Source organism: Spinacia oleracea, chromosome 6 (genome assembly GCF_020520425.1).
Source record: "Spinacia oleracea cultivar Varoflay chromosome 6, BTI_SOV_V1, whole genome shotgun sequence".
In the NCBI taxonomy this organism is placed as follows: domain Eukaryota; kingdom Viridiplantae; phylum Streptophyta; class Magnoliopsida; order Caryophyllales; family Amaranthaceae; genus Spinacia; species Spinacia oleracea.
In genome coordinates, this window is record NC_079492.1 from 104,042,100 (window position 1) to 104,186,278 (window position 144,179).

The following is a 144,179-nucleotide window of genomic DNA, read 5'->3' on the forward strand; positions in this document are numbered from 1 at the left end:
GTGTCATGAGTTTACATCAACCAAGGCCAATGAGTAGCATGGGGACGGCTCAAGGGTATATCAACAGGATGTATCCAAACAAGTTATATGGTCATTATGCTAATGGTGATGTAAGAGACGGTTTTGGAAATAATGGGTATGACACACGTGTCAATGGCCGCGCGTGTTTTGCAGTCAACAAGTTCAAGAACAAGGGTCGAGGTAATGGTTTCTTGGGTTATGGCAATGAGAACATGGATGGGTTAAATGAGCTGAACAGGGGCCCCAGGGCGAAGGCGTCTAAGAACATAAGGATTGGAAAGGGTAGACATCGTAGATTTTTATGATTTGGATTGGTTGACTCAATTCTTTTCCTTCGTTTACTTGGGTAAATTTCGCACTTTGGGAGGTACGTGCTAAGTATTTCGTGGCTCGCTCTTTTCGCTCTCCCTTTTCTCTTTCTTTTTAAGTATTTCATGGCTTGCTCTTTTCGCTTTCCCTTTTCTCCTTCTTTTTAAGTATTTCATGGCTTGCTCTTTTCGCTCTCCCTTTTCTCTTTCTATTTTTTCTTTTTGCTTGGGATTTCTCCCCCAAATTTTTTTTTTATTTGGGGCTAAAAGGTAGATGGTTGTGGTCTTTGATTCACGAGGCGAGACTGAGTGAGCCTCGTTTGGTACGCCTATAGTGGACCTTTAATTTTAGCGGGCCTAGGGTGGACCTTTTACTTTGCAAGCGTATTTAGTCGTTTCTTAAAATGTGCAAATAGCGTAGATTCAAAATGTTGTTTTTACCTTATTGAAATTTAACGAAAGAATTACATCGAAAATAATCTTTTTTTTTTGCTTCTTTTTAGATTTCAGTTTCTGGGATTTAATTGGAAGTTGTGATTTAGACTCGAACTTTCATTAATATTTCTGATTATAACCCGTGTATGAATACAAGGAGGTGGCCTAGACTCAAAATAATGACGTGGCGTAAGCCTATAACACTTGACCAAGCGACTCTCAGACTTAGGCTAATTGGACCATAACTTTCGTTGGCTGACACTTTAGATTTTAACCCTTGGGTGTTCATTTGTCATGCGCCATTTTTCATAATGTTGGCAAGGTAGTTAATTGGGGAGATCGAATTTTTATTTTTGCAAGACTAGAATCATTAGTGCGGCTTCCCTCTTAGTGTGTATTGCTTTACCCCAATGGTAGCCTTATGGTATGCCGATTTGGGTATTTTCATGGTCGGTCATGTTGCATTCATGGAAAATCTTTTAGCCCGTACTTAGGAGTATTTAAAGGAGCGAGTGGCTCGAGAGGACTATGATAGTCGTGACCCAATGTGATCATAAGCCTTGAGGCCATTAATTTTTGCTAATGGTATTGACACCTTAGGCTCACTTTGGGGGTTGTGCGACTATGGGGGAATGATTTTCAGAATGTGACTGTTTCCATTTTGCAAATACTATAATATGTTATTTTTATTGGTGAGAGAGAGTATTGAGGCCGTGGATTCTTAGCAAGGGATGACAATTACATACGGGTGCTTATTGATTTAAATGTTAGGAAGGGAGACTCAATATGATTTAATCTTTTTACTTGCAGAACGACACCAAGCATTAGGACCGATTCTATGGATAAGACAACTAAGACTTAGGATTTAGATTGTACTTTGGCATACCCTAGTCTAGACTCGGATTTTTTTTATTCGAACATTATTTTTCCTTGAAAACTTCATTTGAACATTATTTTTTTGAATATTTTGCCCATGTGACATTCAAGTTTATTTAGATTAGCGTGCTCGGTTTCGGAGCCGAACATTGTCGCCATAGGAGGCCTAACAACGACGCAAAGAGTTATTCTATTTTTTATTTTTTAGTCGCTTTAAGAATCGAGTGCCTTTTCATACGCCCTCGCAGCAAAAAAAAAAAAATTACGAAAAGTTTTTTTTGCTACGTATTTTATGCGCGGGCACCGAGGCTGTTGTGCCTGACCAAAAGGCCAGGCAGCAACTTCAGCGCCCAGCTGTGGGCGTGAGAAATTTAGGCGCCCAGCCAGGGGCGTTGAAAATGCGTCCCTGGCTGGTTCTCGTTTTCAGTTTTCGTCTACTTTTGTTTCTGCGACTTTAATTTTGCGTGTTTGCCTTATAACGTCCTTTACGCGTTGTGCAGCGTTCGTGGGTTCGTTACAGGCCATCCCGAGCGTCGCTTATTTTTGTGGCGATCGTTCGGGTTTGCGGAACACGTATTTCGGTATAACTCTTTGGCAAATTGGTTTATGAATGTTTGGGCAATTTTTAAGGTCGTTGGTTTTTCTAGGATAGTTTGTCACACACAATCATATATTTCGCTACACATAACTAACATTACGTCATGAGGCAATAATAACATGTCATGTAGTTTATGATAGGCTTCTATGGGTAGTTATTTGAGCCTGGCTTGGTACCGCTTCTATCCCAGATCCACCACATGCCCCGGTCGGGGTAGTGCTTTCAACAGACGAATTTCGTCCCAGAAGGCCAACCCGCAAGTGCAAGCCAAGGGGGCATGCAGGCGAGAGGGACCTAGTGGGCGAGCGATTGGGTTTGGGACGGGTGTACTACTAGCGAAAGTGCCGAGTGGACAACATTCGAAGCGTATGCACCCCCCAATTGGCGATGGGTATCCTTAGTCCCAACTCCCGAGATGAAACACCAAGGGAGCCAAGATTTGTTATGCGGTTTTGTCCGTTCACATTAATATGCTGATTTTCAGGTCGTCCCAACTTGATGGGGAAATAAACGCGGGGTAGGATCGTTTCACCCTTCGGCTATTTTGATTACCTACAAGCACGAGTATTTCTTCACTGTCCCCAGCGGAGTCGCCACTGTGAGGGGGTCGAAAAAGCACGAGGCTAATGCGTGACCTCGTCCCTCGTGGGTGTGACGCTTCTTTTTGTCAAATCAAGTGTAATTGGATTTCCTGTGAGTTTACACCCAATTGACTAGTAATATAGGAGTCGCCAATCAGTTTTTAACGACAATGAGAAAAACTGACAAAACCCGGTTATCGTGACATAAAGGGAGTGCAATTATGTTTGACCAAGACGGCCGTAGGTTCCCTTGTGATCCCTGGTGGTGGGGATCGCTCAACATACACCCGCAGGGTAGAGATTGAGGGTTCAGGGGACTGTAACTACCGAGAGGAGTACTCGCTCTTCGATAACTCCAGAGGCAGGATATCCTTACTAGCTTAGCATAAACAATTGAAGGGACATGCGTTAACTATTAAACTAATCTGAGTCGATTTTAACAATATGCAACATATAATACTAGATCGAGCGCGATTATCTGATTTAGATTGTTTTAAGGGACCTAGCATGATAATCCAATTTCCCAAAAATATCATATTTATTAGGCGTGATCGAACAATCAGATTTAGCTAGTTTAACAGTTCATAAAAGGGCGAGGAAAGCAATTAAATCATAGAAAAGTGACACATTACGACGCACCCTTGAGAGGTGCGTCATGGTTCTCAGAAAACTAACCACTTTGACTTTGCTATTTCTCCTTTTATTTAACGAATCTCAAATTATGGGACAGGATACGTTCTGTTCGATTTATGGATCGATTGCGACAGAACGCGTGATCAGTTTTGCAGCGTGAGGCTTAGGCTTAGGGGTTTAGAGTCAATACTCAGAATAATAATTGTGTGTTGTGTCCTTTTCACGTCGAACTTAAGGCCCTATTTATAGAAAAGAGTTCGTGGAAAGATAGAATTGTAGAACTCTAATCCACGAGGAATTAGGAAAAAACACGTACCAGGTATTTTCAGCGCCCAGAGCCAGGCGTTGAAAATAGGATCTGGGCTGTTTTTCTTAGTCAGATTCGGATTCCTAGAATCCGGAGTATTTGAGATTTAATTGAGTCTTTTAGTGCGTATTAACCTTGTGACGGGATGCGTCTAGGCCCGTTACGAACTCTAGGCTCGTTAGGATTTTAATTAATACGTGACTCTTATTTTCGAATCATATTAGGAATAGGATTCTCTCGTAATCTCTATCTCATTTAGGATTTATGTTGGAGTGCAACACCTAATTACGGCAGTTACTATTTTTAGCAGGTTTCCATAAATAGCAGGTTTCTGGTGAAATGAAAAGGGGTGATCGAGATTCGTTATTTTGTAGGAGATGCGTTGTCAAGTGGAGATTTATGCTTTCATCATCGAACCTTCCCTTTCGGGAATGGGGACAAAAGTAGGTGTCTACAGGCGCCATTTTCTTCAAATAGGATCAGCTATAATTAAACTAATTACAACTATTTGATGGTACGCAGACCATATTTAAAAGCAATAAAATTTGGTACTTTAGACCAATATTACATTCAAATTAATGGTACGCATACCATATTTTCTATCCTATTTGGGCCATACTAGTCACTTTCAATAACCTGTAAAACAGTACATATACAATATATACCATTCACCCATTCATTATCATGAATGGCCAACATAGCTGGTTAGTAAAACACATTGTTATGCATCACATAAATATTTGCAGCAATTAATCAAGGGCACCAATAATCTACCAATTATTCAGTCCTTATTAATTCTAATCAAGTTGTTTTAACCTTAAAGCATTGTAGACCTAATCAAGAGTTTATGACTAAAATGCTCCCACTTAAACCAATAACTTTATATGCTTAACTAATTTTAAACATAAAAATGTATTTCTAGTCTAACCGGAAACATACAAGTTTAATTAAAATTTAAAGCTCATATAAAATTATAATCGAATCCATTTAATTTATTTTCAGTTGAATTAAATGAATTTAAATTAATTCAAGGTTTTAATTTTAGTAAAATAATTAGTATAAAATAAAAGTTATAATAATTATAATATTCAAAATTAAATTCCGAGAAAACAATTTAAATTATTAATTTTAAAGTTAATTAAAATTATTTCCTAACTGAAAATCTCAAATTAAAATCAAAACGTATCAATTGTCGCAAGACGAGGCACTTGGGCTTGCGCCCAAGCCCCATCAAGCCACGAGGCTGTGCGCCCCGTACGATCGATCGTTGCACAAGCCACACACAGCCACACGCCACACGCAGCCACACGCCACACGCACACGCAGCCATTGCTGGCCACGCTGCGCGCAGCCTTGTGTTGTGTCGCGTCTGCTGCTGCGTTGCTTGGGCGAGCTAGGCACGCTGTGGCGCAGCACCATCGCTGCCCACACGCGTCTTGCTCGTCGCTTGTGCCTTGCCTCGTCGCCCTCGCCCATCGCATAGCACACACGGCCAGCACCAATGCCTCGCGCACGCCATGCTATGTTGCTCGCTGCATTCGTACCGCACGGGCGACGAGCTCCCTTGCTCGTCGTCGCGTGCCCGCACTATACAACACCCCTTAAGGGTAACACGTAGCGTCCTTTGCTTTGTGCGTGCAACATTCATGAGCGATTTTCATAAAAATTTAAAATTTTTAATTTAAAATTAACGACAAATTAATAAATCATATTAATTTCATAATTTTAGGGCGAAAAATCCAAAATTTATTAATCAATTAATTTCCGATTAACATGAATTCAAATCTAGTTCATAAAAATTTAAAATTTATCACAAATTAACAATTTTTGTGGTGGTTTTTAATCATTGATACCTAATTAAATTGTCAATTAATTATGAAAATCAAATCAAATTCTAAATTATTCGAATTTCAACAAATTAATTACAATTACAAATTAGGTTGTATAATTAACAAGCTTAGGCATTCAAATTTGTTAAACATATACAGTAGGTCATCAAAAATTCAAGATTTAACAACAAAAATCGCAAATATTCAATTTAACATCTTAAAATTACAAACTTTTGCATTCGAAAACCTAAAACCTCCGAAAAGTCATAGTTAGGCTTCGAATTTGGGACTTCGGCCGAAAAATAATAATTTTGTCAAAATTTTAGAATGCCTTTTACATGCGGAATTGACACAAAAATCACTCGATTTGGTTGAGTAACGAAGAAACTGCCGAAAAACTGCTTACATATAATTACATAAACGGAATTTGCAATTAATTAACAATTACGATTAATTTAATCACCCCTTTTAATTCTTTGAAAATTTGTAAAATTTAACCATGTTAAGCAGTTTATAGTTTATGCAAATAATAATAGGCTTGTGATACCACTGTTAGGTTATGATACATATGAACAACATAAATCATGCGGAAAAACCTATAAGCCAGGATTCATATTAATTGCACATAATCATATAATTAGTCTAGGATGCATACACTTTGTAGCGTGCCCTCCCTAGCTGCGCCCGAACCGAACAAGAACAAGTCTTTAGGACTCCAAGTGTCGTCCCTCCGTAGAAAGTCCACAGCACGTCCGGATCCGCCTTAAGATTGACCAACTAGAATCGCCCTTAAGGTACTACTTATTTTCGGCTAAATAGGGCAAGTGTTTTGGCTGATTTTTCTGCTTAAAAATCCTAGCTTTGAATACTTGAAAAAACTTTTGTTTAAATTTGTGAACCTAGACACATATTTATAGAGTCATGGAAAAGAATTTAGAATCCTATTAGAATACCAATTAGTTTAATTAGAATCCCTTTAGAACTCTATTAAATAAATTCTATCTACTAGGATTAGGATTTAATCATAGAACGAATTCCAATAGATTTAGGATTCGTATCGCACACAACCGCACACGAGCACGAGCACCGCACAGCCCATGAGCATTGCTCGCAGCCCACGATGCGCGCGCGCCATGCCTTGCTGGGCCTGGCCTTGCGCTGGGCCTGACGAGGCTTTGGCAGCGTGTGTGTTGGGCGCTTGGCTTGTTGGGCGCGGGTCTGGCTTCGTGTTGGGCCTTCTTCTAGCAAGTCTCGTCCGATGCTAATTCGTACGACGCGCTTCCGATTAAATTCCCGATTCCGGAATTCATTTCCGATACGAACAATATTTAACATTTTCGATTCCGGAATTAATTTCCGTTTCGAACAAATATTTAATATTTCCGTTTCCGGAATTATATTCCGATTCCAATAATATTTCCGATTCTGGCAATATTTCCGTTTCCGGCAATATTTCGATTCCGGCAATATTTCCATTTCCGATAATATTTTCCGATATGTACCATGTTTCCCTTTCCGGCAACATCTACGACTTGGATAATATTTATATTTCCGATACGATCCATATTTCCGTTTCCGGCAATATCATCGTTTCCGGAGTATTCATTTACTTGCCTTTGACGATCTCAGCTCCCACTGAAACCAAGATCCGTCGATTCCGAATATCCATATATGGAGTATTTAATGCCATTAAATACTTGATCCGTTTACGTACTATTTGTGTGACCCTACGGGTTCAGTCAAGAGTAAGCTGTGGATTAATATCATTAATTCCACTTGAACTGAAGCGGCCTCTAGCTAGGCATTCAGCTCACTTGATCTCACTGAATTATTAACTTGTTAATTAATACTGAACCGCATTTATTAGACTTTAACATTAAATGCATACTTGGACCAAGGGCATTATTTCCTTCAGATTGATGAGAGCTCTACCCGCTGAGATGCCGCGGAGGATGCCTCGGACGAAGAGGTTGAGGATCTAGAGGAGGTTATGGCTGATCGATCTGGCCCTCGCTCGAAGAACTGCTTTAGCGGTAAGGATGGGAGACCGAGGACTTGGCGTTTAACCGGACACATCATTTTTCTTACCGTCCACTTATGGGCGTGGTATGCTTCTTAAATTTTTCTTTTCTTTGCTTCGGACCATACGTTTCCGCACTAACTTTCTTTTTGTTTGATGTATACTAAGACTAGACCTCTGCACGGGTTCTGGTCTCGGGGAGAGCTGATGGGTGCTTTCAGGCATCTTTAGGAGTCTCCTGACACACGAGCCTTGTGGGAGCACTCGGGGTTCACCACTTTCTGGATGGCAATGCAGGCTTTGAGGGTGACGTCAACGTCAAGGTGCGGACGCAAGCTATATTGGAGTGATGGTGGGACACCACATGCTCGTTTCACATGCACTGGGGAGAGATTACAATCACTCCCTTTGAGTTTGCCATGATCACAAGACTTCCTTTTTCTGAGAGCGAAGTTTTGCTGGAGGACTCCTTGAAGTGGGGTAGTTATGAGGCCTTGGAGCTCCTTGGGCCGATTGTGAGACGATTTCCACCTGATGACAATCAGTGCATTGTGAAGCGCATACTGCCTGGTGTAAGTATGGTTGGAGCTACTGCGGAGCAGAAGGTTCGCCTGTTCCTGCTCGTACTGATTTGCCGGATGATTATTCTAGATAGGAGTAGTCGTGTGATGACACGCTACTTAGGGGAATTAATATATCTCTGGTATGTCTCGGAGTATAGATGGGGTAGCGTGGCGTATAGCCATCTCTTGCTGGAGATGAAGGCTCCATCGATGACTGCTTTTGGAGATCCGATTGTTGTGGCCGCTCTGTAGAGGGTGTTGGAGGTATTGTGAATCCTTTTGAATTTTGTACTTTTACTTGTATTTCTTCATATGGTTGACGTGTTCCCTATTTTTTTTATAGGTATGGCGTTGAGTATTTCCTTGGTTGGGCCTTTACACACCCTTATCCTGCGGCTTACCCATTTGCTGCTTCGTGGGCTGGAGTGGAGCGTAAAAGCATTACCTTGAATGATGCTCGCATGGGGTTCACCATTGAGGAGGCTGATATGCTTGTATTATGATAAGTCCCGAACTTCACGTTGCTTTTGAACATTGTATTTTGATTGTGCTTGTTTGCTTTTGTAGGTTGTAGTTCGTCCTTTTGATGGGGTGTATGTGCCTGACTTAGATGTTTGGGCCCGCTACTTGACTGAGAGGATCTTGTTGATCCTTGGGGTTCGCTGCCCATGTGGTACTTGGGCCAGCGTGTGGCTCTTCAGCACAGTTCGGATGCCTTGATCGTCCCTGATGATCCTCATGCATCCATGAAGCTGGATATTAGCCAGGCCATTAGAGCTTACGGGAAGGTTATCTGTCGCGGAGGTAGCGACATCGCTTTTCCAGCATTGGAGGGACTTTGTGGATGAGAGGACTGTCTATAAGACCTTTCAGGAGGAGCTTCGGTTGTTCATTTCATTGATCCGGTGAGCTAAAATTTGTATCTTGTATGATTGTACTTGCTATTATTGAACTGTTTTGTATTGTTTGTCCATGTTTATTTGCTTGTAGGTCAATGATCGAGGAGGATCCTGACGACAAGTCTTATGCTGATAGAGTGATTCTCTTTGTTGATGTTGATGGTCGGCTAGTAGATATGCTAGTTCCCTTGGCGACTCCTGCAGATCGTTTGGAACTAAGGTCATGCCTGAGAACTTTGTTTAAGTGAGTGCTTTTTGAATCTTTGAATTTGTTTTTCTTTTTATTTTGTAACTAGAATTGACTTTTGAATTGGATGTGCAGCCTTCACGTCGGAGAGTGAAGCGTTAGATGATAATGATAGATTCTCTGAATCAGCATTGTGTTAAGATTACAAAGATGATCACTGGTCGCAACCGTTATGTGAGTTGTCATTTCTGTGTTGCTTGGACTTGGATTTCGTAGAATGTGTGTTGATGCTTGTTCTATTGAATCTGGAATAGGACCTTGGGCGGGCTCGGAGACATTCAAAGCAGAGAACCCGTCCAACGTAGTGAGGGGCATATGGAGCGGATAGAGCATTCTGGGCCGACTTTAGACCTTGGTCTTGCTCCTCGATGAGTGATTCCCGAAGACACTCAGATGTTAGTGGTTAGAGGGATTTGCCTTCCTCTTTTACCCAGTCTGGAAGGTTCTCATTTTCTTAAGGGAATACAGGTGGCCAGATGCTCTAGAGGCTCACCATCTTTGACTCACGCTCAGGAGGATGGAGCGGATTCAATTGACACCATTCATGATGGCCCAACGGTAACAATTTTCTTTTTACCAGGGGGGCTCAGTCGTTCCCTAGTAGTCCTTTGACTAGCATGCCTCAGAGCGATATGCATAACTATCAGGCACGGTCTCCTGATGGTATCAAGACTGAGGATGCATCAGAGTGGGAGAGTGCGACGCTTGGGAATGAGCTGGTGCAGGAGCTGGAGCAACTGATCAACAACGACAAGGAGTCTGTTGTGGTTGTTGGGGCCGAGGATTTTGGTTGACCCTTCATGGTACCGAGTTCTACCTTTGACAGGGTTGGTTGATGAATATTGGATTCTTGTATTGGATGTTTTGTATTCGTGTTCCTTGTATTTGTATTGCTGAATATTTGGATTTGTATGGTTTGAAATTTGAAATTTTCCTTTTTGTAAGTAGAAAAGGTTTTGGATATTTATTGTGCGTATTTGTATTTGTTTGCAGGCTTTGAATTGAATTGATATGCTTTAAATTTGACTCATACATGATTTTTTGAAATAAAAACCAGAATTTGGCTTGTATGCTTCACTTGGGTTGTTTTGAAATTGCTGATGCACAGGTTGCTGCGTTTTAGAGATCTTGTCCAAATGGATTAGTTCATTTGGTACTTGGCATTGATCATTGATTCATGGTGACTCGACTTATTTTTTCTGAACCTATTTTTTCTAAACTTAACTGATCTTATTTGTTACTTATCTGAACTTAACTGAAATATCTGAACTTATTTTGTCTGAAATAAGTGAATATAAGTTGAACAGAACAATACCGAAATGCGTATTTCTTTTCATCCATTTCATATTTAAAGATATATGATGACACGTAAACTAATTTAAAAAATAATTCCCCTACACTCCCTATCTTCCCCTTTCATGCATTCACAATAAAAATGAACCCTCGATTTCTTTTAGAAAATGGGGTGAATCCTTACTTGACGCTATTAAATGTTCCAACTTTGGAGGTATTTCATACATTCATTAATGCATTTTGGGTATTACTTTCCCCTTACAACACGAGATCCTCCTGCCTAAGCCTCTCTAATTCTTGCAATATTTGTTTTTTGTTTTTTGCATTTGGAGAAAACACTCTCCTTCTCTCTCAAAAACCTTAAAACAATAGTAAGCCCACCAAAAGGAGTAAGAGAGAAAAAGAGGATAAAACTACCTAAAACTAAATGTGATTCAAAAAAAGATTAAAAACAATGGAGGGGCATTCGTTTTTCACCCACTTCCATTCTTCACTTTGTTCTAGCTACCAACGGAGTAGTATTTTTGCGTACACTTCGTTAAGCGGAAGCTGCCCGCCGGCTTTTCTAGGTATCCTTCCTTAGATTAACGACGACAACACTTACATTATCGGTGCTGTGCCTTGCTAGAGCCAACTTGGTAAGCAACATTGAAGCATCAGTACATGCTTTATCTGCCATTCCTTCTCCAACACCGGTGATCTGTTCAACTTCCGGGGTTGTCGTTGGTGGCACCTTGCCTCTTAAGCACATTCTTGCCACCCCACAAGCTGTGTCGTTTGACACCACATCCCACAACCCATCACTTGCTAATATTAGACAGTCATCGTCTACTGATCGGTCCATTATCGTCACCTCTGGCTCACAGCTCACATATGGCTTCAAGTAGTTATCTCCTACAACCACATACACAACTTTTAGTCCGATCCATTTAAAAATTTATGTGCTACACTTAATTAATTCATAATTAAGGATGTAAATTAAAGATACTTAAATATATAAGTATCCTTTATATGGAACGTACTCATATTTGTTATATCCTTCGTATTACCTTATTTTAAATAATTGCATTCTAGTAAATCCATTTCTTAAGTATTTGACATTGACATTGACATTGACATTGACATTGACATTATTTGACAGCTTAATTAACATCTTAGATTGCTGTATGTCTGTATGTAACCATAATTTCCGAAAACCGGAAGTACTACCACAAGTTTGTGTGTGAAACGCAGGTGATTTTGTTTCTATTATCACTATGACACTATAGTCAAAGACTAAATAATAACAGAATTCATTTCATAAAAAAAGTTAATAATACTTCGTACTTAGTAACACATACGGAATAAACAAAAAAATGAAACTCACCGATGGCTCTAGACATGGCTAGAACTCCAAGGACCCGAGCTCCATCCCAATATATGACCCGACCGCCAGCTTCTTGGATCCGGTTCAACTCATCGGGTCGGTCCGGCTATCAATCAAAATTTTCGCCCCCACCAAAAAATTAATACAGTAAATGAACTAAACAAATTTGGGAAATTGGTAACTGTAACCACCTAAAAACACGAGAAAAACACTTTGAAAACAAAGCAAAGAAGTATCCGAACCTTGTGGTCGGAAGAAAGAGGGAAGGCCTTGCCTTTACGGCATAGAACGGCGCGAGAATCGCCGCAATTGGCAACGATAATTTTACCAGGTGTAACAATGGCAACAACTGCGGTGGATCCCACGGCGTCGCATTCCGGCGTCTGCAATTCACATCTGCAACTACCAATTACTCCTTCGTTCCATGCGATCGCTTCTTTATCCATCCTACTGAAGCTTCTCTCCATCGCTAACTTCCACTCTGGCACCGCCACCAACTCTTCCTTCACTAACTCGTGCATTCGCTCTCTACACCTCGTCGCTACCTGTTTTAAAATTACAAATACAAATTCATCACTCAATTCCATATTTTAATTCTATTTAAAAAATAAAATTAAATAAGGGAGAAATGTACATGAGAACAGCCATGACCGTCGTAAACACCGAAGTAATGCAATTCCGAACAGGTGGAATCGGAAGAATTATTCTCCGACTGGAGAAATGAAGGATGAACAGCGATCGCATCTTCCATATCTCGTCGCCTTCCACAAACCGAAGCGACGCCAAATTTGGGAACAAAATTGTAGTCAATGTTGAAAACTGAATTCTGATAAAGCGACGTCGTCGAAGCAGACTCCTCTTCTGACGACGATTTTTTGTTATTGTCACTAGAAGTAATCATCTCCCGAACACGATCAACTGAAACGACGCTACTCTCAACCGCGTTAGAAACAATGCATTCTTTAGGAGACGACGAAGAAGGCGCACCAGCGAATTCTATCCTTGGACGCTTCGTTGCGTCGATTATTCCAGAGTGGTCATCATCATCGTCAGTAGTATTACTATTATTACAGCTAGTATTAATATTTATATTATTATTAGTTGATGGAACTCCAGCAACGAATTTGAAGCGTCTGATCTCCATCCTACGTCTCCTAGCAGCTCGAGAAGAGGTTGATTCACATACAGTAGAAAGCACTGGATTATTCTCTCCCTCAGTTATTGATACTTCACAGCAAATTTCCGCCATTAAAGTCGTTCTTCTCCTTCCTCGATTCTCATGAGTATAGTAACATCATCGATTTTATTTTATTTTTGTTATTGTTATTGTTTCTCTTTCGTTCTCTACTTTCCTCTCTCCTAACAGAGTGGGTACCGCTTTGTTATTTTTACGTGCAAACAGAAGGAGAAGGAGGGAGTTTTAATTTTGATTTAAATTTTAAATTTTAATTTTGGAAGGGGCAGGGGGGTAGCTAACCGGGGTGCCCGAAAGGTGAAGTACGTGGCACTGCGCGAAAAACAGAGCCTGGGAAATCAGAGCCGTTGGATGAGTCGCTGTCTGTAATGACAAAATCAAACACGTGTGATGGCGGGGAGAGTGAAAAGAAGAGTAAAATGCGTGTACCAATCAGGCTTGAACACCAAATGTGAAAGGTGGACCTTCCTTCTCTGACACGATTCATGCTGTGGAGTGTGGACCAGTTTAGGACGGAAGAGAGGGGTAGCTCACTAACTCAGTGAGTCATACTGAGTTAACTCGAGGAGGGAGGGAGAAATTTGGAAAAGAAGCGGTGTTTCCAAATGTTTTTCTGTTGTTGTGTGAGGGTTTCGAACACCAGACACGTGTCAGTGTTATTTAGTAAATGATGAAACATGTGTAAGTTTTTACACGTTGTAAAACTGTAAATACTGTACTACTGCTAGTACGACTATGTTTTTGCTTGTACGCTCTTCTACTTCTTTTTTTCTTTTTTTTCAGGGTTAATTTTAGTTCAAGTAGTCTTTTGATAATTGATTTATGTTAATTTAGGCTCTGTGTAATTAGCTTTATTTCATAAATTTCAAATCAGATCGATAATATTTAAAATAACTTTAAATCGGATTAAACCATATCAGACCATATAACAATTTATTTTGGATTATTATTAGGTTAAATTATTTTTTACCACCTAAATAACTTGACAAATTATCTTTAACCACTTAAAAAAAATAAAAATTGTTTTTTACCATCTAAAAATTAATTAAAAATTGTCTTTTATCACCTTTTAACTACAAGATGGACCAAAATGTTATGTGAATGAATAGGAAGTAAGGGAAAATGGTAGCTCGTATACATGAAAATCATGGAAGAAGAGAAAGGAGTAAAAAAAATATATAGTCGTTGAAATGGATTCGTATAACGTTTCCTTCCATTTTTTCGGTTACAAGGTGGTAAAAAATAATTTTTAGGTGGTCAATTTTAATTTTTTAGGTGGTAAAAAATATTTTGTAAAATTTTAGATGGGAAAATAAATTTGACCTTATTATTAATATCTTTATTTCTTATGATTATTATTTTTATTATTATTATTATTGTTATTATTATTATTGTTATTATTATTAAAACATGTAAACATTTTACATAAACTTTGATGACATTCTAAAAATAAATTGTGCTCCCACCCCCTTCTGAATGCAAAAACTCAATATGTGAAAGATAAGTGCGCACCACTCTGAAAGTGTGCATAAGTCATCCTTGTAGAGAAAGCAAAAGGGATAACTTGTAACCGTTATCTCACATTTGGACGCATATTTCTTCTTTTTCTTCTCCACAACATTGTGCGAGGCTACCCCGGGAGCCCAAGAACTTACACCCATACCAAAAAAGGGAGAGATGTCGGTCACATCCAAACATACATATTTACCCTAGGAATTAAATAGTAAAAGGTCTGCAACATAAGATCTTTCCCAACCTTAGAAATGATGCTCATGGGAGCCTGCTTACGCACCACGATCCCAACTTTGGAGCAAATATCAAAAAGAATATCAGGTACCAAATTATGTATGAACTTCACACCCATTTCAAAAGAGCAGTGGACAACATGATCTCCCCATTTGTCAATCTTAGGAGCATTGACACTCGGGCAGAGACTACCTTTATAGAGCAAATATCATGAGCCTATAGCACAACACAGAGCAGAATGACGATGGTTCATCGTCTGCCCCAAACCATCAATAGGGATGGTAAACAGAAAATCTTGTGCGTGCGGGTACGGAAACAACTAAGAACAGCAACATGACTTGGTCTAAGCATGTACCTAGCAACGAGTTTTTTCTCAATGACACCAAAGTAACACTTTTCCAGGGTTTTCGTCATTTGGGGGGTAGAAGATCCAGTGGTGAAAGAGAGCTAGAGATCATCGACATTGCAAAAAGCATTAAAATCATCAAGAGCAAGCTAAAAAGAAGAGGCAGAGGAATCTTGGTTTGTAGTGTACTAGTCTCAAGGCAAGAAGCAAGAAAAGCATAACGGATTACATCCCCTGCAGAAAAGATACCAAAAGCAACCAATTTGATTGGGAGAGTGGCGAGCCGCCATTTTCAGTCATTGAACCCCGGCCCTGAAGTAGTAATAATCTTCTCCAAGGAGGTACGTAAAACTTGATCGAACAGAAGTTGGGCATCCAAGAAAGACAAGGGGGAGCAAGTTCGTAAAGAATAAGACAGTTTCAACAGATCATCATACTAACTCATGTTACTGAAAATTCAGCCGACAATCATTACAAATTATTTAACCAATGTTCGCCAACACAATCTAAATTTGTGAGGGGAAGAGAAGTTAGATTCGTTTATACCTGAATTCGAAGACGAAGCGACGACTATTGTTTGAGAAATTGAGCGGCGACGACGTATTGTTTGACAAATTGAGCGGCGATGGCGATTGATACGGCGGCGCGACGATTGTTCGAGAGAATTAGGGTTATTAATTTTGGGGGAAAAGAGGAGAGAGAAAATTAGAGTTCTTAATTTTGGGGAAAAGAGGAGAGAGAAAGTGTAGGATTTTAAATTTAGGGTTTGTGCGGTTCTATTTGAAGGAGATCAGAGGGGTATTTTTTTTTAGTTTTTGATTTAGAGTTTGCTGAATTTTTTATTTTAATAACCCTTTAAACTAAGACTTTTAAAAGCCCTATCCAACCCTTTAATAACCTTTTAAAATTAAGCCATTTAAAAGCCCAACCCATTTAATAAGTTAAGGGGCTGAACCCTTTAATAAAAAGGCCGGGCTAGGGCTTTTAACGGGCCTCCAGCCCATTGCACAAGTCCAGTGTGAAGTGTAAGAATGAAAACGAGTCCAACAAAAAAGGAAAATCAAATTGGAGTTAAGGGAAGGGGAGTCGACACTTTAATAGAAGTAACTACTCTCCCCGTCCCGAAATACTGGCGTTGTTTTGACTTTTAGCACTATTGACATAATTTACTTTAACCCTATTTATATCTAGTATATAAAAACAAATGTTAGTATATAATACGACGATATTGTTGGCTTTATTTAACATATATTTTCAAAATATTAATAATTTATAATATTTTATAATATTTAGTTAAAGATATTGATGGTCGAAGTTGTTCATTAACAAGCGTGTCCAGTCAAAACGGTGCGAGTATACAGGGACGGAGGGAGTACCCGTAGTAAATACTTCATCCGTTCATAAATACTCGCAACGTTTGTCAATTTCACGTATACCAATGGACAATTTAGATCGTCAATATCATAAATTATCTTCAAGCAAAAATTATAAAAAGTTGATATTTTGAAAATACACATTAAGCTGAATCTAACTAGATCCCACATGACTATGTTTATTTAACATATAAATTACCAACAATAGTCAAAGTGAAAAATGTGAATAGCGTCAAAATACCAATCGTTGCGAGTATTTATAAACAGAGGAAATATGTGGGTACGATGAAACAAGCTTAGGTGTCCATGTGAGCCAATAAGTGAGGTGTACGTAGCATGTTAATTTGGGTCCCATTTCTCCATGGTTTGACGTTTCAATTCTTCTTCTCTACACTCCTCTTTTTATTGTGTCCTCAGTTTATTTGCCACCTTAACGTTAGCCTTGGAAGCTATGGAACGACACCATTTTTAAACAAACGCATATATTTTTTTAATTAGAAACGATTTCATAGCTTTGTTAATGGCCTACCCATCCCCATTACCAGTAAGCTAGCTAGTATACCGTATCAATTAAGACACCCTTTTGTCATAAATTAATCTAAATTAATGGTTTTTATGCATGTAGTACTTCGTCTTTTAATCAAACCGATTGTCGTACGCTTAATTGACAAATCATACTATGAGTTAAGGAAAGCAAATTAATTTTTAACACAATTTTATGTGACTAGAGCACAATCTAGGAGTATAGAAATCAAAATGGTGTTACCAAAATTAATTTTTTTGAATAAGAGTTGGGTGACTACCATAATATATGATAATGACAAGCGACGATTTTTAAAAGAGTAATCATAAAAATAAAAAGAGTGTATATATAAAGTGAACTGAATTGAAGCTGACACGTAACAATCGCTCTAATATACTTTGTATTGGAGTAAGATTAAAATGGTGTATCGCTATTCGACGTCCTCAATCGCTAAAAACGCCCTCGTATTTATGATGAAAGGACAATTTTACCCTTTTAAACCGCCTCCTCCTTCACCCTTCCCCTTCACATTTTTAAACTTTTTTTTAATCAAAATTAATATATAAAAAAATACATTTTTTAAACAAAAAATACATTATTTAAACAAAAAATTCTAACAATTTTATTTTTTTCAATTATACTATTAATTAAGAAATTCGGTAATTATTCTTTTTTTTCTTAAATATCCAAAACTAAAAACGAAATAAGAAACTAAAATTTTATTTTACTACATTTGTTTTTACCTGTGGGGAAAAATAATTTAATTTATTTTTTTTAAAACACAAGGACCGTCCGGAATTGGCGGCCCGGACCATGGTTGGTCCACCCGGAATTGGCGTCCCGAACCATGGTTGGTCCACCCTGAATTGGTGGCTTGAACCATGGCTGGAACGCCAATTCCGGGCGGCCCAACCATGGTTCGGGTCGCCAATTCCAGGTGGACCAACCATGGTCGGGGCCGCCAATTTCGGGTGGACCAACCATGGTCCAGGCCGCCAATTCCGGGCGGCCCTTGTGTTTTAAAAAAAAATGAATTAATTTTTTTTCCCGCCAGGTAAAAACGAATGTAATAAAAAAAATATAGTTTATTATTTCGTTTTAATTTCGAATATTCTAAAAAGTGTTTCCATAAAAAAGAATTGAATGATTACTGAATTTCATAATCAAAATAATTAATATAATTGACAAAAATAAAATTTTTAGAAGTTTTTGTTTAAAAATTATAGTTTAAAAATTCTATTTGTTTATATATTAATTTCGGTTCAAAAAAAAGTTTAAAAAATGTGAAGAGGAAGGATGAAGGGAGATGAGGTAATTTTTTTAAAAGGGTAAAATCGTGTTTTCATCATAAATACGCGGGCATTTTTAGTGATTTAGGACGTTTGAATAGAAAACCCAAAGGCATGTGTAATGACCACTTGACCTAGTATATGATGATGGAGTATTATAGGTGGTTCAAATTTTGAAATGGTGTTGACCTTGTGACTTTCGCAGCTGGAAATAGACTTGTTTACTCACGCGTGTCAACTTAAAAACTTAACTTGCCAACCACCAGATGCTGTACGCTTAATTAATTTAAAACTACGTGTTTGTATAAATGTTTATGAAGATTATTAGATTAGGCCATGAAAGTTCTTAAATGGCTATAATAAAATACTCTGTAACAGACGTACACCATTTGATTGATATCCCCAACTTCTTGTGTAATTGAGTTGATGACACCAACTCTGATCGAGTATTCTATTCCGATCCCTAAATAAAACTAGTATCATGATAAGTTTTACGGAGGATTAACTTATTAATTTTACACGTTATAGAGTGCAATATATTTTTGGTATATACGTAAGAGGTTAGTGGAGCCCGATGGATTATCAATCGAAATCTGGAGATGCTTGGTAGAGAGAGGGCTTGTATAGTTAACAACTCTTTTCAACAAGGTTTGGGAAAGTAATAGGATACCAGTAGAGTGGAGGAAAAGTACTACCATCCCCTTGTACAAGAATAAGGGTGATGTCCAGGATTGTTCAAACTATCGAGGAATCAAACTAATGAGTCATACTATGAAACTTTGGGAGCGAATTATTGAGCAAAAATTAAGGAGAACTGTGAAGATTTCGGAAAACCAGTTTGGATTTATGCTTGGGAGATCAACTATGGAGGCCATCCAGCAACTCATGGAGAATTATCGAGATAAGAAGAAGGATTTACATATGGTTTCATTGATTTGGAGAAGGCGTATGATAAGGTACCGAGAGAAATTCTTTGGTGGGCATTAAGTAGAAAAGGAATTCCGAGGAAGTATATTGATATTACCAAGGACATGTATGAGGAAGTTAGTACGAGTGTGCGTACTAGTGTTGGTAAGACCGAAGAATTCCCCATTACAATTGGAGTGCATCAAGGTTCCGCACTTAGCCCGTTTCTTTTTGCTATAGTCATGGACGAATTGACGAGGTCAATTCAAGATGGTATACCATGGTACGTGCATGATGTTTGCAGATGATATTGTGTTGATTGATGAACCCAAAGAAGGAGTGGAAAGTAAGTTGGAGTTATGGAGACAAACTTTGGAATCTAGGGGTTTTAGGCTGAGTAGAAACAAGACGGAATATATGGAGTGTAAGTTTAGTGGAGCCCAATATAGAGAGACAAAGACGATTATCTTAGATGGAAAAATTGTCCAAGGTTCTGAAATGTTCCGTCATTTATGATCTATTATCCAAAAGGATGGGGAATTGGATGGCGATGTGGCTCATAGAATCAAAGTAGGTTGGTTAAAGTGGAAGAGTGCCACGGGGTTCCTATGTGATCCAGGCATGACCCAAAGATTGAAGGGAAAATTCTACCGCAGGACAATTCGACCGGCGTTGTTATACGACACAGAATGCTGGGCAATGAAACATTATCACGTGCATAAGATGGATGTGGCGGAGATGCGCAGGTTACGTTGGATGTGTGGGCATACAAGAAAGGATCGTTTGAGGAATGAGATTATTAATTAGGAAGAAGGTAGGGGTTGCACCGATTGAGTTTAAGAAGATTGAAAATCGTTTAAGATGGTTAGGGCATGTGAGCAGAAGATCAAGTGATGCCACAGTTAGGAGGCTAGAAGGGTGGCAAATTGATAGAATAACGGGGTAGGGGAAGACCTAAGAAAACTTGGAGGAAGGTGATTGAGTACGATATGAGCATACTTGGGATTGAGGAGAATATGACGTTGGATATGACAGAGTGGAGGGAGAGATATACGTTGATAACTTCATTTGACTTATACATCTTCCATTTTTATTTTTATTATTATTATTATTTTTAATTTTAATTTTTATTTATTTGTTTTATTTAATTTTTATTTTTTATTGTTATTATTTTAATTTTTAAAATGTGACGATCTCCTATGATTCATGTTAGCTGACCCCAAATTATTTTGGGACTAAGACTTTATTGTTGTTGTTGATGTTGTATACGAAGTACATGTAAAATGTTGAACATTGATTGACTACATATTATATACTTCCTCCGTTCCACAATAGATGCATCGTTTCTCATTTGCGCACTATTCATCAATCAACTTAATTTGACACTCATTTTTTCACTGTTGTGTAAGAAAAAAAAATATAGTCAAGTGAGATCTTGTTAAATTCGTATTAATACAAGGATTTCAAATATCAACTTTTTATAATTTTTATTTATACGCATTTAAAGATATTAATGTTCAAAGAAGCGTATTGGCATACGTGCAAATAGAAATGATGCATCATTTGCGGAACAGAGGAAGTACTACCTCCGTTTCAAAATGATATTTACATTTTTTGTTTTAGTCCATTTTATATTGTTCTTTATACTTTACTTTATTTTATTTTATTTTTGGACAAGATAATTTTCTAACTTACCCGACAATATACATTACTCCCTCCGTCCCGGAATACTCGATCCGGTTTGACCGGCACAGAGTTTAAGGGACTTGAATTGACTTATTTAATTTAATAGGTAGTAGTTGATAGTGGGGTATTATTTTAATGTAGTTAGTGGGAGGTGGGTTAAGAGGTGGGGTTGGGGGAGAGTAGGGGTTGAATTTATATTTTTTTTTTGTATGGAGTAGGGGGTAGGTGGGTTAATAGGGGTGGAGTGAGAAATAATATAATATTGTTGGAATATTTCCATTTTTAGAAACAGGTCAAGTATTAAGGGACGGCCCGATAAGGAAAACAGGTCAAGTATTCCGGGACGGAGGGAGTATAAACGAGAGACGAGACCTAACGTAAATATGACATCAGTGTTAAAAAAATCATTGGTATATCCTATTATATTGAATTAGATGTTAAAACTTTTAAACCTTAATCGTTTGTAACTTTTTTGCCAAGATTCATAACCGTCTCGATCCGTGGCATCAAAATTGTCCCAAAAAAAAAGACCAAGTGAGACACAAAATAAAAGAATAAAAAGGAAAAGATGAAACCAGTATAGAAAGTTGGAGGGGAGGCGAAGTACATTAGACAACACAACACTGAAAACAGGAATACTTCCTCCATCACGGAATACACGCACCGGTTTAACTTTTTGCACTATTCACATAATTCACTTTGACCCTATTTTATTACTAGTATATAAAAACAAAAGTTAGTATATAATATATTGTTGGCTTCATCTTAACATATATTTTCAAAATATTAATATTTCATAAGTTTTTATAATATGTAGTTAAAGATATTGGCGGTCAAAGTTGTGCATTGGCAAGCGTGTCGACTCGAACCGGTGCGTGTATTCCGGGACGGAGGGAGTAATAATCAGTTGCGTTTACGAAAAAATGAGCGGTTAGTCGAGCTCGGCGAATCCGTATTTAATTTAAGGGATATACTTGTTTGGGTGATGATAAAGGTCGCAAGTTGCGACAACATTTAGTTGTCGCAATCTTACATGTCGCAGTTTAATTAGTACATATATGCGCCACGTATACTATGCGTCATCATAATATTTTTACTATCAATTCAATATTTTTACTATGAAAATATGTAAATAAGGAAGTCGATATAAAGAAGGAAACAAATTAGAATATTAAGATTTTCCTATCTTTTTATGAAACATGTATAATAGTTTAGGTAAGTTAAATATTTTAGTTTCCAATTTAAATCATGCCACATAAGCATTCCATGTCATCATTGTGTTGCGACCTTTATCATTTTTGTACTTGTTTTTCCGTATTTATTTAAGAGATATAATTGTCATTTTGTGTAACTTGTCAACCCCACCATTTAATTAAATATTTTATTTAATATATCATATGTTCCACCATCCTATTTAACAAATAATTTCAGAACCCCATCCCACCCCACCCCTCTAAGATGACATGGTCTCCATTTATTTTACTTATTAAAATATTTACCCCAACTCCACTTATTTTATTACTTTATTATATTCAATTCTAGTTCTTAATACACGTTTCCGACCAAGTGTATCCCTTAAATAAATACGATAAATACGGAGGGAGTATCAACAAACAAAATGACAAAATTGAGAAAAAGCGAAGTATCATTCCTATAAAAACAAATATCATTCCGGTTAAAAAAGTACAATTTCTGTAAAAAAAAAAAAAAAAAAAAAATCAAAAAAGTACTATTTAATTTATTTTTTTATCCATATATATCAAATATGTAAAGATATTTCCTCGAAGCTAGTCGGGCATAATAATAATAATAATATTATTATTATTATTATTATGTTGAATTAAAGCTAAGGAGTATTGAGAATAGCTTAAAATGGGGCTCGTGTCGAGTGGTGTTGATTCATCCGCAGCCACGGCCACGGCCACGGCCACGGCCACGCCCACACTAGAGTGAGTAAGTGACGCTACGAAATACGAATGAGAAAGCTGTCCAATTTAAATTTAAATTTAATTAAAACTGTAATGCAGAAAAACAGGACTATACATGGGAAAACAGATCACTTTAATTTTTTTAATTAATTAAATTAATTGTCATCTCTGTTTTTGATGAGGTGCCGCCATTTCCTTAAATTAAAATACACACTGGAGTACTCCGTAGCTAATTTCGAGTTTCAGCCGCTATTTGGTGTCACTGTCCCAGTCTACGGTGTAACCATCTCTGTGTACGCCGACACATTATATCTCAGTCGATCAGATCCTTTGCGTATCTTTATAAGGTAGTCGCTAGCACATGTCTTACTCTGTTACTAAATGTACCAACACACAGATCTTTACATACCTTTGCGTACCTCTAAGAGGTGGCCGTTTCCTACAGTGGAGATAACTTTTTTGTTAGGGGAGAACGAGCCCAACATATATAGACTATAGTTCAAACTTCAAACACACTAAATCTTATTCTAGCTGACAATTTTACTGTAAATATTTATTCCTATTTTATAATTACTGCAATTTACATCAAAATAGATAAATATATTGATTATCAATTAAGTTTTCCCTTAAAAAAGCAATAAAGAAATGTGTATGTTATAGATATGTAAAACATCTTTGTGTATCTCTAGACTCTAGAAGGTGGCATGTTCATTCACACATGTTAGTTAATCTACTATCGTGTAATTTGTATACTCCGTATTAATTACTCTGTAATACATGTTGGATATAATGCCAAGTGAGTAAAAATTAAAAAGCACTGACTTTTTCTTGTCTTCTCGGGGTAAAAAAAACATTGTTCATCATTTGGGTATAGCTAGCTAGAAGTACCATACATTGGAATGTACATAAGAGACATGCTAATTAGGTTACTAATAGTATTAAGCTAAGCCTATTAAACTATACAGACCTTAATTTGGTTGCATTACTTGCATATGGTGTACATGAATTTATAGACATTTGTTTTGAAGGCTGGTCTAAGAAACATACATGTAGAGTACACACACAACAAACTTGGCATATTAGAACATTTGAGAGAATTGAAATTTCAAACCCCCAATTATCTGTTGAACATCAAGTTTTGGTGACTTGTATTTTTGGAATAAGTTTGTTGATTGAAAGTACGTTCTACTGCATGACTTGAGCATCAGGCTTGGGCTCTCCTAGTCCTAGCTGATTGCCTGATTGTGTGGTTTGGAGTATGTCTAATATGCCTAGCTAGGCCTTGTTTATCAAACATTTTGATAACATTCCTAAAAAATAAAATTATGCGCATCAAACTCCAATAAAGACCAGTCCCAGACTCTCCTATATTAGTAGGTCAGTTACAAAATGAGATGGTTGGGGGGTTGAAGCCATTGATGGTAAAACCTCCATCAACACAAATGGTCTGACCAGTAATGTATGAAGCCGCAGGCATGCATAAAAACCCCACCAATGCGGACACCTCCTCCATCTCCCCTGTCCTTCCAAGGGGAGTTCTCCCGAAATTCTTTGTTACTAAGTCCCTGCCAGTGCCACACATATAATATATTTTCATTTTAATACTTCATGCATACTCTGTCATAAATCATAATACATGAATACAAAGAGCTAGGAACAATTATATTCTTTCTAGACTTTATCAAGATTTTATAATATTACCACTTGAGTAAGAGGGGTACGGATGAACCATGGTGCAACAGAGTTGGTCCTAATATTATCCTTTGCCCATTCACACGCCAAGTTCTTTGCTACTTGGTTCATTGCTCCTGCCAACAATTAAAAGATACAACAATATATATATATATATATATACATATTATTATTTCACACATACAGACTCTAATTGACCTGATTAAATGAATGCATACCCTTTGTTATGCCATAAATTGATCCAACATCAACAGCTACAACGCCAGCAACGGAAGACATGAAGATGATACTGCCAAAACCAGATGCCTTGAGAAGAGGGTGGCCAAGTTGGCATAAATTGTATGCTGATTCAAGGTTGGTGCACATTATACTTGCATAATCTTCACCTGTGTACTCTGTTGTTGGCTTCCATACGCAAGTCCCTACATTGTTCACCTACATAAATTTATCCAACTTTAACCATAACTAATTGCATAAATGGGGAGCTGCCTAACAAGTAAGAATATACACTAACCAGGATATTGAGTTTGCCGTTGAACTGGAAGGAGACGGTTTCCATCAGCTTTTCTATCTGGCTTTGCGATTTTACATCACAAACAGAACAACTCACTTGAAAGCCTTTAGTCTCCCAATTGCTTTTGCAAGCTTCGAGCTCAGTCTCGTTCCTAGCACATGTATGAACCCTTGCACCTAATCCTGCTAGTTCTTCCACAACTGCGTGTCTGCAATTGAAATGAGTAATACAGATAGATATCAACAACTCATTATATCAATGAAGAATCTCATGTTATATTTCTGTAATCCTGCCCCAATTAGCAATATTATATTGACCAAACACAAAACTGAAAACTTTCTAATTAATTATCTGTTATCACTTATCAAAGTAATACCAACTCAACTGGCAGGATTATAAGATCTTACAAAGTTGAAAAATAGAGTGTTACGTTGATGCTAAATGCCTAAATACAAATAATCAATACGGTTTTGTAAGAGAGATTAGATTGGAAGAAAGTTTAGCGTTTGTGCATTTATTTTTTTTATTGGCTTAAAGACAATATAATATAAGTTGATTAAGCAAAATCTTTCAATCCTAACTAATTCAGTGCCGTACCGATCCAGACCAATCCTACCTCCCCCAGTCTGCCTGCGATCTAGATCACTATTCTAGCAACAATGGTTTAGCATGATATATGCTATATAACATGAGCAAGTTTATACTAGTAGTAACTAAGATAAATATCAAGGGAAAGAGATAAAAGAGTAAGAACCCGATTCCTTTAGTGCCCCCAGTAACAAGAGCAGTCATGCCAGTAAGAGACCATCGTTTATTTCTGCAACTGCTACTAGAGTTTGACATATTCACTTTTCTTCTATTGCAAAAAATACACACTCAAACTACTCCGTAATTTAGTAGCACTTCTCCAAATATATGCTTCTTCCTTCCTTCCTAATAAATCTAGCAGTTTCCTTTTCATGTTTTTCCATACATATCTTTGAAAATTAATGGTCTTGTTTGGTTAGGTGAGGATAGCGGTTTGACCAGATGAATTGAAGCGTTTTGTGGGTGGAGGTTTTAATGTGCGGTTTTATCCAAATCCTCTGATTTTCAAAACACTGCTTTCACCAGCATGAATTCAGTTGCCCACATACGTGATGGCCCTGCATATGAGATATGGTGGAATTGATGACCGTCACAATAGATGATGAATGGTCCTTGCTTATAAAACATACATGTTACCATGTTAGAATGTTAATACATATTTGTTCTTGAAAATTACAGATGGCCCTGCAATATAAATGTATGTTAATATTTCCTCCCAGTCCCACTAGAGAAGCTAAGTCTAGAGAATCATTTACTAATTTTATGCTAAAGCACCAAGCCTATTTAAAGTTCTAAACCCATGAAAATAAGATAGAGTGAGAGTTAGGGAAGTCCCGCATGAAAAATACTTTGAATTCTCATTTGTTTATATTTGAGTAAATGTTATAATGGCTTGCTGAGTTCAGTAACGTGAGCTTGTAACCTACGTAGTGGCAACAATGTGATGGGACATGTTCTCAGCCCGCCCTCTCCAACTTGGGAGTTGGCTCATGTGGATTTTAGCCAAGGCTCAGTCTTCATGGGCCCTAAAGCGGAGGGGACTGCGTGAGGGCGAGGCTGGTTTCAGTGGAAGGATTACGAGCTTGCCCTACTCAGGTTGCTAGTCTGCCAATTGGACCATCACTTTTGCACATTGGCCTAGTTTTATGGTGCGAGGATGCATGTAAACGTGCCCAGATTGTTTACTTGTATTCTCTTTCATGCCATTGAGGCATTGATCTGTCTAATTATTTCATTTTATTTTACTCAGTTTTCATGTCAAATTCTCAAGTAACTACTTCTCTCATTGCAATTTTATAGGTTTAACTTTTTCTTATCTATATGTGTTGATTGTATTCCTATCTTCTGATGAATTTATCTCTGTTATATTTGATCTATATGAAAATTTCAAAATTGATCATAGTATTCCAAAAAGTCGAAACTAGTAAATGTCAAAACAATCATAATTCGTTTTTTTTAAAAAAAATAAAAAAATTCATTGACTACAAGGAGTAATTGTCAAAACCAAATCAATTATAGGAGTTGGGATTATGTGACAATTAGATTTGGATCCAGAGATTATGATTAAAACTTGTTTGAAAAGGGGTAGAAGCAACTGATAAGCCTCTACTTGAAATCCAGGCCGGAATTCAAGCTAGTTGTCTCACAAAATGTTGGGGTTGAAGCCATTGACAGTGAAACCTCCATCGACACAAATAGTCTGACCAGTAATGTACGAGGCAGCAGGCATGCATAGAAACGCCACCAACGCAGACACTTCTTCCACCTCCCCTGTCCTTCCAAGAGGGGTTCTTCCTTCCACTCCTTCCAAATACTCTTTGTTACCAAGGGTCTGTCATACATAAGAAACAAGGATGAGGAATTCTAATACTACGCACTACTACATGAATACATGAATACATGATCACATTCACAAATTATTGTGCTATAGTTTCAGTTAATCACAAATGCAAAGGCAAACAATTATTTGTAGACAGAAATTTTATGTTGTCAAGAGATGTTGAATGTCATTACCACTTGAGTAAGAGGTGTACGGATGTACCAAGGTGCAACAGAATTGGTCCTAATGTTATCCTTTGCCCACTCACATGCCAAGTTCTTTGCTAGTTGGTTAATTGCTCCTGCCAACAAGATAAATCATAATATAATTATTTTACACTCAAATTGAATTAAATGAAAGCAATTAATACACGGTATAAAAGTTTCATAATCAGTTGGCTTAGCTTTTGCCTTTCAGAAGGCCAAATAAGTACGGAGTACTATTATGTGACAACTTTGGGAATATTTGTTTCTTTATTATTGCATATGATGAGATGATGAAGTTGAAGTTGAAGTTGAAGTTGAATGCATACCCTTTGTTACACCGTAAAGTGATCCGACATCAACAGCCACAACACCAGCAACAGAAGACATGAAGATGATGCTGCCAAAACCAGATGCTTTGAGAAGAGGGTGGCCAAGTTGGCATAAATTGTAAGTTGATTCAAGGTTGGTTCCAATTACACTTGCATAATCTTCACCTGTGTACTCTGTTGTTGGCTTCTTTATGTATGTTCCAACATTGTTCACCTACATAGATTTATCAAAAACCAGCATATTTATTTTCAAGTAGAGGTTGGCCAGCATATGCTAGCTCCTGCAAACTGGTTAAGGAGGCATTAGGGTAACAGGCTTAGTCTCGAAAGCCGGCCATTTTAAGAGAATCGATCTACTCCGAGTGCCATTAAAGGGGTCCATGCATGTATCCATTTACTCTTTATAACATAACAAAATGGCAGCTGCTTAAGAATATACACTAACCAGGACATTAAGCTTGCCAGTGAATTTGGAGGAGACAATTTCCATCAGTTTTTCTCTCTGGGCTTGAGATGTTACATCACAAACGGAACAACTGACTTGAAAGCCTTTCGACTCCCAATTGCGTTTGCAAGCATCGAGTTCAGACTCGTTCCTAGCACATGTATGAACCCTTGCCCCTAATCCAGCTAGTTCTTCTACAACTGCGTATCTGCAATTGAAATGAGCAATACTGAAATCAACAACTGCTACTACAGCTATATCAATGAAGAATCTGCTGTTACGTTTCTGAAAATCCTGCCACCACTTCTATTAGCAAAGTATATATTGACAAAAAAAATTAGTTCAAATAATGATCTGTTATGGAAGTAAAATTAACAACTAGTTTGGTAGACGATTATAATTGGCCATAATGATAATGAGTATAAAGTAATTTTGTAAGAAATTTCATGACAACATCACATCGATTCATAGATTTGCATTCCCATGCACTACCACCAATCCGTGGACTATGGACCATGGTGCACATAGAGCATGGTGCACCATGTGCACCAAAAGAACACATGTGCATAAACAAAAGAACATGACACTACGACAAAAGAACATGCAATATAATGTTTTACTTTTTTGTTATAAAAAATCACAATTTATTAAAAATATAAAAAAAATATATGTCCATGTTCTTTTTACGTAAACAGATGTTCTTTTAATTATATACTAATGTTCTTAAGGTGCACCATGCTCTATGTGCACCATGGTCCACCTTCTAAATTGCGCACTACCACGTGTCAGATGGGCTGAAACAGTGATGATTGATGACCACCAGCATGATCATTTTTAGTATGATACTAACTTGAACATGTGTGAATAACATCAGCAAGTTTATAGTAAGTAATATAAACATGAAGGGAAAGAGAGAAGAGTAAAAACCCGATTCCTTTAGTGCCCCCAGTAACAAGAGCAGTCATGCCAGAAAGAGACCATCGTTTATTTCTGCATATGCTACTAGAATTTGACATAATCACCTTTCTTCTATTGCAAAACAAATAATTTCAAAATTTGATCTTTCAACAATCACCACTACACTACTAAGTTACCAGCACTTCAGAAAAAATATATATATACTCCTATATGCTACCTCCTCCATTCAAATAGATACAACAGATGCTTTTTCACATTTTCCCATGCATAACTTTGACAATTAACATAACATAAGACAATACTTTGTTTTCCCTTACGTGTAAACTAGCTTGGTTCAAAGGAGATACTTTATACATGAGTTTTGTCAAAACTCAATAGGGTACATCTGTTATAAACAGAGCAAGTTGTCTTCTGCAGCGCCAGTTGATGATAAGGCTTTTGTGGCTATAGGAGCTTCTCTGGGTTTGAACAAGGACATACCATTAAGTCCTCTGTTCAAGTTCTAATACAATCTTCTTCCTTATTTTTTTTGTAAAAAAAACTACTTGGATTTATTAAGTGAATGGTGCGCAATTAATTTGAAAATTGAACACACTGATATTTCTTAATAATTATAGTATGAATTGTACAATCACTGTCATGCCCTTTCAGTAAGGACCACACCAATAATGTAACACAATTGATTCTTAGAGAAACCAGACAAATGTGAGAAAGGCTATCATTACCATAACTTTATTACATAATGTTGGGAATGAAGCCATTGACAGTGTAACCTCCATCTACACATATGGTCTGTCCAATAATGTAAGAAGCTGCAGGCATGCATAGAAATGCCACCAACGACGACACCTCTTCCGGCTTTCCTATTCTTCCAAGAGGAGTTCTTCCTTCAATTCCTTCCAAAGTTTCTTTGTCACTAAGAATCTGCCACCAATCACAACTTAGTATGAACAATAGGAAAACCTTTGTCGCAGAGCTAAGTTAACGACGATAACGTGTAACTCAAAAGTCTCCCTATTTAATCTCTGTGCCCTCAAGCTATTTTAAATTATCTTAGGACACACAGAGTAATATCTACAACTATTCTAATTTGGTACTGAATTTCTGAGTTAAGATTTTATCCCATAAAGACTACTGTTATTAAGAAATTCCTAAACAAAGAAGCGGACAAAGTTATTAGTTCAATTGCATCTAACAACTATCAAGAATCCTCTGGGTGTTCGTCCAATATAAATTAGCTATGGATAAGATCCAGCAAAAGTTACAAAACAACCTCTATGCACAAATATATTATATATGTGAGTATGTGACCAACCCCATACCACAGTTCAGGCGGGAGAGCTATCAGAGAAACACTACAACATCTTGAGCAATAAATAGATATCATATTATGCTGTTACCGGGTCAGTAAGAGGGGTCCGGATGAACCATGGTGCAACAGAATTAGTCCTGTTATTATCCTTTGCCCATTCACATGCCAAATTCTTTGCTAGTTGGTTCATTGCTCCTGCCAACAAGATACAAAAAAAAAGATATTTCACGCTCAAATAGGTCCCGCGTAAGGAATGGATACAAGTATCATTTGCAAAAATGATGATCAGTTGCCTTTGCTACCCCGTTTTCTACACTAAATTTTGATGTAAAAAAAAAGTTGCTATTTCGAAGAGTTTAAGAAATTAGAATAAATAATTTGCCAAATTTTGATTAGTACCTTTTGTTGTGCCATAAACAGAGCCAACATTGAGAGCCACAACACCTGCAACAGAAGATATGAGGATGATGTTGCCAAACCCAGATGCTTTGAGGAATGGATGAGCAAGTTGGCATAAATGAAAAGTCAATTCAAGGTTGGTGGCCATTATAGTTGCATAGTCTTCAGCTTTGAACTCCTCTGTTGGTTGAACTATGCCAGTCCCGGCATTGTTCGCCTTTATAAATTTAACCAAAACAACATAAAAGTAATTTAGTGAAAGCAAGAAACAATTATGTTGGTAACCAACATATTGAGCTTCCCATTGAACTTGGAGGAGACAATCTCCATCAGCTTCTGTCTCTGGGATCGAGATGTTACATCACAAACAGAACAATTGACTTGAAAGCCTTTTATCTCCCAGTTGCATTTGCATGCTTCAAGTTCACTCTCATTTCTAGCACATCTATGAACCCTTGCCCCAAAGCTTGCTAGTTCTTCCACATCGAATGACTGCAGGATGAGAATAGAGGAAAACATAAATAAAACATGCATCTACATATCCATAAAAATGTGCCTGTTACATTTCTAAGTTCTGCTCCACCAGCTATTATGTATGGAAACAGTTTCAATAATAACTTGTTATATAAAATAACATATAAAAGTTAATAACTATGAATATACATACATTTTTTATTAAAATCTTGCGAAATTTTCCAGCTTGATTAGTCCTCTTCACTATCGAAATGCCATTTTTCTGGGAAAGGTTAGAATGTTCTTTTTTTTCCCGATAAAAGAAATAATGAACTGTTACTATAACGGGAAATAATGAATTTAGTAAGGGGCAGGATATACGACAATTTGACAATAGAAGACGGGACAATTCAGGTAGTTGGTTTTGATTTGTGATTATCTCATAGAGTCCAATCAGTAACCTTAATGAAAGTGGTAAATGGTGGGATTCCATTTAGCTATTGCAAACAATCAAATCAAAGACGAGACAGCAACAACTGACACTGCAAAATGAGGACAGTATAAGTATCATCCAAAATCCTGCTAGAATTCCAATTTTGCATCTATTTTACCCTTTGTTTTAACGGTTAGATGCAATAATTTCTGTAGTCGATCAGAACTCAAGTTACTGGGAGATGCACATTTTTTTTTAACAAAAAGGCCCATATAAAATTAGGATAACAACAAAATTGTTCCAAAAAACAAACACTTTTTTGTTTTATGGAGTTCATCCAGGTTGCCTTCCCACAAAGACTAAGTGAAAAGAAAATTACTAATCATGGTTTTGAGTGAATCAGGTGCACTAGATGTATAGAGTGATTATGAAAATTTAGAAAAATCCATTTGAAGCAGACTGATATGGGAAGTAGGACAATCGCTATAAATTAGGGGAGTACAAAATGAATTGATAATAACTGTTAATGCATGAATCACATTAGCAAGTTCTCACAATGATACACAAACAAAAAAGAAAAGGGGACAGGGAGAAACCCGATTCCTTTAGTGCCCCCAGTAACAAAAGCAGTCATGCCATTAAGAGACCATCTTTTATCACTGCAGCTGCCACCGGGAGTCAGACATCAGTCTTTGTGTCTTAGACAGAATGTAAACTCCGAAGTTTCTTTTTCACCACCATACTACCAGCAGTTCTCAAACATATACACAAGAGATGTGAAACGAAGAGAACCCACCTTCTACTGTAGATGATAAGAGTCATGTGGCTACAGGAGCTTCTTTTAAATTTTCACCTACGGGAAGCTTGGTATATGATAAAAAAAAAGTAAATTAATCAAATAGAGCATCCAACTTAAACAGGATTTTAGCAATAGAAAGTTAAATAACATACTAGCTTGAACTTTCAGTGTTGCAAGACTTGCAACTGGTAAAATCCTCAACTATTTATTCAAGTCAATCAAAATGGGAATAAGAGAAGGTATGGACCGTCATATAATTTAATTTTGACAAAAATATAGAGGAGCCAAAAATCAGTGTACCTCATGTACCGACCAAGACAAACATCTTTCTTTTTTTTCTTGTCCTTTCGTGTGTAATGCATGCAGTTAATAAGCTAAAAGCAAAAGAGTGTAGTTGCACTCTTGAACCCAACCAACTTTCCAAGTTAGGAACCAGCCACAATTCAAGAGTGCAAAATTTCCAAGATGACTAGATATAATTTTTGGTAGATGAAGTTTACTTAACTAATTACAAGGCTGGAAATACAGATGTTGCATTATATAAGTATTATATACCAATTGCCAGCCAAAGCGTTACACTACAGATATATAAATTGGATATTAAGAAGCAAAAATGGCATCACAGCCAAAATAGATAAGATTTACCATGTACAGTGGAAATCAGATTTCATGGACTGATCAACTGCCATCCAATTAGCCATCATCATTGCTTATTTAGGAAAACAGTTATCGACTTATCGTTAATGTTCTTCTGCCAAGGACAGAACACATGAGAATTAAGGGAAAATATCAATCAACCATCATTTATTTCTCAATAATTTCCTCTGTTAATAGGCAGAAGCAACCATTTATGTAAAGATCAACAGATTGGGACAAGAAATAACTGAACTAATACAAGATCATAATCCACCACAGCTGGCAGGATTTTCTTGGCTCTGGCATGCAGTAAACAAAGCATTCTATAAAATCACGAACACTGCATGCTGCCTGCCAACCAATACCTCAAGTGATATCTTCAAGGTCCAGAGTCCAGAACCACTTCTTTACCCTTCAAAGTAAGGTCTATATGAAACAGTGGAGTAGGAGAAAGTGAATCCTTTAGACAGGCGTGCAGAATATTTTCTTCTTTTTCCGTATTCCATTGAAACATATCTGACACTTGGCCGGCCAATTTGTCCTCTCTAACCAAACACAATATCCCCTTGATTAGAAATTCTGCAAGCAAAACGGAAAAACTTATAGCTTCATGCTTTGCACTTTTACGCAATACAACATGTACACAAATGACCCTCAATACTAAAAGAACATTCAAGAGTATCTATTTCATCCAACGTTTAACCACTGGAACTCATATTGTTAGCTTTATCGTTGGTCAGGCAAAACTTACTGGTTATAATACATTTTCGCTTGGAATTTGCCATCTGGTGGGTAAACAAGAGTGTTAGAGGTCACAGATATTTGTCATATTTATTCTGTTAAAATGCAACAAGAAAAACGTTGACAAGATCAACCATACTAATCACTGTTAATCCTACTGATGGTGGGGCTATATGGAAAGTGGACAGGTTGTGTCAAGCAGAATCATGGTAAAACCATACTAATGAGAAAAGAAATTGAACTCCTGTTCCTTCCATCTGGAAATAGTACTAGAAATCTTCCTTCCCTCAAAATTAAGAGCTTAAAAGTAATTTGATCAAATACGCTTGTGTACTCATTTGATGTGGTATTCATGTTCCTCACACTTTACAGTGATTACTCCTCTGCTATTGCACCACAACTAATGCTACCAGTCTTTCTCCATTACAAATAACACCTGCTTATTAAATGCTGTTTTGTTGTCAAAAAAAATTCATGGGCCTTTATCTCCACCTATCTGATTTTTTGTACTTATTCAATCCTTATTGCAATTTCAAACACAAGGGTGCACACTCGCTTGTGGAGGTGCTTCTCCGTGCACCAAAGTTGTAGTTTCTATCGTATATACCAATTTTTCCATATTAATTAATATCATGAATATTAGAGGAAAGCTTCATCTTGAGCCTAATAATCTCTAAGACATAAATGACACCAAATCCAATCAAGCCTAACCCCTACATCTAAATCACATTATGTTAGAAAGAAGACTTTGGACAATTGTTGAATATCTTAAAAGATAGAAGGAAAGTTCCATGCGTCCTCAAATTACTCTCAAGTGACGGATGACTACTTTCAGGTCAAAATAAACATAATCCCTAGTTGGTGACTGTTTGGCTAGATTGGGAATTTATTTGATGGTGGAGAGAGAGGGGGGGGGGGGGGGGGATGGTTTAACATGAAAAAAGTTCTAACCCGAGAATATTTGGGGAAGCAAACCACCGCAATGAGATTATTCCGAGTTAATGGTAAGTTGGGATGAACGCTGATAAAGGCTAAGAATGATGAGTAATGGGCCGCACAATTTCTTTGAGCACTAACCTTAAAAAGTCTCATCAACTCACAAGCAACTCTTCATAGTGGCTCGTCATCCAAACTTAATTATTTGGACCACATGTCCATATGCCTTCAGAGTTCAGACCTTTCCTAGAATGGATAAACCGATAAATTTATCAAAAGAAGATTGAAAAAAGAAATAATGTAGTCTACGAACATGTATGGCACCAGATGCAACTTTACCTGACAACAACCTAAAGTCATGCCAGGGATGAAAAGTCCATGGATCCTTGACTTCCATGAGCCTCTAAAGTCGTTCAAGGTCAACTGTTTTATTTATCCATTCCCAGTGGGAGCCCATTCATAAAAATAAAGGTCCATAAGGCTCTCAGATTACAGGTTTGTGGTAAATCTGACAGATATTGAAAGTTGTGCTCCAGTTTACATATCCAGATTGCCTGTTTCCTGAACAAACCGAATTCATAAGGCTATACTTCACGTCCATGAGGCTCCTTAAGTCTGGTAAAGCCTAACAGAATCTGAAGGTTATCCTCGATAGGCGGAGCAATCGCAATTAACTCAGACCAATAATAAGTCCAATAAAACTTGGGGCGTATCACCTTCTACAAAGTTTTATCCTTAAGCATTAGGTATCCATAGAGCGTATAAAACTTCCTACTCAATAATTTTTTTTTTCAGGTGTCTTCCCAAACTATATATACCACATGAATTGTAGTCTCAGATTTTACAAGTCTAAGTCCCTTCTCTAGTTCAACTTAAACTTAAGATAAGACCCCCAGTAGTCTAAACAGTTAGGCAAGACCATGATAATCAAGAACATTAACAAACGTAGTCCACTCTCCACCAGATGACTCATATAACAGGAAATTACAACATTCTTGACAGTATTTCCTTTGAGACAACCCTTCAGCTAATCCATGATCAGATAACCTTCTTAGTAACAGAAGATCTTAAACACTCCTTAAATACTCATAAAGACTGATTGATAGCTTTAAAACTTGGCTTCGTAGGCTCCTTAATATACATTACAGTAAGTATGGTCATTCAAACCCTATGACTCCTAAAAAGGCAAACATTTAAAAAAATTCAAAGAATCACCAATTCAACCTTCACGATATGGCCTTTAGTTCTATGCCATAGAGAATGTAACTCAAAATGCTCCTACAACTTGATCAATAGCAATCTATCTTACTCCGTAACATTCTTACTTGTCAAATCCAATTGATTGACAAGATTTGAATATGCAACCCTTCAAAATGTTCCCATCAACCAAACTTATGATTAGAGTTCTAATATTTTTATTAGAGGTTTATGCTTTATTCTCTTAAATATGTCCAAAACAATTCTCTAGTAAAGATGAGTGTTTGAAGTCTGTGTGTTTGGTTTGTTAAATGAAGCAATAATCAAACCATCAAAATAGGTAAGGTGGCTGTTGCCCCATAGGCCCCATGAAACCATGATAAGTTTTTCTTATTATTTGTCTAAAACATCAAAACAGAAAACAACAAGAAGAAATTACAGGATTTTCTCCAGATCCCTACTTTTAAAAGATTTGTCCCTTCCCGGTTGAACTTTTTGTTTTCCACCACCTTCCCTACCCCCTCACAAAGAGAGGGAGATGGGAGAGGGAGAAGGAAGAAAAATGGAAGGGGGGACATAAAAATGAAAGAGGTTTCCTTTTGTAAGAGAAACAAAGACGTCACAGAAAAAACAGAGTGTGCAGATATGCTAAGCTACGTTAAAGTAAACAAGAAGCAGCTGAAGGGGAGGTAATGACAAAATCACACAGAATATAACATGTGAGTAAACTTACCAGCTATTGAAAATCCATTTTGGGATAGAAACCATTGACGGACATTCCGCCATCAACACAAATAATTTGACCAGTAATGTAAGCAGATGCAGGGAGGCAAAGGAATGCAACCAGAGAAGAGACTTCTGCTGGGTCTCCAAGACGACAAAGTGGTGTACGAGAATAAACTTCCTCTAGATAATCTTCATTGCTTAAAACCTGAAAATTTAAAGCAGAAGCAACTGTTAAAACTTAAAAGAATCCTATACAACTAAATAGCTGCCTAATCCTCTTAATCCAACTGTCGCCCACTAGTTGTAGGTCAAAACATTGCAGTGAAAATTTGATATTTTGTAACACAAGCCTTGCTCAGCATTTTACAGAAGCCTTGCTCAGCATTTTACAGAAATGCAAAGAGGAAAGCAGATATACAGATATATTCTCAAGACTTAAATATGAAAGACATCTAGGAAAATATAAATATGGTTCATTTAAAACATATTCAATAGAAGTTCAATGGATTTGATTTCTATTCGGAAAAACTATACATTTGCATTTCAACTTTAAGCATGGTGAAACAAACTAACGTTAACACTAGGTAGACAATGACATCACCATTATCAATACAAGGTTTAAGTCCCTCTGACTGAGGCTCACTGAATAATCAAGGATCCCGAGAGAAGCAAGGGAGTATACACACTAACCAAGAAAGTTATAACTACCTTTTCTACCATAGTGGTTTTGATGTACCAAGGCGCAACAGCATTGCTCCTAATATTGTCTTTTGCCCATTCACATGCCAAACTTCGAGTCAGTTGATTAATTGCTCCTGCAAACCAAACCAGTTTAAACGCAGAAACTTAGTTATTGTGCATAATTATTCACATAGAAATAGTTAAAACAAACCAACACTAATCATTTGCTCACCTTTAGTTGCTCCTTGAAGAGACATCGATTTCAGGGAAACAAAACCAGAAACAGAAGAAACAAACACAATACTTCCACAGCCAGAAGCTTTTAGGAGAGGATGACCCAGCTGGCTTAAATGGAAAACAGACTCAAAATTTGTAGTCATCAGTGTCGAATATTCTTGTGGAGTGAAGTGAACAATTGGTTTCCGTATATTTGTCCCAACATTATTGACCTGCAAACCCAAGTAATCAGAACTAAACTATTTTCAGAGTCAACTGCAAGGCAGGCAAATTAGAAAAAGGAAAAAGAATGACAATGCAAATATTTTTTGTTATAACAGAACATTGATCACTCAATCATTCAGTGACAAAACAATCTCATAGATAGGACGAAAGCACAACACTTTCCTATGCTAGTAGCCTAGTAGTATTAAATAATAATAGAATCTTGGAAATAAACCTACAAACGTAAAGAAAAGTAAAAAAATGTGACAACTGATAATGCACAGAGGGAGTTACAAAAAGCAGGAAAAACTTGAGATACATTCACCAAGCGAACTACTTGATATAGATGTGAGGTAAGAATGTCACCAAGGTTCACTCACAAGTCACTACGTCACTCTCTATGCTCCTGGCCTATCTGTCCCGTCTACAGTCATCATTATCATTACCCCATTGCCTCAAAGAGGCTCCCGCAAGAAGCAGGGTAAGGGGGGGTCGGACGTACGCAACCTTACCCCTGCAATTGCAGAGAGGTTGTTTCCAATTGACCCAAAAGCATAACGGGACAACAACAGGACGACCATCTTCTACTTCATGGAAAGGAAGAGCAAAGGTATTAAGAGCCATTTTGATTTAGTACATTACATCCCACAGCCAAAAGAACAAATGAATCTTTGGCTCCATCGGAAATGGACATTCTAAAGTATGAAAAGAAAATTCTTTTTCTTTCCAATTTCTTATTTGGACCTTGGCATACTCCAAAGGGTAGGTTTCACGAAAAATAAGCTCTAATTTATCAGAAATTAAGTTAGTTTAGCAAAAATAAGTTCAGTTCAGTATAAAGTATAAACAATTTGAAATACTCCGTAACAATCTCTGATAACTGTGAAGTCACTGCACTCGGCTCATCACAGGCAGCTTCCACAGAAACTTAGTCAGTTAGCTTATTCCACATCACTTGAGTAATAGGTCGAGTATACAGAAGTAGGTTGTTAGCTTGGTATAATGTGATTTGCGTAGAAGCTAATTAGGAAGAAGATTAATATTTGTCTACATTTGCTAATGCTGCCAACCTATAGTAGATGGGTAGTTTAGAAATAAGATTTCAGTTAGCAGTAACTAGAAAATTTTCTCCTGCTGAGATAATTACTCATTTAGTTCATCTTTGAGTGCATCTTGTAACAAACACTGAACTCTATGAATAATGGAAAACCCCAGCTAAAAGATGAAGCAAGAATGAAGTTTCGACAAATGTCCTTCAATGTCTGTGATCAACCTCGTTATGACAAAGATAAAATTACTTAGATATCAAATTACTAGCATAATTCTTCCACACCTCATCGATCTTCATCTAAGAGTGCTTCAATAGTTCTAATTCAATACAATTCTCGACACATCTTCGACCAGAAATATATGCAAACATTACCCTATCTATATCACATGGCATAAGAATATAAAACAAATCAAAATCATCCAACACAACACAACACAATTCCAAGTAACTAAACCCTTAAACATTGCTATGAACTATCATCACATATAGAATACTACAAATTTTACCAGACATACCAAAAAAAAGCAACAATAAAATCAAGGGTAAAACATTACTTACAAGAATGTTAAGCTTGCCATAAAAAACAGATGAAACAGTATCCAGAAGCTTCTCTCGTTGCTCCCAAGAAGACACATCACAAACTGACCCACTAACATTAAACCCTTGATTTTCCCAACTTTTCAAGCAATTATCAAGCTCAACTTCATTTCTAGCACAAGTATGCACAATTGCTCCAAAACCCAACAATTCCTCCACAATTGCAAGCCTAGACATAGTCCCAGAAAAATTCAAGCATAAGAAAAATGCCAAAATTCACAAAAAAAAAAAAACAATTTTTCATGCATTGCAATTTCAGTACCAAAAACCAGAATGGAATTAGAGAGAGTGACAAACCCAATTCCACGAGTGCCGCCGGTGACTAAAGCCGTCATCCCACTAAGAGACCACCGATGATCTCTGCTGCTGTTTGTGGGTGTGTTTTGATTATTGTTGCTGCTGCTATTTGAAGAAGCCGTTATTATTAGAGTTTTTGGGTGACTATTTGAGAGAATTTTAGGGGTTATTGATGAATTATTTCTGGGTAAAAAAGATGGGTTTTGGAAAATTGCAGGGAAATTAGATGAATTTGTGGCGGTGTTACCGATGCTTAAATTCATTTTTGAGGGTTTTCCTAACTTTTATTTTTGGCTCCTTAATCCTTAATCAATCAATAATCAATAGCTCAGGGCCTCAGGCTCTTCCGGAGCTTGCCAGTTGCCACCAATCCCTCGTCCAAGCAGTGGAGCAACTCCAAATTTCGGATATAACCTGGAGGTTTTGGACAAAATATGAGTTTAACAACTACTACTCCCTCCGTCCCATAATTATCTTCCTGTTTGACCAAAAACACAGATTTTAAGAAAAGTGGAATATAGTACATGAAAAAATGGAATAAAGTACAAATGATGATTGAGTTATATGGAAAAGTGGAATAAAGTACATGTGAAAGATAATATAGTACATGGGAAAAGTGGAATATAGTACATGGGTGGGGTTTTCAATTGAATTTTAATTAATATAGTACATGAGAAAGTGGGACAGGATACGTTCTGTTCGACTTTTGGGTCGATTGCGACAGAACGCGGGATCAATTTCGCAGCGTGAGGCTTAGACTTAGGGTTGGAGTCAATACTCAGATTATGAATTGTGTGTTGTGTTGTGTTTTCACGTCGGCTTTAGGGGTCTATTTATAGGAAAAAAGTGGCGTAGAAAGATAGATTTTCAGGAATATGAATACGAAACGAATTAGGAAAAGAATCCGTCCCAGGTATTATCGGCGCCCAGCACTGGGCGTCAAAGATTTTGACGCCCAGGGCTGGGCGTTGAAAATAGGATCTGGGCAGAATTCTTTGTCAGATTGGACTCTAGAGTACGGGGTCCATTAAGAGACTTAATCCGAGTTTATTTGGTGTGTATCAATTTACGACGGAATGCGTCTGGGCCCTTTACGAACTCTAGGTTCGTTATGAGTTTAATTAATACGCTAACTCTTTTATCGAATTGCGATAGGAATAGAATTCCTTTTACAATTTCTATCTCTTTTAGGATTTATGTTGGAGTGTAACACCTAATTCTGACAGATTTCTATCTTTTATGACTTTGCCACTTTTAACAACTACTTCTTACGGCAGTTACTATTCTTAGCAGGTTTCTATAAATAACAGTTTTGGCTGAAATGAAAGGGTGATTGAGATTCGTTATTTTACAGGAGATGCGTTGCCAAGTGGAGATTTGTGTTCTCATCATCGAACCTTCCCTTTCGGGAATGGGGACAAAAGTAGGTGTCTACACTAGACGAAGGCCCAGCACGAAGCCAAGCCTACGCCCAGCAAGCCCAAGCGCCCAAACACACGCTGCCAAGCCACGCCAGGCCCAGCAAATGGCCTTGGCGCGCGCACGGAGCTGCGACATGGGCTGCGACGAGTGGGCTGGCGCTGTGCGTGGGCCGTAAGGCCTGCGTGCGGTGCTAGCGTATCACTCGAAGTGTGTTACTCGAATCCTAAGGCTACCGGGATTCGTCATATGATTAAATCTAAACCTAAAAGATTTAGTTTATTTAATTAGAGTCCTAGTAGGATTATAATTAAATAAATTAGTATCCTAATAGGATCCCAAGTCCTTTTCCGTAACTCTATAAATAGGTGCCTAGGGTCACAATTTATAAGAGACAATTTCAAGTATTCAAACAATAAAAAGCTAAGATTTTTAAGTAGAAAAATCGGCCATATTTTTGCCCTATTTGCCGAAAATATATAGTACCTTAAGGGCGATTCTAGTTGGTCAATCTTAAGGCGGATCCGGACGTGCTGTGGACTATCTACGTAGGAACGACACTTGGAGTCCTAAAGACTTGTTCTTGTTCGGTTCGGGCGCAGCTAGGGAGGGCACGCTACAAAGTGTATGCATCTGAATTATGCTAAATGATTATGGGTAAATAATATGTTTCCTGGCTTTATGGTTTTTCCGCATGATTTATGTTTATTCATATGTATCATAACCTAACAAAAAAATCTATATAAAATGCATATATCAGTATTATATGGTTTACTTTTAGAGATATTTAGTTTACTTTTAGAGATATTTGGTTTACTTTTGCGCAGTTTTAATACTTAATTATTTTGTGTCACTACTAAATCTTAATTATCAACATATATACTAACGACTGATCATATTTAGGTCCAGATTCCACCATAAAAACCAACAAAATAAACACCAAAGTCAACCAAGGTCAACATTGGCTTAAACCTAGCAAAATAGCTTCAAGCATGAAACCACAGACTAGAACAATAACACAGAAACAACATAACAATAACATAGGAACATCACAAGCAGGGAAAGCACAGAACATATGAAACAGAATAGGCAAGGAGATCAGAAATAACAGTTAGATCCAAACAATAGCAGCAAACAACAATGGAACGCATAACAGAAAGAGCAACATCAATATTTGATCTAACGTAATGCAAGCAAACAATTTTGTGTGATTCATGGACAAATTAGATACTTAAAATTCAATTAAGCCCAAAATTTTGAAGTTTACCTTAGTTATACCTTCCAAATCTCTGGTTGTTCAAGAAATCTGCATAGTTGCTCTCGGAAACCTAATTCGAGCATCATAGAAAGTTAAATCAATTAATCAAGTAGTTTTTTCTAGAATTCGAAGATCAAACTAATTTTTCTATGAAAAGCTGAAGAACATACAGCAGAACACTACAACAACATACTTGAAATCTAACCACATCAGGAGAACGAAAAGACAACCAAAAACTTTGCTGAACTATAACACTGAACAAAACTACCTCAAAGTGCAGTGATGCGCTTGCAAAAGGTCTGTAGACCCTCAAAATTTCTGCAACATTAAACATACCAACAAAAAACATATTGATTTCATTTCTCAAACAAAACAAATATGGGTACAACAAGGTCTCAAAATATGGCCTCCACTACAATAAGATACCTATGGAAACCCATATATATATAATTGATTAAGTTACCTATCATTCAACCCAAGAATCAACATAATCCAGCCAAAATCTCCACAACAGCAGTCAGCAAGCCTATCATGGAATCTACATCAAAGACGCCCTAACGCAATAACTTAATTCACTTCTTGACCTAATTGATTTACTTTTGAGCCTCCTTGATCTACTTCAAGAACGAATAGCATTTTGGGACAATTTGAAATAGAACCATTTAGTTTACTTTAAGAAAGATTTAGTTTACTTTAAGAAGATTTAGTTTACTTTAGGAGAAATTTAGTTTGCTTTAGGAGAGATTTATTGACGTATCAGAACAATTTAGTTTACTTTAATAACCAAAAGCTCAATTGCAGTTTCCTGTACAGACTGCAACATCTAACATCTAGAACTGAAGCTCTACACAACAGGCGGTCCCTCTAAACTGGACACAACCTTATAGAATCAAACCAGCAGACTAGATTATTAATCTGATATCAATTACACATATCCGAGCTACAAAAGTCAACAAAAACAACAAGTAAAAATCATTCCAAAAAGCACAGAAGTTCTAGCGCAATAAAACCTCCACAAAATTAACTAAAAAATCACAAAATTCTGAATTATAGGCTGTGATTTGCAGAATTGTTGAGCAACATCAAATTCCAGTAATAAACTATAGTAATACCTGATTTGAGCTTCACTTTTGATTTAAGTGAATAATTGTGTGCCGCGGAAATTAGAAGCAAGTTCTTCAAATTACCTTCGAATTTTGCAGCAAAACCTTGAAGACCTCCAAAAATTGAAGCTGGAAATTGATATAACCCGTTAAATTGCGATGAAAATTGACAATTTACACCTAATTAGGTACTAATTTGTTGCAATTCGAAGAAAATCGAAAAGCAGGGAGTTGGAAAGAGAGAAATAATGTCGGGGAAGTAGAGAGAGAAAGGAAAATCATGTTTTGTCGTTTTCATGAAAAGGACCAACATTTGGGATTTTCTGATATTTTCTGAGATTAAATCTCATTCGTTCATTCCATCTAAATCCTACGGTTGTTGAAGGTTCATTATAAGGAGGTTCTCATCTTAAGGGACGTTCTCACCAGAACCTAGTACTTCACATATATATATGTATGTGTGTGTGCCTCCTTTATATGTATATAAAGGTTGCATATTTGCTGCATTAGAACGCCACGTAAGAAATATAATGGTTACGACCAATGAAAAATAAGGTTTCTAATTTATTTTTGAATTAAAAAAATCGAGTGCCACGTAGATAATTAATTAGGTGCCACATAGATATTTTAATTGATTAATTACTAATATATACAACTCCATCCAAAATCAAACACTCTAATAATTAAAAAATAAATCCAAAATAAAGTTCATCCGAAATCAAAAAATAATCTAGAATAAAATTCAACCCAAAATCAAACACTAATCCAATATTAGAGCGCCACGTAGAAAATCAGATGGTTTCGGCCAATGAAAATTAAAGTGCCATGTAGATACTTTTTTTATTAAGTAATTACTAAGGTTAGGCATATACAACTTCATCCACAATCAAACACTTTAATAATTAAAAAATTAATCTAAAATAAAAATTATCCAACAAAAAAAAAAGTTAATCTAATCTAATATATAAAATATGACAGTTGGTATATATAGGAGTTTTATTTTAACTTAACAATTTAATAGAATTTGTGCATCGCACGTGCTAAAATCTAGTGTTTCAATAAACAAGGTCAACCAGATTGCTCAGGTGCTTTGCCTTTTCTCATTCTATTTTTAGATTATTTTTTTTACAAATCAAAATATTTTTTTTAATAATTGGTGAGATAATCATATAGCAGCATACATCTTTTATGTATACATTGGCATTCGCTGGTTGTTTTCAGCTTCATATTGTTATCAAGCCTAAACCTTGCAACGGAATCGGGCCTCTGTGTACTGCGGAACAGGTGAAATTATCATTCTTATTTCTGGCTATTTCTTTTTTTTTTTTTGATATTCAAGATTGTTCGGGATTTTCACCGTGCAGATATGCTACCATGTTCTTGGCTTGTGCATGGTATATGGTCTCCATTTCCTGTACTTGTGAGTTTCTTGATCTCTTACAAATAGGGTGTGTAATAGAGATTAATGGGGTTCCTCTTTTAATCTCTGTTAATGATAAATGGAAGATTATATATGTTAATGTTAGGGCTCTAGAGTTAATTTGTCAATGAAAGTTGACATACATTTTAGGAGTCTTTATATATAGCTACTTAATTAGCTGGGTAGGGTACGTGTTGTCCCTATGTTTTGGTTGATGACACACACATATTGCAAACTTCCTGATTATGGTTGTCAATGACTTTGGACAGGTAAATGCCCAAGTTTCTATTAGGATAGGAACTTGAATCGAATGGTGAAGTTCCTGGTATACACTTGGGACAGTCACTAGAGTTCCAGAGCTGGAAGTTGTACCTGTTCCAGTTTGAAGTCACAAGATAAGCAACACAGTTGCATATCAAGAGTTCCTAATACTCACAAGAACTATAGCAGACTCATGGCCACGAGTTCCTATTTAAACATTAGAGGAACTCATTAATGTTCCTGTGCTGGAACAAGTGAAGCTTCAGAGTTGAATGCCTCACCAAAGGAAAGACATATACGTCTAGGTAGTTTATCTTGCTTAGTTTATATGTAATATATTAATATGTTAAGTGGTATATAAGGAACTAGAGGAACTTGGATTACTCGTGTTTTTTGTCAAAATATCAAGCAACACAGTTTTAAGGAAAATACTTTAAATATAATATCTTTTCATATTTAATAAAAAATTAGATTTTTATCACAATTAAATAAAAACAGTTTTTATCTTCCTAAAACTTCTCCTAAATATTTTGACAAAATAAAGAAACATTCTTTTCAAAACAAACAGTGACTGACATAGTCTTAGACACGTCCAGCAGTTGAGGAAGTTGTGTGGGAAGTGGTCTCCCCTTGTTCCTCAAGTCTAGGGACGTGACAATCAAAGTGTCAGTTGTTGGCAGTTGAGTTTTCGAAGGAAACAAACCCTAAGGACAAAATTCTATATAAGGCAAAGAAGTTTTCTGAAACAAAACACACAAACTTTCTAAGAGTTCTTGCTTTCCTAAAAACGCATTGTCAAAGATTTTCTAAAAAACAGTTTGTGTCCTAGTTAATCCCAAGTTCCTAAGTGCCATATATACACCAAAGCATCATTAATATCTAGAGTTATCCAAATACGAATTGTATTTTGTATTAGTAAGGATAGAGTTATCTTGTTGAGACTTAGAGTTTAAGTCTGAGAGAGAGAAGTGAAAGAGCTGTAATCAGAGTAGATTACTGCGAGGAACACAAGTTTGAGAGGAACTTGTGTTGGAGAGATTATTGTAATCGAGGCATTACTATAATAAAAGGAATTCTCTTCTTGATTAGTGTCAAGAAGTTTTCACAATTATTGTTATTGTCTTCTCTATTCTCTGTTCCTTGATTGTTTCTTAGTTCCGCAAGAAACTTTACCAAAGTTCCAATTACAATTCACCCCCCCTCTTGTGTGTGTTCCTACTGGAATAACAGTACGTGTTGCTTGTCACTGGTCAAATGTCTTTAGTCAAGCTCTCCTTGATCCTAACTTTAGTACTCCGTACTACTAAACGACAATCGTATGATAATGAATTAGTGACTGTTGATTATTGTGAAAATGTAGGGGCGTGCAAGGAAGCTGGTGGATATTAATAAGAGCTTACTCACCCTTGGAAGAGTTATAATGCGCTAGTGTAAACATTCAGCTCGTGAATACATCAACTTAAAAAAGGTACATATCTCTTGGGTTTTGGTTTCCTCTTCATTTCTACTTTGTATTATGTACTACTATTATTGGAACTTCTGCATAGCAGTATCTAGTTGGTTAAGATATCTTAGTACTTTGAAGCTTTGTCATCTGAACAAGGACAACTAGTTTATTCCTACTTAATAGATAAGTAACACTAACCTATTAGCTCAAATGGAAGAGCATTGTGCAAATGCACAAAGTTGTGGGTTCGAATCCCATGTATGTTAATTTATTTGATACAAATAGAACAATGAGGGCGATTTATCAAAGAAGGCGCAAATAAAAATGGTCTTCCTTGATTCAATCAAACAGGGCGAAAGATATTTCTTGATTCCAATCAAGAAGGGGAAAAAAGAGTGTCTTCCTTGAAATAATCAAAGAGGGCAAAAGAAGTTGCCCTCTCTGGTTTCTATCAAGGAGGGCGAAAAAAGTTGTCGTATTTGATTGAAATCAAAGAGGGCAAAAAAATATTGCTTGTCCCGCTAAGCTAATACAACGATCCTAACAGGGCGACGGGAGGGCGATCCAAAAATCGCCCTGGTAGCCTAAAAGAGCGAGATTTACATCAAAGAGGGAGATATTTTTCTCTCTCTTTGATCTTATATGTTGTAGTGGCCTTTATAAATTGTTGACATAATTTGATTATTGATCACGCCTAATAAGATATTCTTTGGACAATCCGGATTATTTCTAGGTTCCTTAAATTAATTTAAATCACCCTATCGATGCTTGTTAGTTAATACGTGCATTAAAATCAATTTAGATTAGTAATGTATTCTAACGCACGTCCCATCATCGTTACATTGAACTAGTAAGGACCACCGCATGGGCTAATGCTGGGCACTCTCCGTATTAGTAAATGTCCCCCGAACCCTCAATCTCTACTCTGCGGATGTACATTAAGCGATCTCCACGACAGGAATCACAAGGGAACCTAAGGCCGTTGTGGTCAAATACTTGAGCCTAAGCCTTGGATGTTACTCTTGTATCACAATAATCGAGTTTGTCAGTTTTCCTCATTATCGTTGAAAACTGAATGCCGCGCGACTCCATGATCTAGGAAACAGGAGGCTGCAGCCACCCAGTTAGTCCCCGTTTACTTTTTATTTTTTTCAATTTCCTTTTTTTCCCTTTGGAAACCTTCATATTTTCTATTCTTCTCATCTCTTTCACTCTTCATTATTTTTTTTTTCTCTTTTTCAAACAACAAACAAGATAAGAAGAACTCTCTTATTTCCTTTTCAACACTCACTTTGTGCTCAAAACTAAGCATACTACAACTCCCTCACCTCACTTACTATTAGCTCCCCCAAGCTAGGCTTGGGACTAGTAACCAATAGGGCTTTCATGGGCTTGTAATATGGCTAGTAACCGAATAAAGGGGCACAAGCAACAACATGGGTAGAAAAGGAGGGAACAAATGTATCTAGATTAATCTGAAGGCTACCTAAACAGAAAAATACCTTCGTCCTCCACAATGTGCATGTATATGAGTCATAAAACACTACTAACAGTTGCAAACCAATACTCAAAATCAATGACACACCAGGAAGCTATCACACATCCTAACCAAGTCAACTAGCTAAGCACCAAGTCCACGAATAGTTAGTCAGAGTTGACTCATGTTAAGGCATCAAAGCAATCGAATATCAAATCATGGCTAACACATCCACATTGCTCGTCATCAAATACCAAGAATCAAAACAATTTTCAATCAAAGGGGCACAGGGAAGCATGATATTGTATTCATCGGAACGTATTTTTGTATTTTTTTTTCAAAGCAATAAACTACTCTAGAAAACATTAAACACACCAAAATAAACACACAAAAATAAGTAAATGCAAAAATAAAAGGAAAAACATACCTAATATGTACAAGTGAGTGAAACACCCCCCAAAGCAAAATCAGACAATGTCCTCATTGGCTCAAGGGCTATCATGAGGAAAGTGAGCAAACCGTGGCTTATTTGTCGCTGATTTCGAACCTTTCCGATGAATCTGTGCGCGCCCGATCAGGCGCACCTCGCCCGATCCGGATCGGGCGAAATACAATGCCTTGTTTTATTGACTTTTCTCAGCCCAGAATCCTTCCTTGACCTTTCTACGACGTCATCATCAACCGCCCGATCGGGCGGAATTTCGCCCGATCGGGCATTTCACTCGCCTTTTGTGTGGATCGGGCAACCGTCGCTCGTTCGGGCGATTTTCCAAAATTTTCCTTGAATCGACACGCGCCCGATCGGGCGCTCCTAGCCCGATCCGGATCGGGCAAAACGCAGACTACTCCGTTTCAGCTTGAATTCAACTTTTTCGAACTTGGAGCCTTAGACCTGCACAGCATTAAACGTCCAAACCGTAAAATACCCTCTTCTCACCTCTCTAACACCAAAAACTACAATGAAACACACACTTGCTCAAAAATTATACTAAAACACACAAACAAAAGCGAAAAATACACTACGAAAAGCAATAAATGGATAGTGAAATACTCATCCCCTATTATATTGATGCAATGTCCCCATTACACAATCTTAGTTTATGTACAGACAACGAAAGGAAGGGGATGAGAGCCACGACAACTCATCACCAAAGATGGTGCCATCTGGTGTCGAATCAATTGCCTTGGATGAGCTATGTGGCGCGGGAAGTGACAGACCACGACCCCGATCATGAATACGGTGCCCACCGTTCACCGAGCTTTCGGCCTTTCGGGTCTCAGCATCATCAAATCGTGCCTCCCGCAAAGAGATTGGTTAGTAAATAACCAACGAACGAGCGCAGAAGCTTGTCATGCGCACTCGCACAACTTTCGTGCAACAAGACATGCACGATAATCAACAACAATATTTGCATAAAGTCCGAATGAACTCTATGCCAGTAAGGAGTAGGATGCCTAAAGGAAGAAGAACAAAAAGAAAAAACAACAATAAAAGAAGAATAAGAAAAGGAAGGAAAAGAGAAAGTAGGCATACTCTCCTTATGGAAGTTGTTTTTACGGACTATTGACTCTTCAACCTCAATGATCAATGAAATAGCTCTCTCTGTGTTTTGGAATTCATGGTGGATAGGCTCTTCACCATATAGAGCTCTCTGCAAAGCATCCACCTCTTCTTTGTAAGTATTGTAAGTACCTGCGAAAGATTCACAAAGAGGAACATACTCTATTGGGTCATTGGGCTTTTGATTTTCATGGGGAGGAGGAAGATACTCAAGTAAAGGTTTTATGGGGAAAGAGAAGGGGAGTGAGACGGTGTAAACGGGGCTAAGAATAACCCTTGTTGGACTTGGAATATGAGGGGTAGGGGTTGACACAACAACAAGGGTTTTATCAACTTCAACTTCCTCATGGAATTGCTCTATGACATATGGCTTTTCAGTTTCAACAAATCCTTCATCCATTGATCCAACCGTCAAATCATCATCCTCCCACTCATCCTCAGCCTCTGTTATAAGCTCCTCCCACTCTTGGTTGCCTATGGGTTCACTCAGTTGACCCCCATCCCCAACACAACTCGAATCATTATTTTCAATAATTTCTTGAACTTTTCTAAATCTCTCAAGAGTAGCCTTACTAGCTTTAATAATCTCATTAGTAGCCTCTTGAGATCTAGTACACTGAATCTCAATCTCAGAGTTTAATCTTCTTAATTCCTCTAAGAAGCTATCTCTGATTTCTGATTCGGGTTGAACAGGATTGAGCAAGGGTTCACAATAATACACGGGAGAAGCAACAGTGGAATTATGAGGCAAAACATTGATATCCATGCAAGGGTTAGATAAGTCGTTAGAATATACATGATTATCATAAACATTAGAATGCACCTCATTATAACAAGCATTCAAGGGAGAGGGGGTAGAAACATGTAGATTATGCTCATAATTTGGATTAGCACATGTAACATGAATCGCCATTTCACGCTCATACAAATCCCTTGCAAACCACATATAGTAATCCCACATATCATCCAAAGACAAGGCTCGAAAATCACCATTAAATCTACTTTCTATCACATTCCTTGTATACTCATTTAAACCACCATAAGCAAAACCACAAGAATCCCAAAGATTAAAATTGTGGTAACCAATAAAATCATTTAGCCTATCGAAATACACCCAAAAAGGCTCATTTAAGAATTGAGGGAAAGAATAATAATCCATATTTTTCAGGGAAAAAAAAAATTAAAAAAATTAAAAGAAAAAAATAAACTAAAGAAAATAAAATATACACATGGTCTCAAAGAACAGGAAGTTCTATGAGACTCAAGAAAATAATCTAGATCATAAAATTAGTAGCAGAAAATTAAACCGTTTCCCCGGCAACGGCGCCAAAATTTGACAGGCTAAATCGCACTCCTATCAAAGATAAACCTAACGTTCACCAACTAAAAATATAGTAAGGGAAGCAGGGATCGTATCCACAGGGAAACAATGTTCTTTCTACTATTAATTAACTAATCTAGACTACTGGTAACAAAGAGTTGGATTGGTTTGTATATTAAACTAAAGCAAATAATCAAATCGGAAAATAACAATATTAAAGGAATCTAGGGCAACGGTTCACCATAAATGCAGAGCAGGATTGGACAACGGACAATAACAATCAATGAACAATCATAATTAGGAAAACATGCATCTCTCGAATCTTATGAATTCCTTAGGATAGAACAACTAGCGGGCTCTCGCTACGTACTAGAAATAATTCCTATCTAATAGCCACAGACCAAAAAACATCATATTTATACCTCTCGGCGCATAATCTAAGGTTAATCAAACTCAAATCAAAATAGTCCGGCCGAACAGAATTGACGAGCAATAATAATAAGCTATAGAAATTATAATCAATCAATCAATTAATCAAGTCCACATATAATCCCAATCATGCATTCATGGATCCCCTAAACCCTAGAAATTAAACTACTCACTCATGATAATAAATAACAAAGCAATTAACATAATAGAAAACATGATCAAGCAATAAGATAAATTAAAGCAAGAAACAATACCGACTTGAAGAACAATGGAATAATAAAGCTTGAATCTTTGATTAAAATTAAAACTAAGTGTTTGGAGAAAATAGAGAGAACTAAAATAGACTAAGTAATTAGAAAACTAGAATAAAAGATGTCACTAAAAATATAAGGGGCTAGTATTTATAGTTTGCCCAAAATAGAGCCCAAAATCGGAAATAAAATCTCGCGAAATACGCTGGAGGTTGGCGTGGCCCGATCGGGCGACGCTTCGCCCGATCGGGCGATGTGCTCGATAGTCGGCCCGATCGGGCAAAATTCCGCCCGATCGGGCGGTTGCAAAATGCCCAGAACAGCGCCCAGAATAACCGCCCGATCCGGATCGGGCGAAGCCCGCCCGATCGGGCGCGTGTTGAAACTGCACGATCCTCTATCTTAGAAACACCATATCTCCTTCGTTATAAGTCGGAATTAGGCGAGTGACCACTCGTTGGAAAGCTCTTGAAGTCTAGAATCCAACCCAATTTGAATCGCTGCATTTGGAGTTGTATAACTCGAGTTATGATCAAAAGAGTGGACGACATTCAGTTTTCTACTTCTTTCACTATTCGCTTTGCATGAAAATTCTTCCAACTCAATGTTTGCGCTCTCGAAAGTATATAATCTCTTGTATTGATTCAAACGAGTAGGAAATGCACAAAAATATGCTAATTCCTACAATGATGAACCTGAAACTACAAACACACTACAAGGAGCACATTAGTACTAAAATCGCTCCGAAGAGCTCATTTGAGATCAAAAAGTACTAAGGGACGGGGGTAAAAACTCTATATAAAACGCATATATCATATAACCCATTTGACTGAATCACATTCTTCTTGATTTCTTTGCATCATTTGTGCTTTTAATTTTGTGGATGAGGATGAGGTAAGTATTATTGTACAATTGTGAATTTCAACAAATTCATGTGGATTTAACATCACTTGTGTAAATTTGTGTATGTTTAACATTATTATGATTTTCATAATGGTTAGATCTTGGAATTGGAATGATTGTATATATGGCTACAATATGTCATTGAGATATATTGTCATTGATTATTTGGTTTCTGTCATTGTTGCATTAAATTCCGTCAATGATTATTTGGTTATTGCATGTCATTGTTGTATTAAATTTCGTCATTGATTATTTGGTTACTTTTGGTTTTGTTTTTGTTTTCTAGATGTGTTCTAGAATAATTATATTTTCTAGTATGAATATTGTCATTATTTTTATAAATACTGTCATTGGTGATGTTGTTGAAGTAAAGAAAGAGATCAACAATGGCGTTGTCAGAGAAGAAAGAGATCAACAATGGTGTTGTCGGAGAAGAAGGAGATATGAAAGAGAAGGAAGGTACCGCCTCCATTAGAGAAGGGCAGGGAAGAAGTAGTAACTTTTGAAGTTACTTTGTTGAGTTGTCAACAACAACACGTGAAATATAATGACGAAAATGGTTTAGGTAGGGGTAAAATTACTCGTTGGTTACCAACGGTGTATCACGCCTCTATATATACCCCATATAAGGGAAAAAGAAGGTGAACATATGCAATAAATCTTAAATTGGGTTGCGCATATTGGAAACAACATATGAGTACCAACTCTAGCGCAATTTGGATTATACACCCTGGTGGACAGTGCTCATTGTGCACCATGTTCAACATTTATTGAAAATCTAAAGAACATTGAGAATGATTTCAATGTACATGTACTAGTGAAATATTTAAACTATATGTTGTATGGATTTGAACAATATGTTCTTTGTATTTGAACTATATGTTCATTTAAAAACAGGGTGCACTGTAAGCATTGTGCACCCGGGTGCATAAACCATATTTTGCCAACTCTAGTATTGATAAAAAAAAAAAATAGTGATTAAATAAAAGTAATACCTGTATAAAAAAATGAATGTTGTAGTTGTATATTAGACTTGTGTTTCACCAATATACATGTATTCTGTTAAGAAGAATAGGGAGTACATGTAAATATATAGTATTGAATATCAATCGGCTCACGATATTTGATTATCCGCGCAAGCTCTATATTTGATCGTGGTAACATTGTTTTCAACTTGATCTAGAATGTCACAACATTCTCGTCTACTTCCCCCCTGTTAATAAAGTAAATATGAACAAATTAATATAAATAAATTGTAAGATTCATTGATTGGAGACGATAAGTAAATAAGTTAATGATATACCTGAGCAATATATTTGGTAGTAGGAGAAATAACTATAATGTTGGTAATATAATTAGGAATATCTGGTGATGATCGCGAACAAGGTGGCAAATCCCTGGTTGTTCTTCGAGTGTATGTTGTCAGTATTTGATTATCCCCGTTGATTATCTCAACGGATTGGAGGAAGAAAAGATGAGGTATATCACAAGGGTTTTTAGGGAACCATCGTGGGTTAAACATGTAAGGCTGTTTTGGAGGTTTTCGCCACGGAACAAATGTCTCTAGAGGCATTTCTAGTATACTCGGAGGTATGATTTTCTCGTATATTTGAGCTGTGTAACCCCATGCTATAGAGAATGACCAATGTTTAGTATTGTCGTAACAAATTGTTTGTTGTAGAAGTCTAGATTCATCTACTTTGGCCGCTTTCATTAGCTGGTTTACTGCCTTTATTCGATCCATGCACGGGAACAACGGATCAACCACCTCCAGGTGGTGAAGAGATACGGTTGGAGCTTGTGGGTGCGCCGATAAAAACCCCCATAAGTCTTTGTGGAGATCAATCTATGTATATATAATATATACCATCAACATCAAAAGTTATATCATACCAAGTATCATATATATATGCAAAAGGAACGCTTTGTTTTCCGCTCTAATCCCTTACATTTCCTTTTCTCTCCTCTCATTTCCACTTCTATGTTCTTTTTCTTTATAATGAGGAAACAAACAAATGAAAATCATCCTTTGAAATGTTTTATGTTGAAACAAACGGAACCTTAAAAAGAAAGTAACAAAATACAGATGGAGTAGTTTGTATTAAATTAAAGATTGATGGTTAATTACTTACCTGATGAAACCCCTTTTCATGTGTTAGAGAGACTCCTAGATCAGCTACACAAGACTGCATAAGATGATCACTCCCAAAAGTAGTTGGATATCTCTTAATACAAACATCCACATTCTTGGACAAGGCCTCAGCAAGAGGATAACTTATGGCATAACCAGCTCCACCAAAGGCCATCTCAAAAGAGTTATCAAAATTTGACAACACAGACTCTGCATTCTCCCCTATGTAAAAGTACTTCCTATGATCATATTTTTGCAACACATCTACCAAGTTATCTATGAAAAGTATAGTATCATCATCTGTCATCACAAACCATCTAATTCCTTCTTCCCTTGATGCTTCTCTAAAAGTCTCTGCGATTACTCTAAACATCCGGATACTACTCTTTGTTGGATGTTTGTCATAAGGTTTATACTTCAACGTGCTCTCAGAAACTCGATATGGAATGGAAGAAGAAGGCCATGGGAGGAACTTTGTTGGTTCGCGGTCAAGAAATAGGTATCCCTTGGTTACATTAGGTCGCCACCAAGAATCGATGTAGGGTTTTCTATACCTTAATAAATCCACTGTGCTTGATGTCCCTATGACAATGTGATTGATATTTGTAGGGTCATTTGTGTTGTTTGTATTGTACTGATAAGGATAAATGGTTTGTTTCGATTTAGCTATGTATTGTGGTGATTGATGATCTATGTGACGATTAGATAACAAAGTATAGAATAAGAAGAAGAAAATACCTATCAAAATAAGTGGTTTGTATAAAGAGATTATATCTTTGTCTGGTAACAAGGTGATCTTTTGTTGTTGGGTTAACATTTTTGGATCGGAATTTCAAAGGTTTTAAACACAAATACTAAGATCAAAATGTATATAATATAGTACTACGCGCGTATAATTTAGGTTGTTAAAAGAGTTTTAAGTGTTTCTAACTTTATATCATGCACAAATGCAAAATGATTTATGTTGCTTATGAGTTTGGTTATAATACATGTGAAGGTTAATTAATTATGTAGGAGTAGCTTTTAAACTTGAAAATTTGTTGCAGATGTAAAGGGGACTAGGGAAGCTCCTCGTTTAGCTTTACTTGTCTTGATTGGCACCAATTATATTTCATGTGACCAAAAACAAGGATTTTCTTGGATGTTTCGAGTTGTTATTCATTGCGCGCTACCTGCCCATACCATATGTACACAGTTCATATAAGGAATGAAAATTTGCATTTCAGGCTAAGTGAATAATATTCTCGTGAAACACAAGGGTTTAACTGCATGACAGGGCTCGGGGTGTGTGTGACCGCGTGTTGGTACAAGGTCACCTGATATTTCGCTTAAAGTTAGTACATGGCCTCCAAAATATTTGAAACGCCAATGATTTAAGGGAAGATACACATTGGCGTTAAAACATTTCTCTTTGCACACTTTGTCTTAATTTGTTCAATTTTTTTTGGTAACGTTGCTTGCTGTTCACCCTCAGTATGAGATAACGACTACAAATATGGCATAGATTGTTATAAAACAGATCTTAAAGAAACTAGAATTTTTATAAGTCTTATCAGATTTAACATAAGAGTTATGAATTGGTTTGCTACTGCATCAAAATATAACAACACAGTGCAATGCAACTCTAGAAAACGAGTTCTTGTACCAATGAAGAGTTGCTCCTGTTTTGGATCTTATAAATAAGGACACAACAGATTAAGTTAAGGACATCATGCATATTATTATTGAGTAATTCTATACTCTATAGTAGTTTAGATTTCCAGGTTCTTTTCCTGCAAGTTACAACCTATAATCTTAGGCTGAAGAAAGGAGGAAGAGAGGATGAAATTCATATATAGCATGAAACATATCTTTCCATCAATGAAATTACAGGAAACCAGAACTTGAAATCATAAATATACAAGAAATTAACCAGGACTCGTGGAACGTACTGTACCAGAAGACTTGATACTCTGGATAGTAACAGATCTTCTGATGATCATCAAACATCATCAACATAAATAGTTTCTTGCTTGAATAGACCACCCAATATGTTTCTTACTTCCTTTTTCGACTCTTTACTGATAGGTTTTTCCTCTTCTACTGCTGGTTTTGCTTTTGATCTGGATTTTAGCTTGGGATTATTTTGTTTGGTTACGGCTTTTTGTGCAGGCAAATTCAGTGCCTTTGCTTGTCCTCTCACAGTAGCAACCTGAACTTTTGGGATCTCGATATTTGAGTTTTTTACTGCACTAGAAAGCTGTGACCCGAGTTTCTCCCAGGAAAGTCCCGAACCCATGCCTTTTGCTTTGGTTATTAAACTATCCAATGAAACCCCTGCTTTATCTGCCTTCTCTTTAGCATCCTCAGTTAGACTAGCAGCTCGCACTTCTTGCTCTGTCAACTTTTTCACTTGTTCTTCGAGCTCCTTCTTAGCCTCAGCTGCTTCGCTGGCTTTCTCAGCAGCTTTTATAGCTTCTTCTTCTGCTTTTGCTCTTGCAACTGCTTCTGCATATTCTTTCCTTCTATTATCCTCAGGAATGACACTGAAAACACATTAGTTTTTAACATATGCATTACTCTTAAGTTTCAATTAATAGAACAATATTGGTCAAGTTAGTAGTGCAGAACAATGCAATGCCCTACCTGAATAGTTCATCTAGAGTTTTAGATGGGGCTGATGGGTCTGTATATACGTCCACAACCTGAGGAATGAATAGTGAAAGAAGAAAAATGTGAGAAGCATACAGTTCGTGTTGATGTCAGTTCATACAAGTTGGCCCTTGACAGTCACTCTAATCTTGTTGTTGAGCCGCGATATCAATTGATGTCACAATTGTTAAAAGTATGGTTTAAAAGAAGTTCCAACCATGTTTAAGTAAGATCATTGTGCAGAATGATGATAACCTACCTTATCTTCTGCTACAGCTGTATTCGAGAAAAGACCTGCCACCAAAGAAGCCATCTGTGACCTTGCTACCTCGCCTACCTGTACATTTTAGGGACCAAAGGATTAAAACCACACAAAATAGAGGATAGCACAAAGACATACACAATGTGACCATTTTCTTTTTTTACATTTGTGCGCATACTTTACATTACTTTGTAGTCGTTTGTGGCAGCACTCCCTTCTGCAGCCACAACAAGATTGTAAGAACTTTCAGGGGAAAAATCCTCAGTCAATGTTGTTGTGAGGAACGTGTATCGAACATCTGTTTGAATAACTCTTTCCAATAACTCGGTTACAGTAAATGGTTGAGATCGTGAGAAGAGGTTGTTGAAAAAGGAGGAGATCCCATCTAATACATTGTTGGTTGTTGCAACTGGTGAAGTATCATATATGATCGCCAAGTGACCTACACCAGCTAATTGAGCTGCTTCAACCACCTGTAAAGCATCTGATGTGGTGACCTCTTTGTTAGGGCCGTTCTCTGAAGAACCAATTGTAACAACCACCTTGCTAGCGTTCCCTATTGCTTTCGCGATTGATTCTGCATCGTTGAATATGGACTCAACAGCATTCAAGCGTTTCAGTTCTTCCTTTGATATGATCTGCCAATTATTCAATTGTAAGTAAATAGTATAATAAACTATTTTAACCCAAATGCTATTGAAATTTTATTTGTTCCTCCTCTTTGTGCAAATTATCAGCTACACTGTTTGTAGATTCTATTCACTTCTTAAAAGAAAAAAAGGTCCCTGCTTTTTTATTTACAATGCATTGATCTCCAAACTTTAACATAAACGTACTTCACTCATTCCTTTGTTTCATAGTAACAATAATAGTCCTTAAAACAGGCATGTCGAAAATTCAAAACGTTTTTCAAATACACTAAATTAGAAATTTAATTTTTGAAGAACAGAGGACTACTTTTATCTTAGTCTAACAAATCTCAAAATGGTTAGGAGATAATAACCTTATAGTCTGAGGCAAACCGAGCTAATTCTTGGGCAGCAGCAAGGTCTGGCACCCCAGCGCGAACCTTGAAGCCCTCTCGCAATAGCTGCTGAGCAATGCGAGCACCCGCCTGCCCGGTGGCACCAACCACGAATACAGTTCCAGCATCCTTCTGCCTACTACTGCCCACAAAGGCTGGAGAATTTTTGACAACTGGTATCAGTGACCTGACATCAACTTCAGATATCTTGCTCCAGTTAAACTGAAAGGGGTTGTTGTTTTTAACTTGGTCATCATCCGAGGATGAGGATGATGATGATGATGATGATGATGATGATGATGATGATGAATCCTCAGCCGACGGTTTTCTTAACCGAAATGACGAAAAAGGACCGGCATTCTTAGCAAAGACAGAAATCTGCCTTGGTTTCTTGGAAAGTAATAGCCTAGAATGAGGTGTAGTAGTTAACAGGAATGAATTGGAATGGACAGTATGAGCCATAGGATTATTAGCCAAAAAAATATAAAATATAAAATATAAAAAATAAAAACTAAGTTAGTTTAGAAAACTGTATAATCCATTCATTGGGATTTTGGCCATTAATTAGACTTGTGCTAGTGTGTGAAATGTGCAGTACACAGGTAGAAGAAAGAAGACAATCCATCTGCTTATCTCTATCCAATTAACATCAGCCACGCAAACACTATCTACAATATAAAGATGACCACTAAAGTTTCCAGGTAGTACCCCTGTAATCCTGTATGGGTCAGGGAATACACAAAAAATTGACAAGCTTCAATCCGTTTTATAACCAGTCAATGTTGATATATGGGTGGATGAAATATAATTGACCCCAACTTTAAAGTCACATACGTAGTATCCTATCAGACCGTCCTTCAATTAGGCAATTAATAAGCAGGAGACGAATGTTAATTGTAGTTTTCCAAGTTGTAACTGATCTATTCATTTCTTGATTGAAAGTCATTAGCGCCACAGACATTGATAATTGATTCTTTGGTACTTGGATTGACTGGGACACCGACTTCATAGGCTCAAATGTTGCCTCAAACTTACCTGCAATCCTGTTCATCCGAACACACATAATTAGAGCTGACAAACGTGTCGTGTCGGGTTCGTGTCGAATATAAGCGGGTTAGAAACATCTCAACACTAACCCAACCCATTTAATTAAACGTTTCATGTCGTGTTGACCCATTTAATTAAATGGGTCGTAAACCTCGATACTTACCCGCTTTTTTCGTGTCGCGTTATCGTGTCGTGTCAGATTTTGCCAGCTTTACATTTACCTGCTCCTCGCCTTCAGCATCATCCTTACTAACCAATTTGCAGAACTCACCTTTCTTTTAAAAAAACCTCATATGCATGCTCCAAATGCGCCAATTTTGCCCCAAAGCAACAATTTACTCACCATCAACCTTTAAGATGCTTGAATTCGAAGAGATGAATAAGCCAGTACGGCAACAATAGGCAGCCATGTAGGACAATCAACGATGCAGCTAACGTTCTCAGACTTGTTATCAAAAAGTAGATGTGACACACCCTTCCTATTTATCACCTTACTTGTAAAAATGGTCACTCACAGCAACGTTACATTGTTCTTTGTCACTTTTGTTTTCTTCATCATTACCGTCAATTCCATGTTTAGTGATTATTTTGTATCTCTCTATTAAGTAGACAATGGTGGTATTATATTAGGAAACTCTTATGAATAAAGCGGAGAATTAGGTGTTGATTAACAACAAATTATTCTCAACTCTGGCACATCCCGCCATTAATCATATCATAGGCCTTCAGACTGGTTAGTCAACTCTTAATTTTAGCTAACACGTGAAATCTATCTTAAAACTCATAGATGTACTGTTTTGCAATGGTGGTATTATATTAGTAAGTGTTTTTTTACCAATTTTACATTCAAATTAATAAGTGTTATTTTAGTAAAACTCATAAACTCTTAAAATTTCCAACCAAACCCATGGTATGGGTTTAAATCATTTTAAACCCATATCTCATCCCTTGAACACGCAAACCAAACACCCCCTTAGAGTTTTAGGAATGAAGGGAATACTATAGAAGGTCAATAAGATTTTCACATCCGTATAGTTGAGTTCTCCTTTTTTTTCACTTATTTCTATTCTAACAATATAAATAAGGATTAATAATTTCAGATAAAATAATATAAGATATAACTCGATAAGTTCAAGGACACCTTTTTATAACTTTCAATAAGGACCAATAAGATAAAACAATACTTTATCCGTTAGTTTTTAGTTGACACCATTGTTTAATCACATTTTTCCAATGCAATATTTCACCTTTAAATATCTCTAATAATCAATGAGTAAATTATTAAAAAAAATGATATTATAAATCTGAAAATTTTATCCAATAAAACTAAATAAAGTTGTCTATTTACCAATTACAACCTCAAACTTCAACATTTGAAGTTACAACATTAATATACCTTACTTTAAATTACAACCCCTTATTTTCTAGTAAAACATCAAATACGGTGTCACTAATATAATAATCAAAAGAGAAAATCCCAAAAGAGCAGCAAACAGTAATTAAATAATTCCAAATGAACAAAAACAAATTAATAACACTATTCATTTTTTTCTTTTTAAGAGAAAATTATGTAATTGTGTTTTAATAAGATTAATGACATCACATTCTGATTCATTCCGCCAGAAAATAACCTGGGTAATTAAAGTGGATACATAACTTTGAAGTTGTAATTTTTGAAGTTGTAATTTACAAATTTAAAAGTTTGAGATTGTAAATGACAAAGAGAACTTTATTGGTTGCATTTTGCAAAAAAGTTCTTATAAATTTATACAATTAGACAATTATTACAAGACTACACATGACTATTTTTTGTAAAGTATAAAAGTATATTATTTGAATAGTGCAAAAAGTCAAATCGTGTCGTCTAAAAAAGAACATATGAAGTATAAGATAAGTTCAAAGTTAATAGGGTCAATATGAAATTCAGGTGAAACGATACCTAACTTAGCAAGTTAAAAATAAAAAAATTTAAAAAAAATATGGCAACCCATTAAATTAAGCTCGAGCAACCAAAGAAGTGAGCGGCCCGAATTATAAGACTATGCTAAGCAATAATCATTTTCCCGGTTGTAAACAATCATATAACAGGGTCATCGCAATTTACAGACTATGCTAAGCAATAATCATTTTCCCGGTTGTAAACAATCATATAACAGGGTCATTGCAATTTACAGACTGAAGCCTTTTTCACAAGTTAACCATAGGTCCTATCTCAACGATTCATTTCAAACTGAAGGGAAAGAAAGAAGACGAGTTCCACATCCTTCTCAGAATAGCAGCAGCAGAAGGGTTTAAAGGAATAAGAATAACAGAACTATACAAGTTAAAATTACTTTAAGGGGTTCTTGGCAAAATACAAACATCAATAGGTGAAGATATGGCTTTTGAAGCACACATCCGTTAAACCTTGGACCAGCTTCACCCAAACAACCGAGAACATTAGCACAGTGATTAGATCCAATCAAACATTAACAAATAGGAGAGTGGTCATTATTAATGGTATATTCACAACAGACCATAACTAATTCTTCCAATAGATACCCTGTTTATTGCACAAACAAGCAATCAAAACTTGATAATGATACAGATAGTAGAACTTTCATTTCTCTACACAATTTTGTATTCCTAAAATTATGGTAAATTTGCGATCTTGCAACATGCTAAACTATGGTAAACACTTTTTCGAAATGATGAATACCAACATCAAGTCTGAATAAAGCAGATAAGAAAAAGTAAAGACAGATGTACTAATCAAATACAATTTATTATGCTTGTACAAGTAGGATTCTTTCCACAAACAAAAAATACTAATATAGCACAAATATTAAGATAGCATCGACTTAACATCAGAGCAAACTCAAAAGCACTTTGGGATACAAGTTGCTCCATGTTTTGCTAATACTACGCATACCATGCACTCCGATCATGTCAATTAATGGAAGACAACATGAAATCAGAAACAGGTCATTCAAAAATTAAAACTGCAATCATTCAGTCATTTCATACCCTTGAACGAGAGGTAAAAAGCAGTAGCCAGGAACAAACACTTGCCTAACTAGCATCAATGGAAATACAAGGGATAGAAGGGTTGCCTAATTAGCATCAATAAAATAGGTTACCAAGTCCCACCACCTATGGGTACACAAACTGGCCAAGGTACATGACAAATAGCAGCACCTTAAAACCACTAAAAAAAGCAAGTTTTATAGTTTCCCTAGAGCAAAACTCTAAGCAATATAGTAGGCAGAGGTAAAATCTATCCCAGAAAACCAACCCAATAGAAAGAAAGTAACAGCACATAAATAACCTTCATGATTTGAGACTAACCAAATTGTGAGAAGCAACAAGTTGACAAAAAGACTGACTGATACCAATACATATCGACTATAGTATGGTAGTTATAGTGTTATACATGCAAGTGTCTACCCATAGGAGAAAGGTGTTACCAAAATCAGGTGAGGAGGCATCCAAAGCCAGCACCAGTCAAAAATTATAGTCCAAGAACACCTTTAAAGCTGCCAATGACAAAAAAGTAAGATACACAATAACAAAACACGCCTATATTATAAAATTCCAATGGATCATATTCATAGCCTATACGTACACACATCTTTCTCCCAAGAGACTGTCAAAGTACTGAAATACTTCACCTGAATTGTGCTCAAAAAGTAGACCAGCTCAGGTTCTCAACCACATCTAGTTGGAATATTCTGATCTATCAATTAACCAGAAAGCTGACTTAGTACTAAAAACAATATTGTGTAATGGCACCATTAGGTATTTCTTCCTTACAATTATGTTCACAATCAGTAGATTGAATGAACATAACAATCACAAGTTACCATTCACTAGCACAAATAAGTAGTCTAATCAGTGACCACAATATAAGACAATCATACTATAGCAAGATGAATGAACCACAGAAGCAACCCTCTCTGGTGATTCTACAAATACAATAAACCAGGAAATGGAAACAGTCATTACCAGAATATAAAGCCGCAAATCCTGCATACAGGCGCAGTCAAGAGATATCTCAGGAAATCCTCTACTATCCATCTCAACTGCCAGCAGCAAACATAGACTGCATTAAAGATATATCAACTACACTTATAGCATTAAAAATATAAAGTACACCATAACAAGGAAAAAAAACGAAAAAAAAAAACCATTACGAGTAGTTCTGTTACAAAAATAAAGGCAACATCAGAAGTTAAAAAAAACAGCAACACATTCAGCGGCTAATGCCCTTCTTTGCCCTCAGTGACTCAAGAGCCTTTTCACGTAGCTCAATCTCCAGCCTTTTCTTCTGTGATTCTGTCTCTTCTTCATCACTTGAATGCTTCCTCGTACGACGTTCACCATTCGAAGCATCAGCATTCTTTTCATTGTTTTCCACATCAGAAGACATAGCATCAGCATCTTTTGACTTTCGCTTCCGTTTATTAGCACGCTTATCTTCCTTTCTCCGACGTCGCTCCTCACGGCGTCTACGCCGCTCCTCTTTCCGCACTTTCTTCTCTTCCTTCTTCTTTCTCTTAGCTTCCTTTCTGTCCTCCATCTCAGATTCGGAACTAGTATCATCTGAAGCTACTTCTCTTCGCCTTGACCTTCTATGTTTCCTCTTCTCAGAAACTTCAGCTCTATGCTTCTCACTTTCCTCAGACCCAGAATCAGAGTCAAAACTACGACTTCTCCTTTTATTGATTGGATTATCCAAGGAGTCAGACATAGTGTTGTCCCTCATATCTTTTTGTTGGGAGTTTCTCTTCTCGTCCAATTTGGAAACATCCCCAAGGTATAATATGTCAGACCTTTCACCAGATACAGATATTACAGAACCTCTAGGCGGTGACTTTTTTAAAGCACGGATTTCCTTCAAAGACGCTTCTTCACTGTAAATCAATCGATGATAAAATGAGTGGATGATAATACAAGAGAATGCAACAAAAAAATAGAAAGTTCATATAAAATTCAAAAAACCTTATTTTCTCATTGTTCTCCTGCCTTGCATCAGCAATGTCACGATGTCGGTAGCTGCTCGATCGTTCAGGAGATTTCCTGGAGCATGCAGCTCTTTTTCCTTCTAACTTGTACTTGTCCACCTTGTACTCTCTACAACATTGAGATTTAATGTTCACCATAATGTTTCAGCAAGAAATTTTAAAATGCAACTTTGTGAGCTCTTACAAACAAAATGATATAAATAACTTCTTATTTTTGATAAATTGAAACCTGTTATTTTCAAATTTCCCTTCACTTGTTTTTGGGCTTCCATGACGAACTTTCTGATCTCTTAATCTAGTAGGGCTTCGACTTCCATTAAGAGTGGTTTTATCTCCTGCATTGTTTCTAGGGCTATCATGAAGAATGACCAACCTGCACAAGAATGAAATACAAGTTATTAAGTAAAAACGCCCAATAGACTAAACATTTGTTATATAAAACTGAGCAGCAGACAACCTCCTATCTTCACCAGAAGTCTTAGTCCGGATTTGTGGTGACACCACATTTGACTTCTCTGGAGGAGGTGAGACAGATGGAACATTTCTGTGTGAGGGTTTTCTGTTAGAATGATCTCTCTGGGGGGACAATGAAATAGGTTGTCTATGCGTGATTACTGCAGGCTCATGGTCCCTGCAAGGTAGTCATAATATAAGATCATTTGGCATAACTCATTTCAAAAACATCTTATTAGTTAGAAGGGAGGAGGGGGGAGAATGGTTTCTGAGAAAACTATAACAAAACTGCTAGACCTTTCAGCAAAAACAAAAAAGAAATAGTAAGGTCTGTCTTTTAAGGAAAGACGAAAGACTAGCTCTTCCTTGGATGATGCTTAATGAATAAAAGTTCTAATGTGCATCGTACTGATCCAAAACTACCTGTTTCTTTCTCTAGGAGATTCATGTGGGGATTTCTGAATCCTGGGTGATCTCATCTTAACCGGTGAAGTAGAGATACCCCTGGCAGGGGATTTGGAACTTCGACTGGCAGGTGATGGAGATCTGCTTGGCGAATGAGTAGGCGACCTCCTACGAGCTGGAACAGGTGATTTTCTTCGATCTGAAGCTAATGATCTGTGTTCCGCTGGAGATGGAGACCTGCGTCCCCTTGCCAACGGGGACCTACGCCGAGAAGGAGACAGGAGCCTACGTCGAGCAGGAGACAGGGGCCTTCGTCGAGCAGGAGAAGGCGACGGAGACCTACGTCGAGCAGGAGATGGGGACCTACGTCGAACTGGAAAGGAAGACCTTCGGACAGGAGATTGGAACCGACGTCGAACAGGAGACGGAGACCTACGCTGACCTGGAGACCGAGACCTCGGACTTGAAGAGGACCTCCTCCTACGGCGGCGAACAAGAGAAGGGGATCTGCGTCGCCTAGGGGATGGTGATCGGCGACGCAACGGAGACGGTGACCGACGCCTCCTGGGAGAAGGGGACCGACGTCGTAAAGGTGAACGAGACCGACGTCGGAAAGGTGAAGGTGACCTCCTTTTGGTAGGAGAAGGTGAAAGTCGTCGAATGGGAGATGGTGACCTTCTACGTGCTGGAGAACGAACTCTACGCCTCATGGGAGATGGGGATCTATATCGTGTACGAGGTGAAGATCGCCTTCTCGATATAGACCTCCTCCTTGGAGATACAGACTCCCGGGCAGACCTCCTCCTGGGAGTGATAGATCTTCTTCGGGGTGATCGCTGTCTTCTTTCAGGAGAAACTGAACGCTCTTTCCCCCTAGGAGAACTAGAAGTACTCCTCGATGCACTTTTTTCTCTGAAAGTAAAAAAGTTAAATCAGACTTGGATAAAGCATCAAAAGTTATAATGACTAACAGCAACTGTTCAAAGGAAAAAAAGGGAAAAAACCAACTCAGTGCAACACCCAGTATCCATAGTGAATCCTACTAAAGAGGATATAATTCAACTAGCAAACGGAAATATCGATAAAATAATACGTGGTGCATTTTTTAGAAATAAATAACTGAATAACAAAGAGATAAATGAAATGTGGAGGTTGATGATGAAAACAAACAAAAGATAACAAAAAAATATAACACGAAGAAAATGATAGAAATGATGCCTACAACATTAACTACATTTATAAAACTAAAATATAGCAATATTAAAATAAAACAGTAGCAAGGTTGAAAGTAATTTTATAAACCCAACCAAAAAAAACTGATGACAGTAAACTCGACATTGACATCAAATAGCAACCTACTTATAATTTTTTACAAACCACATAATTTGAGGACCTCTTAAAACTGGATGTGGCATGCTTGTAACCTGGACTGAGGATAACCACAAAAGCGACCTCAGTTCAATGTTTTGTGAAGACCACGTAGTTTAAATAGCTTCTAGAATGGAATGACTTGCTAATTGACCTAGATCGAGCAATTCTTAAAAATAATGTAAAGGTTAAACCTTTAAAAAGAAGCTGCTACTTATTATCTAATAACACATGTATGTATATCAACCAAGAAGATAGATTATTAGAAAATTTACCGACGAGGTGACTGGGAATGAGCAGATGGTGACTTGGATGCCCTGCAAAAAAGAGGTAGTATGTGGGTCAGTTTTCTGTTGCCAACTAAATCACCAAACATGTCTATGGTTGATGCTACAGCAACTGAATGATTGGAGGTCAAGCGATATGCAGCAACTGCCTATAACAACTAAATGCATCCCCGGGCTCAATTCAAACACACTCAAGAGAATTGGGGGCAGGGGGTGAAAACGCCATATTCGTAGAAACAAAGAAAGAGAAATAGACAGGACGGCTGTATTCACAAGTAAAGCAAAAAAATGATCTTCCTCAACCACCACGACCACCCAAATAAAATAGGATTTGATAATTGTATTCCAAATTTCTAATTTCCTTGAGAATGCATAAGCTGAAGGAAATGCTACAGAAATGTACACTAGTAAAGGTGCATATAGAGATCAGTACAAGCATGTTTTTTCAGAAAATACGAGTAGCACAATACTCCCTCCATATTTTATTAAATGGTGCACTTTCCTAAAGCGGCCGTATTTTATTAAATGGCGCACTTTCCATTATGCTTTTACATTTTAATAATAATAACATATAATATATATATATATATATATATATATATATATATATATCCTCTCATGGATCCCACTCTCACCTATTTTATTATTTCTTCCTTGACTTTTACATTATTTGAATAATTTAATACCCCATTAACTTATTACAATTGTTTACTCCCTACTTACCCCATTTGTATCTTATTTTAAATAAAATCAAGTCACCCTCCTTAAACTCTATGTCGGTCAAAGTGCACCATTAAATAAAAAACGGAGGGAGTAACGGATACCATCAAGAGCATGTGAATCAAGATGATGGCATAGGTAAGAAATATAAACCTCATCATAAGCAGGATAAGCCGTCAATGGATGATATTTAAGAAGATAAGGTAGAGAAAGAAGTTCAACATTAGGCTCAAGTGACTACCACATAACTTATCACAAAGTACTTATAACAAATGGCTAACATCAAAAGCTAGTATAAATTGTAACCTCTCAATTATCTTGTCATGATTACAATAACCTAAGATGCAAAAACGGCATATGGAATATGGAGAATTAATCTGCTTCAACCCTTTTGAAGTAGACCATCACCATTTAGATGTTATAGTAAGTGCTGCTGTTTTCAACAAGTAACAGTCCTGGGTGGTGGGGAAAGAAATGATAAATTTTACCCTTTCAACACAGAAGCAAGAAGATACATAAACTTAAAATCAATTTAAACAAAACGTTCCCTAAAATGCTTCGCCAGTTCAGTTCGATCTATAAAAAATACGCACATGCCAACAGAACTATGAAAAAACATCAATACTCAATAACACTTAAAGGGGAAGTACATAGAAATATTATTGAAGTTAAAGCCAACCTGGATCTTCCTCCAAAACCATTTCTCACACCAGCTCCATCCTCATCTCCAGATTGCACACCAGAACCTCTCTCTCGCCTTCTATTTGATTCCTCGGTAGAATATTTGCCAAGTCCGTCATCCTACAGTAGTTTGAGGTAAGGATATGAACCCAAATAATTGCAGAAGCAAGCTGAGTGACCATAAGAAACACGGGAGTTAAAATCAAACAACCCAACTCTTAAGAAGCTAGCTAGCATGGAACATATTAAATTACCATTTGCCTCTCTTTCTCTTGCTCGGATTCTTTAGCCTCCTTTTCTTTCCTTCTCTGAATTTCATCAAAGATACGATCATTCTCCGCCTGCAAGGATTCAAAATTTAATCACGCAATATAGACAAATACAGAATTGAATAATGAGCTTCAGTAGGTAGATGAGAACCTTTTTCTTCTTGGTTTCCTCCTCCTTAGCATCCAGGAATTGTTGGGGGACGCCACTAGCATTTTTCTGGGCACTGAGAAGAAGCGACCAGAGCTCTTTCATGAACTTACCAGTGTTCTTTTCCATGAAACCAGTCAGTTGAATTTGGATCTGCTTTCCATTTACCACCTGCCTCAAAACAAGCAGAAAGAAAGAATAAATACCTATTGCGAATTTTGAAAAAAAAACATTCGGCACAAATCCATTAGATAACTAAGGCTGGGTTGGAGAAAGTAAGACTCGCATGATAGACACCGATATCAGAAGGCAAAAGCTCATTAGCTAAGAAAAAAGTTACAGAGCAGCTAAAAGTATATTCTCCCCATCCCTTCACAGTCGCCAAATTGCAATATTTTGGGTCTACTATTAAAAACGGGGTCTTGTTATATTCGCTTTAACGTAACAGGCGCAGTCAATGAGGAGGAGGGAAGAGGGAAATTGAAATTCTACCATTTACCATTTTGCAACTACAGAATGGGAGCAACGCCTGTGATAGGCTACAACCTAACCTAACCTTCACAACTAAGCAGGGATGGCTGTAACTCTGTAAGACTCTAGAATCCGGTTCATATAAAAAATAATTGTGCCTAGAGCTGAAAATGTGGTGCATGATGACAGACATGAACACAAGTGTTGTAACACCGACATGGAAAAAACAACAAATTTGAAAAAAAAAATCACCCATAAGGTATGTGAGGATGTATCCAAGAACATATAGTTATCCAAGTTCTTGGACACAAGAAATGCCACCAACGACTGAATATCATATAAATTGGTGTAAGCTCTGTGCTGAAACTATTTAAAGTAAGCCTATTCAAAGGAACTAGGTCCATTAATAACAGTATAAATGAAGTATCCAATAACCAACGGCGTTATAACAGTGCTAGGGGTACCTTTCCTTCCAGAAGTTCATGGATAAAGTTAATGAGCACTTCGTCTTCAAATCCATCAAGTAGTTCGGTCACTCTTTTCGCAATCCACGGCTTGATAACATCCATTTTCACTTTCGTAATATCAACCTATCCAGCAAAAATCACCATGCAAACAATTAACAAAGTACTCTTAGATATGCTCAAAGGTAATAGGTGTGCGGAGAAAACGAACCAAATGTTCGAGTTCCGGAGGAAACTTCTGCGTTTTGAGCAACTTTGCTTGCTTGTTTGAGAATCGAGTGTCTTGCTCAGCAGACGTACCCTATTCAAACGGCAAAATCCAGATTCTAATCAACTAGCAGTAATTAACAAGCAATTTCAAGCTATACATGCTCAGAATAACACCAACGAGAACAGATACAACCAAGAATTCACATTCTAACACAAAGTGCATAATCCAATTCAATCCGATCTAAAACCGGATCCATTCATAATCAAAACATCAATTATCATTACTACGAAGTTACAAACTAACAGATTCAAGGAACAGGAGAGAGAAATTTGATTACCCGGAAAAAGCCGCCCGACATTTTCTAGGGTTTGGAGAAACGCAAATTGAGATTCGACTTTCCAAGATACAAATTGAATGGAATATTCAAGCGTTTATTGATGAAAAAGATAGAACTAGGTTATAGATTTAGGCAGAAGATTGAGCGGCGCGCAAGTGAGGCATCGTCGAGGAGGATGAGGTGACTCGGTTGGGTATGTGCGCTAGTGTGGGGGTGAGAGAAAGAGAGCTGTGCTTGAAATGCAGAGTTTTTGTCGAATGCAAGAAAGATGTAGCCCTAGCTAGTATTATGTGAATTTACCCAATTAGACATTGTTGGGAACACTCATGTCCATGATGTACAAATGTGCAATTGTTCCTTCTAATTCTATCTATGGGTCATCTAAAGTACTAAAGCAGTGAAGGCCGGTAAAAATGACGTAGTTGAATAATTATGAAATCTTGGAATGACGGTTAGACCCCGTCTTTGGCCTCGGAGAGTAGCGCGACAGGTGCTAACCCGGCCACCCAACCCAGCAGGTCAGGGTGGGCCTGCAATTCATACGCCCACTGTACCCTAGTTCGAGACTTCGAGCTAGATTGGTTGGTAAAATATTTTAGGTTTTAAGGGAATTGAAAGTTTTGGAGGAGTTAAAGGGATCAATTTCAATTTCCATTGATATTCTTTGTTGCTTTCTATATACATGAAGAAGTTAAACATACTCTCTCTATATTTTATTATGAGTCACACTTACCATTTCCGGTTGTATTTTATTAAGAGTCACACTTCCATTTGTAGTAACTTTTCTACCCCATCTTCTAATTATTTAATATATCTAATTTCCTTTAGGGACTACCATTCCAATAAACTCTCCCTCTACTTTGAGTAAAATGCATTTTTCGTCAATTTTTTTCTATTTGTTTATTACTCCCTCCCCACAGCTTTATTATTTTTATTAGATTCAACTCTCTTTCCTTAATACGCGTGTCGATCAACATGTGACTCCTAATAGAATACAGAGGGAGTATTTGTTTGATACTTTGTACATGCTTATAAAGTTACAATCTACGCTGGATAAGTAGGATTCATCCTGAAAACAAAGTATTCATTTCTTTCAATAGAGTGAATATGCTCAGTTGAATATTTGAGCACTAGATCTTTTTATCTCTTAATTTGTGATTTTTCAAGTAACTAGTTGTTGGATCATGCGCGCGCGCACGGTCTCCTTAGATATAAAAATCTATTTCGTAAAAATGTTAGGTAAAAAACTGGCGTAAAATTCCATAGTTAATGCAACGACGGAAAATGCTAAAAATGATATGTTTTAGTTAAAATTGCATATAATACTATTAATATCAGCTTATGGAAACTTCCGCTCATATAAGATTAATTTTAGTTCATGTCAAAATAAAGTTTAAACTTAATCCCAAGCCAGAAATTGAAACAGTTTATGAAAAAAATTCTTCAAAATATATAATGAACACATCCTTGCAGGAACACAAAGATTACCCATAAAATCTTGCAGTCTCATTGTGCAAAATGCATGGTCGTACATTTTTCAACAAATTACAAACAGTACCAAACTTGACTATTTGTCTTCCTCTTTGATTTCTTTCGTTGCCAAGGCTAATCAAGCCTGAGTAGGTCGCATGAATGACATCACTTCTATCTCACCCCGAGTCTTGAGCAGATTAAATGTTGTACTCGGATGACTCACCATTGGTTCGTTTAGACTGTTTTGATACATTAGTTACCTCCAATCGTGATCTTCTCTTGCTGATAATAAGAGTAGACCAGCTTCTAGTTTACGAATGTGGAGTTCTCTGACTCCTTAGAGGAGTATAAAATAATGTGAAGAACTTGTCGATTGATGAGCGACATCTATGTTGCTCTTATCTTAGGAATTCTTTCTTTTTTTCTTTGTTTTTGCTGAATTTAGCATACTTTTATATCCGTTTATATGCCTCTCACTAACTTTGATCTTGCATAGGTTACATTAGATCATTCCATGGTTTTCAAGGAGAAACGGCAGAAAAGACTAGGGGGGTCGAAAAAGCACGAGGCTAATGCGTGACCTCGTCCCTCGTGGGTGTGACGTTTCTTTTGTCAAATCAAGTGTAATTGGATTTCCTGTGAGTTTACACCCAATTGACTAGTAATATAGGAGTCGCCATTCAGTTTTTAACGACAATGAGAAAAACTGACAAAACCCGGTTATCGTGACATAAAGGGAGTGCAATTATGTTTGACCACGACGGCCATAGGTTCCCTTGTGATCCCTGGTGTGGGGATCTCTCAACATACACCCGCAAGGTAGAGATTGAGGGTTCGGGGGACTGTAACTACCGAGAGGAGTACTCGCTCTTTGATAACTCCAGAGGCAGGATATCCTTACTAGCTCAGCATAAATAATTGAAGGGACATGCGTTAACTATTAAACTAATCTGAGTTGTTTTTAACAATATGCAACACATAATACTAGATCGATCGCGATTATCTGATTTAGATTGATTTAAGGGACCTAGCATGATGGTTCAATTTCCCAAAATATTATCTTTATTAGGCGTGATAGAACAATCAGATTTAATAGTTTAACAATTTATAAAAGGGCGAGGAAAGCAATTAAATCATGCGAAGGGACACATTACGACGCACCCTTGAGAGGTGCGTCACGGTTCTCAGAAAACTAACCACTTTGGCTTTGCTATTTCTCCTTTTATTTAACGAATCTCAAGTTTCCAGGCTTAATTCTTCAGCTACAAGGGACAAGATACGTTCTGTTCGATTTTTGGATCGATTGCGACAGAACGCGGGATCAATTTCGCAGCGTGAGGCATAGGCTTAGGGGTTGGAGTCAATACTCAGAATATGAATTGTGTGTTGTTCTTTTCACGTCAAATTTGGGGCTATATTTATAGAAAAGAGTTCGTGGAAAGATAGAATTTTAGAGCTCTAATCCAAGAAGAATTAGGAGAGAATACGTACCCAGGTATTTTCAGCGCCCAGGGCTGGGCGCCGAAGATTTCGGCGCCTAGAGCCAGGCGTTGAAAATAGGGTCTGGGCCGTATTTCCTTGTCAGATTTGGACTCGTGGAATACGGAGTCTTTGAGACTTATCCGAGTCTTTTAGTGCGTATTAACTTTATGACGGAATGCGTCTGGGCCCGTTACGAACTCTAGGCTCGTTAGGATTTTAATTAATACGTAACTCTTATTTTCGAATTGTACTAGGAATAGGATTCCTCTTGCAAGTTCTATCTCTTTTAGGATTTATGTTGGAGTGCAACACCTAATTCTGACAGGTTTCTATCTTTTATGTCTTGCCACTTTTAGCAACTACCCGTTACGGTAGTTACTATTTTTAGCAGGTTTCTATAAATAGTAGTTTTGGTTGAAATGAAAAGGGTGATTGAGATTCGTTATTTTATAGGAGATGCGTTGCCAAGTGGAGATTTATGTTCTCATCATCGAACCTTCCCTTTCGGGAATGGGGACAAAAGTAGGTGTCTATAGTTAGCCCCCACTTTGACTAAGTCTCGGGATGAGATGATGGCCAAAGTACTGGACGGAGTGCGTCACACAAGCCATGGTGTATGTGACCTGTTTTGCGAGGGTCTCACGAGCCCCCGAGTGATAACATTTGACTTAAGGGTCATCACTTGAAGTGTCGACATATCCCTCACGTGTCATTGGGATTTGTCAACTGGTAGTATAGAAACTCCCTCACTTTGTCATTGGAAGTATCTAAAGATGCGTAGAAACTCCCTCACTTTGTCATTGGAAGTAGCTGCAGATGTTTTCGAAATTAAAGCTATAAAGTGTAATTGGGCCTGGCCAAGCCCAATCACGAGGTAAAATGTTTTTAAAGATTCTCATTTTCAGGGTTAGCTAAACGAGAAAACCCCCTTGTTTTTATAGGACGTAAAACGAAGGAAAATCCAGCACATCGCTCTTTTTTGGAAAAACGGAAAACCAATCCTTTAATTTTTGGAAAAAGGGAAAACCAATCACATCGCTCTTTTTTGGAAAAACGGAAAACCAACCCTTTAATTTTTGGAAAAAGGGAAAACTGATCACATCGCTCTTTTCTGGAAAAACAGAAAACCAATCCTTTAATTTTTGGAAAAAGGGAAAACCGATCCTTTAATTTTTGGAAAAAGGGAAAACCGAAAAAAGTTATCGCTGCAGCGACTAAGGACCTGCGCGGTTAGTGGCACAGACCCCGTCAGCTAAAGATGGCGAGCCTGTCCGCTAAGGGTGGACACCCCGTCCGATAGAAGTGGACGAATCTGTTTTGAAGTTTGTTTGTTTTTTTTTGAAAATAAGGACCTACGCGGTTTGTGACGTAGACCCCGCCGGCTGAAGATGGCGAGCCTGTTTGTGTTTTTGAAGATTTCATTTTCGAAAACTGAGGACCTGCGCGGTTAGTGACGCAGACCCCGTCGGCTGAAAATGGCGAGCCTGTTTTGTTTTTTGAAGAATTTATTTTCTTTCGAGGGATGCTCGGATTTAGTTGCAACCTGAATGTGGGTCGACAACGTGCTTAGACGGACCATTGTCTTGTGGTCATCATCTTTCATGGTCTTGAGCTAGTCTTTACGGCTCAATTTTGCCACTACCTGGGTCCTTGATTAGGGGACTATGTATAAGTATCAACGGCGACCTTTGTCTTGAGGTCGTAATCCGGTCTTATCTTTTGAGATTATCCAAACACGGGACTTCGTACAGCGTAGTCTGGGAATATTGTTTTAACTTTGCACACTTTCTTTTAAGATATATTTTTTTCTTTCGAGCCCTCAAGCACTTGCTTGATGGTCATTTCTTCTCAAAGAGGTTCCTTGGGGATACGCATTTTGTAATGTCCTTGATCGTGTTCGGGATCGTGCTCGTAAGTGCGAGCGATCTTTGTAGTGGTGTGCTACTCTTAACAAAGCCGTGAGGTGCGACTTTCAGTAAAGAAATCGGCAATTTTCGAGTCGAATGGATACGGCAGGGCCCTATAGAAGTTAGGGCCTTTTTTGAGCCTGGGTTCATTTTCGGCGCCCAGGCCTGGGCGTTGAAATAATTCACGCCCAAGTGGGGCGTTGAAAATATTGTTTGGGCTGGTCTTTTGATGACACAGTTGGCCTCTTTTTTACTTGGAAATTCTACGTATTCTCTTCTCTTTTGTTTTTTTTCCTTTTTTTTGGAACGTAGAATTTTGGAGATCGCAATGAGTTGAGCGGATTTTCAGCGCCCAGGGCTGGGCGTCGGAATATCTGGCGCCTGGTCCTGGGCGTTGAAAGTGCGTCCCAGGCAGGACTTTCTCGTGATGATTTCTCGAGAAGCCGTAGCCGATTGGTGGACTACGGTGTTTGTCGCTTTGGGGCGATTATTTAAAGGAACCGTCATTCTTAAGGCGTACCGTTATTGCAATAGTTGGGCTAGTCTATATGGCCCGAGAAACATGCCTTGAGGCGTAAGACTTTGATCGCTCTTGTTGCTATTTTGAACGTATATTTTTCTTTTGAACGTGTTCGTGAATGTTCGATACTTAGAATGTATGTGCGAACGAGCGTTCATAGAATGGTCGTTGCGTGCGGTCCATTAATCAGTTCGCTTGAATCATTTTTTTTTTTGAGCAATGACTGATGTTGAATAATTTGCTTAGAAGCTTGATAGGGTTCAGGCCCATTCATGAAGTGGGCTCAAGCATCGTGCCCTTTTGATCATTCAAACATTTACTTTGAGACCTTTTTTATTTTTTTATTTTTTTATTTTGCTATGGTTGTTTCGTAGCTTGGAGCCCCCAAGTATGCATGTTGGGATGCTTCCTTTTGGCATACGATTTTTGTAGGTTTTTTCGAGAAAGATGCCTAGGGGTTCCGCTCGTGTAGGTGCGAGCTATCCCTTCCGTGGTAGGTAATGTTTTGCTACCTTTAATCCTTAATGTAGAAGTCGTGTGGCTTGCATTTTGAATTTGGGCGATAAGTAGTCTTTGCCTCTTTTACACATGTTCTTGGTCGTGCCCGCATTAGTGCAATATGCCTTACTTTTTTTTAGACTTGTATCGTGGGACGGTTGAACTTATGGTGCGACGTAGGCTTGTGTGGCCTAACGACATGTCTTAGAACATTCCTCCAGGCGTTGGGATATCATTATTATTTTTTGCATTGGAGTACTTCATCACGCCTCGTTCAGGCCCTCGAACAAGTGTAGCACCTTCTGCGTGGGTGTGCACGGCTTATTACTTCGTTTGATGCGAGGATTCATAGATGTTCCTTTTTTGGTTTATCCTTGATTTTCTTTCGCTTTTGCTTTGGAACGGCGTACACTGTGTAACGGGCGCTTGTAGGGCGAGCGTTATGTGCAGTAGTTTGATCGGAGTTTTGGTGACTCGCGATTTTCAGTTACCCTTGTTAGTGGGGTGACTTTATATATTCTAAGTAGCGCTTAGAATTTGGGAGGGGTTGTAGCCATTCTAAGGTTTGTTTTACACGATCAAACCTTAGGATTGTGCCCCTATGACGTGTGTATAGCATTAGCGTCGATAATTTGCGATAAAATCGTCATTTCGAGCATTTTTAGAGTGTTTTTCTCAAGCCTCCAATTGTAGCTACGGGATTGGCTTGGTGCTATAATGCTTGGCATACGTTTTTATGCATTCATGGTGACATGGATCATGAATAGTTTGAACCAGACTCGTTTAGTGCGAGGTACGTTCGAGTAGTGATTTGCTACTTCTCTTGTAAATGTCGTATTGTGCGACATTGCCATGGTCAAGGTAGTCACATGTTGAAATGTGCCTTGACCAAAAGCTAGGTGCCTTTCTTTACCCGTAATCATATTTAGAAATCTTTTTTGACTCACTTGCAACGTCGAGATAAACGCATACTTAGATTAAACCAACGACTCTTTATTATGTTCGAAGAAGTCTTTGAAAATTATTTGAAATCCGAGTCCTACTGTGTACAATCCGAGGTGTCCTAAGTAGGTTGACTTATAGAAGGGTTCGTACAGGATTACATGAGTGAATCAAAATACTGTTACGATTTTTGGAATGCTGTCTAAGGATTTGCTGGAAGCCAGGGTGCAGGCGTCAAGATATACTTGTGTCCGTTTGGCATATGCTTTAGGCTTTTAGGGCCATCTTTTCCAGAATTGCGGGAATATAAACCGTTTTTAAATTGACTTAGATTTACTTGGTGTATGTCTACACAAGAGGTCAAGGTATACTTAGTTCTTTCCCTAGCTCTTTCATTTCAATTTTTTAGCCCCCAGTTGCTATTATGTCTTATCATTAATGATGCTTTCAGATTTCGATTTTAGATGCCCGTGTCATATGTCTAAGTAGGGTGAGCCTTGGTTAAGTGCCAAGTCCTATTGACAATGTCTGATTTTTTCAAAGGAGATTAGCAAGCATTCGAATTACCATGATGTACGAATGCCCTGAGTTCGAAGGAACGATGAGGCGATGCCGTAGAACAATCCTCTTTATTGCAAGCTCACTGCCTTTACTACTTGTTGGCGATCATGACTGTGTCTAGTGGTGAAAGAAGGTCTTTAAGCGAACGACTATGTCTAGTGGTGAAAGAAGGTTTAAGTGAGTTAGTTCGCTTTAGGAAGGGTCAAGTCGAGTACTTTAGAGGTCATGGACGCTTGCGCTAGCCCCCATTCAATTGAGGCAAAGCGATCTTTTGAGTCTTGGCTAAGTGCCTAGGAGTGTGAGTGCTCCTTCTGGCAAGGGTATGTGCCCTTATTATTTTTCGATTTGTGCTCGTTTTGGCATCTTGATGACTTGGATTCTTCCTTTGACTTAAATTTTTCTTTCGACTTGGGTTGCAAGTAATTAAATTTCAATAAGAGACTCTATTTCTTATTCTTGTTATTCTATAGGCTTTAACATTTTTGCAAATTGGTTGGACCGAATCATGGATTGCCTACGTATCCGCCTTAAATAGATTTAATTTGGAATCAGGTCTTGCGTAGTTTTTAGCCTAGAAAATGGTTTCTTAGTATGCCGATTTTAAATAAGTACGTTCTGAGGTGGAAACATATTATTTGAAATGGTAGAATAAGTGAAGTTTATTATTATTTAATCTGCTGCTTTGCCGTAAGCCAAAAATTTGTTTTATTTTTTTAAGTACATGTATTTGCACAAAAATCTTTTCATGTGTTTTTAGGTACGTGTGAGGGGGTCGATAAAGCATGAGGCTATTGCGTGACCTTGTCCCTCGTGGGTGTGACGTTTCTTTTTGTCAAATTAAGTGTAATTGGATTTCCTGTGAGTTTACACCCAATTGACTAGTAATATAGGAGTCGCCATTCAATTTTTAAAGACAATGAGAAAAACTGACAAAACCCGGTTATCGTGACATAAAGGGAGTGCAATTATGTTTGACCACGACAGCCGTAGGTTCCCTTGTGATCCCTGGTGTGGGGATCTCTCAACATACACCCGCAAGGTAGAGATTGAGGGTTCGGGGGACTGTAACTACCGAGAGGAGTACTCGCTCTTCGATAACTCCAGAGGTAGGATATCCTTACTAGCTCAGCATAAATAATTGAAGGGACATGTGTTAACTATTAAACTAATCTAAGTTGATTTTAACAATATGCAACATATAGTACTAGATCGAGCGCGATTATCTGATTTAGATTGTATTAAGGGACCTAGCATGATAATCCAATTTCCCAAAAATATCATATTTATTAGGCGTGATAGAACAATCAGATTTAGTTAGTTTAACAGTTCATAAAAAGGGCGAGGAAAGCAATTAAATCATGGAAAAGGGACACATTACGACGCACCCTTGAGAGGTGCGTCACGGTTCTCAGAAAACTAGCCACTTTGACTTTGCTATTTCTCCTTTTATTTAACGAATCTCAAGTTATGGGACAGGATACGTTCTGTTCGATTTATGGATCGATTGCGACAGAACGCGTGATCAGTTTTACAGCGTGAGGCTTAGGCTTAGGGGTTTAGAGTCAATACTCAGAATAATAATTGTGTGTTGTTCTTTTTTCACGTCGAACTTGGGCTATATTTATAGAAAAGAGTTTGTGGAAAGATAGAATTGTAGAGCTCTAATCCACGAGGAATTAGGAAAGAACATGTACCAGATAATTTCAGCGCCCAGGCCTGGGCGCCGAAGATTTCGGCGCCCAGCTCTGGGCGTTGAAAATAGGATCCAGGCAATTTCAGCGCCCAGGGCTGGGCGTTGAAATTGATGTTTGGGCCGTTTCTTTGTCAGATTCGGACTCTTAGAATCCGGAGTGTATGAGACTTAATCGAGCCTTTTAGTGCGTATTAATTTTATGATGGCATGCATCTGGGCCCGTTACGAACACTAGGCTCGTTAGGATTTCAATCAATACGTGACTCTTAGTTTCGGATCGTATTAGGAATAGGATTCTCTAGCAATTTCTATCTCATTTAGGATTTATGTTGGAGTGCAACACCTAATTCTGACAGGTTTCTATCTTTTATGACTTGCCACTTTTAACAACTACCCATTACGGCAGTTACTATTTTTAGCAGGTTTCCATAAATAGCAGGTTTATATAAATAGCAGGTTTTCGGGTGAAATGAAAAGGGGAATTGAGATTCGTTATTTTATAGGAGATGCGTTGTCAAGTGGAGATTTATGCTTTCATCATCGAACCTTCCCTTTCGGGAATGGGGAAAAAAGTAGGTGTCTAAAGTTAGCCCCCACTTTGACTGAGTCTTGGAGTAAGACGATGGTCAAAGTATTAGACAGAGTGCGTCGCACAACCCATGGTGACCTGTTTTTGCGAGGGTCTCACGAGCCCCCGAGTGATAACATTTGACTTAAGGGTCATCACTTGAAATGTCGACATATCCCTCACGTGTCATTGGGATTTGTCAACGGATAGTATAGAATACTCCCTCACTTTGTCATTGGAAGTATCTAAAGAGGCGTAGGAACTCCCTCACTTTGTCATTGGGAGTAGCTACAGATGTTTTCGAAATCAAAGCTATAAAGTGTAATCGGGCCTGGCCAAGCCCAATCACGAGGTAAAAGATGTTTTTAAAGATTCTCATTTTCAGGGTTAGCTAAACGAGAAAACCCCCTTGTTTTTATGGGACGTAAAACGAAGGAAAATCCAGCACATCGTTCTTTTTTGAAAAAAACGGAAAACCAATCCTTTAATTTTTGGAAAAAAGGAAAACTACTCACATCGTTCTTTTTGGAAAAACGGAAAACCAATCCTTTTAAAAAAATGGAAAGCTAATCACATCGTTTTTTTGGAAAAAACGGAAAACCAATCCTTTAAAAAGGGAAAGCTACTCACATCGCTCTTTTGGAAAAAACGGAAAACCAATCCTTTAAAAAAAAGGGAAAGCTACTCACATCGCTTTTTTGGAAAAACGGAAAACCAGTCCTTTAAAAAAAGGGAAAGCTACTCACATCGCTTTTTTTTGGAAAAAACGGAAAACCAATCCTTTGGAAAAAGGGAAAACCAGAAAAAGTTATCGCTGCAGCGACTAAGGACCTGCGCGGTTAGTGACGCAGACCCCGCCGGCTAAAGATGGTGAGCCTGTCCGCTAAGGGTGGACACCCCGTCCGATAGAAGTGGACGAATCTGTTTTTGAAATTTGAAAATAAGGACCTACGCGGTTTGTGACGTAGACCCCGCCGGCTGAAGATGGCGAACCTGTCCGCTAAGGGTGGACACCCCGTCCGATAGAAGTGGACGAATCTATTTTGAAATTTGTTTTGTGTTTATTTTTTGAAAATAAGGACCTACGCGGTTTGTGACGTAGACCCCGCCGGCTGAAGATGGCGAGCCTATTTTGATTTTGAAGACTTTACTTTTCGAAAACTAAGGACCTGCGCGGCTAGTGACGCAGACCCCGCCCGCTGAAGGTGGGCGAGCCCTGTCCGCTAAGGGTGGACGCCCCGCTCGCTGGAGGTGAGCGAACCTGAATTCGTCTTTTCGATTTGGGATTAGCGTGCCGCGATCTTGCCCGATTGAGGTGGGCAAGTCCCTATTTCATTTTTTTTCTTGTGATTTCTTTTGAGAATTTCTTTTTATTCATTCTTATAGGAGCGAATTCTTCCGAGGGATGCTCGGATTTAGTTGCAACCAGAATGTGGGTTGACAATGTGTTTAGATGGACCATAGTCTCGTGGTCATCACCTTTTCATGGTTTTGAGCTAGTCTTTTCGGCTCAATTTTGCCACTACCTGGGTCCTTGATTATGGGACCATGCATAAGTATCAACGGCGACCTTTGTCTTGAGGTCGTAATCCCGATTTTATCTTTTGAGGTTATCCAAACACGGGACTTCGTACAGTGTAGTATGGGAATATTGTTTTAACTTTGCGTACTCTCTATATATTTTCTTTCGAGCCCCCAAGAGGTTTTTTGGGGATACGCATTTTGTAATGTCCTTGATTGTGTTTGGGATCGTGCTCGTAAGTGCGAGCGATTTTTGTAGTGGTGTGCTACTCTTAACAAAGCCGTGAGGTGCGACTTTCAGTAAAGAAATCGGCATTTTTCGAGTAGAATGGATACGGCAGGGCCCAATAGAAGTTAGGGCCTTTTTTGAGCCTGGGTTCATTTTCGGCGCCCATGCCTGGGCGTTGAAATAATTCACGCCCAGGTGGGGCGCCCATGCCCGGCTGGTCTTTTGATGACACAGTTGGCCTCTTGTTCATTCGTTTATTTCACTTGGAAATTCTATGTATTCTCTTCTCTTTTGTTTTTTTCTTTATTTTTAGAACGTGATGATTTTCTTGAGAAGCCGTAGCCGATTGGTGGACTACGGTGCTTGTCGCTTTGGGGCGATTATTTCAAGGAACTGTTGCTCTTAAGGCGTACAGTTGTTGCAATAGTTGGGCGAGTCTATTTGGCTTGAGGGACATACCTTGAGGCGTAAGACTTTGACCGCTCTTGTTGTTGTATATTTTTTCCTTTTGAACGCGTTCGTGAATGTTCGATACTTAGAATGATGATATGTATGTGCGAACGAGCGTTCATAGAATGGACGTTGTGTGCGGTCCATTAATCAGTTTGTTTGAATTTTTTTTTTGAGCAATGACTGATTTGAATAGTTTGCTTAGAAGCTTGATAGGGTTCAGGCCCATTCACGAGGTGGGCTCAAACATCATGCCCTTTCGATTGTTCAAACATTTGCTTCGAGATTTTTTTTATTTTGCTATGGTTGTTTCGTAGCTTGGAGCCCCCAAGTATGCATGTTGGGATGCTTCCTTTTGGCGTACGATTTTTGTAGGTTCTTTCGAGAAAGATGCCCTGGGGTTCCGCTTGTGTAGGTGCGAGCTATCCCTTTCGTGGTAGGTAATATTTTGCTACCTTTAATCCTTAATGTAGAAGTCGTGTGGCTTGCATTTTGAATTTGGACGATAAGTAGTCTTTGCCTCTTTTACACATGCTCTTTGGTCGTGCCCGCATTAGTGCAATATGCCTTACTCCTTTTTTTTAGACTTGTACCGTGGGATGGTTGAACTTATGATGCGACGTAGGCTTGTGTGGCCTAACAGCGTGTCTTAGAACATTCCTCCAGGTGTTGGGATATCATTATTATTTTTTCTTTCTTTTTTCTCTCTCTCTCTCTTTTTTTTGCATTGGAGTATTCCCTCACGCCTCGTTCAGGTCCTCGAACAAGTGTAGCACCTTTTGCGTGGGTTTGCACGGCTTATTACTTCGTTCGATGCGAGGATTCATAGATGTTTCTTTTCTTGTTTTTATATCTGGGCAAAATTTGGCTACCAGAAAGAATTAGAGCCCAGGCTGGGGCGTTAAAGATATCGGCGCCCAGCTCTGGGCGTTGAAAATGATTTCAAGGTATATTTTGACAGTTATTATCCTTGATTTTTTCTTTCGCTTTTGTTTCGGAACGAGGTAGACTGTGTAACGGGCGCTTGTAGGGCGAGCGTTATGTGCAGTAGTTTGATCGGAGTTTTGGTGACTCGCGATTTTCAGTTACCCTTGTTAGTGGGGTGACTTTATATGTTCTAAGTAGTGCTTAGAATTTGAGAGGGGTTATAGTCATTCTAAGGTTCGTTTTACACGATCAAACCTTAGGATTGTGCCCCTATGACGTGTGTATAGCATTAGCGTCGAGAATTTGCGATAAAATCGTCATTTCGAGCACTTTTAGAGTGTTTTTCTCAAGCCCCCAATTGTAGCTACGGGATTGGCTTGGTGCTATAATGCTTGGCATACGTTTTTATGCATTCATGGATACACGGATCATGAATAGTCTGAACCAGACTCGTTTAGTGCGAGGTACGTTCGAGTAGTGATTTGCTACTTATCTTGTAATTGTCGTATTGTGCGACATTGCCATGGTCAAGGTAGTCACATGTTGAAGTGTGCCTTGACCAAAAGCTAGGTGCCTTTGTTTACCCATAATCATATTTAGAAATCTTTTGACTTACTTGCAACATCGAGTTAAACGCATACTTTGCTTAAACCAACGACACTTTATTATGTTCGAAGAAGTCTTTGAAAATTATTTGAAATCCGAGTCCTACTGTGTACAATCCGAGGTGTCCTAAGTAAGTTTGACTTATAGAAGGGTTCGTACAGGATTACATGAGTGAATCAAAATACTGTTACAATTTTTGGAATGCTGTCTAAGGATTTGCTGGAAGCCAGGGTGCAGGCGTCAAGATATTACTTGTGCCCGTGTGGCACATGCTTTAGGTATCATTTCCAGAATTGCGGGAATATAAACCGTTTTCAAATTGACTTAGATTTACTTGGTGTATGTCTGTACAAAAGGTCAAGGTATACTTAGTTCTTTCCCTAGCTCTTTCATTTCAATTTTTAGCCCCCAGTTGCTGTTATGTCTTCCCATTAATGATGCTTTCAGATTTCGATTTTAGATGCCCGTGTCATATGTCTGAGTAGGGTGAGCCTTGGTTAAGTGCCAAGTCCTATTGACAATGTCTGATTTTTTTAAAGGGGACTCGCAAGCATTTGAATTACCATGAACGGGTGCCCTGAGTTCGAATGAACGATGGGGCGATGCCGTAGAACAATCCTCTTTATTGCAAGCTTACTGCCTTTATTACTTGTTGGAGATTATGACTGTGTCTAGTGGTGAAAGAAGGTCTTTAAGCGAACGACTATGTCTAGTGGTGAAAGAAAGTCTTTAAGTGAGTTAGTTCGCTTTAGGGAGGGTCAAGTCGAGTACTTTAGAGGTCATGGACGCTTGCGCTAGCCCCCATTCAATTAAGGCAAAGCGATCTTTTGAGTCTTGGCTAAGTGCCTAGGAGTGTGAGTGCTCCTTCTGGCAAGGGTACGTGCCCTTATTATTTTTCGATGTGTGCTTATTTTGGCATCTTGATGACTTGGATTCTTCCTTTGACTTAAATTTTTCTTTCGACTTGGGTTGCAAGTAATTAAGTTTCAATAAGGGGCTTCTATTTTTTATTCTTGTTTTTCTATAGGCTTTAATATTTTTGCAAATTGGTTGGACCGAATCATGGATTGCCTACATATCCGCCTTAAATAGATTTAATTTGGAATCAGGTCTTGCGTAGTTCTTAGCCAGAAAATGGTTTCTTAGAATCCCGATTTTAAACAAGTACGTTCGAGTGGAATCGTAATGCTTGAAATAGGGTGAAATAAGTGAAGTTTATTATTATTTTAATCTGCCGATTTGCCGTAAGCCAAAAATTTGTTTTATATTTTTTTGAGTACATGTATTTTTTGGTGGTACGTATATCTGGATACGTGTTGTACCCCTCCAAGTGTTCGTTATTTTTCCGTGTATGTGCGGATAAAATGACGAGCACTTTCTGAACAAATCTTGGCAGGCAGAGAGTTTCAACGCCCAGGCTGGGGCGTCAAAGTTTTCGGCGCCCAGGTGTGGGCGCTGGAAATGTTTTCTGGGCGGATCTTTTTTGGTGCGCTAAATGCTTCTTTTCTTTTTAGACGAACTTTTAAACGCGCTTTGCAAAGTTTGTTTTTTATTATTCATTATTGTTTTGTACTTTTCATTTGTCTTTTTTTTTTATTGTTTATTTGTGACTCAAGACGGCTTTGAAAGATGGGTTGAATGAGATAGGATAATTTGTATAGGTATTGGTCAAGCATGAGGATTACATCCACTAGGACTCACAATTTGCAGCATTAAGCTAGTGTCATGAGTGTACATCAACCAAGGCCAATGAGTAGCATGGGGACGACTCAAGGATGTATCCAAATAAGTTATATGGTCATTATACTAACGGTGGTGTAAGAGCAGGTTTCTGAAATAACGGGTATGACGCACGTGTCAATGGCCCTACGTGGTTTGCAGTTGATAACAAGTTCAGGAACAAGAGTCGAGGTAATGGTTTCTTGGGTTATGGCAATGAGAACACGGATGGGTTAAATGAGCTGAACAGGGGCCCCAGAGCGAAGGCGTCTAATAACATAAGGATTGAAAGGGTAGTCATCGTAGAACTTTATGTAGTTTTTGTGGCATGATTTGGATTGGTCGACTCAATTCTTTTCCTTCGTTTACTTGGGTAAATTTCGCACTTCGGGGGGTACGGGCTAAGTATTTCATGGCTCGTTCTTTTCGCTCTCCCTTTTCTCTTTCTTTTTAAGTATTTCATGGCTTGCTCTTTTCGCTCTCCCTTTTCTCTTTCTATTTTTTCTTTTTGCTTGGGATTTCTCCCCAACATAAATCCTTAAATTTTTTTATTTGGGCTAAAAGGTAGATGGTTGTGGTCTTTGAGTCACGAGGCGAGACTGAGTGAGCCTCGTTTGGTAGGCCTATAGGGGACCTTTAACTTTAGTAGGCCTAGGGTGGACCTTTAGCTTTAGTAGGCCTAGGGTGGACCTTTAAATCATCTCACTTTGTAAGCGTATTTAGTCGTTTCTTAAAATGTGCAAATAGCGTAGATTCGAAATCTTGTTTTTACCTTATTGAAATTTAACGAAAGAATTGCATCGAAAATAACTTTTTTTTGCTTCTTTTCAGATTTTAATTTTCGGGATTTAATTGGAAGTTGTGATTTAGACTCGAACTTTCATTAATCTTTCTGATTATAATCCGTGTATGAATACAAGGAGGTGGCCTAGACTCAAAATAATGACGTGGCGTAAGCCTATAACACTTGACCAAGGGACTTTTAGACTTAGGCTAATTGGACCATAACTTTCGTTGGTTGACACTTTAGATTTTAACCCTTGGGTGTTCATTTGTCATGCGCCATTTTGCTTAATGTTGGCAAGGAAGTTAGTTGGGGGGATCGAATTTTCATTTTTACAAGACTAGAATCATTAGTGCGGCTTCCCTCTTAGTGTGTATTGCTTTACCCAATGGTAGCCTTATGGTATGCCGATTTGGGTATTTTCATGGTTCGTCATGTTGCATTCATGGAAATTTTTTTAGTCCGTACTTAGTAGTATTTCAAGGAGCGAGTGGCTCAAGAGGACTATGATAGTCGTGACCCAATGTGATCATAAGCCTTGAGGCCATTAAATTTTGCTAATGGTATTGACACCTTAGGTTCACTTTGGGGGTTGTGCGACTATGGGGGAATGATTTTCAGAATGTGACTGTTTCCATTTTGCAAGTACTATAATATATTCTTTTTATTGGTGAGAGAGAATATTGAGGCCGTTGATTCTTAGCAAGGGATGGCAATTACATATGGGTGCTTATTGATTTAAATGTTAGGAAGGGAGACTTAATATGGTTTAACCTTTTAACTTGCAGAACGACACCAAGCATTAGGACCGATTCTATGGATAAGACAACTAATACTTAGGATTTAGATTGTACTTTGGCATAGCCTAGTCTAGACTCGGATTTATATATTTTTTATTTGGACATTCTTTTTTCTTGAAGACTTTATTCGAACATCATTTTTTGAATACTTTGCCCATGTGACATTTAAGGTTATTTCAATTAGCGTGCTCGGTTTTGGAGCCGAACATTGTCGTCATAGGAGGCCTAACAACGACACAAAGAGTTATTTTATTTTTTACAAGTCGCTTTTTAGAATCGAGTGCCTTTTCATACGCCTTCGCAGCAATTTTTTTTCACGAAAAGTTTTTTTTTTTTTTTTGCTACGTTTTTTTTGCGCGGGCACCGAGGCTGCTGCGCCTGATCAAAAGGCCAAGCAGCAACTTCAGCGCCCAGCATAGGGCGTGAGAAATTATGGCGCCCAGCCAGGGGCGTTGAAAATGCCTGCCTGGCTGGTTCTCGTTTTCTGTTTACGTCTACTTTTTGCTTATGCGACTTTGATTTTGCGTGCTTGCCTAATAACGTCCTTTACGCGTTGTGTAGCGTTTGTGGGATTCGTTACAGGCCATCCCGAGTGTCGCTTATTTTTGTGGCGATCGTTCGAGTTTGCGGAACACGTATTTTGGTACAACTCTTCGGCCAATTGGTTTATGAATGTTTGGGCAATTTTTAAGATCGTTGGTTTTCTAGCATTATTTGTCACCCACAATCACGTATTTCGCTACACATAACTGACATTACATCATGAGGCAAGATAATAATATGTCATGTAGTTTATGATAGGCTTCTATGGGTAGTATTTGTGCCTGGCTTGGTACCGCTTCTATCGCATATCCAACACATGCCCTGGTCGAGGTAGTTCCTTCAACAGACGAATTTCGCCAAAGAGCTCAATCACGATGTAAGCCAAGGGGGCATGCACCAATGAGAGGGGCCTAATGGGCGAGCGATTGGGTTTGGGACGGGTGTACTACTAGCGAAAGTGCCGAGTGGACAACATTCGAAGCGTATGCACCCCCCGGTTGGCGATGGGTATCCTTAGTCCCAACTCTCGAGATGAAACATCCCAAGGAGCCAAGATTCGTTATGCGGTTCTGTCCGTTCACACTAATATGCTGATTTTCAGGTCGTCCCAACTTGATGGGGAAATAAACGCGGGGTAGGATCGTTTCACCCTTCGGCTATTTTGATTACCTACAAGCAAGAGTATTTCCTTCACTATCCCTAGTGGAGTCGCCATTGTGAGGGGGTCGAAAAAGCACGAGGCTAATGCGTGACCTTGTCCCTCGTGGGTGTGACGTTTCTTTTTATCAAATCAAGTGTAATTGGATTTCCTGTGAGTTTACACCCAATTGACTAGTAATATAGGAGTCGCCATTCACTTTTTAACGACAATGAGAAAAACTGACAAAACCCGGTTATCGTGACATAAAGGGAGTGCAATTATGTTTGACCACGACAGCCGTAGGTTTCCTTGTGATCCCTGGTGTGGGGATCTCTCAACATACACCCGCAAGGTAGAGATTGAGGGTTCGGGGGACTGTAACTATCGAGAGGAGTACTCGCTTTTCGATAACTCAAGAGGCAGGATATCCTTACTAGCTCAGCATAAATAATTGAAGGGACATGTGTTAACTATTAAACTAATCTGAGTTGACTTTAACAATATGCAACATATAGTACTAGGTCGAGCGCGATTATCTGATTTAGATTGTATTAAGGGACCTAGCATGATAATCCAATTTCCCAAAAATATCATATTTATTAGGCGTGATAGAACAATCAGATTTAGTTATTTTAACAGTTCATAAAAAGGGCGAGGAAAGCAATTAAATCATGGAATAGGGACACATTACGACGCACCCTTGAGAGGTGCGTCACGGTTCTCAGAAAACTAGCCACTTTGACTTTGCTATTTCTCCTTTTATTTAACGAATCGCAAGTTATGGGACAGGATACGTTCTGTTCGATTTATGGATCGATTGCGACAGAACGCGTGATCAGTTTTGCAGCGTGAGGCTTAGGCTTAGGGGTTTAGAGTCAATACTCAGAATAATAATTGTGTGTTGTTCTTTTTTCACGTCGATCTTGGGCTATATTTATAGAAAAGAGTGTGTGGAAAGATAGAATTTTAGAGCTCTAATCCATGAGGAATTAGGAAAGAACACGTCCCAGGTAATTTCAGCGCCCAGGCTTGGGCGTTGAAAATAGGATCCAGGCAATTTCAGCGCCCAGGGCTGGGCTTTGAAATTGATGTTTGGGCCGTTTCTTTGTCAGATTCGGACTCTTAGAATCTGGAGTGTATGAGACTTAATCGAGCCTTTTAGTGCGGATTAATTTTATGATGGCATGCATCTGGGCCCGTTACGAACTCTAGGCTCGTTAGGATTTCAATCAATACGTGACTCTTATTTTCGAATCGTATTAGGAATAGGATTCTCTCGCAATTTCTATCTCATTTAGGATTTATGTTGGAGTGCAACACCTAATTCTGACAGGTTTCTATCTTTTATGACTTGCCACTTTTAACAACTACCCATTACGGCAGTTACTATTTTTAGCAGGTTTCCATAAATAGAAGGTTTCTATAAATTGCAGGTTTTCGGGTGAAATGAAAAGGGGAATTGAGATTCGTTATTTTATAGGAGATGCGTTGTCAAGTGGAGATTTATGCTTTCATCATCGAACCTTCCCTTTCGGGAATGGGGACAAAAGTAGGTGTCTACAGTACGTATATCTGAATACGTGTTGTACCCCTTCAAGTGTTCGTTATTGTTCCGTGTATGTGCGGATAAAATGACGAGCACTTCTGGACAAAATTTGGCAAGCAGAGAGATTCAGCGCCCAGGCTGGGGCGTTAAAGATTCCGGCGCCCAGCTCTGGGCGTTGAAAGTGATTCCTGGGCGGATCTTTTTTGATGCGCTAAATGCTTTTTTTTAGACGAACTTTTAAAGACGCTTTGCAAAGTTTGCTTTTTTTTTTTGTACTTTTCATTTGTCTTCTTTTTTTTATTCGTGACTCAAGACGGTTTGAAAGATGGGTTGAATGAGATAGGATAATTTGTATAGGTATTGGTCAAGCATGAGGATTATATCTGCTAGGACTCACAATTTGCAGCCTCAAGCTAGTGTCATGAGTTTACATCAACCAAGGCCAATGAGTAGCATGGGGACGGCTCAAGGGTGTATCCAAACAAGTTATATGGTCATTATACTAATGGTGGTGTAAGAGTAGGTTTGGGCCTTGGAAATAATGGGTATGACGCACGTGTCAATGGCCGTACGTGGTTTGCAGTTGACAACAAGTTCAAGAACAAGAGTCGAGGTAATGGTTTCTTGGGTTATGGCAATGAGAACATGGATGGGTTAAATGAGCTGAACAGGGGCCCCAGAGCGAAGGCGTCTAAGAACATAAGGATTGGACAGGGTAGACATCGTAGAATTTTATGTAGTTTTTGTGGCATGATTTGGATTGGTTGACTCAATTCTTTTCCTTCGTTTACTTGGGTAAATTTCGCACTTTGGGAGGTACGGGCTAAGTATTTCATGGCTCTCTCTTTTCTCTCTCCCTTTTCTCTTTCTCTTTTTTCTTTTTTCTTGGGATTTCTCCCCTTTTTTTTTATTTGGGCTAAAAGGTAGATGGTTGTGGTGTTTGAGTCACGAGGTGAGACTGAGTGAGCCTCGTTTGGTAGGCCTATAGTGGACCTTTAACTTTAGTAGGCCTAGGGTGGACCTTTAGCTTTAGTAGGCCTAGGATGGACCTTTAAATTGTCTTACTTTGCAAGCGTATTTAGTCGTTTCTTAAAATGTGCAAATAACGTAGATTCGAAATCTTGTTTTCACCTTATTGAAATTTAACGAAAGAATTACATCGAAGATAATTTTTTGTTTCTTTTCAGACTCCAGTTTCTGGGATTTAATTGGAAGTTGTGATTTAGACTCGTACTTTCATTAATCTTTCTGATTATAACCCGTGTATGAATACAAGGAGGTGGCCTAGACTCAAAATAATGACGTGGCGTAAGCCTATAATACTTGACCAGGCAACTTTCAGACTTAGGCTAATTGGACCATAACTTTCGTTGGTTGACACTTTAGATTTTAACCCTTGGGTGTTCATTTGTCATGCGCCATTTTGCTTAATGTTGGCAAGGTAGTTAGTCGGGGAGATCGAATCTTCATTTTTGCAAGACTAGAATCATTAGTGCGGCTTCCCTCTTAGTGTGTATTGCTTTACCCCAATGGTAGCTTTATGGCATGCCGATTTGGGGTATTTTCATGATTCGTTATGTTGCATTCATGGAAAATCTTTTAGTCGGTATTTAGGAGTATTTCAGGGAGCGAGTGGCTCGAGAGGACTATGATAGTCGTGAACCAATGTGATCAAAAGCCTTGAGGCCATTAATTTGTTTTTGTTGCCAATGGTATTGACACCTTAGGCTCACTTTGGGGGTTGTGCGACTATGGAGGAATGATTTTCAGAATGTGACTGTTTCCATTTTGCAAATACTTGAATTACATAATATATTCTTTTTATTGGTGAGAGAGAGTATTGGGGCCGTTGATTCTTAGCAAGGGATGACAATTACATATGGGTGCTTATTGATTTAAATGTTAGGAAGAGAGACTCAATATGGTTTAACCTTTTAACTTGCAGAACGACACCAAGCATTAGGACCGATTCTATGGATAAGACAACTAAGACTTAGGATTTAGATTGTACTTTGGCATAGCCTAGTCTAGACTCGGATTTATTTTTTATTCGAACATTATTTTTTCCTTGAAGACTCTATTTGAACATTATTTTTTGAATACTTTGCCCATGTGACACTCAAGGTCATTTAATTAGCATGCTCGGTTTTGGTGCCGAGCATTGTCGTCATAGGAGGCCTAATGACGACACAAAGAGTTGTTTATTTTATAAGTCGTTCTTAGAATTGAGTGCCTTTTCGTACGCCCTCGCAGCAATTTTCACGAAAAGTTTTTTTTTTGCTACGTATTTTTTATGCGCGGGCACCGAGGCTGCTGTGCCTGACCAAAAGGCCAGGCAGCAACTTCAGCGCCCAGGGAAGGGCGTGAGAAATATTGGCGCACAGCCAGGGGCGTTGAAAATGCGTCCCTGGCTGGCCCTCGTCTTCTGTTTGCGTATATCTTTTCGTTTATGCGACTTGATTTTGCGTGCTTGCCTAATAACGTCCTTTACGCGTTGCAGCGTTTGTGGGATTCGTTACGGGCCATCCCGAGCGTCGCTTATTTTTGTGGCGATCGTTCGGGTTTGCGGAACACGTATTTTGGTATAACTCTTTGGCCAATTGGTGTTTACGAATGTTTGGGCAATTTTTAAGGTCATTGGTTTTCTAGCATTATTTGTCACACACAATCACATAATTCGCTACACATAACTAACATTACATCATGAGGCAAAATAATAATATGTCATGTAGTTTATGATAGGCTTCTATGGGTAGTATTTGCGCCGGCTTGGTACCGCTTCTATCGCAGATCCGACACATGCCCCGGTCGAGGTAGTGCCTTCAACAGACGAATTTCGCCCAAGAGGCCAATCACGATGTAAGCCAAGGGGGGCATGCACCAATGAGAGGGACCTAGTGGGCGAGCGATTGGGTTTGGGACGGGTGTACTACTAGCGAAAGTGCCGAGTGGACAACATTCGAAGCGTATGCACCCCCCGGTTGGCGATGGGTATCCTTAGTCCCAACTCTCGAGATGAAACATCCCAAGGAGCCAAGATTCGTTATGCGGTTCTGTCCGTTCACATTAATATGCTGATTTTCAGGTCGTCCCAACTTGATGGGGAAATAAACGCGGGGTAGGATCGTTTCACCCTTCGGCTATTTTGATTACCTACAAGCACGAGTATTTCCTTCACTATCCCCAGTGGAGTCGCCACTGTGAGGGGGGTCGAAAAAGCACGAGGCTAATGCGTGACCTCGTCCCTCGTGGGTGTGACGTTTCTTTTGTCAAATCAAGTGTAATTGGATTTCCTGTGAGTTTACACCCAATTGACTAGTAATATAGGAGTCGCCATTCACTTTTTAACGACAATGAGAAAAACTGACAAAACCCGGTTATCGTGACATAAAGGGAGTGCAATTATGTTTGACCACGACGGCCATAGGTTCCCTTGTGATCCCTGGTGTGGGGATCTCTCAACATACACCCTCAAGGTAGAGATTGAGGGTTCGGGGGACTGTAACTACCGAGAGGAGTACTCGCTCTTTGATAACTCCAGAGGCAGGATATCCTTACTAGCTCAGCATAAATAATTGAAGGGACATGCGTTAACTATTAAACTAATCTGAGTTGTTTTTAACAATATGCAACACATAATACTAGATTGATCACGATTATCTGATTTAGATTGATTTAAGGGACCTAGCATGATGGTTCAATTTCCCAAAATATTATCTTTATTAGGCGTGATAGAACAATTAGATTTAATAGTTTAACAATTTATAAAAGGGCGAGGAAAGAAATTAAATCATGCGAAGGGACACATTACGACGCACCCTTGAGAGGTGCATCACAGTTCTCAGAAAACTAACCACTTTGGCTTTGCTATTTCTCATTTTATTTAACGAATCTCAAGTTTCCAGGCTTAATTCTTCAGCTACAAGGGACAGGATACGTTCTGTTCGATTTTTGGATCGATTGCGACAGAACGCGGGATCAATTTCGCAGCGTGAGTCTTAGGCTTAGGGTTGGAGTCAATACTCAGAATATGAATTGTGTGTTGTGCTTTTCACGTCGAATTTGGGGCTATATTTATATAAAAGAGTTAGCGGAAAGATAGAATTTTAGAGCTTTAATCCAAGAAGAATTAGGAGAGAATACGTACCCAGGTATTTTCAGCGCCCAGGGCTGGGCGCCGAAGATTTCGGCGCCCAGAGCCAGGCGTTGAAAATAGGGTCTGGGCCGTATTTCCTTGTCAGATTTGGACTCGTGGAATATGGAGTCTTTGAGACTTATCCGAGTCTTTTAGTGCGTATTAACTTTATGACGGAATGCGTCTGGGCCCGCTACGAACTCTAGGCCGTTAGGATTTTAATTAATACTTAACTCTTATTTTCGAATTGTACTAGGAATAGGATTCCTCTTGCACGTTCTATCTCTTTTAGAATTTATGTTGGAGTGCAACACCTAATTCTGACAGGTTTCTATCTTTTATGTCTTGCCACTTTTAGCAACTACCCGTTACGGTAGTTACTATTTTTAGCAGGTTTCTATAAATAGTAGTTTTGGTTGAAATGAAAAGGGTGATTGAGATTCGTTATTTTATAGGAGATGCGTTGCCAAGTGGAGATTTATGTTCTCATCATCGAACCTTCCCTTTCGGGAATGGGGACAAAAGTAGGTGTCTACAGTTACATTAGATCATTCCATGGTTTTCAAGGAGAAACGGCAGAAAAACAAGGTTGTGTACGCGCACAAGTGCTAGCTATGCGAGTGCATGAAGAAGGAATACTAGCAAGGCAGGAAACAGAGCTTGTGTGCGCGCTTGTAATTTTGTGCACGCGCACAAATCCCAAATTTTGGATCAGTAGCCTTTGGAAAATCCGTGCGAGCGCACATATCCATTTTGTGCGCGCTCACGGTCATTTTGAGGCTCTTCAGCGCCTTTAGCAGCAACATTCAAGCACCTCGTCGACTCAAAGGCGTGCGCACCCACAGTTGCGGAGTTCTTGTTCTTCGCTTCGTGCGCACACACACCAGAGATTGTGCGCCCCCACATACCCTCAAGTGTGTGCCCGCACGTAATTTCTGTGCGTGCGCACAGCTACGCGGGATGGTTTTTCCTTTGTAATTTATGCTAATTTAGGAAAGCATATAAATAGATTTATTTTTCTAATTTTTAGGACATTCTAGTTCTAATTTCTAAGTTTTAAAAAGTTTTAGAGAGAGAAACACTTAGCTTAGTTCATTGCTTTTGGATTTCAACTTCAATTGTGGAACAATCTCAAGCTTTTAGTAAAAAAAATCTCCTTACTCTTGTCATTTTCATTATTGCTCTTCCTTTATTACTTTTAAATATTGTTCATTTGTTATTTCTCTTCATTCTTGAAATAAAGAAAACCATAAAAACATGTTTGTTTGATTAGTTGATTTTAATCTCGTTTTTGGATCAATTAGCATGATTAGTTGTTTGATGTCAACACTTAGCTTCATTTCAATTTCTATGGCTCTAGAGTAATTGATTGCTAGGGGTAGGGGTGAAGTTTGGGTAGTAATTGGGATATTTAGAGAGGAATTCATGATAATGTTGTGATTAAATTGTGAATTGGTAATTAGGATTTCCATGTCTTGCTAGATTAGTAGTTGCAAATGCTATTTCTAGTTGGTTGATGGGAATATCTCATGCTAGTTTGTCAAGAGATTGAGGATTAGCATAGGCATATGGGCTAAACTAATTGAAATTGTGAGTTTGTCTAGTCTTGTGGTTATGCGAAAACTCTCCATTGGGATTAGTGGACTAAGTGTGTTCTATCCGAAAGGTGGTGAACACCATATGAGAGGTTTTACCCCCCTTTTTTTTTATCATCTCTTTGCATTGTTACATGAACCTTTCGCCTTATCCTAGTGAATCATAATCGAATCCCCAATCCCCTAGTTATTTCCATTCTATATCTCTCGTCAATCTGTTGAAGTATTGCTAGCTTGTCACAAATCTATTTCCTTTTTCATTTCTAATCTAGCTTGAATTTGTTGAACTCACTCTCACCGTTCTCTTGGGACGACCCCTACGCTTGCCACAATAATCAATATAGTTGGTGTGTTTAGGTTTTTTATAAATATTGTTTGATTAGGTGGTTATCGTATAACGACGCGAAAATCCCCTTATCAAAATGACGTCGTTGTCGGGGAATGGCATCATTGTTTGATTTTTCATTCTGATTCACTAGTCTAGTTCGTTTTTTTATTTTCTTTTATCTTTCCTTTTAGAACAAAATTTTGAAAACCAAAAAAAAGGGCAACTAGCTTTGTTCCTCAAAATGATGAATCGATTACACTTGATGATCTTCTCTATCTCCATGATAAGTTCTTAAGTTCTTTGAAAGATGAATCTACCAAATCATTGTGTGAGATGCTCCTTTTCATGAAATATCTTGATTTACAAGAAGAACATAGAGTAGATTCTAGTTTGAAATCAATTGAGGATATGTCTTAAAGAGTTGTAAAAGGTTTTTTGGAATCTTTAACCACATGCATGAATTTATTAAGGATATTAAACGGAGAAGAGAAGAGTTTGAGACTATATTGCCACCTACGATGCATGACATTGAGGAATGGAGTATTGGAGAGTTTATTCCTACTCGTTTCTCTTTGAGTGAATGCCTCGATGATGGTGACGAAAATCTCTTTGCTCCATTTTGCTTTGAAGTGCTTCATTCGATTCAAATTGAGGATGAAAGTGAATTTGCCAACCAAAAACAATTTCTTCAAGGTATTAAGGGGATTGAGGATGTGGAAGTCCCCTCTTGGATTGAAGGATCCTTGGTTGAGAGTTCTTATACTCTTTGTGATGTGAGTGAAGTTGTTTGTGAACTTTTGTTCCCATTCCCTTCCCTCATATCCCTTTTCGAATTAAGAAACTCAACATTATCCTTCATTTCTCATATCTTTTCCCTATTTACCCCAACTCCCATCGCTTGAGGATTCTTTTTCCTCTATTGATACTAATGATTCTTCTTCGCCAAAGAAGCAAGAAGAAGAGAGTATTTCTTTTGTTTTTCCTTTAGTTTTTAGTTTTGATTCTTCTTCTTATTTTCTCATTTTACCTTTTGATTTTTCTTCTTTTTGGCACCCCACCCCCCATAGGCATAGAGTTGCATTAAACTTTGTGCACGCTTCTCACTTGACTCTTGCCTATTTGATGTTCTTGAATATGTTTGCCAATGCATTTGACAAACTATTGCGATCATTGTCGGGGTATTTACTAAAGGTAAAGGTCATCAAGCTAATGACGTAAAAGAAGCGCTTCTCGGGAGGCAACCCGTGGTTTTGGCCAAAGTTGTCTTTGTATACTAATTTTGTTTGTTTTGTTTTGAGTTTGTGTGCCTCACGCTTCCTTTATTTGGAAGTCATTTCATCCACCATTGTCGTGCTCGATAATTCTTATGGTGAGTTCGTTTGTTATTTCGGTTCTTTGCGGGACTTGCTCCCACGATACTTCCGGTAATATCATTCTAACTCTTTGCATCCTTTGGGGAATGGGCATATTTCATGTTGGGATATTGGTTGGATGGGTAGTTGTGCCTCCCCTTGTTTTGTTTTAGGCCTTGAGGAGATGACCTAATTCAAGCTTGGGAGGATGAGATTTGATTGTATGATTTCCATGATGACCTCCATGTGAAAGATTGCGTGATTTTGTGAATATTTCTTGTTGATTTCATTTGATTTTCTTTTATTTTCATTTTTATTTGCTTTATTTCTTTTTTCTTTGAAAATTCATCAAAAATCCAAAAATATTTTCCTTTTCCCTTTTAGTCAAGGCAAGTTTTTCTAGCTTTTTAGGCTTCGTTCTTCATTTGGGCATAATAAATGTGAAACTTGCATGCTTGAATGCTTTTATTCCTAGTTGGTAGAGGTGTGCACGGTCTTGGATGTCTAAGATCGAGCTTAGAATTTTCATACAAAAGGTAGCCGGTTAGAACTTTGGAGAACATGAATCTTAAACCTTAGGCTAGTGGTAAGACGGTGTCGCCCTCTCTAGTTATTTGAAGCATGGAAGGGATGGTATTTGCTACCCATGTGTGAGGATTATCGATTTTTTTAGCCTATCTCTCAAACACACATTGCATTTAGTGTCTTGGATCCTTGGCATTGACTTTCTCCTATCTAGAACTTGACTATTTCCTACCCGAGATCGCGACCGGACTACTTTAGGGGAAGATAAAGGCATTTCTTTCGCCGATTATTTTCTTTTTTTAGTTTTAGGACATCATTTTTTCTTTTTTTCTTGTATTTTGTTTGTATTTTCCCCTTGCTAGCCATTTGAGCCTTGTCCCTTCATTTCTTAATAGCTCATTACAAGCCGATAGCCATTGTTTTGTTTTTCACCCTTAGAAGTGATAGTGAAGCTTGGTGTTGTTGTGCCTATGTTGTGATTTTAGTTATGAATATTTGAAAAGAATGATGGAAAGAGTTTCAAATGGAAAGTATGGGAAAGTCCCTTGTATATGTTGAATAAAAGCAAAGCAAAAATATAGAAAAAGCCAAAAATAGAGAAAAATAAGGCAAATAGAAAAGTTTCCCTTGAAACACAAAAAAGAGAAAAAAAAAGGAAGCAAAGAAAAGTACAAAAAGATGTTTAGTTGGTTTTGTTTGTTGAATAAGCTTGGGGGAACCCCAAATAAGTGGTATAGTTTAGTTTTGGTCCTATTTGCTTGAGTCAAGTTCACTTTTGATGCTTCACTTTAGGTTTTAGCTCCAAATCCCAAATTTTCTCCACACCCTTCACCCTAGCCTAACATTACACCCTAAAATTCCTTTTGACCTTAGAGAGTTGAGTCATTGTCGGTGGAGGGAGGAATAAGTCAATCCTAAGGAGCGAGTTAGTCATGCCAAGATTGTCGAGTAGCGTTCTTTTCTCCCTTGAAATTCTATTTCTTTTTCGATACCTTCGTGGTGTCACGAGAAGCTATCCTTGAGGGTGGATTAGAATCTAGAGAGGGGACACGATAAGAATGGTTGTGTGGGGATAGAGGAGTGTAAACTCCTTAAGTTCTCTACGCTTTGCATGCAAATCTTTCACTCGACCTTTGGACATCTATTAGCGTGTACTCGTTTATTGGCTTAGAAATATTTGCATTCACTCTTGCTTGTTCCATAATAAAATCCCAATGCTAGAATTTTTGTAGGTTTTCTTTTGTTTGTTTGTTTTAGTTTTCTTTTCCTTTTAGATCTTGCCTTGCCCGTTTTTGGAGAGTTATGGGTCAATCTCTTAGAAAACCCTTGCGAGACCCCACTCACCCTCGTGAGCGATTGTGGGGTTCAAAGAGCTTTGCATGTGCTTAAATGCAACCGTGATTCCTACGATAGTGAGTTAGTGTATATTATTTTAGTTCTTGGTAGCCTATCTCTTAATAATAATCACATTCTCCTCCCATTCTCATGATTGGTTTGCTAGAGGACTAGCAAATGTTTAGCTTGGGGGAGTTTGATGAGCGACATTTATGTCGCTCTTAGCTTAGGAATTCTTTCTCTTTTTCTTTGTTTTTGCTGAATTTAGCATACTTTTATATCCATTTATAAGCCTCTCACTAACTTTGAGCTTGCATAGGTTACATTAGATCATTCCATGGTTTTCAAGGAGAAATAGTAGAAAAACAAGGTTATGCGCGCGCACAAGTGCTAGCTATGCGCGCGCACGAAGAAGGAATTCTAGCAAGGCAGGAAACAAAGCTTGTGCGCCCGCTCGTAATTTTGTGCGCGCGCAAAATTCCCAAATTTTGGATCAGTAGCCTCTGGCAAATCCGTGCGCGCGCACATATCCATTATGTGCACACTCACGGTCATTTTGAGGCTCTTCAGCGCCTTTAGCAACAACATTCAAGCCCCCGTCGACTCAAAGGCGTGCGCACGCACGAGAGTTTCGTTCGCACCCACAGCTGTGGAGTTCTTGTTCTTCGCTTCGTGCGCACGCACACCAGAGACTGTGTGCCCCCACATACCCTCAAGTGTGTGCCCGCACGTCATTTCAGTGCGCGCGCACAACTACGCGGAATGGTTTTTCCTTTGTAATTTATGCTAATTTAGGAAAGCATATAAATAGATTTATTTTTCTAATTTTTAGGACATTCTAATTCTAATTTTCTGAGTTCTAAAAAGTTTTAGAGAGAGAGAAACACTTAGCTTAGTTCATTGCTTTTGGATTTCAACTTCGATTGTGGAACAATCTCAAGCTTTTAGTAAAAAAAAATCTCCTTACTCTTGTCATTTTCATTATTTCTCTTCCTTTATTGCTTTTAAATGTTGTTCATTTGTTATTGCTCTTCATTCTTGAAATAAAGAAACCCATCAAAACATGTTTGTTTGATTAGTTGATTTTAATCTCATTTTTGGATCAATTAGCATGATTAGTTGTTTGATGTCAACACTTAGCTTCATTTCAATTTCTATGGCTCTAGAGTAATTGATTGCTAGGGGTAGGGGTGAAGTTTGGGTAGTAATTGGGATATTTAGAGAGGAATTCATGATAATGTTGTGATTAAATTGTGAATTGGTAATTAGGATTTCCATGTCTTGCTAGATTAGTAGTTGCAAATGCTATTTCTAGTTAGTTGAACTGAATATCTCATGCTAGTTTGTCAAGAGATTGAGGATTAGCATAGGCATATGGGCTAAACTAATTGAAATTGTGAGTTTGTCTAGTCTTGTGGTTATGCGAAAGCTCTCCATTGGGATTAGTGGACTAAGTGTGTTCTATCCGAAAGGTGGTAAACACCATAGGAGAGGTTTTCCCCCTTTTATTTTATCATCTCTTTGCATTGTTACATGAACCTTTCGCCTTATCCTATTGAATCCTAATCGAATCCCCAATCCCCTAGTTATTTCCATTCTATATCTCTCGTCAATTATTTGAAGTATTGTTAGCTTGTCACGATTCTATTTTCTTTTCATTTCTAAGCTAGCTTGAATTTGTTGAACTCACTCTCATCGTTCTCTTGGGATGAACCCTACGCTTGCTACTATAATCAATATAGTTGGTTTGTCTATGTGTTTTACAAAATATTGTTTGATTAGGTGGTTATCATATAACGACGCGAAAATCCCCTTATCATCGATGAAGCCATAGAACTCATTGGCCTTTGGTATTTATCTTTTCGGAGGGCTATTGGTTCTTTTGGATTTGGAAAATGACCTAGCGAAACATGCCATAAAGCCTTCCCAACTGCAGTTTAAGTAGAGAAAGATATCATGTGGCTTCTTGCCATGCTGATGTATGTTTGAGAAAAATATGCTTGATAAGCTAAAATTATTTAAATGATCAGCGCATTGGATACGATTTGCAACAAAAGTTCTATCCAAAACAAGAAATTAGCTCATATGCAAGTGATCCTTTCTTTATTTATGCAATTATATATTATAAACGAACTGGAGGTGTTGTTTCTTGTTCCCTTTTGTCCAAAACATCAACAAGAGAAACTCAAAATTATAATTTCTGACATACCAACTTTTGACAAGATGGAGAGGATAGAAATATTGTAACATCAGATGGATAATTGACAAAATTATAAACTTTACCTTCAGCAAATAAGCAACCAACAATGCAAAATATTTTTACCGGATGGTTGATATGGGAAAACTAGGTCGTTACTAGTCTCTCCTAATCAAACAAATTACCTAAACTAATCACTAAACATACGTGAATCGATAAGTAAGGGTCGAAATTCACAAGGACTAAGGTGCACTAGTATATGCTAATGGGAACGATAAGCTAGGTCGGGACGAGGTTTTAAAAAAGTCACTAATCGATTAAAACAAATTAAAATAAACTAACTACCAAAGATAAACTTGTTAGAGAATGGGGATCAAAAGCCAACCAATCATGATACAAGCATAAGAGGATCAAAATTAGGGACGATAATGAATAAACAGTACATGAGAGAGATGTTGGTTCAATTATGGATTGCAATCATCTCCCGATGTGAATCCTTTCTTAGAACGATAAAGATGCGAACTCCCATCCTACACTCTATCACTCTCAGCCTCTTAGGTAAATTAAACATCAACCAACGAATAGTCAACACAAAGTCACAATTCCTTAATTTTTCAAGGTCGACTACCCCAATTTAAATGCTATACACAAGTGATCAATTCATATGCAACAAAGCTTGAGTACACTCAATCATGAAATAATTTAATCATGTAAAATCTCTAATTTCGAACTCAAATCCCCAAATCAATTATGGTTGAGTTTTCACCCAAACCCTAACCAATAAACTACTCCATAGTCCTAAAAATATGAAATTTAAAGAAATTAACAACTAAAAACATGATTCTAAACATTAATCTAAGAAATAAAATAACTAATTAAATCATGAAAATAAACTAAACAAAAATAATTAAACTAATTAAAACGATAAATAAATAAAGTAATAAATGAAGAGAGAGATAGAAATTGCTTATTGATTAATTGGTTGATCTTTTAATACAAGTTGTCACCCTTAAATTTCAAAAGCCCCACTTTTTCATTGATTTCCCCTCACTTTCTCTCACTAAAAACTAAATAAAACCCTAAAAAATGGAATGAACTAACTAAGTATTTACATGGTTCTCAAAATTGTGCCACCCCAAAAAATGAGTAATATAGCTAATAAAAAAAAGAAAAGAAAAGAAAAAATAAACTAAAACTAATTAAAAGAAATAATTAAAAGGAGACAAGAAAACAAGGAAAAGGAAAATGGAAAGGATAGAGAAACCAAAAACCCACCCAAAGAAGATAAAAACAAACAGACCCCAATCATTTGTTTTGTCCTTCGTGCTTCCCCTTTGTTGCTTCTCCAAAATGGGGTTTTAATCCCCTTTCTCCATTTCTCAAACGATCATCCTCGTCCATCATCATCCATCATCATCCATCATCCATCAATCACAATCATCACCGCGTTCATATTTAATCATCATCACGCATCATCCACAATCATCAATCATCCTCCACCATCAATGATCATCACCGTTTATCATCATCAACAACAAGTAATCGCAACCCTCGATCAACATATCAAATCGTAACCATTGGAATTAATTAATTCCGTAGAATGACTTGACTGCCCAAATGTTCGGTCGAACCCGAAAACGGCTCAGGCAAACTTAATTGTTGTTCGGACGAACTCCTTGAGGTCCGATACCAAACAGAATGTTTCTCCAAATTTGGGTTCGGTCGAACTCAATTCGGGTTCGACCGAACCTATCTACTCTGTTTTTGCTCTAATTTTTGGGCGATTTTGGGTGCTTTGGCGGTTGGTGTTGGCTGCATGTTGTTGAGTAGGGGTGCGTGATGGAGCTGTTGCGATGGGCGATGAGATGGTGTTACCGTAGTGAAGAGGTTGGATGCTGCGTGGTGTACGGTAGCTGGTGCAAGAATGACGTGTTAGTGTTGTTGTTGGTGAGGCGAGGCAGGGAAGATTGGTGGTGTGGTATTGTGGTGTAGGATAGGGATAATGTAGTGTAGGTTAGGAGGAGGTAGTGTTGAGGTTAAGATGCTAGTGGAGGTGTTGGGGCTTTAAGCTTGTGCTTTTGACTTTGGAAATAGCTTTAATATGAGCCCTCAACAATTCAACTCCAAATCACGTACCTACACATTAAATTACAAACACAAGAAGAGAAATCAAGATAAATAAAAATAAAATAAAGAGAAATGATATTATAATAATAATAATAATAATAAAAATAATCATAATAAATAGAAATAAATGGAAATAAATAATGAGAACTAACTATAAAATTATCGAAATAAAGAAAAAAATAAATAAGAAAATAAGACCTAAAAGATAATAAAAATTCTAATTGCGCTAAACTAAGCTATAAATAATCAAAATAAGAAATAAAGTAAAATAAAGACTAAAAATGCTAAAAATAAAATAAAATCGACTCAAATAATACCTTACTTACTACCCTATGAGTGACATCATCAAATGCCCCCAAACTTGAGCTTTTTCTCGTCCATGAGAAACACAATGAAACATAAAGGGAAATAGGATAGAGAATTTGAGCATAATGAGTTATTAAAAAGCTAATATAAGAAAATAAAGAAAATACACCGATGAAGAATATACACTAACTCACCGTCGTAGGAATCACAGTTGCATTTAATCACATGCAACAAGCTCTTTAAACCCCAAGATCGCTCGGGAGGGCGAGTGAGATCTCGCAAGGGTTTCCCACAAGATTAACCCATAACTCTTATTAAGCACATTTGATACAATCCGCCCAAAGTCATCTCATCAAGCATGGTTCACAAAACATGGTCGATTCAAATAAGCTTTCAAAGCATAACAATCATCAAGATGCATCCATGAATTAGGAATATAGGGGATAGACCAATCTAAGGTGTAAGAGAATAAAAATCAAAGCATCGAATCATCAATTAGGTTCACTAAGGCATCGAAAAGTCATTGTTCTCAAATGGATAAATATGATCACGTCTGTAACGCCCTGATTTTTCGGTACCTTAATTATCAGTGATATACCTTACTTAATTAATCATTAGCAACGAAATTAGCATAAAATAATCCTGGGAACTGTGGGTATGGGCCCACAAATAAAATAATCCTCAAATAACATTTCTTAAATAATACAATATTTCCAAAATAAATATAATTCAAATCTCATATTCAACTCCAGAATAGATTTCCATAATAAATAATTTCTCATCTCGATATCTCTATAATAGAGTATTGACTCCAGTAATAACCCTCCTTTGAGTAACTTAGCTCCTTAATCGAACATGTACATCATCATAAAAATAGAAAGCAGGAAAACACAAAAAAATCCAAAAATGAGTGAAAAATTCGGTAATATTACTCCAGCCCATTAAAACGATTTTATTTTCAAAATCATTTGGCACATATCAATCATTAGCATTTATTTTTCGAAAACAACTAACTTAATCTCATTATCTGGAAAACTGTGTCGGCAAGGAATCATTTCCTTTACAGCTCATTGGCAAGTAAAGGCTTTGGCGAGACTTTTCTTACATCATTCAGGGGGGAACTGGTTCCCTTTAACTTTAACTTTAACATTAACATGGCCTCCACCTGTAACTCGCCCATTTACTAGTTCAGCTCACTTTTCAATGCCGACAAAAGCAACATCATATCGTCTTTCTTTAAAATAATATAAAAATCATAATTATTTCCGAACAATTAACATCATAAAATAGTAACATATTATCATAATCATACGCATAATACTTTAAATCATATATCATGGTATCATCAGATAAATCACATAATAATCACATAAACACACATTTCACATACGGGCATAAAAATAAACACCGGGCCTAAAAAATTACACTTTAAAACATTATACGGGCATGTAGGGTAAAATGTTAGACATAATAATTACCTCAATCAATAATCTTTATTGCTTAACTAATCTCTCAATTTGTAACATACTCCTTAACTTGCATAACCATAACCTCAACAATAAATAAACATAGGAATTAATAATTATTACAAATTATGTAAAACAACCTTATTTAATTAAGAATACTTGCTTACCCCTTTTTTTCCCTTAACTTCCGATCAAAGCCCTTAATGTTTATGTTCCTTGATAAAATATATGGCCCCCTCAAAGATAAAACCCATAACAAGTTTGGTCATAGGAGCAGAAAGAAAACGGGAAGTAGAACAGACACAACAATGGTAGGACGAAGGTGCGCTCTAGCATTGGTCACGACGGCGCGGAAGAAATCAACACTGGATTAAGGGCACCGTGGTTCGGCAACAACGGGAAGGACTCGTTGCAATAGGAGGGTGGTGCCACGGTGGTCGAAACAGAGGAGGGAGAAAATGACTGAAAAATGGTAAGATGATTTGGGTTTTTGGGTTCATGAATTTCTGAGTTAAATTGGTGTTCTTTGTGGGTATTGTTGCGAAAAATTAGAAGCTCCAATTGACTGGAAATGGATTCCAATACCCACGAACAGAGGAGAAGAAACAATGAAATTTAATGAATCTCATAATTAATTTGAAGATGGATTTTTGGGCGATGACTGAATTTTAATGGCTATTTATATAGATATTGACATGGGTGAGTCATGGAAGAAAAGAAGTTCATGAACATATGTCAAGAATGCTCATTGACACGTAAAGAAAAAGAGAAGAAAAGACAAGTAAAAAAAAATATAAATGGAAAGTACTCCATATTACACGTATGGAGGAAATAGGAAAATGGAGAAGGAGAAGTCAAAGAACTTGCTTCCAATTACACGTATTAAGAAATGACAAATGAAGAAAAATGATACTTTGGTCTCCTTAAACAAATAAGGGCAAATATGGAATTTCCAAACTTAAAAATGGAAATTAGTTTTATGAAAATAAAATAAAATTAGGCTCAATAATTGGTATTATGTCCGAATAAAAAGGTAGATATAATAAGATAATTAGAACAATATCGGAAAAATTAAGGACGTAATTACGTTAATAATCGTAATTACATAATAATAAAAGAGGCTTGAAAATATGGAGTGTTACAACGTCCACCTAAAATGCATATTGACTCCCCCAAACTTGACTTCTGCTAAGAGAATCTTGGATTGCGCAATTAAACCATTTGAATAATGGGTCTAGAGTCTTGATTTTTGAGCCGCAATGACATTAATCATCATTAGGGAAAACTTTACTTAATAAATCTTCAAGCTCTCACTCAATTATCTCAACTAACCCACTTTCTCAAGGACTTGTGGTAATTACCACTTATTGACTCTTTTTTTTTTTTTTTTGCAAATTTTAATTGGCTTATTATGCCTTGTGGGCTCATTGGCGCCACTTATTGACTTGGACATGACACTTAGGTTTTCCCCTTGGGGGCTCAAATGCACCACTTATTGGACTCAAGACATAAAGCACAATCTTTTTATTCTACAATCCATTTAACTCTTAGCATTGGTCTTACCTAAGGGAATGATGAAGTGTGCACCAAAGGGAATTAAGGTAGCAAATAATTTCCAAAAGATAACAAAATAAACTCTTTTCAAACCAAAGCTTATCATTTAGAATTATCAAAAACTTTTTCAAGTAGAGACTCAAGCAACAAATATTAAGCTATCCCTAATCACCCTAACTCACACATGCAAAAATTCAATGGATATACCTTTACTTAATTATCCAAGTGACAAGCAAGGGAATCCACATTAATAATCATCAAGATTCTTCCTTTGGACGAGCAAATAATTTTTAGTGCTTTTATTCAATCACTTGAGACTGTTTTTGGATTTTCTAAACTTTTTTGGATTTTTTTTGTGATTATTTAACAAAATTTTGAAAGAAAAGATAAATAAAAGGAAATAAATAAAGAAAATATTTTCGGATTTCAGTTTTTTTTTTTATAAAAAAAGTGAAAATAAAGAAACTAAAAGTGTGATGCCTCCTCCCAAGCTAGAGAAAAGTTATCTCCCAAGCTAGAATTAAGCAGTGTCCTCAATGCTTGAAGCAAAGACTTAAGGGAAGGGGGGGGGGGGGGGGGGGGAGAAAACACACATTCAACAAATATGCATAGGTTCCGTAAAATCACAATACATTAGAGAAAGAGATAGAATGTTAGCCCATTTCTTGGGCACAACACATGTGAATGTTAACCCAATTTACTTAAACATGCTCACGAGTGCATAGAATACACTCGTTAACTCGTTAGCAAATGATACATCCTTACAAAGTCAAATTTAGTCTTATAAATTATGATTTGGATCATGCACATTATATGGTTGTCTAGGCCTTGGAATAAGCTTTCCATAGACTTATCATAAGCCCTAAATCCAATTTAAAACAAATAAGTTATAAAACATTTACTTGGGATTTTCAAAGCCCATTGATGCAAGACTAGTGGCATTGAAAAGCTGGATTCCGTAGCTTTCCAACAAGATATTATTTTCTAAAATCCGAGTTCTTATGAAGAAGTTATGGTCCTTTAAAGATCGAAGTTTTTGGAAAACGTGTAAGCGTACTAATCTGGCGCTGCACAAATCATTTTTTACGCCCCAATGAAGCTCCAATGATCAACGCAAGAATTTTCTTGCGCTTGTTACAGTATCGGACGCATACAAACGAGATTCAAATCTGGTTTAGCGATCCTAATTCTATCAAAATTTTGCCAGTTTACACTACAAATACAACCCTTCTACTCTCCAATTATAATCACCAATTTAGTCTCGCTCCTCTGATATTCTGAATTCTCTATTCCCTCTCTGGTATTCTAAATCTCCGTTAAAGTCCCATCGTGTATTCGTAATAGTTATGCCGTATTAACTCTTGTTAAGCAGAACTTTGTCCGTATAAGCATTCAAACCATCCCAATTACTTTAGCCTAAATCGAAGAATCTAAGGGGAAACTCTGCCGAAATTGAAGGAAGGATAAAGATCTAAAAGTCAGTACAAAGGTCGTTCTAAAGCTAAAATAGGCTCTGCTAAGGCGAGTGGTAAGTGTTCTTGAGAACCGCAATATTTTAACGTGCCATATTCTGTCTATTGCTTTCATCGATCACCATTATAAATTTGCTAACATAATTTGATTATTTATAACACCTAATAAGATATTCTTTGGACAATCCAGATTACTGCTATGCTCCTTAAATTAATCTAAATCATCTTATCTACGCTTTTTAGTTAATATGTGTGCATTAAAATCAATCCAGATTAGTAATGTAGTTTAATGCATGTCCCATCATCGTTACATATATTAAACTAGTAAGGACCCTCACATGGGATAATGATGGGCACTCCCCTTATTAGTAAATGTCCCCCGAACCCTCAATCACTACTCTGCGGATGTACGTTGAGCGATCTCCACACCAGGGATCACAAGGGATCCTATGACCGTTATGGTCAAATACGTGAGCCTGAGTTTCAACTGTTACTCTCGTATCACAATCACCGGGTTTTGTAAGTTTTCCTCATTGTCGTTGAAAACTGAATGGCGACTCCATGGTCTAGTAAACAGGAGGCTACGACCACCCAGTTAGTCCCCGTTTACTTAATATTGATTGCCACGTCCGCGAGGGAAAGAATCAAGAGATGTTAAACACGTCTTTTCGGCCCCCCTAACAGTGGAGACTCCACTGGGGAGTATATTGAAATAGTTGTGCAAGTAGTAAGTGGACCTAGCCCAAGGGAAAAATCTAACGATGTGCCGCTTTATTTCCTTATTAAGTTGGGACCAACTTGAAATATCAATATAATTGTTTGACCGGACAGAACCACACCCAATCTTGGCTTCCTTGGCATGTTTCATCTCGGAATTTGGGAATAAGGACACCTAATCGTCACGGGGGGTGTATACGCTACGGATGTTGTCCACTCGGCACTTTCGCTATAGTCCACCTATACCAAACCAATCGCTTACCTCCAAGGTCCCTTCTTAGGTATACGTCACTCCAACGTATGTCAGATAGACTTTTTATGGTGCTTATGACATTGTCTACCTCGATCGAGGCCTGCTTAGGTTTGGTACCACCGGCAACCAGCCTATTAACCATAGAGACTTTGCATAAACTAAGTGTGCAGATTTAAATTCAAAATCATGTTCGTTGTTAGTTTCGTGTAGAAATTACATGCTATGTGCGAATTAACTAACCATACGCAAAAGTTTAAAGTCAACGATATCATAAAAATAATAAAATTGCTTTTAAACGTTAAAGAATAAACAATTAGCTACGAAATGAAAAAAAGCAAACTACGTGTTCCGCAAACCTGGACGAGCGCAAGAACTTTTTAGCGCCTCCCAGGATGGCGTGAAAATATTCCAACGCGCAAGACAAAGCGCAAGATCATTCTCACGCAAGCACGCATGTTTCTTTTGTTTCTACTGTGAAAACGAAAAGTAAAAAAATTGCCCCTGAGCTCGAAAAATTACTCGCGCCGAGTAGGCAGGCGCAACAAATCTCCTGCACACATACTTGTGCGCTAGATATTATTAACGCCCAATTGAGATGTTTGCAGAATAATTCCGTATGTTTTTAAAGTAAAAAAATATTATAATGTTCGTGCAATAAATCAAAAGACCAAAATGCATTCGTGCTAAATGATACATTGGTCTAGTTAAAAATATCCACAATAAAAAGTGCAAATAAAAAATTGCGCCCAAGGTAATTTTATGGAATTACGTTAATCGAACAAGTCATGAAACTAACCCAAAAGCGTTTACGAATTACCCCAAAGCCAGTACGTTCCCAAGTTATAATTTGGTGCCGGGATGTTGAATGTTCGAGCGCATGTACGCTCAAACAAAGGGCCTAATCCTGTAAACATAAGCTACAGGAAAGTTAGAATGACCATAGAAAAACTTTATGAATAAGCGAAAAAAACTGGGCTACAGGCGGAAGAACTTTCCTGCGCCCCGCAGACCAGCGCGAAAAAATTCCTACGCACCTTTTCTGGGCGCAAGAAAATTGTCACGCCCTCCGCTCCTTTCGTTTAACTGAATTCTAAGACGTACGCGATAACAAAAAAATGATTCGCAAGTCGTTATTAGATTCCTAATGACACTAATGTTCGGCCCAATACCGTTCATGTTAACAAAATAACTTTAACCTTCACAAAGCAAAAAGTTTCGAAAACTATTTCCAAAAAAGTATAATTCCGAGTCTAGACTAAGCTATGCCCAAATAAAATATGAAGTCCTAAATATAGCCCGTCTTATGCATATGGCTGGTTCTACTGCTTAGCGTCGTCCTGCAAACCAGCGACTAACGCGTCTCGAGTCTTCCACCCCAGTGCAAGAGTTAGTAACACCCATCTCAGTCCATTATTCTCCTTTTCCAGGATCTCCCTTCTTCCAACCTCAGTTCTCCCTTTCACCAACTTGAGACATGTCGCTCGAAGATATGCAAGCGCAACTAGCAAAGATGGACTCCAGTATGGAACAACTACGCCTAGAAAATCGGTCCTATAAGTCCAAAATGATCTCGATAATGAAAAGAAGATCGAGAAAAGGGTCCTTCAACAAACCATGGGAAGAAAATACTTCTCGCTCGATCCAAAACCCTTTTCTGGCAAACTACCAGAAAAGTTCAATTCATCGGACTTACCCAAGTTTAAGGTGATGGATAACCCCCGTAATCACCTCTTAAGCTTTTTAGATGTCATGAACCTCAAGGGTGTGGACAAGTTAATGTACTTACCCACCTTCCCCATGCCCTTGGAACCAACTCCACTTCAGTGGTTTTATCACTAGGACCCCAAGACCTTCCCCGCCTGGGAGGATTTTATTAATGTCTTCATCAAGCAATATTCGTCTAACATGGACTTCCAAGTAACCATGCGCGAGTTATAATTTCTTTCCCACAAGAATAACGAAGGTTTTACAACCTACTTTGCTAGATGGAGAGACCAGACGACCCAGTTAATCCAAAGGCCTCCCAAATCTGAGTTAGTCCAAAGATTCATTGAAAACTTGGACCCGGCATACAAATAGCAATTTAGGTACTTGGGCTTTGATTCCTACAAAATAATCTACGATATAGGTATCAAAATAGAGGATGACCTCTTCAAAAGCACCCAATCTAACACCACTAAGCCACCTCGGCGCCTAGAAATAACACGTAGAAAAAGGGTGAATCTTCCCAAGTACACGAAGTTCATGCCGTTGAGGATAATCCTCCTCAAAGAGTCAAAAGGTGACTAAAGATAGAAAGTTCGCCTCACTCGGGTCGACTCTCACTCAAGCCTATGAAGGACTAGTCTCCCAAGGCAAAATGGCTCCAACCGGGCCAACACGTGATCCCGTAGTCAAGAATAGATTTGGGTTGACTCCGCCTACTACAAATATCACAGGGAAATGGTGATAATGTCGAGGATTGTTGACATTTAAAGAACATAATCCGGGATATGATAGAGGACAAAATAATTCCTCTACCCAACGTTAACAAACCTAGAAACAATAAGAGTCCACTAGGCTCTTGTCATATTTCTTTAGACCACCCTGAGAGCGCAACATTTGATCCTACGATCTACATAACGCCTCAAGGTGATCCTCTTGCCAAGTTACCAATGTTAGACTCTACTGGAAAAATATGCGGTATATGGGACAATGATGCCGAAGACGTTTACTTGTCTCAAACCACGGGCCAAGACTACTTCACTCAAACCCGGCCCACGATGTCTCCCTTCAATTCTACTCCAAAAGAAACCGAGGTTGCTAACTTAACTTGGTCCAGACGATTATACCAATTGGACATCCATCCACCACTCGTGAATGGTGTCCCTTCTGGACAGACTTCTAAGAATAAACGGCCCACCACCGTGGCTGAAGTTATAGAAAATCCACTCTTGAAGCAAGTCCAAAGGACCAAAGCGGAAATCACCATTTGGGACTTAATGTGTACTCCCTCCGTCTCGGAATACTTGACGTGTTTTCCTTATCGGGCCGTCCCTTAATACTTGACCTGTTTCTAAAAATGGAAATATTCTAACAATATTATATTATTTCTCACTCCACCCCTATTAACCCATCTACCCCCTACTCCATACAAAAAATAATTAAAAATTCAACCCCTACTCTCCCCCAACCCCACCTCTTAACCCACCTCTCACTAACTACATTAAAATAATACCCCACTATCAACTACTACCTATTAAATTAAATAAGTCAATTCAAGTCCCTTAAACTCTGTGCCGGTCAAACCGGGTCGAGTATTCCGGGACGGAGGGAGTACTTCAAAAGAGCATCGCAAAAAATTTATTTTCTCCCTAGATCACATTTCAGTTCCCACGGACATCTCACCAGACTCGTTGGTGAACCAGGTGACCGACGATACAAAAGAACGGGCAATAATCTTTACTACAAAAGACTTACCCAAAGAAGGGAGTGCCCACAATAAGGCACTCTACCTTAGCTCTATGACTTGGGAGGAGTGGCATCAACTCTTCACCAAATGGTTAATCTTAACCATAACATTGTGACTATGTGTTAGGTTATGACAAATATAAAACATATATTTCATGCGGAGAAACCATAAAGCCAGGAATCCAAATTAATTGCCACATAGTCAATTAGCATAATTTAGGATACATACATGTGACGCGTGCCTTCCCTAGCTGCTCCCGAACCAAACAAGAACAAGTTTAGGACTCCAAATGTCGCCCCTCCGTAGATAGTCCACAGCACGTTCGGATCCGCCTTAGATTCAATTAACTAGAATATTATCTAAGGTTATATGTTTATTCGAAAGCTTAATTATATTTTAGGCAAATTATTAAGTTAGTTTAAACTTAAACTATAAGAATACTTGTTGATGGTGATGTATAAATTGTGATTATGAATCACCTATTTATAGGGAGGAAATATCGGACTTAGATTTCCACTAGGATTCAATTTACTAATTCAATTAGAATTCTAGTTAAATTAATCCATTAGAATTTAATGTTTAATCAAACATTTAATTCTTGTGGAATTAGGAAAACAATTAATCGAGCAATCCTAAACGACCAAAGATTCGTAGGATTGAACAAGCACAAACACACGCAGCCCATAAGGCCACGGTGCGCGGCTCGGCCCAAGGCAGGCTGGCAGCACGCGGCCCATCCTTGGGCGCTGCTGCTGGGCCTCGCTTGGCTCGCTTGCTGCGGGCTTGGCCATGCCTTGATCGCTGGTCGAGGGCCTCGCTGGCCTTGCTGTGCGCGGGCTTCGCTAGGCGCAGGCCAGGCTTCATGCTGGGCCTTGCGTCTAGCAAGCTCGTCGGACGATCGTTTCGTACGTCGCGCTTCCGATTCGTTTTCCAATTCCGGAATTAATTTCTGTTTCGAACAATATCTAATATTTCCGATTCCGGAATTTATTTCCGTTTCGAACAAATATTTAATATTTTCGATTCCGACAATATTTCCGATTCCGGTAATATTTCCGTCTCCTGCAATATTTCCGATTCCGGCAATATTTCTATTTCCAATAATATTTTCCGATACGTACCATGTTTCCGTTTCCGGCAACATCTACGACTTGGATAATATTTATATTTCCGTTACGATCCATATTTTTGTTTCCGGCAATATTATCGTTTTCGGAGTATTAATTTTTTGCCTTTTGACGATTTCAGCTCCCACTGGAACCGAGATCCGTCAATTCCGAATATTCATAATTAGAGTATTTAATTCACTTAAATACTTGATCCGTTCACGTACTATTTGTGTGACCCTACGGGTTCAGTCAAGAGTAAGATGTGGATTAATATTATTAATTCCACTCGAACTGAAGCGGCCTCTAGCTAGACATTCAGCTCACTTGATCTCACTGAATTATTAACTTGTATAATTAATTAATATTGAACCGAATTTATTAGACTTAACATTGAATGCATACATGAACCAAGGGCATTATTTCCTTCACTATGGCCATACACGCTCCCCCTTCGATGTCAGTTGCTCTATGATCGGAATGACCGACACTGAAAGGGACATGTAGGGGTTCCAAATGGACTAAATAGTCCAAGTCAATATGATCCAGCATTCCTGGACCTACATGTAGATCGGTTCATTTCGAACATACTACTATCTCAGGGCTACTTTCCGGGGATGCCACTAGGCCTAAGGGAGAAGGATTTGCTCTTATCTCCCCCTACCTAGCGTCTCTACTTCCTTTGGCTTGGGTTATAAGCCAACTGAAGACGATATAATTTGAAGTCTATCTCATGTACGTCTCAAAAATTCCAAAGCTTAAAAAGGACACGCAATTCTCTTGCCACCTTACCAATAGACTATAAACGGTATTTTTGCTCGCGAAGGAGAGAACCACCCTTGCTATAGCTTTCATGAACCGCTCATTCAGGACGACATACAAAAGCCAAGGTTTGAGATTTTCCATGAATGCGATATGTTGGATGAGGCACCTCACCTTACCAACACTAAATTTGACACCGAAGAAGCCTTGGATAAACAAGCTTTACGGTTACTATTCAATGAATTGAGGCCAATAGGAGATGAAGCCACTATCACCACCCTATTCATGTAAGACGAAGGATTGGATCCAACCCAACTAATCGTCCCGTCACCCACAACGGTGGAAGAAGTCAAGCATGGATGGTCCAAATTATTTCAATAGATCAACTCAAGAGGGATCAAGTTCAAGATGGCTACCGTAGAAGGACCAAAATTCTTCGAGAACCAACCCAAAGTTTGAGTTCAAGTCCAGGGTACCTAGCATATAAGACCTATTCCTTTATGTTTTCGCAATAATCCGGAAGTCATCATCCGGAAATATTTTACTTCTTTTTTCGATGTAGTTTTTTTTAATATTAAATTCAATAAAACAAAGGCAACAATTCTAGTCCACACTATTTGCATAAATTAACGATAATTTAAACATGCTTGCGAAGTAAGAAAAATAATCCACGGTCCACTATAGGCCAGCCAAACGGAGACTCACTCAGTCATACGAAGTGATTTAAGACAACAAAATAAACCTTATCATTGTTATTAGCTAAAAGAGCTAAGTAAAAGAAGCGAAGAAATCAAATAAAGAAAAAAGCAATAACTCTAACCTGTATCATCCTTAAAGTACATAGGGAACCAAAACAACAAAGAGAAACAAAAAGGAAAGATCGGGATTACACCAACACAAAGTTAATACAAAGAGGCGATCAAAAGTTTTGGCCCACAAACATAAAAATACTTAACAGGCAGTGGGGCTAAAGGACAATACGCCTACCCGATACCTACACAAAGAAAACCATATCTTATCCTTAAAAATTCCGCCACCGAAACTATCTTAAGTCACAAATAGAAAAATCAAATACGAACAATTGAGCATTTCACACTCAAGATCCGAAAGCTTCGCAAAGCACCTTAAAAACCGTTCAAACAGCTTATAAGTGCACGACCATTTACAAATTAAATTCAACAATTAAACACGAAAACGAACCAGGAACAATGCGAAATACCCAACCCAGCGCGAGAAAATTCTTGCGCTCAGCACCCAGGCGCGAGGAAGTTCTTGCGCTGGCCAGATAAGCGCAACAATTTCAATCATTTTTCATCAGGAATTCTTATTTCTAAAAAATAAAATTCCTAAGTTATTTCCAAAAATCAAAATTTTCCGTTTTCTAAATAAAATGAGGGCTGAGTTTAAGAATTTCTGTTTTCTAAAAAAACGAGAGTTAAATTTAAAAAAATTCGTTTTCTAAAAAACGAGTGTCAAGTTTCCGTTTCTAGAAAACGAGAGTCAAGGCAAGTTTCTAAAAAACGAGAATCAAGTTTCCGATTCTAAAAATTGAGAGTTAAGACAAGTTTTGCGTTTAGCGCGAGTTAAGTTGAGTTTTTCACATTTTCTCTAAAAAATAAGGTTGTAAGTTTGCCGCTTTCTTTCAAAAAGCAGGACAACCAAGTAAAGTTTTCCACTTTCTTTCAAAAAGCAGGACCGTCAAGTTTTCAATTCGTCTAAGTCTTCAAACGTCCGTTTTCGAAAAGTTTCATCTATATGAACACCTTCAATGACATTGCGAGAAGGTATAAGTTCAGTTAGCAAATCTCCAATGACTCGCGAGGAGAGATGTTGACGTTCCATGTGATGACCCTTAAGTCAAATGTTATCACTCAGCCGGGGGCTCGTGAGGCCCTCGCGCTCGAATCGGTTTCTCCAAACTAGATTCACTAGACGCACTCTGTCCACAATACTTTAATCATCGTCTTAATCAGACTCAATCAAAGTGGGGGCTAACTGTAGACGCCTACATTTGACTCCTTGTCCCGTGCTGGAAGGTTCAATGATGAAACTATAACCCACTCGTCAACAATGCACTCTAGTTAGTTGAAGAACGACCCTCGTCTGAATAAAGAGACCATCTGGAGCAGAACCTGTTAAGTATAGTAACTTCCATAAATAGAAAGCATCCTAAAATAGGCAGGACACATACTTAGTCGCATTCGCACACCGTTACGGCTAAATATGTGGTTGCATTGATAGGAAGATAGAATATAATTGTCCGCGTTACAACACACCTGTACGCACCAGAATGATTCTTAGGTGTTTGCCTTCAGGCTCTAGAATAACATAGCTTTAATTATAACACTTCTCGAACTCATATTTCTTGTAACATAGCTTTAATCATAACACTTCTCGAACTCATATTTCTTGGGCACACCACATGTAAATTTTAACTCATATTACTTAAACATGCTCACGAGTGCGTAGAATACGCTCGTTAGCACACGGGAAAGCGCATGTTCTTCGTGTCGACCATAGGAGCATGGTTATAGTGTATGTTGACCTTCATTTCTATTTACCAAGTTGTCACCGTGGCCATCGGGAACCTAGGTAGAAAATCGGAAACACAATGCTAGATTCTTGAACCACACAATGACCATCTGGTGGGAATGGTTTGTAATAGTGTAAAATGCTCCCTACATTAACTTTTAATTTTCCAAATGACCATGCTTGAGTACGTAGATTAGAGAGACCTTAACTTGCTATAGCTATACTAGGTGGAATCCCTCTTATATATTTGCACCCCTCGTTTGTACAATTAGTGACAACTGACAAGTTGTGCAAACAACTCAACATTGATTGTTGTGACCAAGTAAAGTGTCTAGGGGTGCATGTCCCCGGCTAATGTAGTGTAGGGGCTGTTTTTATTCTCTTCTCGTATTATTATATTTTGGATTTTGAATGTAAGTTTTAGGCCTTTGACGAATTCCGTTTAGAAATCGTCAAAAACCCAAACTTGGTCCGATTTATGAAACGCGTGACCACTAGGTTTGACTTGATTTTTGGCAATCCCACCCTCATAGGGAGACAAGTTCTAGGGTCATACTAATGACGTTAATCGGGTTTGAACATTGAAAATCGAAATTCAATTACTCCATATAAAAGTGCGTAATAACACCTACGGCTTAGGACGTTGAATTTCGGTGGAGTCTCCAACAAACTACTTTAAGGGCCCGGTTTGGAAAGACCATGACTCAGGATAAGGAATTAGGATTTGAAACCGAATATAGATTCGAGTTCGGGAACGAGACACTTATTTAGAAAGACTTACAAGCAAGGTTTATTCAAGACAAGGATCATTTTCGTGTACGAAGATCCTAATCATGACACTAATTTAGGCGGATTTTGGCATGCATTTTAGAACATTGAATTGTTAAATTGTACGTGATTGCTTCTGTAACACTCCGTCAATTACAGACATGAGGCGTTAAAGGAAATACCGTTGAGATGGGTAATGTTACTCTAAAGGTCACTAAAACTTAACAGAATTATAATAGAAAATGCTGACATAAAAAATATTAAAATGGACTAATCCCAACCTAAATAAGCAATTGATAGAAGGCATTACAACCTTATAAATCCAACAATCCCAAGTAAAGGTGAAATAAAATGATCAACTTAAAAACAACTAAATTTAGGACTCTCCGCTCTCATCCCAAAACTTAAGAGGAAAACTAACCTTCACCTGCAAGAAACGTCTAAATTTCCACAGTCAATGGGGAGTAACTAGTAGTTATCCTATAACTATAGAAACACAATACTACGCATAGAAATAGGAAAGGAATACATACAACACGTATAACAAGTAGAGACAACACGATACACATACATAAATAAATCTTGTAAACCATGATTCATCATAATCAATACAAATAAAAAACATAAAGTCACGAAATCATGAACATAAACATGAATTTAATAAAGCATAACCAGGTCAATTAACCAATTGAATTCTATTACCCCATTATTAACTCGTCCTTTAACTTAAACTAGTTGTTGGACCCGTTCAACGAACGGGCTTGTTATATATAGGTTTACCGGAATGTGTCAGTTTTGAAATAATTGGGACACTTTGACTTATGACAATACTCAAAATTTTCAATTTGACTATCATTTGTGATTTATGGGTAAGGAAAATATGGTTGTGTTAATGTCTAAACATTTACATTGGCAAGCGTGAATAGGTAAAGTGTCATATTATTTCGAAACGGAGGAAGTACTAAAGAAGTAAAGATACTATCGTTAAAAATCAACTCCGTACAGAAGATTCATTTCCCAAGGATGGTTTTTGTCTTTTAGTTTGTGTTGTGTAATACTTCTACTTCAACCTCAAACTAAGCAAATAATTGTGAGATGTAAGGTTGATGGCCAACTAATGTATTCTTTCCTTACATCCTTTATTATAATATAGAATTACAAATTTACAATGAGATAAAGATTATATTCTTTGATGTAAAAGCAAGAATAAAGTAAAGTATTTTGTTTTTCAATTTTCTTATTTTTGACTAATTACACAAATCAACAATGTAACATAACATTCACAATAGAAACAAATGAAGGGAGGTTCAAAATTAATCAAGAAAAAGATACATTCTAAATTGCAATTAGAAAAAAGTGAGTCAATATTTGCAGTCAATTTGGTACTTTGTATTTTACAACACAAAATATCTATGTGAAAGTAGATGTTGAAACAATAGAATCAGAAGGACGAACTTGCCTCTTTTGAGTTGTAACCATATAACTTATAATTTGGGAGCTTAAAATAATCATTTGACATTTTGGCCCATCTTACAAAGTTCAAGATATATCTAGAATTCTAGATAAACCCATTGTGTTCGCATCTTTTCTTTGGTTTTTTTGTCAGTAGTTTGGTCCATTGTCTGGAAGCTCTATTGGGTCTTGATCAGTACTTGTGGCTTTGCTTGTTGTTGTTACTTCCTCTATTGTCGTAATGCTCCTGTTGAATATTAGTAACATGTTAGGATATTATTATATAAATAACACACACGTAGTATATAATAAGTACTAGGATTAATTGACCAGAATAATCCCAACTTTAGGTGGTTTGCTTTTAATAATCCCAACTATAAGTTTTTTTTGTAATAATCCGAACTTTTACACTTATTGACTTTTAACGGGCCTAGCAGGTAAGTTACTTACTGTAGCAGGTAATGTATGGCGTGGCGCTGACATGGCAATAGAGAGTTAGTTTTTTTTTTCTTTAAATGCATTTATTCCCCCTTATTTATTTTCCTTAATAAATCTCCTTATAATCCTTGTTTCTCATTTCGTCATTTTCTTTGATTCTCCACCCAAAATTTTAAATGTTTTCAAACCTCATATTTTAATGTGACATTTAATAGCTGAACGAAGTAAACCTCATATGTTAGATCCACCGGGTCATTTTCGGGTTCAAGGGGGTGTATTCCTTTGGGTTTTTTTTAAAGGATACAGAATTCAATTTATTTAAATGGGTTACTACCAGTAACTTAATAGTAGTAACAAGGTTGATGACCTTTGATTTCAGTTATTTGAAAGAGATACAACCATAGCAGAAATGGTGGTTACCAAATGAAGCACGATGAAGATGATGTAGTATGATTTAAGTTTATTTACCTGCCAAATTAAACAAATAACACAAAGTAAAAACAAAAATGTCAAAATGAACCTCCTTTTACAATCAAAAAATTGTCAAATTACAATCTAAGGTTAAACATACGAGCATGGAAGGTGTTTGATTTTTGTTTTTATTTTATTTTACAGCAGATGAAAAACAAAAAGGGTTTAACTTTGGGTGAATGGATATTGAATGAATGACGTGTACCAAATTTTTTAGAGAGAAACTAAAAGCCCAAGTCCAAGTTTGCAAGTGTTTACCATTTTAACAGGTTACCGGTTTTTGGGATTGTTAAAAGTCATTAGGGGTAAAAGTTTGGATTATTAAAAAAAAAACCATAATTGGGATTAATAAAAGTGAAACGTTCAAAGTTGGGATTTTTCCAGTCAATTATTCCTAAGTACTATGTATTTGTTGTGTAGGTCAGTATGTGTATATTGCATTTGGGTATTGTCGTATTGATAATTACCTATTCATTCATTGCTTTTGGTTTGGTTAGCCATCCCTTTTTAATTCTTTTGTTAGCTCAATACCTTGTCTTTTTGCTGTTAATTTTACTACAACACTCCCATAAAATTAATAATTTATGAATATGAGCATAAGGCATTAATATCTATCAGGTACGTAGAAGTCAGAGTCGTCCAACAACTTTAGGATGGTAGTCTATACGTAGTACAAATTTAAGAAGGGATTACCATCTCTTAGGTACTCTGGATCACATGTATAATCTAATATTTAGAAGTTCATTCAAATCCAACACTTTAGATTGAAATTATTTGTCTAGGAATTGATTTGCAATGCATACTTTAACTAACCAATCAGCTTTTGTTAATTTACTGTTGTGAAACTACTAAGACTTGTTAATTTTGGTGATAAAAAATGGAGATCTTAAGATTATAAGAGATAGAGAAGTACAATTCCAAAAGTGGATGTTATGTTTAAGTAACTCCAGACCAATTAGGATGATAATAATATTGGTGTGGGATAATGGTCAAATCAACTCCTTTTGTCTGTGCACAGATAAGAATTACAAATCCAGTAGCAGGAATGAAGAAGAAAGGAAACACCATTTGTAGTATGAGCATTCTCTAAATTCCATCCTAAAGCATATAAGCCATAGACCAGTACATGTATTCTATAATACCTTCATCCATATAAATTTGTGTAAATTTTTCCCTTAATAACTAAAATCACCCCATATATATTATGCCTTGGAAAATGATTGGGGCATGAGATCACTAAGGCTGAATAAAGAACATCCAATAACATTAACATCTTTTGAACTTCAAAAATAATTTACGGACATGACATAAACACTCCCTTAGGTACAGGCGAGAAATACCCCCATGTCCCCAATCGACAAAGAAACCCCAGCCATTAACTCGAACAACTCCCAACAGGAGACTACCACATTTTTTGACGGGGAATATCGAGAAATTTCAAACCCCTTGATTGGCATATCAAGTGGCATTTTCATGATTATAATGAAAAAAAATACAATCGAAAAATTGCAATGTACAGTATATTTGATATGTTAAAAAATAAAAATAAAAGAAAATAATTTTAATATAAAAAGATATTGTATATTTAAAAACGTTGATTGTATATTTTGACAATTTATTTATGAAAATACCCCTTGATATATTTTACTCGCCAATCATGGAGATTGACTGAGCGAAGCTCGGGACTACCACATTAACATCTTTAGAACATCAAATAACATTAACATCTTTTTGACATTTGTCTCAATCACGTGGAGAAATATTACATTTTAATTGTTGGAGATTAAAAAAAATAGTCACATTGAAAGCCCAAGATATCTCATTTCCTAACAATCTATCACCTTATTCGTTTAACAATGAAAAGTAAAGTTATGAGGGCTACTGATATCCAAAGAAAAGTAAAAAAAAAAAGTCGCATTAAAATTAAAATGCCAAAGAAATCCAAAATAGGAGACTAACCATATTTGTAAGCAAGCCCTCAAGCTTTCCCGTGGCTACCATCCTGCAAAAGTCAAACCCGCAAAAAGTCAGTAATCAAAACTGAAAAACACGATGGCAAAAAACATAAATGAGACATGATCTGAGGGTGTTCGACAAATTGCCGCAATGAAAAAAGAGGGATTGGGGAGATAAACCTTGTAAAGATTGATCTTTGGTAATCTCATAAGAAACATTCTTCCAATGGGTTTTGTCCACGTGATATCCAAGCCCCCAGTTGAGCAACAACCGCGCAACTTCGAAGAAATTCTTGTTCTTCCTTTGCTTCGTATTTTTCAATGCTTTCATGAAATTGGGATTTGACGAACGAGGAGTCCTTAATTTGGAGGATTAAATGGGAGATTGACAACATGAATTGAAACTGATCTTGAAATCGAATTGAATGACATTGATGAAGAGGAGGATTGTGCGGAATAAACTGATAATGGGGAAGATAGAGGGAACAATAATCTATACTATATATTAAAAGGCGTTGATAACCAAGTCTATGTGCCATTTGGCACTTACATTAATCTCATTCAATGTTCTATGTCATACACAATTATTTAAAAATGATAAATATGTATGGTACAAGTCTTGAACCCATGACCTCTAATTTGTAAACCAAACAATTAACCACTAATCCAAATCAAATTATATGTCATCTTTTCATAACAAAATATAATAAATGACAATTTAATAATTACGGAGTATTTATTCAAAAAATTTATCCGTGCATTAACCTGGGGCATCGTCCGGGCCCGCATACAAGTGAAAATACATTAGGCGTTGGTGTTAGTTTTGTTTTATTTTTTTTATTTTTATTTTATTTTAATGAACAGGAGAGGAATAGAGGAGAGTCTGGGGACACGTGTAGTAGTACAGATTTGTTGGACTTGGACACGTGTCTTCTTAGAAAGATTGGTTATCTTTGTTAAATACTAGGTATATCTTATTCTTTAATTATTACCCTAATAATAAACCTTAACTTTAAATATTAAATAAAACTTTACTATTTATAAATCGAAAATATTATAAAATCATAAGATCTTCATAAGGAGTTGTGAGGAAGAATATAGAATATGAACGCCGGTGAATCCCGCAGCCCACCTCACAAGGTTTGTCAAGGCAAACCTCCAGACAATTCCACAACCGTCCGTGTCTAAGAATGGCCAAACTCCCAGTTCTACTCGAATCACGTACTCCGAACTGTTCCAGACGACAACAATTAACCAGTGTAATTACTACCTGAATCCCGCAGCCCACGTAGTTGGCATGTTCCAATCATTGAATCCCGCAACCCAATGATTGTCTTACTCTCACAAATAGGGAAACACTTTCAAAATCTACTCAAATCATCAAAAATGAATTTAGGGATCACTCACCCTAAAAAAATTTGCAGAATCACATAGGGATCACTCACCCTTGATTCAAAACACTTTAAACACTTACTTTTCACAAAATCACTTAAACCTCATAATTTAGCTCAATTACTTGCTTGCAAGTTATCTAGTTTATATATACTCAATATAATTTACCTAATTAAACTAATTAGACCACTAACTTATTTAATAAATCTAGACCCAATGTTTATTATTCAACTCAAAGTACTAGCCAATCAGTGATACTTATAGTTATTTCGTAATTACAACCTCTATCTTTTATTTAATACCCAAAGATGATACCCAACCTTATACAATAGACAAGAATAATAAAATCGGTCTTTAAAGTATGCAATAATATACGAAGCTCTTTCTCATTCAAAAACTAACAAACTTTCTAAAGTCTAATTGTCCACTTTAGTAGCATAAGCGTACATGAATAATGCAAGTCAAACAAGAAAGTAAATGTGGATAATATATGAGCATTAGGTTAACGGTTGATCTCCGGCAAGAACAAAATAACCCAAAAATCAGTTGTGTTCACACTCCTATCATGAACCATAAATTTACCTATTATCCCTAACTTGATACTAATTAAGTATTTTAGCAAGTTTCACACACAAAAGCACTCTGATTTACAACAACAACAACATGCCAGAACTTAACAAACTGGACAAAAAAATTGGATACTCCAAATAACGCCTTTTAATTAACAAAATAATTCTACAACTTAAACATGCTATAATTACAAGTATTTCTCAGCATGATAACACAATGTAAAGTATTAGTGAGGCCAAAGTTTGCCTTGATCTTATTGATGAAGGCCTACGGTAGTGTATGAGCAGCGGCAGCAGGTACTCAGGTAGTAGTATAAATAATACTCCATTACCGAGGGAAATTACCTACTCCAAACATAATTGTCCAACTCATTCTCAACACAAATCAAGTGCCAGCTATATTAGGTGATCTTACAAACATCATCAATTATATATAATTCTTTTTCCTTCCCATATATATACAACCTCTTTCTCAAACCATCGCAATATATGAAGTCAATTAAAATAAGGAGACTAGCTAGGAGTATGAAACTAACCTAATGACTAACAATTATCTGTAAACGTAACCTCCTAATTAACACAATATTCCTAACTGAAATTAAATCTTACATATATACAATACAGTCTAACACTTATATTCGATTTTACATATTTTATCTTTTACAGTACAATCGTAGATATATAAGGTACAGTCTAACACTTACATTCAATTTAATATGTTTTATATTTTACAGTACAATGATATGTTTTATATTTTACAGTAAAATAGTAGACATATACATTCTAGTCTAATGATTATTATATTTGATTTTATATATTTCTATTTTACAGTACAATTATAAACATATACAATACAGTCTAACAATTAAATTAAATTTATAAAATATCAATTTTATATTACAAGCGTAGACATATACAGTACAGCCTAACAATTATATATAATAATTATATGTGACCATAGGGTTTCCCCCCTAGTTGTTTGTGGTTATTGCAACAGCCTTCCCGTTGTTGCAGCTCCTTTGGAGTCTTCCGCTAGACATTGTTGAAATGAATGTAGATCCCTCTTGTGTGAGAAGGGAGGGTCGGTATGGGATAGTGGCATTAACTAGCAGCGATGATGTCGGAAAAATAATTGATGCCTTTACTTTTACGTTAATCGATTTACCTTCACATGCTTGGAATTGTGTATCGGGACTTAAAGCCTGAAAATATCCTGCTTCGAGAAGATGAGCATATTATGCTATCTGATTTTGACTTGTCTCTCAGATGTATTGTCAATCCAATGCTCTTCAAATTTTCTTTATCCATTATTGAGCCTGCAAAGATGATATCTTCAGCTTTGTGCTCTAAATCTAGCTGCATTGATCCATTTTGCCTCCAAGCATTGCCACAACTTGTAGCAGAACCAATTGAAGCTCGCTCCAATTCCTTTGTCGGGACTCATGAATACTTGGCTCCCAAGATTGTCAAAGGAGATGGTCATGGAAGTGCTGTCGATTGGTGGACATATGGGATTTTCTTATACGAGCTTTTATACGGTGAGACACCCTTCAAAGGATCAAGTAATGAAGAGACGTTAGCCCATATGGTATCACAACCCCTCAAATTCCCAGACACCCCTTTAGTTAGCTTCCATGCCAAGGATTTAATTAGTGGGCTGTTTAAATAAACAAACACAAAACCGTATGGGATTTGTCAGAGGGGCTGCTGAAGTAAAGCAACACCCTTTTTTCGAGGGCTTAAACTGGGCTTTGATACGCTGTGTTGTACCAGCAGAACGACCTAGGTCCAGTGATGTTGGTAAGGTTCTATTTTCAAGCAAGAAAGATTCTAAAAAGTCTTTGGGAGTTGAGAGAAGCGACCTTGTCGAGTTTGAGCTATTTTAGCCATGCTGAAATATTATCACACAGTGAGGTAGTCATGTATCTCATAGATGTAACACATGCATTTCTCCTAATGTAAATGTAAGAAATTAGCTATATAATCTATGAATTGAAAAATCTTTCTTCTTTCATGCACATCAACAGATACAAAAAGCTCATCATATCGATCAGCCGTCATACTCGAACATGTTTCTTTTATCATAAGTTATTAGGTGAATAAAATAATTATGGTAGGTAATTTAGGGGATATATCATAACAGTGACAGTATAATTAGGAAAGGGATGAGAATCTCATGATGCAAGGCGTTGGGCAGCGTTAAAGCGTTCACAAAAAAAACAATACTTATAGTCAAGAATGGAAGCTTAAGGGGTGGTTTTGGAAGAATGGCCTTGCTTAATGCAAATGATGGCCGACAACACCTAACAACTAAAAGCTCAATGCCCAGACAACATCAGTTAACAACCTTAACTAAATCTCTACACAACAGGCAATCCCAAAAGACAAAGACAAACTAGGAAAAAGTCAATAGTGGTCAATTTTTGTCAAAAAAATGAACAAAGAAGCATGATATGTTCATATTTTATAGTGTTTTTACCCCCGTCCCTTAGTACTTTTTGATCTCAAATGAGCTCTCTAGAGTAATTTTTAGTACTAATGTGCTCCTTTTAGTGTGTTTGTATTTTCAGGTTCATCGTTGTAGGAATTAACATATTTTTTTTTGTATTTCCTACTCATTTGAACCAATACAAGAGATTATGTACTTTCGAGAGCACAAACATCGAGTTGGAAGAGTTTTCGAGCAAAGCGAATAGTGAAATCCGACACTAGTCTACTCTTTTGATCATAAATAAAGTTCTACAACTCCAAATGAAGTGATTCTAATTGGGTTGGATTCTAGACTTCTAGAGTTTTCCAAAGAGTGATCACTCACCTAATTTTGACGAATAACAAAGGAGATATGGAATTTTGAAGAGAGGGAATCGTGCAGTTTGTACGCGCGCCCGGTGGGCGAATGGCTGCCCGGCGGGCGCGTGTTGATAAAATTGAAATTGTGTAAATCAGCCCGGCGGGCGGACCTGTGCCCGGAGGGCGAGTTACAAGCTGCTCGCCCGGCGGGCGGATGTGTGCCCGACCGGGCGACGACAACCCAACGCGCGTTTCACTTAGTTATTTCAAGTTTTTCGCTTTGTTTTTTGGCAAGACTATAAATATAAGCCCTTAGCTTTTGTATTGAACATCTTATTTTCTAGTTTTAGAACCCTTAGTTTATTTTCATTACTTAGATTATTCTCTCAAATTGTTAAACACTTAGTTTTATTTTCAATTAAAGCTTCAATTTTTCATTCATTCTTCCGTTCTTCATTTAGGTATTAATTCTTACCTTGTTTTATGTTTTCAATAGTATTAATTGCCTTGTTTATTATTAATATGAGTGAGTAGGTTAATTTCTAGGGTTTAGGGGATCCATAAATGTATGATTGGGGATTGTATTAGATATAAATTTCTGATTTTTAACTATAATTTCTATAGCTTGTTTTTGGCCGGACTATTTTGATTGAATTTGATGAATCTTAGGTTATGCGCCGAGAGGTATAAATCTGATGTTCATGATCTGTGGCTATAGATACGATTTATTTCTAGTACATAGCAAGAGCCTGTTAGTTGTAATTTCCTAAGGAATCCATAAGATTCGAGAGATGCATGTTTTCCTAGCTATGGTTATTAATTGTTTATTATTGTCTGTCGTCAATCCCTAGTCTGCATTTGTGGTGAACCGTCTCCCTAGATTCTTTTAATATTGATATTTCCGTATTTTATTATTGTCGTAGCATTAATCAACCAAATCAATCCTTTTTGTTACTCCCAATAGTCTAGACCTGTCGTTTAATAGTGGAAAGAACGTTGTTTTCCTGTTGGTTCGATCTTGACTTCCCTTGCTATTTAGCTAGTGATTTTAGGTTTATCTTTGATTAGGCGATACGACTTTAGCCTATCAAATTTTGGCGCCGTTGCCGGGAAACGGTTTAATTTTCTGCTATTAATTTTGTGATCTAGATTATTTTCTTAAGTCTCAGAGAACTTCCAGTTCTTTGAGACCATGTATATATTTTCTTTTCTTTAGTTTTTCTTTGAAAAAATGGATTATTATTCTTTCCCTCAATTTGTAAATGAGCCTTTTTGGGTGTATTTCGATAAACTAAATGATTTTATTGGTTACCACAATTTTAGTCTTTGGGATTCTTGTGGTTTTGCTTATGGTGGTTTAAATGAGTATACAAGGAAAGTGATAGAAAGTAGATTTAATGGTGATTTTCGAGTCTTATCTTTGGATGATATGTGGGATTACTATATGTGGTTTGCAAGGATTCGTATGAGCGTGAAATTGACATTCATATTCCATGTGCTAATCCAAATTATGAGCATAATCTACATGTTTCTACCCCCTCTCCCTTGAATGCTTGTTATAATGAGGTGCGTTCTAATGTTTATGATAATCATGCCTATTCTAATGAATTCTCTAACCCTTGCATGGATATCAATGTTTTTCCTCATGATTCCACTATTGCTTCTCCCGTGTATTATTGTGAACCCTTGCCCAATCCTGATCAACTCGAATCAGAAAGCAGAGATAGCTTCTTAGAGGAATTATGAAGATTAAACTCCAAGATTGAGATTCAGTGTACTAGATCTCAAGAGGCTACTAATGAGATTATTAAAGCTAGTAAGGCTACTCTTGAGAGATTTAGAAAAATTCAAGAAATTATTGAAAATAATTATTCGAGTTGTGTTGGGGATGAGGGTCAACTTAGTGAACCCATAGGTAACCAAGAGTGTGAGGAACTTATAACGGAGGTTGAGGATGTGTTGGAGGATGATGATGTGACTGTTGGATCAATGGATAAAGGATTTTTTGAAGATGAAAAGCCATATATTATAGAGCAAGTCCATGAAGAAATTGAAGTTGATAAAACTCTTGTTGTTGTGTCAACCCCTACCCCTCATATTCCAAGTCCAAGAAGGGTTATTCTTAACCCCGTTTATACAGTCTCACTCCCCTTCTCTTTCCTCATAAAACCTTTTCTTGAGGACTTTCCTCCACCCCGTGAAAATAAAAAGCCCAATGACCCAATAGAGTTTGTTCCTCTTTGTGAATCTTTTACAGGTACTTGCAATACTTACAAAGAAGATGTGGATGCTTTGCAGAGAGCTCTATATGGTGAAGATCTTGTCCACCATGAATGCCAAAACACAGAGAGAGCTATTTCATTGATCATTGAGGTTGAAGAATCAATAGTCCGCAAAAATTGTGATACTCCGTATTTTTATGTCGTTTTATTTTATATTTCAAGAAAATATACTACGTTTTATGTTTTAAATAATTAGAAATAAGGTTACGTTTTAAGCAAGGATATAAATATCATAAAGTTATTTTGGACTTAAATGTTTTATTTCAAGGAAACGAGTAGTTTACAAAGTTTTAAGAAGGAAAACCAAAAACAATTTGAAAAAGGATTTAAGTTAATATACCCTAATTATTTAAATTAAGAATATAATCAGATTTTGTTTTCAAAATAAAATACGGAACCCAAACCCTTGCTCTTCTTCTTCCTTACGTTCTACTGTCGTGCGCCGTTTTACTCTAACCTGTTCCCGCATCTCCGTGGTTGTTTTCCGTCTCCACCATCACGGTTCTTTCCTCTCCTCCTCTCTACTCTCTTCCCTCTAACTGTTGCCTATTATTGTTGTTGATTGTGATGATGGTGTCACATAGTTGTATTGTGGGTAGAGATAGTGGTTGTCGAGGAGCGTCGCTGCTATTCAATTGTTGTTGTTCGTTAGTTTGAGTTTAATTCTGTGAGTGTTGCTGTTCTCATTCAATAATTACCGTTGACTTCTTTAAAACGCAACTATTCGTTGTTGGTGAGATGGTTCTTGATTAATGATAGGTTAAGAAATGTTTTTATTATTAATAAAGATATACGGAAGTATCCCAACAATGTTAGATTATGCTTTTTGAATAAGAAGCAGATTGTTCAAGCCTAAAATAAATGATTTTAAAGCATATTTATATTGTATATTAATTTACTCGTAGGTATTAGTTTGCAAACAAGGTAAATTGATCTCAAAAGTTGTAATTTGGTCATTCTTAAATAAAACTCAGTTTATTTATGTCCGGATTATTTAAACGGTTTTTAAGATACCTAAATGAATATTGTGAATGAGTTTTATGATGTGATTGTGAGGCAAACAATAATAGTTTATTGTTTGTGTATCTGGAGCATTACGAGTCTAAAAATCAGATCATTAGGAAGTTATAAATACGATTTTTAGTACTTTAAATGTTGATTTATGTAATCACGAAACTGATTGTATTATTATACAATGTTTAGGTACCAAGTTCATAGAAGGAAGATTCTAGCTAGCTCGTTGCCCTTAAGCTGTTTTCGTACTTCAAAAGGTACGTACTAGTCCTAGAATGTACTAGTTGTATTAGTAGCATGAGTAGGACTTAATGGTTTGTATTTCAATGAATGTGTTGTGATGCGTACACTTGGGAGTATGTTGTTGTTGTTGTTTATTTATTATAAGAAGCAAGCATGCTCTTTAATATTATTTCATGTGTCTTTACAAGTGTTACTATGGTCAATTAGACTAAATTCAAACATAGTATGTTAGGAGGTTCCTCAAAACCTCCGAGCCAAGGACTAAAGGCTTAACAATGAGTGTCCTAATTGTTTGATCACTCGTCCTAAAGGAGTTAAAAGAGAAGTTGTGTTTCTTATATTGTATATATATTATGCATTTTTGTTTAATGTCTAAACAAATTAAACAACAAGGAAATTACTAAAGCACTCAAAGTGAAAGAAATGGCTTGTAAGCTCTCAGAGATATTCTCTCGAGTAGCAGTATGGGTAAAGGAACAATTTTCGTATTGGTATCCTGCACTCTTTATTATGCGCTAGGCGCTTTTACCTACAGAAATAGAGTTAACTAAGTAGTTAAACTTCCTAGAGAAGGTACGTCAAGGACTCTTCTCGGGGGTATGCATACTGATTCAAGGTTAGTTGTACTAGATGACGCTCTAGTAAGTTTAAAGTTACATATTCGAAGGCACGTCTAGGACTCTTCGACACTCTTATAGGATCGTTAGGTGCGGTCAAGGATGGCCTACGATCAATCTTTTAAATTACAATGCCAATGCCAATTCTAATTCACATAAATCAAGGTTGCGTCGGTAAGTTTAAAGTTGTGTCCTGAGGTATATTATTTAATAATGTCGTGTCTAGGGGGTTTGATATTAAATGATTATTGCCTTGGTACGTACTCAGCATTAGCTGACTTGATCTTTGTTGTTGTTTGGCCACGTCTCATTATATGATGGCCCTGCGATGAACCATAATTTCACTTGGGATTACGGAGAGCAGTCAATTTACAGGTTTGCGAGTAAGGATGCATGGGAATAGATTTTGAAGTACCATTTTCCTCTGAATATTGCATTGGTTTTATATTTTAATGTGTTGCAACTACTTAAGTTAATTTATAAATTGTTTTGGAATTTGGATTTAACAAAGGGGCCTATTAAGGTCTCCACATTGTATTTTGGATTAATTGTTTTAAGACTTCCGCTGTTTGTTTTCAAAGTTAGACTATAAAGGTTAAACCAGTTTTTAATTAATCATTTCATCAGCCTTATACGTTCCATCATGGAAGTAACACCCCTATGTTTCTCTATTCTCAAATATAAGGTGTTTTAAATAGGAAGGACTATGGGGGTGTTACAAAATGGTAGCCAGAGCTATTGGTTTTAGTCCTAAAAATATCATTATTTAAAATGACCTTATTTTCAAATTTTACATATATTTTAACTAAAGGGGTAAGAAGGGATTACTGCATATAATTACAATTGCATGGTGAATTAGTAAATGATTGGGGTATCAAAGTGGATTGCGCATTTTTCTTGATCATAGGCACTAAGTCTCATCTATTTGGTTGTCTAGATTACTTAATAGTTGATAGCATGGTCGTACAGTCTTGTTGATTTCGCCTCGTAGTTAATTGCGTGAAGCTAGCATGTTATTATTTTAGATGAGTAGTAGTGTGTGAAAGTGTAGCTCATTGACTTTGTAGTTGATTTACGATATGTCCAGCAGTATATTATACTTCATAACATTATCGTTAATAAGAATTTAATATAGAAGAATTTGGTGGAATCTCGTAATTGTTAGCCATATAATACTAGTTACTTAGAATTAGCCTATTATCATTGAGAATTAGTTTAGAATTAATATGCATGCCGGTGTTAGTGTTAATTTTTATCATGAAAGGGTTAGAATATGTTATACTAAGTAACGTATAGTCCGAGTAACATGTACTCTTGCCTTAGTAGTAATAATGGATAGTTGTATGTGTACTGTGCCGACTTACGTCTAGATACGAGTTTAAACCTCCCCCTATTTATTCATATGTGTAGATATGACTATTTTTATGAAGTCTTGACTTTGACAAGTTATCAAAGGTTTATTTATAAAATATGCGTCCGCCTACCGATGCAGGAACTAATGGCTGGCCGTGGTAGACGAGTTGATATCGAAATCCAAGCTATGAGGGATACCTTAAGGCGATTGATCCAGGTTACGCAGAATCTGGCACAGGATAATCTTGGTCATCTTCACCCACCCAACCAAGACGTAGCTGGTGAGCTGTACAAGAAAATAAGCATGAATAAGCCTACCTACTTCACCGGGAAGGGTGATCCAGCTGCACTGGAAGATTGGTTTCGTGAATTCGAGCGATTGTTTGAGACCCTTCACTGTCCGGAAAATTTGAAAGTACTTAGTGCGGTGTTCTACATCCGCGAAGAAGATGACATGTGGTGGAATCGTGCTAAAGAGACCTTGCAACAACAAGCAAACTTTGGCTGGGAACAATTCAAGGTCGCAATACGTGCAAAGTTCCTACCTCCCCATGTCAAAAAGCAGAAAAACCTGGAGTTCAACTCTCTGAAGATGGAAGGGACGAACATGACAGTTCATGAGTACCACCAGAAGTTTATTGATCTTATGAGGTTCGCACCTGAAACTGTCCCCACTGAGGAAATAAAAGCTCAAAAGTTTGAATTGGGACTATCTTACGAACTGCAAGAGAAATTGACTGGAGAAAACTTCACTTGCATGGATGTTTGCTATGGAAAAGCTTCCTATCTGGAGGGCATAAAACAAGGAAAGAGGCAAGCTCTGCTGGGGATAAGAGAAAAGACGACCCGTTCAGAACCATCAACGTTTTGACAAGAAGCCCAAGTTCGGGAATAATTTCAATGGTGGCCGGTTCTCACAGCAATGGTAAGCAGCCGAATGGGAATCGCTTTGAAGGAAAAAATAATAGTGGTCAAGCTCAACGATACCACTACTGCAAAAACTACCCCAACAATCACCCAGGGAAAGATTGTAATGGGGAATTAGTGGAGTGCAACAAGTGTGGAAAGAAGGGTCACCGACGCTATGAATGTTGTTCCAATGTTAAGAACACCAATGGTAATGGGAACAACCAAACTCGTCCGGGAAATGGGGGAAATGGTAGTCACCAGTACAGGAATGGCAACGGGAATCAGCAATATACAAGAACGGAAATGGGAACAAAGGTTATAATTCTCAGCAAGCCAAGGATTCAAGGCGAACGGGAATGGAAATGGAGCCAATCCTAATGGTAACGGAAATGGAAGTGGGAATGCACCGGGGAAGCTCAATTTTAGATATATTTGTTCCCTTCTTTCTACCCATGTTGTTGCCTGTGCCCTTCTATTTGGTGACTAACCACATTACAAGCCCATCAAGCCCCATTGGTTATTAGTCCCAAGCTTGGCTTGGGGGAGCTATTAGTGAGTGAGGTGAGGGAGTTGTAGTGTGCTTCATTTGAGCACAATTCGGGTATTGGAAAAAGAAAGGGAGTTCTTCTTATTCTTATGTGGTGATTAAAAAAAAATGAGCAGAAAGATAGGAAGAGTTGAGAATGTGAAGGTTCCCAAAAGGGAGAAAAAAAATTGAGCAAGAAGAAAAAAATCATTACTTTCAGAAAAATTCAAAGCATTGTTTCATTCAAGTATTACAATTCCTTATTCTTGTGAGTGATTGGTCTTATAGTTGAGAAAGGTGAAAACGTGTGGTGTGGTTCGTTTTTTGCATCCTCATGTGTTGAGTAGGAGTACTGTGGTGTTGTTCCTAGGTTTTGGTTGATGACACACACACACATATTGAAAACTTCCTGATTATGGTTGCTAATGACTTTAGACAGGTAAGTGCCTGAGTTCCTAATAGGAGAGGAACTTGAAACAGATGCTGAAGTTCCTAATATGCACTTGGAACAGCTACTGGAATTCCTGAGCTGGAAGCAGTACAAGATAGAGTTTCAAAATCACAAAAGGAGCAACACATATTACAAATCGAGTGTTCTTCATAATCACAAGAACAAAATGCAGACTCATGGCTACTAGTTCCTTTGTGAACATAAGAGGAACTCATCAATGTTCCTGAGCTGGAACAAGTAAAGCTTCAGAGTTGAATGCCTCATCAAAGGGAAGACATATATGTCTAGGTAGTCTACTTTACTTAGATTGTATGTAAAATATTAGCATGCTAGGCGATATATAAGGAAATGGAGGAACTTGGATTACTTAGCTGTTTTTGTCTAAATATCTGGCAATGCGTTTTAAGGAAAATGTTTTCAAATAAAATATCTCTTTGTGTTTAATAAAAATCAGATTCTTATTATATTTTGTTAATTAAATAAAAACAGTTTTTATCTTCCTAAAACTTCTCCTAAATATCTTGATAAAATAAATAAACGTTTTTAAGAAAACAAAAGTGATTGACTTAGTCTTAAACACGTCCAGCAGTTGAGGAAGTTGAGTGGGAAGTGGTCTTCCCTTGTTCCTCAAGTCTAGGGATGTGACAAACAAAGTGTCAGTTGTTGGCAGTTGAGTTTTTGAAGGAAACAAACCCTAAGGACAAAACTCTATATAAGGCCACGAAGTTTTCTGAAACAAGTACACAAACTTTCCTAGAGCTTTGCATTTCCAAAAACGTTTTAAAGAGTTTTCTAAAAACGAGTTTGTGTCCTAGTTTAATCTAAGTTCCTAAAGGTCTTTATATATTTACTTAAGCTTATTAATATCCAGAGTTCTCGAAACAAAACTGTATTTCAGATTAGAAAGGATAGCGTTATCCTGTAAAGACTTAGAGTGTAAGTCTAAGAGAAAGAGAAGAAAAGTGAGTTGTAATCAGAGTAGGTTACTGTGAGGAACTCGAGTTTGAGAGAAACTCGAGTTAGAGAGTTATTGTAATCGAGGCATTACCATAATATAAAGGAATTCTCTTCTTGATTAGTGTCAAGAAGTTTTCTAAATCATTGCTTTTTACTTTCTTAATACTCAGTTCCTTTAATATTTCTAAGTTCCGCAAGAAACTCTCTTAAAATTCGAAATACAATTCACCCCCCCTCTTGTGTGTGTTCCTACTGGAATATCAATTGGTATCAGAGCCAGTACTCACTAAAATCGCAGGAAACCCTGTTTGAGTCAAGTTCCTGATAGTATGAACTCACAAGAGAAACTGGAAGAAGGTTACTCCACACAAAGGCCACCTATGTTCAATGGAAAGTTCTACTCATACTGGAAGAACAGGATGGAGATATTCATCAAAGCTGAAAACTACCAAGTGTGGCGTGTGATAGAAGTTGGAGACTTTGAGGTAACAAAAACCAATGCAGAAAACAAGGTAGTTCCTAAACCAATGTCTGAATTTGCCAAAGAAGATTTTGAAAAATATGAGATAAATGCTATGGCTGTTAAAATCTTACATTGTGGACTTGGACCCCAAGAACACAATAGGGTCATGGGGTGCAAGAACGCAAAACAGATTTGGGAACTACTACAAGTAACCCACGAAGGAACTAATGAAGTTAAGAGTTCCAAATTGATCTTTTGATGTCTAAATATGAAAGATTTGAAATGCTTCCAAAAGAAACTATTCAAGAGATGTTCACTAGATTTACTAACATAACTAATGAATTAGTTTCTCTTGGTAGAATCATTCCCACAGATGAACAGGTAAGAAAAATACTAAGGAGCATGCCACAAGATGATCGTTGGAGAACAAAGGTCACTGCACTATTTGAGACCAAGGACTTCACAAAGTTTAACATTAACAACTTGCTGGTTCCTTGATGACACATGAATTACATCTTGGAGCTGCTGTTCCTGAGAGCTCCAGAAACCGAGGACTTGCTCTAAAAGCTGAGGAACTCGACGAATCTGAGCCAGATGAGGAAGAGGCTGCCATGCTGGTTAGAAAAATGTGAAAGATCTACAGGAACTTCAAACCAGGAAACCAGAAAGGAAGGAACTTTGCAAGGAAAACTATCAGTTCCAAAACTGAGCAAGGTTGTTACAAATGTGGAGAAACTGATCATCAAATCCGTGAATGCCCTGTGTGGGAAAATGACAAAGCCAAAGGAAAAGGAAAGGAACAGGTCAAGGAACTCTACAATAAGTCTACCTTCAACAAGCCAAACTTCAAAAAGGCTATGATAGCTGCATGGGGCGAAGCAACAGATTCAGAAGATGATGAGGAACAACCAAATGAAGAAACTGCAAATCTTTGCCTAATGGCAAGGACAGATGGAACTGAACAAGTTCCATCAGAAGAAGTAAGTTCCTCCACCCTTTAGTGTCTTTCAAAGTCAAAACTAATTGAACTGTTGTTAGAAACTCTAGATGATTATAAAAAGCTAAGTATATTAAAAGCCCAAAGAGATAGAGCCTTGGAACTTAGTAAAGACCATATGAGTTATCTAAACAATGTTAGATCTGATGTTCAAAGTAGGTTCTTTGAATTGCTAGATAGGAATACCACCATAAATGAATCATTCGAGAAAGTTAGGAATGAAAACATCCTTCTTCAAGTGGAACTCAGTCAATACAAGATGTTTAACTTAAGTCTAGACCCCACAAAATCCTTAGAAATGAACATGGGAATTTTCAATGTCAACCTAGAAAGATTAAACAAAGACCTGATCACCACAAAGGAACAGAAAGATCAACTAGAAAGGGAACTAGCCATGGCCAGGGGCAAGAAACAACCACCTAAGGTTCCTCCCAAATGGATTGAGAATGCTCAATCCAAGAGAACATAAGGTTTAGGTTTTAGCCACAAAACTAGTCATAAGAAACGATATGTGGAACTCCCTAGTGTAAAAGTCTGTTTCTCATGTGGAAGTGGAAATCATGTAAGTACTGAATGTTCCAAGATGAAGGAACGGGATCAAAAGAACATGAATTATGTTAAGAAAAAATGGGTTAAGAAGATAGTGTAGGAATACAGTTAACCATAATAACATGTGCGGAAACAATCCCCAAAGCCAGGAACCATGTAAAGCACAGATTAAGCAAACTTACGTTAGAAGCGTGTTTTCCACAAATTGTCAACGAACACGAACTTAGAACTCCACTTGTCGTTCCTCTACTTGGTTCACCGACACGATCATATTCGTCTTGATTATCGTAGCTTAGACAATCGATCAAGAGTTTTGCTTTTTGGGATGAACACACTTTGGAGGCACAGAGAGAATTAGGGTTCTCTGTGACTCTAGGGTTTTTGGTGTGACCGAATTGTTTTTGTGTTGGAAAACGGGTTAGAAGGTTATTAACATAACCTTACTAACCGACCAATCCATAAGGCAAGGCCGGCCAGCAAGCTCGCGCAAGATCACACGAGCACGCACAGCGAGCTGGGCCGTGGGCCGCGCTGCTGCTACTGTGTCGTTGCCTTGGCCCGCGCGCACACACACACGCAGCTGCTCGGCCATGGGCCAGCGCTGCTGTGTCGTGGCCTTGCTTGCGTGCCCAGCGGGCCCATGGGCCTTGAGTGCTTCGTGCACTCGGCTCGTGGGCCGCTCTTCGTATTCGCAATTAATATATTTCCGATATATTATTTATCATTTCGTATACGACGAATCACCGTCTTACGATACGATTTATTCGTTTCGCCTAGCTTACGAATATTCGCGATACGATATACGATTCCGATGCAAGGTCGTATCGTATAATACATTTTCCAACTAATTCCCGAAAAGCTATTAAATGAATTTCCGATTCATTTAATCCGGTGATCTGTTATGTGTCATTGGTGTGACCTTGTAGGTTCAGTCAAGAGTAAGCTGTGAGTTCAATATTCATTAGAACTCACTGATCGGAAGCATTGCTCCAGCTAGCTGTTCCGATCACTTGCTCTTACTGAATTAATTGTTCGCAATTAATCTGAACCTTGGTATTAGAATTAATGCACCTTGGGTGAAGGACATATTTCCTTCAGTCTCCCACTTGTCATTCAGACAAGTGTGCATTCACATTCCTTTGTCACTTAGTGTTACTTACTGAACATAAGGTAAGATCTAAGCCATCCTTTATAGAGCTCAACTGTTAAACTTTTGCAAAAGGTTAAGCCTTAACCATTCTGAGCACGGCCATGCATTTTACAGTATCTAACTCTCCGAGAGGCCTTGTTACACAACAACACCATATCCTATCAAAGATAGGAGGACAATCCATTCTTGCAATCTATGAACACTCACTTTGATTCATAGTACGCCCAATAGCTGCTTTTATAGCCTCCTTTTACGGTGCAACATTTAGCTAGTATCAAGGCGAACTAATTCTCAAACGAGCAGACATAATCGCTCATGTTCTGAGGAACGGTTTCTAATCGCCATTAATGAGAACTACCTATGACATGACTTTAATCTCTTAAAGTGTTCTCATGGTCAATTCGATACAAGATCCAATAAGTATCTATGCAAAAGATTCTGACATCCAGTCACTCTAGTTCAAGAAACAGAACTAAGTAATCTACTTGCAATCTAATCTTCATTAGTCATTGGTCGTCCACCTTTCAATGACCCGGATTAGGGATCCTTTTGTGACTTCAATATTCAAGTTCACTTATGGGTGTTTCTTTGTCAAAGAATCCATCTTGACATCCCATTTGAATGATTTGAATCACATGGACTTATCATTTAATACTAAACCACAATTAAATGAATATGAAATAATGAATTTCATAAATATGAAATGGTTAAACCAATTATTTTAAACATAGATCTAACAGATGTTCTAAAACAATAATTAGAAAATCAAAGCTATTCTCCAACATGCTTGATTCCCATGGTTGCTACATGTGCGTTGTGTTTCGCTTGTGGCAACGGTTTAGTCAATGGATCCGCGACGTTGTCGTCATTTCCAACCTTGCAAATCTCGATTTCCTTTCTTTCAACGATCTCTCGAAGTATATGAAATCGCCGCAGTACGTGCTTGGACTTCTGGTGGCTCCTTTGCCTGGGCAATGGCTCCGCTATTGTCACAATACAAAGCCACTGGTCCTTTAATGAAGGGGACAACCCCAAGTTATTCGATGAACTTTCGAATCCAAACAGCTTCCTTTGCTGCTTCTGAGGTAGCAATGTACTCGGCTTCAGTTGTAGAATCCGCAATAGTGTTTTGCTTAGCACTTTTCCAGCTTACTGCTCCACCGTTGAGGCAGAACACAAACCCAGACTGTGATCTGAAATCATCTCTGTCGGCTTGAAAGCTTGCGTCCGTATAGCCCTTAACAATCAACTCATCTGTACCACCATAAACCAGAAACTGATCCTTAGTCCTTTTCAGGTACTTTAGGATATTCTTGGCAGCAGTCCAATGTGCCTCACCTGGTTCTGACTGGTACCTGCTCGTTGCACTGAGTGCGAACGAAACATCCGGCCTTGTACAAATCATAGCATACATGATGGATCCAGTAGCCGAAGCGTATGGAATTCCACTCATCTTTCTACGCTCATCAGATGTTTTGGGGCACTGATTCTTGCTTAGATATGTGCCATGTGACATGGGTAGATGGCCTCTCTTGGCTTCCATCATATTGAACCTAGCTAGCACTTTGTCAATGTAAGTGCTTTGTCTTAGTCCAATAATCCTCTTAGATCTATCCCTGTAGATCTTGATGCGCAATATGTAATGTGCCTCTCCTAAGTCCTTCATTGAGAAACACTTTCCAAGCCAAGTCTTTACAGACTCCAACATAGGAATGTCGTTTCCAATAAGCAGTATGTCATCAACATACAAGACTAGGAATGCAATTTTACTCCCACTGACCTTCTTGTATACACAAGATTTGTCATGATTCTTGATGAAGCAAAACTTATTGACTGCTTCATCAAATCGTTTTTTCCAACTCCTTGATGCCTGCTTTAGTCCGTAGATGGACTTCTTAAGCTTGCATACCTTTCCTTGGTTCTTTTGATCGACAAAACCCTCCGGCTGTGTCATAAACACAGTCTCTTCAAGAACACCATTCAAGAAGGCAGTTTTGACATCCATTTGCCATATTTCATAGTCATGAAAAGCGGCAATCGCAAGGATTATCCGAATAGACTTAAGCATCACGACTGGAGAAAAGGTTTCATTGTAGTCAACGCCGTGAACTTGCCTGTAACCTTTTTCTACCAATCTAGCCTTGTATATGTATACAATTTCATCCTTGTCTTTCTTCAACTTGAAGACCCATTTGCATCCGATAGGTGTGAACCCATCCGGCAAATCAACCAAATGCCATACTTGATTTTCAGACATGGAGTCTATTTCAGATTGCATGGCCTCTAACCATTTAGTGGAGCTTGGGCTCGTCATAGCTTGCTTGTAAGTCATAGGTTCATCACTATCCAATATGATAACGTCTATGTTTTCAGTCAAGAGGACGCCTGTCCATCTGTCCGGCTGAAAAATAGTTCTACTTGACTTACGAGGGGCAACAACGTTTTGAGGAACTACTCCCAATGGCTCTTCTAAAGACCTTGGAGGTTCATCAACCTGAACTTCTTCTAAAGAGTTATGAGTTCGTTGTTTGTCGCGAATCTCTTCGAGGTCTATTATTCTCCCACTTGTCAATTTGGAAATATGATTTCTTTCCAAAAAGACACCGTCACGAGCAACGAAAACCTTGTTGTCTGACTTGTTGTAGAAATAATACCCCATAGTTTCTTTTGGATACCCAACAAAGAAACATTTGTCAGATTTTGGTTGTAGCTTGTCCGAAATTAATCGCTTGACATATGCTTCGCAACCCCAAGTCGGGGCTACCCCGTCCCCATGGACAACGCAACAGTGTCCTGAGGGATCTTCAGAAAAGACAACTTTGGAAGTTTCCCAGTCCATAATTCGTATGGAGTCTTTTCAACATCTTTTGACGGAGCACGATTCAGTGTGAGTGCTGCAGTTTGCAACGCATGTCCCCAGAACTGTAAAGGAAGTTCGGCCTGACCCATCATTGACCTGACCATATCGAGTAAGGTCCTGTTTTTCCGTTCCGAGACTCCATTCCATTGAGGTGTCCCTGGAGCAGTCAATTCAAAAAGAATACTGCATTCTTTTATATAGTCATCAAACTCGAGGCTAAGATATTCACCTCCTCGATCCGATCTTAGAGCTTTGATTTTCTTGCCATGTTGATTCTCTACTTCATTTTGAATTTCTCGGAATTTCTTAAACGATTCAGACTTGTGCTTCATTAAGTAAATATAGCCATATCTACTGACGTCGTCCGTAAACATTATGAAATAGCTGAACTCACCTCTAGATTTCGTACTCATAGGCCCACATACGTCCGTATGTATTAGCCCTAGTAGTTTGCTTGCTCTTTCTCCCACCTTTGAGAAAGGTTGCTTTGTCATTTTGCCAAGTAAACAAGATTCGCATTGATCAATCTTCACTAAGTTGAATGATTCTAGAATTCCTTTCCGTTGAAGTAATTCCATGCGCTTTGTGTTTATATGGCCTAATCGACAATGCCACAGAAATGTGAGATCCGAATCACTAGTTTTAGCCTTTTTGGTATTTATGTTATAAATGTGTTTGCTCGTATCTAGCACATAAAGACCGTTTTCTTGTTGTGCTGAACCATAAAACATTCCATTCAAAGAAAAAGAACAACTATTGTCTTTAAATTGAAAACTAAAACCTTTAGAATCCAAACTTGAAACGGAAATGATGTTTCTGGTGATACTAGGAACGTAGTAACAGTTTTCTAGTTTCAAAACAAAACCACTAGGCAAAGAAATAAAATAAGATCCTACGGCTAATGCAGCATTCCGTGCTCCATTTCCCACGCGTAGATCCATATCGCCTTTATCAAGCTTTCTACTTCTCCTTAGTCCTTGCGAATTGGAACATAAGTGTGAGCCACAACCAGTATCTAATACCCAAGAAGTAGAATTAGCAAGATTACAATGTATAACATATATACCTGAAGTAGAAGCAACGTTCCCGTTCTTCTCATCTTCCTTTCTCTTCAAGCAATCCCTCTTCCAATGCCCCTTCTTCTTGCAGTAGAAGCATTCAGAGTCGGCAGGAGAACGAGTCACCCTCTTCTGTTTACCAGAACTGGTGCCGTTAGACTTGGATGAGGGCGCAACCTTGCCCTTACCCTTCTTGCCTGATTTCTTGAAGTTCTTGCCCTTACGCACCATAAGCATATCGTGCTTGTTCTCTTGCTTGAGCGTCTTTTCAGCGGTTTTTAGCATACCGTAAAGCTCAGTAAGAGATTTCTCCATGATGTTCATGTTGTAATTCAACTTGAACTGATCATATCCATTATGAAGCGAATGGAGAATGATGTCAAAAGCCATTTCATTTGAGACGTCAGAATCTAGAGCTCTCATATTCTCAAAGAGTCCAATCATCTTAAGAACATGTGGGCTCACTGGTTCTCCTTTCTTGAGCTTAGTCTCAAGGATCAACCTCTGAGTCTCGAATCTTTCGATTCTGGCTTGGTCCTGAAACATGTTCTTCAACTCCGAGATGATTTGGTAAGCATCCGAGTTAATGAACGTTTTCTGAAGTTCAGTACTCATGGATGCAAGCATCACACATTTGACATCCCTGTTGGCCTGAATCCAATGATTAAGGGCAGCTTGAGTTACCTCCGGCCCAGCCTCTTCCGGTAACTCTTCCTCAAGGACATATTCCTTTTCCTCATGCATAAGAACTACTTGTAAGTTCCTTTGCCAGTCGAGGAAATTTTTTCCATTCAACTTCTCTTTGTCGAGAATTGAACGCAGGTTGAAAGTATTGTTATGGTTTGCGGCCATTTTGATTAATACAATCGAAAAGAATTTGCAATAAATAACCATTCATAAACTTCAATAACTTTGAAATAAAAGCAAGCATGCAATCATTAAAGCTATTAAAACATTTCATTCATGCAAAAGCAAAAACATGGTCCAAAATGAATGAAACGATTCCAAGACCCCAAAAGTCCTAAATCCTTAAGCAGCTTTAGCATGTCTCAAGTACTTTAAGATTTTAGGTAAGCAAAACCTATTGCTAGTAATCTCCAAATTACTCTTGGTTAATAAATTAATGCCATAATTTATCCCATTGCCACAACATAATGCCATTGTTGTTTGAGTTGAAACCACAATCAACGTGCTCCTTTAGGACCTTACCACCTAAGTCAACTAAAATAGCACCTCGCTTTAGAGTAAACCTACTACCTTAGATCCTTAGATTTTTGTAAGTGCTTGATTTGGAAGACAATTTTTAAACTCAATATTACTTTGGACCTAGTTGTTTCTATGTTGGTTCGATTA

General features: G+C 37.7%; 7 protein-coding genes, 1 long non-coding RNA gene and 1 pseudogene across 19 annotated transcripts; 1 reads left to right on the plus strand and 8 right to left on the minus strand.

Annotated features, from left to right (window-relative positions):
• Positions 1-10,808: 10,808 nt before the first annotated feature.
• On the minus strand, positions 10,809-13,388 carry LOC110787674 (probable protein phosphatase 2C 24). Its single transcript, XM_021992308.2, has 4 exons — positions 12,611-13,388; positions 12,219-12,521; positions 11,977-12,082; positions 10,809-11,504 (listed from the first exon to the last, which is right to left on the minus strand). The coding sequence occupies exons 1-4, from the start codon at positions 13,223-13,225 to the stop codon at positions 11,176-11,178; spliced, it is 1,353 nt and encodes a 450-aa protein (XP_021848000.1). The 5' UTR covers positions 13,226-13,388; the 3' UTR covers positions 10,809-11,175.
• Positions 13,389-23,084: 9,696 nt separating this feature from the next.
• LOC110787677 (tropinone reductase homolog At2g29360-like) lies at positions 23,085-27,042 on the minus strand. Its single transcript, XM_021992319.2, is given in 6 exon segments — positions 23,085-24,509; positions 24,511-24,533; positions 24,670-24,776; positions 24,879-25,095; positions 25,175-25,382; positions 25,929-27,042. Coding segments are annotated over 6 exon segments (807 nt in total). The 5' UTR covers positions 26,018-27,042; the 3' UTR covers positions 23,085-24,346.
• A 148-nt stretch (positions 27,043-27,190) lies between these two features.
• Positions 27,191-29,987, minus strand: LOC110787675 (tropinone reductase homolog At5g06060-like). The gene is made up of 5 exons (XM_021992316.2): positions 29,489-29,987; positions 28,562-28,769; positions 28,114-28,330; positions 27,776-27,882; positions 27,191-27,593 (listed from the first exon to the last, which is right to left on the minus strand). Exons 1-5 carry the CDS (start codon positions 29,575-29,577, stop codon positions 27,405-27,407), a joined length of 810 nt encoding a protein of 269 aa, XP_021848008.1. The 5' UTR covers positions 29,578-29,987; the 3' UTR covers positions 27,191-27,404.
• Positions 28,631-44,261, minus strand: LOC130459070 (tropinone reductase homolog At2g29260, chloroplastic-like). 12 transcript variants are annotated; one of them, XM_021992317.2, is made up of 14 exons: positions 43,968-44,261; positions 43,124-43,173; positions 42,865-42,925; positions 40,179-40,592; positions 39,843-40,050; positions 38,025-38,241; positions 37,820-37,926; positions 37,162-37,316; positions 32,663-32,726; positions 31,476-31,682; positions 31,191-31,407; positions 30,880-30,986; positions 30,205-30,403; positions 28,631-28,769 (listed from the first exon to the last, which is right to left on the minus strand). In XM_021992317.2, exons 4-13 carry the CDS (start codon positions 40,439-40,441, stop codon positions 30,215-30,217), a joined length of 1,734 nt encoding a protein of 577 aa, XP_021848009.1. In that variant the 5' UTR covers positions 40,442-40,592; positions 42,865-42,925; positions 43,124-43,173; positions 43,968-44,261; the 3' UTR covers positions 28,631-28,769; positions 30,205-30,214. The 12 variants fall into 12 exon arrangements, 10 of the variants coding, with proteins under 10 accessions (XP_021848009.1, XP_056686980.1, XP_021848005.1 ...); XR_008922999.1 differs by lacking the exons at positions 28,631-28,769; positions 30,205-30,403; positions 30,880-30,986; ... (1 more) ...; positions 31,476-31,682; positions 32,663-32,726 and adding exons at positions 33,652-34,090; positions 35,330-35,434; positions 35,528-35,749 and having other exon boundaries at positions 37,119-37,316; positions 43,968-44,253; XR_008922998.1 differs by lacking the exons at positions 28,631-28,769; positions 30,205-30,403; positions 30,880-30,986; ... (1 more) ...; positions 31,476-31,682; positions 32,663-32,726 and adding exons at positions 33,652-34,090; positions 35,330-35,434 and having other exon boundaries at positions 37,119-37,316; positions 43,968-44,253.
• A 9,881-nt stretch (positions 44,262-54,142) lies between these two features.
• LOC110787664 (uncharacterized) lies at positions 54,143-55,976 on the minus strand. The gene is made up of 3 exons (XM_021992299.2): positions 55,161-55,976; positions 54,332-54,874; positions 54,143-54,241 (listed from the first exon to the last, which is right to left on the minus strand). Exons 1-3 carry the CDS (start codon positions 55,974-55,976, stop codon positions 54,143-54,145), a joined length of 1,458 nt encoding a protein of 485 aa, XP_021847991.2.
• Positions 55,977-56,972: 996 nt separating this feature from the next.
• Positions 56,973-61,251, minus strand: LOC110787678 (protein PLASTID TRANSCRIPTIONALLY ACTIVE 16, chloroplastic). Its single transcript, XM_021992320.2, has 6 exons — positions 60,287-61,251; positions 59,056-60,119; positions 58,241-58,690; positions 58,050-58,127; positions 57,785-57,843; positions 56,973-57,684 (listed from the first exon to the last, which is right to left on the minus strand). The coding sequence occupies exons 2-6, from the start codon at positions 59,536-59,538 to the stop codon at positions 57,141-57,143; spliced, it is 1,614 nt and encodes a 537-aa protein (XP_021848012.2). The 5' UTR covers positions 59,539-60,119; positions 60,287-61,251; the 3' UTR covers positions 56,973-57,140.
• A 2,965-nt stretch (positions 61,252-64,216) lies between these two features.
• On the minus strand, positions 64,217-71,213 carry LOC110787679 (uncharacterized). The gene is made up of 12 exons (XM_021992321.2): positions 70,941-71,213; positions 70,604-70,693; positions 70,393-70,518; positions 69,461-69,628; positions 69,295-69,381; positions 69,039-69,160; positions 67,628-67,669; positions 66,003-66,896; positions 65,584-65,757; positions 65,356-65,499; positions 65,104-65,235; positions 64,217-65,015 (listed from the first exon to the last, which is right to left on the minus strand). The coding sequence occupies exons 1-12, from the start codon at positions 70,959-70,961 to the stop codon at positions 64,355-64,357; spliced, it is 2,661 nt and encodes an 886-aa protein (XP_021848013.1). The 5' UTR covers positions 70,962-71,213; the 3' UTR covers positions 64,217-64,354.
• Positions 71,214-119,694: 48,481 nt separating this feature from the next.
• Positions 119,695-123,093, minus strand: LOC130464156 (uncharacterized). The gene is made up of 3 exons (XR_008924470.1): positions 122,827-123,093; positions 122,651-122,693; positions 119,695-120,029 (listed from the first exon to the last, which is right to left on the minus strand). It is a non-coding gene; the product is annotated as an uncharacterized lncRNA (long non-coding RNA).
• Positions 123,094-125,766: 2,673 nt separating this feature from the next.
• LOC110787665 (serine/threonine-protein kinase D6PKL2-like) lies at positions 125,767-126,493 on the plus strand (annotated as a pseudogene).
• The last annotated feature ends 17,686 nt before the right edge of the window (positions 126,494-144,179 follow it).

Bases quoted from the DNA above. Each gene is read 5' to 3' on its own strand.
- LOC110787674 (XM_021992308.2), bottom strand. From the start codon at position 13,225: ATGGCGGAAATTTGCTGTGAAGTATCAATAACTGAGGGAGAGAATAAT. The intron at 12,522-12,610 runs GTACATTTCTCC...ATTTTAAAACAG, and splicing joins ACGGTCATGGCTGTTCTCAT to GTAGCGACGAGGTGTAGAGA. The intron at 11,505-11,976 runs GTGAGTTTCATT...ATGTGGTTGTAG, and splicing joins AGCCATGTCTAGAGCCATCG to GAGATAACTACTTGAAGCCA.
- LOC110787675 (XM_021992316.2), bottom strand. From the start codon at position 29,577: ATGTCAAATTCTAGTAGCATATGCAGAAATAAACGATGGTCTCTTTCT. The intron at 27,883-28,113 runs GTATGCATTCAA...TCTTGTTGGCAG, and splicing joins ACTTTACGGTGTAACAAAGG to GAGCAATTAACCAACTAGCA. The intron at 27,594-27,775 runs GTAATGACATTC...TATGTATGACAG, and splicing joins GTACACCTCTTACTCAAGTG to ACCCTTGGTAACAAAGAGTA.
- LOC130459070 (XM_021992317.2), bottom strand. From the start codon at position 40,441: ATGAATTTAAGCATCGGTAACACCGCCACAAATTCATCTAATTTCCCT. The intron at 40,051-40,178 runs GTTTGTCACTCT...GACTATGTCTAG, and splicing joins GGCGGCACTCGTGGAATTGG to GCTTGCAATTGTGGAGGAAT. The intron at 30,987-31,190 runs GTACTAATCAAA...TCTTGTTGGCAG, and splicing joins TGTTTATGGCACAACAAAAG to GAGCAATGAACCAACTAGCA.
- LOC110787664 (XM_021992299.2), bottom strand. From the start codon at position 55,976: ATGTTAACCCAACAACAAAAGATCACCTTGTTACCAGACAAAGATATA. The intron at 54,875-55,160 runs GTAAGTAATTAA...ATATATACATAG, and splicing joins ATGAAAAGGGGTTTCATCAG to ATTGATCTCCACAAAGACTT. The intron at 54,242-54,331 runs GTATATCATTAA...CTTTATTAACAG, and splicing joins CTACCAAATATATTGCTCAG to GGGGGAAGTAGACGAGAATG.
- LOC110787678 (XM_021992320.2), bottom strand. From the start codon at position 59,538: ATGGCTCATACTGTCCATTCCAATTCATTCCTGTTAACTACTACACCT. The intron at 58,128-58,240 runs GTAATGTAAAGT...TAAAATGTACAG, and splicing joins CTGCCACAAACGACTACAAA to GTAGGCGAGGTAGCAAGGTC. The intron at 57,844-58,049 runs GTAGGTTATCAT...TTCATTCCTCAG, and splicing joins CAGCTGTAGCAGAAGATAAG to GTTGTGGACGTATATACAGA.
- LOC110787679 (XM_021992321.2), bottom strand. From the start codon at position 70,961: ATGTCGGGCGGCTTTTTCCGG. The intron at 65,758-66,002 runs GTAGTTTTGGAT...ACTACCTTGCAG, and splicing joins TCTCCTAGAGAAAGAAACAG to GGACCATGAGCCTGCAGTAA. The intron at 65,236-65,355 runs GTTTCAATTTAT...TCAATGTTGTAG, and splicing joins GGGAAATTTGAAAATAACAG to AGAGTACAAGGTGGACAAGT.